Source organism: Rhineura floridana, chromosome 9 (assembly GCF_030035675.1).
Source record: "Rhineura floridana isolate rRhiFlo1 chromosome 9, rRhiFlo1.hap2, whole genome shotgun sequence".
Lineage (NCBI taxonomy): Eukaryota > Metazoa > Chordata > Lepidosauria > Squamata > Rhineuridae > Rhineura > Rhineura floridana.
The window spans coordinates 28,550,295-28,694,473 of record NC_084488.1 but is presented as its reverse complement, the minus strand read 5'-3'; the positions used below and the strand labels follow the sequence as shown (position 1 = coordinate 28,694,473).

Below are 144,179 nucleotides of genomic sequence, written 5' to 3'. Positions count from 1 at the left end.
GTGGAGAAATTAAGGAGTGCCCTTAGATCCACAATTGAACACGTATGGACTATACCTGTTTCCTATGCCTAGTGACCCTTAGTCATTGAGGATCAAGCTTTCCCCTACCTCCCTAACCTCATCCTGGATTAGGGTTGCCATATTGCCCGGTTAGCCGGGTTTTACCCGGATTCTATGCATGCCACCTGGCGCCCAGATTCTCAGCTTTAATTTAAAAAAAAAATAAGTTTCTAGGTGGTCCAGTTCTCGAGATATACATACAAACGTCAGCCGCCCCCCGACTGTTAACTCTTTCTTTAAACAGTACTGTATAGCACTTCGTAGCTTTAACCCCGCCCGTTCAGGATTGCAGCCAATCAGGGATTGTGTTTCAGTTTCATTGACCTTAGGCGGTGTCTAGAAAACAAAATGGTGGTTTCACCCCGTTTATCTGAAAATCTCATAAATTGGGTGAGTATATACATTTCAGTTTTTTTCCCTCTTGTATGCAGGAGTCAGATCTTGGGCAGTGTTTTGAAAACCTTCCCAATACTTGCTTTTTGTAAAAGCAATGCTAATCCCATATGCCCAGAGTAAATCCCATTGAATTCAATAGGACTTACTTTTGAGTAGACATGGTTATGAATGTGCTGAAAATCAATGGGACTTTGGAGTGAATGTAAAAAAGAATTGTGTTTGTGCCCTCCAGTCCTATTTTAAAGCAAGTAGGCAGGGCTTACTTAGGTATTACAGTTTTTATTCTGTAGGAAAGTAATACTGATTTTTTTAAAACTAATACTGATTTTTCTGCAATGACCAACTGGTTTGACAATAAACTATTATATGGGCTGTATGTATTTATACATCTGCAGTGTGTGCGTGTGCGTGTATGGAGTCTTTCCAACACCTCTGTGAGGTAGGGTTGGAAACCAAGGCAGCTCACAACAAGAAATAAAGCCATTTAAAATCCAATAACCATAGAAACAAGTATAAACAGTTGCAAAACAGTGTAAAGTGGCATGATTCGGAATTTTGGGTTGTGTGAATGAAGTTGCTTATCACTTGAAGTTGCAGTTCTGTCCCTGTTTGAGTAAGCCCCACTGAATACGCTGGGACTTGCTTCTGAATAAATAAACCTAGGATTGCACTATAAATATCTTTACAGTTTGTGTAAATAATAAATATGTTTGATAGTCATGCTTTTATATAAATATTTCTTCATTTATCATATTTTTGGTTTTTGGTTAGGAATCCTGACTGGTTGTGAGATGCTTAGTTTTCTGCCTTACTCATAGGAATCTTGTTGTGGTTGGTATGGTATTACATTTAGGAAAGTGTTACTGCCTTTTGTGTTGTTTTTTTCCTATTTGCATTTCACTTATCTTTAACCTCACTCCGTTACAGCCATAGAAGCAACAGCAGCATATGCAAGATAATTAACTCCCATTAGTGATAAGAACAAGATTTAGTGATAAGAACAATTTATAATTATTATTTCAATTAAAACAAGAGGCTTATCAATACTTTGAAGAGGACCAGATATTTATTATCTTTCTGAGCCCAGGACTGGGTCTTTCATGATGCCCTGGGGGGGGGGAGCAGGAGAGTAGTCGATAAGACAGACATCCTGGCATTGGTAATCTAATTAGCAAGGTATGTGTGGGGTTGTTGCACACTTCCAGGCCCAGTTTCATTTTGAGTATGGAGGTGGAACCTGTGTAGATGTGGTTGATCAAAGGGAGAAGAAATTTTGAGTTAAGCAAAGCTCTGCTTTTATAAAACCTAAGGAACATACAGATACTTTGAATGTCTGAGTGCCTGCACCAGTGGAATACTGGAGGAACTTGTAAAGCTTGCTGCAACAGTATTTACAACTGACCATGTGGTGTGAAAGACTCCTTTTCCTAACATTTTGGTTTCTTGTTTTTCTCCACCCACCACATCTTTGAAATATATCGTATATGGTTAACCGTACTGCTGCCCTGACTTACTTTATGTTTGTTGCTATTTTGTGTTTTTATTATGTTTTTATATTGATTGTGCATTTTTATTGTGTTTATTATATTTGTAAGCTGTGCTGAGCTTTGTTTTTAACAGCAAAAGGGCAGGATATAAATTCTCTTAATCAATCAATCAATACTCCATAGTGTTGGAAACTAGAGTCTAGGCATTTAAGGCTAAAAATGTTGCTTTTAAAAAAAAGATTTCTCACATCTTTCCCCAGTTTTTGGTGGTAATTCCTAGGCACAAAAACCAAACAACTGGACAATCCAAATATTAATATGCAAATATTTGCATAATATGCAAATAATATGCAAATAATTTGCATAATATGCAAATACTTTACATAATATGCAAATTAACCTGCCCGGATTTGTGGAACTGGAATATGGCAACCCTATCCTGGATTCTCTTTCTTGGTCATGCTAGAGTGTTGTGGAATGCCAAGCATTTCTATATCTATATGTTGGGAATACATTCAATCTATACCCAACCTGAAATAATTTAGCAAGACTTTTATATGGGGAAAAAAGGCAAAATGCTATATTTATTCAATACAATTCAAAAAACTTTGCGTGCACGCATGCACACGCACACTCACACAACCCTAACACACACATAATGCATTAGCATACTCACACAAGCAGCACATGCTCTGCAGAGGTATAGTTACCAAGGAAAGGTGTTCTGACTGCTAGATACTGGTTCAAGGTACTGGTTTTGGTGTACAAAGCCCTATACAGCTTGGGACCAGGATACCTGAAAGATAGTCTTACCCCTTACAGTATATACCCAGTCTATCATTGTGCTCTGCAGGTGAGGGCCTCCTGCAGATACCATCTTATCTGGAGGTCTGTTCTGCACAACATTGGAAGTGGATCTTTAGTGTAGTGGCACCTACCTTTGGAATTCCCTCCTCTTAAATATTAGACAGGGACCATCTCTCTTATCTTTTCAGCACCTGCTGAAGGCCTTCCTCTTTCAACAAGCCTTTTAAGTAGAGACCTTATCGCACTTTGCATCTGTTCTGGAATTGTTTTTTTAAAAGATGTTTCTAAGATCTTTTATTTTTAAATTGTTTAAGATGTTTTGTTTTTAAATGTTTTAAGATGTTTTGAGTGCATTATAGTGCCAGGTGCATCATGCTGCTCAAGGTGGATGCCAAGTTCTTGCCTCCCATCTTGCCCCAAAAGATGCTATCTTTTGCCTTGGCTCATCTCTTTTTCCCCAGCTATTGTAATCATTCCACATATCTCCTTCTTTCAGACATTGTGTTTTCTTGACTACTGGCTGTCTACAGATGGCCAGAGAGACCTTAGTCCTGTACACTGGTGATTGGGCATATGGTGATCTTGATTGTTCTTCCAGACTGAGGTGTCACATGCAGGGGCTTGGTTGAGCACTGTTTCTTACAGTTCTGAGAAGATTAGGCATCTCAGGCTTAGTCGTGCATCTTTGGCCAGTTTTGTTTTGTATTGTTGGAATGGCAAACTTTGTGATGAGCTAACATTGTCCATTGCTTCTTTACTGGAAGAAAAAAAATCTTCATTTCTATGCTAAATACATATTCCTTCCTTATACCATTCACAAGTGACTCATATTACATTGAGGGCGTTATATGTTGGTATATATTTGAGGACAACATTCTAGAAACATAAAGGCAGCTGATAAAGAAAAGGGGTAGAGCTGGGATGGGAGCTGGCCATAGATGGGATGAGATGGTGATAAGCAGGCAAGTTTAGTGAGGAACAAAGGAGACACTACAAGACTAGGAACAATTGTACCTGCGAAGAGGTACCTGCAATGTTCTGTCTCCATCTGGAATGGTTGAGGCAGCCATAAAGAAGCACCCCCTGCTTATTCTAACCTCTCCCATATGGTTCTTGAGAGCATGGAGGATGAATGCATGCATTGGAAAGGTTAATATATTTTTCTGCTTCCAAGCATTGCTGGAATACTAATGATGAGATAATAGATAAAAAGCAGGCTGCCTCTTGCCAGGATACCAGATGCTTCAGTGATCCATGACCATTGTTTGTCCACATGCATGTGTTTGCTTAGCTTCCTGTCTCTCCTACAGCAGGAGTTGAAAGGGGAGAATAATAGTTTTAACATAGGGCAACCAAGTTTTTGCAGGTCAAAGGATTTACAGGGCCAATGTCTGTACATGCATAGTTACATTGTGTTTGGATGGACCAAGGGGCTTCTGAGTTTGTTTTGCTCAAAGCCTCTGGAACCACTGTAAACACAAGGGTGAATTCATGTTTGAAATATTTGGGCCTCAGCCCAACTGCATGCAAGTGTAGCTGCCAGAACTGTGCAGGCACAGCCTTGCTGGGGAACAAGGAGAACTAAATGGTCTCAGGTCTGGAGGAAGGCATCTTCCTCCTGATTACTACCTCTGTTCCTTCATGCCACACTAAGGAATGGAGCAAAAGAGGCCCCTCCTTTCACTGAATTTATTGAAATGAAACAAAGGAAACCCCTCAAAGAGAAAACACAACCCCTTTTCCACTGCACAAAACACAGTGTGTAGGATGGAATTCATTTTTGCCTATGCCAGCAATAGGGCTTGAGATGGCCCTGCATACATCCTTATAGTTGGATTGGATTTAGAGCTGTGTGAGTAGTCCTCAATGTGTAGTTCTTCATCCAGCAAAGGATCCACACACATAAGCCTACTTCTTACTTACTTACTTACTTACTTACTTACTTACTTACTTATTTAATTTATTTATTTATTTATTTATTTATTAGTCGCCCATCTGGCTGGTTGTCCAGCCACTCTGGGCGACGTACAAGATAAAACAATACATTAAAACATTAAAATTTAAAACCATAACAGTAAAAAACCTAACCCACCCCAAAAGCTTCTGCATACTTATGCCTCTAAATTGATAACAGCCATTGATGTACATAATATCTGAGGTTTGCTTTCACTGTTCACTGTTGTTCACCACCCAGAGAGCTAATGCTAGTTGGGCGGTATATAAATCTAATAAAATAAAAATAAATAAATAAATAAAAATTATCAAGTGTTCAGGGACCCATTCTACAGCTTCCTTCCTTCCTTGCTTCCTTAGTAAACCAAGATTCCACCTGTACTAAAGATGCTCAGAGTTGAATCCAGGTAAACCCTGTTTGAAACAAGCCATTTGTTTGATGCTGGATTGAGCCAATTCTCAAAACTGCTAATTGGATCCTGACATTTTTTTCCCAGACCAGAAAACTGCATCCTGCCTTCAAGAGCTAATAAAACAACACCAGTATATAGTGTTCTGCTTTTACCTATTCTGACCTCCCACTAGCAATTTCATACTGACTAATAATCAGGCTTCTGTGAACAATCTGTTCTGCAACTGACTCCTTTCCCTGCCCGGTAGCTCAACAGAGGTACCTTTTATCTGTGTCAGCCTCCCTGATCCATGCACTTATGCACTGACCTGAGAATGTGGAATTGAGATTTTGAAAGATTTCACAATTTCGTGTGAAAGAAGGTTAAGATTATACTCTGTGTAAGAAAAATATTACAAATGTTGGAACCAAAGCTTAGATGTCAAGAGACTAAAACTGGAAATAAAATCCTATTAGGAATACCTTCATGTAGGCAGGTACGATGGCCTGTCCTCTATGGCAGGGATGGGGAAGTGCATTTCCTTCTGGGCAACTTTCCAGAGGCCACATGCCAGTGGTGAATGGGGCTAGAGGCAAATACAAATTTTACTTTTGTATAGTAGGTTAGATTCTGCACACACTCACATATCCATCTCTCTCCTCCATTCAGGCAAGTAAGAAGCATTATCAGAATTCAAGGTCACATTCCAACCCAGAAACAAATGATATCCTGATGTACAATTTTGTAGAGGTTGATTAATGTATGCCGGGGTAGGTGGGTGGGTGGGTGACAAATGAGCCACGGCACCTGGAAAACACACCCACTCACCAAGCATACACATACATATATACTCATACAGAGGTCACTTAAAAGTCAGGTGTGGATTTAACACCTCAGCCACAGGTAAGCCCCATCAATTTCAATGGGAGAGTTAAGTATATGGTCAACTTCTTCCTACTGAAATGAACTCCCACAATTATGCTCATTATCTCACTAAGATATGTAACAGCCAGATCCTGACATTGTCTCTTTGTCATGTCCCAGCACGCTATTATATATATGAGAGAGAGAGAGAAACTTGAGAGGCTTGCGAGGGGACAGTGTGCCAGAGATGTCTTGCCTCCCCCCCCATCCAAGGATTGTCTTCTCTCTTTTACAGTGCAGGGGCACTGGGGGAGAGGGGAAGGTGAGATGGCTGATGGAGCAGTTGGAGGGGATGGGCAAGATGGAAGAGGATGGAAAGGTGAAGGGGTTTCTCTTGTTCCGAAAGAACACCCATCCCATCAATCAATTACTGATCATCATTTCTAGAACACATCCACTATACAGCATATGTAACAATTCTTTTCTTCTCATGTTTTAGGCAAAGATTTGAATCCGGTCCCTTTAGAGTCAAATCTCATACTCCCAGGCCAGATCTATTATTATTATTAAATTTATATCCGGCCCTTCCTCCCAGTAGGTCTATGTTGTACTAGTTAGTTACATGTACTTGTGGAATGTGTTGCTTTGGAGGAAAATGAGAAGCATTAAGCAATAAGTGGAGTCAGAACCTACCAAGGCTTAGGCCCCAAACTTATTTTCTGTGCAAGTATTAATAACACAGGAAGTGTTTTTCAACCTGTACATGGTGCTTTTTTCTCCTCAGTTCAAAAAGATAAAAACAGCACGTGGTACAATCCTTTCTAGGTGGTTTCACTTCAGATGGAGAAGGCGGTGGACAATGAAGGTCTAGTTCTTTTGAAAGTACTTGCTTTTGACATGCAGGGAATTTTTATGTGAGACCATTTCAACATCCAACTCCTCCACTGAAGTGGTTCACTCCAAGAAGCACTGTACAGTAGGGTATTTTGGGGAAATGCTTCCAGGGACATGGCAGATTTCCAAGCAGGCATGAACTCCAGCACCTCTAATTTTCAAAAATTAAGCTCTGGAACTAGGTGCAAAACATTCCGTTATTTTTTTAAAAAAATAGAAAAAAAGGAAGTTGAAACCTTTAAAAAATAAAATGAAGTCAGCAAATGGCTCAGATAAAGGTATTTTATTCATGCAGTTGCTGACAAGCTGCTAATCATCTTTGTAGTTGTGTGAGAGGGTTGGCTGCAAAAGATGAGCCAAAGCCTTGCTGTTGCCCTCTTTTAGACTCTTCCTTGGAATAGATTTATTTAATAACACATAGTGCTCAACATAAATTTTATACCAGCCCCATCAGAATATCTCTCCAGGATACCTCTTTCAGGGCACTTTCACACAACGACATTTGGACCCAGCTTAACACAATGTGGCATTTTTATGAAGCTGCTGGTGCTATCTTGCAAATGGATTCAACACACATTTGACTCTTTCCACTTCACAGCTGATTTTTTTCACAGTGAAAACTGATGTATGTATTCGGTTGGGCTTACTCCTAGGTGAATAGGTATAGGATTTCAGACTTTGTCTTTCTCAGAGGTGTTCAAGACCACATATAAAGCTCGCACAGCTCAGGACCCCAATCCATCAAGGACCATCTTTCCTTGTATGAATCCTATCCGATCCCTGAGATCAGCATCTGAGGCCCTTCTCTGTGCTCATTCAAGAAATGTTCAGAAGGTGGCAACGAGGGAACAGACCTTTTTCTGTGGACATTTTCTCCCCAGGGAGGCTTGCCTGGTTCTGACTTTGTCATCTTTCTGGTGCCGGGCAAAGACATTTTTATTCTCCTCAGCGTTTGGATGATGCTGACTTTTTGTTATTTATTTTTAGTGTTCATTTCTATGCAATTTAAAGGTCCATTGGTTTTGACAGAAGTGGGTTCAGCATGTCTTGCTGAAACCAATAAGTGCTGGACATGGGAAAGGCTGGGCCCCTTATATTTTCCTCTTAAATAGAAAAAAGTTTTAAAATGTGATGATGTGCTATGTTTCCCCCTCCCCCAAAAGTTTATATATAAATTCATCATGTCTTTTTCCCCAACTAACAATTGTGGTCTGTTTTTAACAAAACACCAGAAGGCAAATGCAATTGTTCCCTCAACTGAAAGTGTGCTACCCTTCAGTCCCTACCCCAGTTTTGATCTCCAAGGCTGATTAGCAGATGGCACATTGCCACCTAAGAACATCTGTATGACTCAAAGCATCAGTTGCAGAGAGATGTTTCCAACATAGGAGTTGGAACTGAAGTGCTTAATAGAGCATATTAATATTGTTTTGCCCTAGAAAAACTGAAATTACAATGAAACACTTTGTATGTTAGACTTATCCATCCTGAAGGATATTAGTTTAAGCTGGGGATATGGACCCCCCAGACAAGGACTCAGCTGAAGGTTGTGTGCCTTTCATTGGCTTCCTAACAAGCTAGTTGATATTAGCTAACCCTTCTGCACAGCAGAGAACATTAAGAAGAGCCCTGGTGGATCAGAGCAAAGACCCATCTAATACAGCATCCTGTTGTCACAGTGGCCAAACCATCTCAAATGACAGGTGCTGGGTGGGCACACAGTGACAATTGTTGAGGAACAGACCTATGTGTGCCACATGGCCTGTCCTGCACCCTCTAACATTGCTTGCTGCCCTCAGGTATGGTGCAGAACATGTCCCGCTGTCTGTGTTGAAGCAGGATTCACCTACCAGTATGGTCAGCTTGGGTACATGGAACTGGAGAAGGAGGGGGGGCTTCTTTGTCTCAGGCAGTAAAATATCCTGGTCCAGCCCTGTAAAGGCCCCCATGTTTGATTGGCAAAGGTGGGAGAGTGATGGGAAGTACCAGCCCTTTTCTCAATCCCACTCCACCCCCATCCTGTCCATAATTCAATTGCTTCAGGTAGAGCACAAGGTATAGAGCAAGAGTAGCCTTATTAAGTGTGGCCTTCCAATTTTCCCCAAGTGAGCACAACCCCCATGTTTTGAGGAGGAGGAGGAAAATATAATGAATGCATAGCCAACCTTCAAGCACAGAAGCAGCATTCAGGGCTGGGATAGGAAAAGAGGCACTGTTCATTTCTATCTCCTCCCAAAATTTGGTTTGTATGTGTATTAGGAAGATTCAGAAACATATCCCTCTTTCTCCATCTTGGAACTACCTTTAGGAAGATGAGAGAGGCATTGTTCTCAGGGTTCAAGGAGATGTGGGTTCTGGTGATTGCTGCTCCACATGAGAGGGATCAGGGGGTGCATATATCTCCTCCTTGGGGCAGCTGTCATTAGAGGACTCTGCCTTTGAGGACTCATGATCTGGGGCCATGACACCCATCACCAAGTATCAGATGTGATGGGCCCATTTTGCCATCGCTGCATTGTTGTCCCCAAAACCACTTTGCTTTTTCCCATAGGAATAAATGACAACCATTCACTTACATAAGAGAAAGTAAAGGCATGCTATTAGGTGGGAATTCACAGTTTTATGCCCCTGGTAACCCACAGTTGCTAAAACTTATGTCTTTTCCCTTCTCTGTAGCTCCATCATAGGTCTCGCTTTTTAGTTGCACTAGAGGGGGGGCTGACATTTTGGCTCCACCTACCAGATCCTTATCTGGCCCACCCCTGCGGGCCAACTTTGACAGGTGGATGGGACATCCCACCTGTCAGTCACAGGACATCATCATTGTGACATCAGGTTACTGACAAGCGGGATGTCCTATTCACCTGTCAAAATCCCTTGCAGAGAGGTTCCCAAGCACTCAACAGCCAACTGGCTGTCAGGCACTTGGGAACCTCCTGAACCCAAACAGGGCAGGACTGACCTTTCTGTGCATCAGCTAATGTGCAGGGAGGTAACTCCCACTTGTTGGAGGCTTAAGGTACATGAGAGAGCTTTCTGTGGAGAACACTTTCTCACAGACTCAAACCAGGCAAGATTGACCCGCTTGCACATCAGACCTCCCTGAGGGGAACTGGTGTGTGCAGCTGAACTGGGTGGGACCGAGCCCCTCACCCATTAGCTGGCAGACAGGTGTTCAATATTGCTTTCCACAGGGATCCACTCCCCACACCCATCAGCAGATATTACCTCACCTGACTGACAGATCAGACAGATGTGTGGTTTCAGGGCAATAGCCTTGCAGGCCAAATTGGAACTCCTGGTGCCCCACTGGCTGGAGGTTGCCCACCCCTGTATTTGAGTGTAAGGGAATGATGAATGATAAGAGCTAGTGTGTGTGTGTGTGCGTGCGTGCATGCATGCATAGATTCTGGGATACTAATTTGGCTTAGGCTGAAGGCTTGCTATTAGTCCAGGTTGATAGGTTGGCTCTCCCTCAATCCATGCTATTTCTGAATGGGTCATCTACCTGCAAGGACTGGGATATAATACTGGGACTATTATCAGTATTTGCCAAGCCCACTCATGTTTTTCTAACAGCATTTATGAAGAGGGTTGACCCTTCCCCCTACTGTCATTTTGCTATTAAGAATGCCCCCAGAATGGCATTTTGCTGCAATGGGATCTTTGTGGATGAATAGTTTTGGGAGAATTTTAAGGAGAAAGGCATTTCTCTCAAAAGGCAGTCTCTCCCCATGCACCATGGTCCAAATCTGTATTCTATCCCCCCTCCCCAGCTTTTATTTCTAAAAGAAAAAAGTGATAGGGTATCATGTGGCAACTGTGACATCTAGTCCCTATGTTCTACAGACCAGTGCACAAACCATCTAGACGAGCACTCTACAGGGTGCCTTGCAGTTTTGAGTTAAAAGACAAATGAGAGCTGCGAGTTTCTAGTTGGAGTCAGCTACAACTGGGGAAGGTGTGTGTGTGTAGCCTGCCCAAGTTGTTCCTTTGGAATCTGATGTGAGGTTAGTATCTGTGCTACCAGGTGAAGGAGTTATTGTTTGCCTCCACTGTATTCTGCTTGTATATTTGTGTATTTACAATGGCACCATTAAGACTCCAATATTTTCTCAGCCAAAGGAAACAAAATTCCTTGGTGCTGCCCTTGGATCTTCTTACCATTCATTCTCACATGAATGGTGTGACCCACTACCCTTTCTGTGTAGGGTAAGGATGAGTCTGTCCTACAATGCCCACGTACTCATTTATTGGAGTTTTCTTCCTGCCCTACTCCTCTCAGTGTAGCTAAACCCTTGAGTTTAGAGTTTAGGGCCCATGATGCAACCTTTTACATCTATGGGATGAATTTTTGTGGGTACATGCATACATATACATTTAACCCATAGCAATGTGTTCACAAGAGAAGCCACAATGACTCAGAAACAACATGGGATTGCCTACAAGCAAGCGGACTGTATCAGTTAATTGGGATAAGTTTGAATAACACCTAGACTGAATATTTTCAACTGCGTAGACATAGGAAACTTGAAATCAATCTCCACGAAGAAAGATGTGAATGCATGCATGAATTTTCTGCCTTATATAAGCAGTTTCCAGAGAGACAGCCCTGTCATTTTGTTGCAGCAAAACCAGCAAAGAGTATTGTGGCACCTTGCTGACTAACCATTGTCATGAACTACACTTCACTTTGTTATCCTAAATTGGCAGATGTGACATCAGCAACCAGCTCTGTCATTGAACTTCAGCAGGACGTTCCAGCATGAAACCACCACCTTACAACTTATCATGCATTTTAGTTTTATTACCTATGACTTGAACTGACATAATGGGGTTTTTAAGAGGCACTGCAGGTGTTAATTAGCTTGGAAATGCCTGGATGTTTGTGTTAGCATCAACATTTGTTTGTGGATGGTCCCAGTAATTGTACGCACATTTAAGTTTTAATGTAATTTGTTACCATCTGCACTTTTTGCATTTTATTTTCTTCTGATCTCTGCTTAAAAATTATTGAATTGTCTGTCTGTCTATCATCACACCTTATGCATCACACCACATGTAGGGAATGTTATTAATGGGAAGGTGATATTTAGTCTCATAGTCTCCACCTGCCAATTCAGGAACAATTTTACCACTTCATCTACTGCTTGTGTAGGCTGGCCAACCCTTTTTTCCACTAGGTTCTGCCCTCATTGCACTCTCTGGTACACCCTGGCTCTGCTCTGCCACTAGTTCTGCTCAAGGGGACTAGCATATTACGTCAAAAGTTGGCAAACCTACTGACAAGTCCACATAAGGTTGGGTGTATACAGGACTCTGCTGTGCTGTTAAAATTCATCCTGTTAAAAGTTTGCCTAAGGCTCTTCTAAATGTATTTTTTAATAGATTGGCATAATTTACTTGACTTATATCCACTACCCTGTAATTTTTTCATCTTAAAAAAAATGCAACACCATTTCTTCTATCTCAACAAGCCAAGTAATCAGTGAAGTGGCTGCGTGTTTCCTTCTTAGCCTGTTGGCTAAGCTGTTCCAAATCTGCCGTTTCAGCCAAAGATAGTTTATTTCCTTGCACAGCATTAATCTCATGTACTGTGATGGCCTGTGTCCAGTAAAAGAAAAATTTAGAAAGCCAATTATGGATTAACCAACCAGAGGGATGACACAAAATGCATAATATGGAGGGTTTGGGTTAAATACTGACCTGTATGGTAATGCTCAACATTTGTAAGGTCCTTTACATTTTCAAGTCACTCGACAAATGTTATCTAATTCTAATTTAATCCACATCCTTATGAATTATGCAAGCATAGTTTGCTGACTCCAGTGTGGAAAAGCAGGCACAGGATATTTATTAGTTGAGTTCTCATCAACACCTGGCATCCTTGGGCAGCTGCTGTGGCCCCAGAACCCAGGCAGGGTGCTCTGCTGGCACCTGAATTGGGCTCCCCTTTAATTCCCCTCCCCCCAGCTGGAAACTTTAAGCAGAGCTGGGTGTCCAGGTCTGATGCTATTTCAACTTTCTCACAATGCCCCAAAGCAACCCTACGCCTGGCGTCTTGTGGGAAATTTAAAGGCAGGATAGATGCAGCTTCCTATCACATTGCTGCCATCATGGTCAGAAGCTCTGTAGGACCAACTGATGGAGCAAAGGGCCTACCAGAGAGCACTTTGGTGAGGACATCCTCAAACCTGGAGCTGGCCCTGTGTTTCAGAACAATCTCTAAACTGACTTGAAGAGGCAAAGATAGCTGGTTAATTTTAGAGTTCTTAATGAAAAGTTTAGGTATTTTGGGCTGTATCCAGTGATGGCTTTGTCCTACTAGAAAGCATTTCTGCTTGTGCTGGCAAGTCACCCAGTTTTTACCAACCCTTCTTACCTACTGCAACCCTCCATGCCATATCCTATATGATTCCAGAGGATTCTCTCTCTTCGCCCCGCCCCAGCCATTGGTAGCAGCTTTTTGGGAGGTGGGTGGGATTGGCAAAAATCACACATCTCCCCTTGCAGAAGCATAAGTGATTTCTGCTAGTACAGGCACCATTGAATACAAACCATTGAATCCACCAGGGCATTAAGCGGAATAAACATTAGTATTTATTGATTTATAAATATATTTGTATACTGCTATCTCATTTAAAAACATCAAAGTAGTTTACAACAGGTTAGAAACCAGCAACCATATAATAAAACATTAAAAATGCAACAATAACAAGAGTCAGCTATTGCAAAAACACATCTTCTTAATTGCCTGCATAAGCCTGGCAGAACATCAGGCTTATGCAGTATACCTCTACTTTACATAAATTCCAATAACATCTTAATGCTGTTCACCAGCTTTCCAGGAACAGTAGCTAGCCAGCTTATAACTTCCCAGATCCCTCTTTTCTTAAAATTAGTATTGAATTGGCCATTTTCCAGTCCTCAAGTACAGAGGCCAATCTTAGGGATAAGTTACATATTTTAGTTTTTTTTGGAACTCTCACAAGAATGCCATCTTGAGCAGCTTCATTTTTATCAATCCCCCCAATTTTAAGAAATTTCCTCTTTTGAAATCAAATTTGACTGTGTTGCACTTCCTTGACAATTGTCCACTTACATATGTGTTGAATTCGATACCACTGTGGTCACTGTTTCCAATCTGTTCAATGATACTTACATCTCCCACCAGGTCCTGGGCACCACTTAAGATTAAGTCCAGGGTCACCTCCACTCTCGTCAGTTTCATGACCAACTGTTCAAGGGCACTATCATTTAGGATATTGAGAACTTTTACCTCTTTGTCCTGATGAGAACAAGCATTTATACAATCTGTATGAGAACAATTGAAATTGCCCATTAAGTGCCCCATTGAGTGCCATTTACAGATCTCCCTGGGCATTTTGGTTGGGGTGGGGATGTCCCCAGTACTTTTTATTTTGGGAGCCTGGTATTTATTTGTTTGTTTGTTTGTTTATATATAAAAATATTTGGATACCGCTATTTTGTTAAAAACATCAAAGCAGTTTACAACACATTAAAAAAAGACAATTGAATAAAAACATTTAAAATACAATAAAAACAAAGGTCAACTGTTGCAAAAAAAGCATCTTCTTAATTGCTTGCATAAGCCTGGCAGAAAGGTTTTCAGCAGGTGCTTAAAAGTTAAAACAGAAGGTGCCTGCTGAATCTCTGTTGGCAGAGCATTCCAGAGAACTGGGCCATTGACACTGAAGGCTCAATTTCATGTTGATGTTAAATGAGCCTCTCCAGCTCAGGGATGACCAAGGCTGCTCCTGCAGATGATCTCAGTGATCGAGCTGGGATATAAAGCTTCAGGTGATCCCTAAGACACCCTGAGTTGCTCAGGGCTTTGTAAATTAATACAACCTGGCTCAGTGGTGGATGAGCAGTAATAAACACAGTAATAAAAATTGAAATAAGTGGGGATTTTGCTGTTGGGCTATGAGTGAGATGTGGATGGAAGAACTTACTTGGTCATAGGCACAAATTCTGCTTATCTACCAATTCCTAGATATGGGCACTGGGCACTGAAGCATGAGATTCCTATTGCAGGACCTGCTGTTCCATTCATGTGTTCTGTATTAATAGCCACCCCCCGCCCTGTTCACCGCCCTGAGAGCTATTTCGCTAAGGGCGGTATATAAATTGAAATAATAAATAAAATAAATAAATAAAGACATTAAAATGAACATGTCTTAGCCTAGTGGTTTTCAAATGGTATTCTGGGGGCTTTGGGATTCCTTGGAAGCTTACCTGAGCTCCTCAAAGGGGAGGCCAGTAACAGTAGACAAGCTTCTTGGAAGTCAGCTTGTCCACCACTACCTATCTTCCCCAACAATATGCAGCTGCAAAAAGAGTGTTCAGTATGTTCTGGGGCATATGCTTAGTTCATGTCTGACTCAACAGGCCTGGTCAGCATCACCCTAGAACCCTCCCATGAACACTCTCTAATATTTTGTGGCAGATACGCAGAGGTTCCTGAGCAGACAATCAGTGTGATAAGGGTTCCCTGTAGAATATATTATAGATTAACCTTCACCAACCTCGTGCTTTCTAGATGTTTTGAACTACAGTTCCGATCAGTCGCAGGCACCTTTTTACTTAATACAGGAGTGGCTAAACTTTTTTGGGGGGGATGAAGGTCTCCTTTTCCTCTAGCGAATCTTCTGGGGGCCAAATGCCAGCAGCCCCAAAGTAGGCATTGTAAAAAGTGGGTGTGGCTACCTCACACACGCAACATGTGCGCGCATACAACAGAGCACCCATACACCCCATATTGCTCATACTGGTGTGGTGTGTCCAGTAGTGTTGGTGGGGCAGGGTGGTAGTGCTTATCTGATCTCCCATTACATTGCTGCTGCTTCCCAGGAGGTAGAAGGGGAGGCTGCAGCAAGGTTGGTGCCATGCAAACAGAGCCAATCTGGTACTCCTGCCAGTGTGTTTATTTATTTATTTATTTATTACATTTCTATACCGCCCCATAGCCAACGCTCTCTGGGTGTTTGCACTGGGCTGACCTTGCTGCCAACTTGCCCCTCCTTCTTTGCCTCCTGGTAAGCAGCAATGAAACAGGCAATAGGAGGTCACCATGCCCCCCCCCATTAATCAAGAGGGAAAAACACTACAGTAAGTCATTTTGAACTTAAGTTTCCGGCTCCATTGTTTTAAAATAGGCCTTCCAAGCCAGTGAGCTCGGTGAAACATGATATTTTGCACAAATGGTCTACTGGGCATTGTAAAATACTCTTAAGTCTGTAGCCTACAAAGCTCTTCATTACAGGTCCCATTTTATTGTGTGATAGCATGAAAACTCATCTAGACAGCTCACAAGCATGCAATTTTGCCCTCTCCACTGTAGTGGAGAATCACAACTTTTTGGCTTTAGCTCTTTGCTGCCCAAGCAGAGAGGGAATGCAACAGCTCTTCCGTGGTGCAATGGTTAGCCCAGGTGCCCTGCCTGGCTCTGCTGGAAGAAAGGAGGTGGGTGAACCTCGCACAATGTTGTCTTCATTCAAATGACAGCCTGCTCTTTCCCCCCATTTAATTCAGATTTTCCCCAGCTGCAGAAAGCGCAGTAAGGGGGAAAAATCCAATATAAAACTGCATGTTATCAAACTGTGGATGTACTGAAGCACATGGTGGTGGCAGTTTCCCCCCCATGTGTCATGAAGTTTTGCTGGATGCCATTTATCTCTACACTCTCTACTTCTGTTGGTAAGGTGTTCCTTGGTGGGCCACTGGTGGGTCTGGGTGCGGCACAGATCCATATACTTTTAACTTGCTATTTTGTGCAAGTCTGACATGTTAGAAAACTTGTATCTCTCACATTGCTTTTTAAGATGTTTTTAACATTTTTTTAAAAAGACATTTTAAAAGATGTTTTAGATATGTTTTGTTTGAATAAGCCTGTAAAGATGTTTAAAGATGTAAAGGTGCTGCCCTGGGCTCCTGCTGGGAGGAAGAGCGGGATATAAATCAAATAATAAATAAACAAATAAATATTTTGTTTTAATATGTTTTAAAGTCTTTTGTTCTTAAGATGTTTTAGAGTGCTCTTAGTGTTTATGTTTGCCATCCTGGGCTCCTTCTGGGAGGAAGGGCTGGATATAAAACAAAGAAACAAACAAACAAAATCTCAAAAATAAAGAAAAATTGGCCACATGCAGAAGTAAATGAGTACCTGCCTGCATGCCCACAATGGATCTCAGATTTCCAGAACTCAGTGAGGATGGGCTTCTGATGTGGTCAGGCACAACACACAAGCTTTTTATTTTTTTTTTAAGCACCACTGTTTTGTGCAAGTCTGGTATCTTGGAACACTGGTATCTAAAATAAAAATAAAAATTGGCAACACACATTTGAGCACGTGCTCACAATAGACCAGTGCAGGGTGGCGGCTCTGATGTCAGTGGGGCAGTGAATCTGCTCTGGGTTTTAGTCCAAGGACAGCTGCTTGAAAGTTCAGTCTAAAACCTGGAGCAGATTCACTGTCCCACTGACACGGGAGCTACCAGCCTCCACTGCGATGGCCCTTAAGTTTCCTGAACTCAGGAAAGGGTGGGAAAGTACTAACTGAAAGGAGGGGACAATAACACCCAGTGCAGATATATCCTATCAAGCACCACCCCCTATTGTGGATGGCAAACATTGGGATAGAGATCAGTCATGTGTGGACAAATGCGCACAATGTGTTCCAATGTGCTACTTAGATCTTGAGACTGAAAGATGACACATATGGCAGCTGCGTGCAACAGGTGCTGTTCTTACATGCTGCCACCACAGATACTGGTGCCATTGCCAAATGGGGTGGGGGTGGGGAGGGGTAAGCTAGGGAGGCAAACCTGCCCTGTGGGTCAGCAGCTTACAACCGCTGACTTAATATGACTTGAATTCCTAGCTGTTGCAAGAAATGCATTAGGAACATTGAAACCGGCCTTTACTGAGTCAGACCTGTTGGTACATTTAGTTCAGTATTGTCTGCACTGACTGGCAGTAGCTCTCCAGGGTTTCAGACAGGTGACAATTCCTAGCCCTATCTGGATATGCCAGGGATTGAACCTGGGACCTTCTGCATGCAAGGAAGGTGCTCTACCACTGAGCAATAACTTCAACGGAGGCGTTTGGCTGCCTCGTACCATCATCTAAAGCATACAGGTTTTGTATGTGTGATGGTCAAAACAAGAGACATGCTTTTGATGCTTCACATTTCCAACCTGATGTGGGAAAAGGCCTTCCGGGGCTTAATTTACTAACCACAGCCCAATTATTGAAGATGGTTCAATTTGCCTTTAATGTTCAATGACTCCATGACAGAGGGTTTTGGTGCTCAAAAACTTTCACTGCCAATTGTGAGCACATTGCAGGATCTCTTCAGACCCATGCTACATCATTACTTTATGCAACATTAAATTAACAGCCTGGTGCTCCTTAAATGCATCAGCATGTTATTGGCTCTCTTAGAGCACCGAAGATGAGGAAGCTCTTCAGGGAATCACGGCTGATTAATGAGAATGAGTCAAAACTTGTCAGCAGCCAGCACCCCCAGTATGTTTCTGCTATGGGTGAAGATGATCATGAACAAGATGTGAAGAGTGAGACAGGAAAAGAGCTATAATGAAAAACGGCACGCACCCTTATTTAATGCATGTTGACTTGAAAGTCATTTGCTGTGAGTTCAATGGGACTTACTCTCACCCAACTGTGCAAATAGTGTCCTAGCTCAACCAGCTGAGGGTGCTCTGGCAATGGTTACCTGGAAAAAATGACTTAGCTGCTGGAAGCGGAAATTGTAAGAGCGAGGAAGCAGCAAGGAGTTGCTTGCCAGGCACTGGGAATAGAAATGAAGGGCAAGGATGGTACAGCCTTCACTGTCTAGCTCCAGTTTGAGAGTCATTGTGCTGTCTCCACTCAGGAGGTCAGCAGTAAGAAACAGGCTTCTGTGGAAATGGGTAGCAAGGATGCTGGCTACACCAGTCACAGATCCAGATCGAGCCCTTTCATGTTGCTAAAATCCTCTCTTATGTAAAAAAAAAAAATAGGCCTCCTGTTGGCTAGATTCATATTCCTTTTCTGATTCACTACATTGACTACTGTATGCATCTCCGGGAGGTCACTTCAAACCACAGCTCCTTCTGTTGAGAAGGTAAATCTGCTGGGGATCTGACTCTTAGTAATTGCAGGAATGAGGTCACTGGATCCATAGTTAGCTTCCTCACCATTAGCAAACTGTTCAGTGCTCACCTTCTTATGGGATATAGTTTTGTTTTTATCTTGTTTTAATCTAGTTTTTATGTAAACCACTGAGAATGTTTTATTATTATATTAAAAATGGAAATGGACTGCCTTCAAGTCGATCCTGACTTATGGTGAATGGTAAGCGGTATTCAGATGGGGTTTACCATTGCCTTCCTCTGAGGCTCAGAACCAGTGACTGGCCCAAGGTCATCCAGTGAGCTTCATGGCTGTGTGGGGATTTGAATCCTGGTCTCCCAGGTTGTAGTCCAACACCTTAACCACTACACCACACTAAGGGGTTTACATTTTAAAATACATACATACACACATAAATAAATAAATAAGCAAGCAAGGAGGGGTTCACATTCCAGACCTGGGATCTTGAATGAGAGCCCTGGGATCTCATCATCTTCATCACGGGACAAGCTGGTTTCGTGACAAGGTGTTAGTGACACACAGGGCAGAAGCCTTAGAAACAGGGAACAGGACAGAATGTAGGGATCCCAAAGTCATCAACTTCCACCTTGCTCTATGGTACATTCCCAGCATCTATACTGGGTGGGCAACCTATAGCTCAAAGACCATATGCAGCATTTGATCTAATTGTATGTGGCCCTTGGCATAATTTCAAAAGGCCTTTGCAAGTGATCAGTTCAGACCTCTGGCAAGAGTGATCTGCCCCTCCCTTGGTAACCTACTGGGCAGGGGAAAGGGGGGAGAGCAGGGGGTGACAGAAAGAGAGAAAAGGGTTTATCCCATCCAATATTTGCTCTAGCCCTACCTACTGATGGTTTCTGGGTCCACCCACAGTTGGCATGTGGCCCCAGACAAAAAGGCTGCCTATCCCTGATCCATACTGGAGTAGTGGAGATATGTCACCACTGCTGGTGGTCAAAGAGGGTGGTATGCCATCTGTCAAAGGTTGGTTGAACACAAGGGGACAAAAGAGTTCCACCTGTTCCTGTGAAGCTTCAGTGTCTGATCTGGCTCCTCAGTCAGATCTGTGGAACCAGGATGCCCCATGTCATAGGTTTCCATAGAACATAGAATGGGTTTAGTCAAATACGCAAAGCAGGCTTAGTATAGGAGTATATACTGTATGGACACATTTTCATGAGAATTCACAACTGATTGTTGCAAAGTTACAGGGTATCCACACTGGCCCTTCGCATTTCCCAAACATGTTTGCTTTGAAGATGGACATGATGTTGCCCTCCTGGCTTACTTTTAACACAACACACCAATAATGTGGAAAACTCTAGTGTAGACACACCCTAAAAGCATAAGAAATATTTTAAATATAACCCAACATAAGGAAGCTACTTTACACTGTTTTATTGCAGTGTCTTAAGGTCACATCCACACCACTTCAACAATCATGGAGAATCCTGGTAACTGCAGTTTGTTAAGGGTGCTGACCTCACAGAGCTACAATTCGCAGCACCCTTAACAAAGTTCCCAGGATTCTCCAAGACTGTTAAAGTGGCCAGTTTGTTAACTGTTTTGAAAGAGGGGGTAGGATCACTTGAATGGGTGGATTCACAATAGCACACTGACTTTTGAGGTCATTCTGTGTCTGAAATCAAGTCTACGCAACTCATCTGAAAAGAAGCTGCAGTAACTAGAGTCAGTCCTTCACTGGGCCTTGGCATGCCCATGCCAGCCTAGGAGTTCCAGCTCCAAACCTAGCTTCACCACTGGGAATGCATGTACGTTTCAGTAACAGCTTAAGAGTGCAGGTATTTATGCACTCAGCAGTCCAGAATATTTGTCTTTCCAAAATATATAGCCAAAGCATTGTAACCCATCTCCTTCACCCCTATCTTTACTCTTTTTATTTGTTGTTTGAATGGTATTTTATTTCATTGTTCAATTAAAAAAAAATTTAAAATTTGTAACTGTTTACAATCTTCAGAATAGCTTAGCAGTAGTCTCAATGACAGATGCAATTTACGGAACTGAGGCTAGGACATGGCAATTTGCCCAAGGCTATTACAGGTGAGCAGAGATCTGAACCCAGGCATCCCAGTCAGAGCCCAATATTCCATTCAAGGCATCCTTTCACCATAGCTGGGACTGATTATTATGTGCAGCAGGAAAAATGGACTCTTGTTTCTACACTGACATGAAGGCCATTTAAAAAATGTCAGCTGTAAATCTGATTTCCAAATCTCATATTGAGTGCACTGTTATTGTGAGCTGACCACCACTGCTGAAAAATCTGCTGCTGTTGTTGTTATTTTTTTCTGACAGGATACTATAATGGAATTCTTTGTAGAGCTACATTAGCAAACACTGCTCTGTGCAGTAACCAGCAGATGGTAATCAAGAGCAGATTGGATGCACATCCATTGAGATTTAAGCACAATACTTCTGTAGTTTACTGAGTGTTTGCCAAATACAGTCACAGTTTACAAGTTCAGTTCTAAATGCTGGATTGCTCAGCTCTTTCTAGGTTATTGAAATGCATGGAAGTCTGATTTGTCTGGCCTATTTGGAGTTACAGACCTTTTTTGCTGGGATGTCAAATACTTTTACATCTGCTGTCAAAGCATCCACCCTGTTATAAAGTGAACTTATTGTCTGTCCTGTCTGAGGAACTGAACATTCAAAACTAAGCATGAATTTGAAATCACACAATGTATATTCAGTCAGAAGCAACTTAAAGAGGCAAGGCCTTAGGCACAGGGGGAAATCATTCATTATAAAAGTAATAAATGTGATAGTATTCTTTTGATTGAAATGTGTTTTAATTCTTTTAAGTATTGTATTTTAGATTTTGTAACCTGCCCTGGGACCTATTGGTGAAGGCGGGCAAATAATAATAATAATAATAATAATGCTGGTCCAGTAAATTGGTGAATATTGTTATAGGATTGGGGGGTTGATATGAATGATGCCTCCAAGCCTGTAATTCTGTATTAGAGAAACTTGCTGAAGTAGTCAAGCCAGTTTATTTGTTAAGTTGATGGACCTGATTTACATGTCTCAACACTTGGTGGAGGACAGATGTGTTGCCATAGGAACGAGGGTAGCCCTCCCCCCATACCTGGATGGAGTCCCCCTGTTTTAGGTGGAAGAGGTAGTTTTTTGTGTGTAGTTCATCTTAGGTGGATCTGGGATCTGCCTGGCCACTCTCTGTAAAAGCTATGGATTTGAGAATTCCCCTAGAAACCTAATGAGAAAGCAACATCTGTTGGACTGTTAATGCCGGGAGCTCTTCCATCTTATGCTCAGATTGTATATATGTGTAAATCAAGCCACATATCATAAAGATTCCAGTTTCCAGTCACCCTCATCCCAAGGAAACCGAACTTTTGATAAGCACTGAACTCCTGGAAATCTCGCACCACTTGGAGGCTGGGGTATGAGCAACGATATGAATGGATACCATCAGATTTCAAGTAGTGGCATGCAACTTTTAAGGTTTAAGCTTTAGAATGTTTTAAAGAAATCGGACTGTGCTCTCAGAACGTTGTTAACACAGGTATATGAGCAATGTTTAATTTCTACAAAAAGGGGTTCTGGTTCTTAGACCCACAATGTTCTCTAGAAGGAAAGCTGCTCATTTATTCTAAGTATGCAGAAAAAGGCTGAAGTTGTTCAGTGACAAGGGCCCCTCCAGACAACCTGTTTATTGAGTATTCATTCTTATTTGCTTGCACAAAACCTATGCAGAGGTTAGACTATGTTTGGTCTTTACTGAGTTGATTTGTTTGCAGGATGGTTATAGGACAATGAGTATTCATCCTGATTTGCTTGCAGGGTGTTTATACGTCTTCCTGTAATCATTCATTCATCCCACATTTTTCATTGCATTTCTCCATCACTTTCCTAACCACAAAAAGTCATTTTAATGGTTAATTAAACTGTTGTGCTAGGGCGACAGAGAGCTTGAATCCACTTTTATTGTGCAAACCTAAATTTCCAGTATGCACTTGAAGCCCTTCTGCAAAATAGTGACAGGTTGGAGACACCCTCTGTCGATGGATCAAGGCACTCTTCTTTAAAATATATTACCATTTCATTTTTTTCCTTTTAAAGAGGAATGGAATGCCTAAGTATAGGAGAGAGGTCAAGATAAAAGACTAAGGCCAACCATACCTCATACATTTTCTTTATGCTGACACCCTTGATCTAGTAATTGGTGTTGTTTCACTTGCTCTGTTGTTGGCTGTAGGCTGTAAGAATGCCAAACACAGTAAAGTCTCCCTATCCAGATGCTATGGTACATCTAACTTTTCTTTCTTGTATGCCTTATGGAACATAAAAAGCATGTTCCAGCTAAATAAAATTTTATTGGATTCACTGGGAGAGTGAAGCTTGGGTGCATGCCTGAATAAATAAATAAAGCATGAGCTTAAATATTTTCTCTATTTGGACTGAATTGAACATAAAATTGTTAACATATCACAGGAACATAGGAAGCTGCCTTATGCCAATGTGACCATTGGTCTATCAGTACTTTCTACAGTGACTGACAGCAGCTCTCCGAGATTACAAACAGGGGGCATTCCCATTCTACCTGAACATACCAGAGACTGGGTGATATTCAATGCTAATTCTACTCAGAGTAGACCTATTGACGTTAACAGACATTACTAATGACGATTCATTCATTTTAATGGGTCTACTCTGAGTAGGATTTAGTTGAATTAAACCCATTGACTATGGGACTTTCTACATGCAAAATAATGGTCTAGAACTGAGCTATAGTCATTCCTCTGGATCATGTCCTACTTTTTCAGTATGACTTGTTACAAGGGGATGTTAGGTGTGGCTGGCTGATCATGGGGGCAAAAATGGTGATTGAGGGAACTTTAGGTGGAATGCTGGAGTGCTGACAAGTCCTTTGCTTTAGGGTGGTACAGTATCAATAACCAAAGATGAATGAGTTGGTATTGATAAAGAGGGTGCATACCAATATCAGAGGTGAGGAACCTTTAGCTCTCCAAACATTGCTGAGCTGCCCTTATTGATGCAATGTGAGCAATCCTGTGCTCCCCTGGCTAAACTCGTGTGAGAATGAAAAATCTTGCCTTTATTTGTCTGTTTTGAAGTTCATATTTCTGGTGGTACTTTCTCTTGAGGAACAGCAGCAGGGAGCAGAGTGGAAAACTCTGGAGTTGCACTTGGACTTTGGCCCCTTTTGTTTTCACCTCCAGGGTCCCAGTTTTCCCCTTCACTGCCTTGCTGTTGCCTGCCAGCCACTTTCCCACAGCCCTGCACCAGCGTGTGGAAACTGCAGAGGGATTGTTACAGTTGCTCAGGGCAACAGGAATTTATGATACGTTTTGCATCATAATTTAGAAGCCGGGAAAGGGGAACATTGTGTGCTGAATAGCTCTACCCAAGACTCCTCCCAACATCCTAGCTCTCCCCCCCCCGCCTTGCTACAGGACCTCAGAAGTCAAAATAGCCATTTAATAAGCAGCTGGGAGCAACCAGGAAGTGGACAGGATGTACTCTTTAGGCCTCCTTCCTTCTGTCAGCCTCCTCCTGTTTTTCATTTGCACTTGCTTCTCTAAGCCCTAGTATGGAAGAAACACAGAGCCAATGTTTTCAGGCTCTGTATATTGCCAAACCTATGGCATTTTCTTTTTTTAAAAAATCCTTCAACAGGACTTCTAATGGAATTCCAAAATGAAAACAGATACCAAGCTACCTGCCACTGAAGATCTAGATTTGCTCAGAGGATGTATCTGATATGAGGGCAAACACTTCCTGCAGGGCTGAAAAAGCTCAGTGGTGCCATGACAGCAGGACTTTGGGGGCAGACATCCAGGGCCCCACTCAGCGGAATGAGCAGGAGAGACCCCAGATGCATCGGGGTTGGATCTGATTCAGTTTGCATTTAAACGTGGATCTACCTAATCCACACTTCCTGAAACAATATGCGAATTTAAGCCCAACTGTTCTTTGAAATTGACACTTCTCCAAATGTTGCGATGGAGTCCTCCTGCCAAATAATGTGTACAAAAATACATATAATAGGAGGAAGCATGCATAAACAGGTATGTTAATGAAAATAATGTACAAAAATGCATTATATTGTGGAAAATATGATAGCAAAAATATGTATATTGGGAAACATTACACACAAACGATATATGTATTAAGAGAAATATGCACTCAAATGCTGATGAATTTTTGTGAGAATTTCTTTTTAAAAATAAAGAAACCACAAGCTGGTGCAGAAATGTGGAGAATGGAATTTAAGACTGGTTATGGGACTGAATCGGCCTTGGTCGCCCTGACGGATGACCTTTATCGGGAGAAGGACAGGGGGAGTGCAACCCTCTTACTCTTACTTGATCTCTCAGTGGCTTTTGATACCATTCACCATGGTGTCCTTCTGGGCCGACTTGGTGAGATGGGTATTGGAGGCACTGTTTTACAGTGGTTCCGATCCTATCTCCAGGCTCGTTCTCAGAGAATAGCATTGCGTGACTGTCTTTCGGCCCCCTGGCAGCTGTGCCGTGGGGTGTCGCAGAGTACCATCTTGTCCCCTATGCTGTTTAACATCTATATGAAGCCCTTGGGAGCAGTAATCAGGAGATTTGGGGCGAGGTGTCAGCAGTATGCTGATGATACCCAGCTCTATTTCTCCGTAACATCTGAATCGGGAGAGGCCGTGCAAGCCCTGGACTGCTGCCTGGACTCAGTGGTGGGCTGGATGAGGGCCAATAAACTGAGTCTGAATCCTAGCAAGATGAAGGCACTGTGGGTTGGTGGTTCCCGAGTTCGGATAATTGGTCAGTTGCCTGCTTTGGACGGTGTCATACTCCCTCTGAAAGAGCAGGTCCATAGCCTGGGGGTGCTCCTGGACCCATCTTTGTCACTAGAGGCCCAGGTGACCTCAGTGGCTAGGAGTGCCTTTTATCAGCTTCGGCTGGTGAGACAGCTGTGGCCGTTTCTGGACCGGGATAGCCTGCCCACTGTTGTTCACGCACTGGTAACCTCCAGGCTGGATTACTGTAATGTGCTCTATGCCCTTGAGGTTGGTCCGGAAGCTGCAGCTGGTGCAAAATGCGGCAGCGAGACTGTTCACTCGAGCAGGGTATCAGCAACATGTCAACCCACTGCTGAAAGAATTGCACTGGCTGCCCATTTGCTACCGGGCCAAGTTCAAGGTTCTAGTTTTGGTGTACAAAGCCCTATACAGCTCAGGACCAGGTTACCTGAAAGACCATCTTACCCCTTATATACTCAGCCGATCACTGAGCTCTGCAGTTGAGGGCCTCCTGCAGATACCATCTTATCAGGGGGATTGTTCTGTACAATATAGGAAACGGACCTTTAGTGTGGCAGCACCTACCCTGTGGAACTCCCGCCCTTTGAATATTAGGCAGGCACCATCTCTGCTATCTTTTCGGTGCCTTTTGAAGACTTTTTCGACAAGCCTTTTATGTTGAGAGCTATCCCAGTCTGTCTCAGTGTCAGATTTGCTTAATATGTTTTTAATCATGTTTTTAACCTTTTAAAAAAGTTTTTTAAATGTTTTTAATGCTGTTTTGTCTTAATGCATTTTAAGATTTGTTTTTATGATGTTTTAAAGTGTTTTTAGTGCCTTCTTTGCCGCCCTGGGCTCCTGCCGGGAGGAAGAGCGGGGTACAAATTAATTAATTAATTAATTAATTAATTAATTAATTAATTAATTAATTAAATAAATAAATAAATAAATAAATAAATAAATAAATAAATAATAAAAACAAAAAACTAAGAGAAACTTGAAATGGACAGATTTGCCCATCCTAAGCTGCATTACCATGTTTCGAAGTCATACACAATATCATCTAAAGAACTGCTCACCTAAAACGTTGAAATTCTACCTGAAGTACTGTACTGATAAAAACACCAGGACAGCTTTACAGGATCCATTTCCAGTGGAGAAAAAGGGTACAAAAATGGTGTGTGGTGTAATATTCCTTTATTTTCAAATAAAGACTGGGCAGATAGCAGCCAAGAAGGCAATGCTAGTCCCAGTCTGCCGCCCTGGGCTCCTTCTGGGAGGAAAGGCTGGACATAAATCAATCAATAAATAATGTGGCCCCATAAACTACAGTACCATCCCTTGGAAGCTAATGTTTAAAAAATTTAGAAATGCTTTCTTTTTGATGTGGCCCAATCTCAACTTCACAAACAGTTCCTTCCACCTCTCCTGGCCAGGCTGTTTTTAGCTCTTGCCCTAGCAAAGAGATGTGACATATGCCATGAGCTTAGGATACTACAACTGGTTATGATTGCCAATCAGGACTCTGTGGCTCACCGCAAAATCTGAGAGGGGGCCATTTTGCGCAAGAGGAGCACATCTTTAACAATACTATGATCAACTTGGAGATCAAACACTACCTCTTTCCAAGAGCAGGGCCAAAATTCCTTTAAGTAGAGGCTGGATGGCTGTCTTTTAGGATGCTGTAGTAGTGAATTTTCTGTGTCACAGGAGGTCCTTTCCAACTCTATGATTCTCAAAATAGAATTTGCTGAGAGATTTTTTTTGAGGCTTTCCCTAAACTGTGGGAGAATTTCAGCCCCCAAGAGAATATTCTGGAGCGTAGCAAATGCTCTGCCCCAAATTGGGCAGAGAATTTCAGGCACAACAGTGGATCTCACTTTAATATTCTTTAATATTAATTTAATGTTGTTGAAGGAAGCAACAGTCTTGGCCCCTGACTTATTCCTTCCAGTCCTTTAGTCCATTGCTTCCTTCATTTACTAGGATGAACTAACAATTTAGTTCCATTCAGCATTAAATGAGTGGAAGTGTCTCAGAGAATTTGTTTTTCTGAGAAATGTTCAGAGAAAGTCTGATTCTCAGATTGTGGAAAAATTCTATCCCTCCCCTGGAAAATACTATGCAAATCTCTCTCTCTCTCCACACCCCACCCCATTTCACCACACACAAATAGAGTGGAGAATTTTGGAGGCCATTTTCACTTAGCCTTGCCCTAGTGGGCTGCCATACATGGTTGGAAGGGTATGTTCCGTTGAAAGGACCACAAGTTGTACAGTTCAGACATGATCAGTCTGAAGAGTTCAATCACACAAACTTACCACAGCAAATTGCAGCACATCCATCAGCCCAAGATGTGTTCTGATGTACAGACAAGCACACTAGGAAGAGTGGGAGTCACCTGCAAAATGTAATATGCACACATATGCACAGATGGCAACACCTTCTACTTCGTACCATGGATGCCAGTGTCACCTCAACCTCTCCTGTCCATCACTCACAACACATGGAAAAGAATAGGTAGAGCCAATGAACAGGAAATATGAACCCTGTGCTTGATTCAGAATTAGAGTGCCTCCGATACTGAAGGGTGAAGCAAACAGAGAGCACACAACTTTTGGAGAAAGCATGAGCTTAAAAGCAAACTGATGTAAGTAACCTGAAGCAACCACAAGGCCAATAGCAAATGTTTCTGACATCACTCAGGATTCATACATACAATATTTACTGCTGAATTGATCTAGCACCACTTTGGGCAGAGTTCCCAGGGTTTTTACCCCCCTATGGATGGTAGGGTTTTTGTTTTGCTTCAAAGCCATTAGGAGCAGCAGGAGATTCACTGCTGTAGCATTTGCCTTTTGGAAATCCCTTCCTACTAATGCCAGGCAAATGTCAACTGTGCTAAGCTTCAGATATTTGCTTAGGACTTTTCTGTTTTCATAGGCTTTCCCTGAATGTGACCCCAGAGACAAGCACCATTGATCATTTTGATTTAATTTTATTCTGGATTTCATATTGTTTTTATGGTATGTTGTATTCTTACATTGTGTACCACTCTGTTTTTTTTGTTAAGTGTTAAATGTGTGCAATAAATAAATAAAAATTGTGTTTATTGAATTGCACCTTGTTATATGTATATGTGTTTGATGAATTTACTTTTGTGTATTTTTAAATGACAGAATCTAATACAATTTTGTATACCATTTGGTAATCTTTGAGCTTTATTCTAGTGGACTTCTGCGCACATTATTTTGTATTTATGGGAAAATCTTTTGCCATGATACCTACTGTTGGCAAAGGATCACACCAGATGACTGTTCTGGGTAGAGAAAGGAGAGTAACAGAGGATGAAATCAAAATTAGTTTCTAAAAAGATGCTTTCAGAGCAGTCTGAGCCTTACTATCAACTGCAGGTGCAGGAGTCAATATCCAAAGCAGATCACAAGAATGCAAGGTGCTGCTGTCTGTCATTCTCTGGGTGAGCTGAGAGAGATATGGCCACATCCACATGACACATTTAAAGTACTCTTACACACTTTAACAGTCATGGCTTACCCCCAAAGAATCCCAGGAACTGTAGTTTGTTAAGGGTGCTGAGACTGGTTTAATAATCAATACCTCATCCCAGGGAACTCTAGGAACTCTAACCCTGTGACAGGAATAGGGATCTCCTACCAACTTTCAGCACCCTTAACAAATTACAGTTCCCAGGATGCTTTGAGGGAATCCACAACTGTTAAAGTAGTATGCTTTAAATGTATAGTGCAGATGTGGCAACAGTGTCAGGGTAAGCTGCAAGCAAGAGAACTGAAGCTAGTGATCTGCTTGATACTATGTCATCTAACCTTGCAAACAAATCAGAATGAATGCTCAATAAACAGGTTGTCTGGAAGCAACCTAAATCTACTATCCCACTTAGTTTTGTAGGAGGCATACTTGGAGGAGAGAATGGAGGCTAGTGAGCCAAGACCCCAAAGGCCCATCTAGTCCGGCATCCTGTTCTTAAAGTGGCCAAACATGTGTATGGGAAGCCTACAAGCAGGGAAACAGCACTCACCCCACTGAAGGTTCGCAGCAACTGGCATTCAGAGGCATACTACCCCGACCCTCAGGATAGTACATAGCCATCATGCCTAGTAGCCATTGCTAGTCTTATTCTCCATGAATTTGTCTAAACAAGCCACTCAGGTTCGTGGCCATTACCACAATGTGTGGCAGCAAATTCTATAGTTTAACTACGCACGGTGTGAAGGAGGCACCTCCTTTTGCCTGTCCTAAATTTTCCAACATTCAGCTTCATTGGATGGTCCCAGGTTCTAATATTACAAGAGATGGAGAAAACCCTCTCCCTATCTTTTATACACCTCAGTCACACCCTGACTCATCTTTTTTTCTAAACTAAAAAGCCCCAAATGTTGTAATCCTTCCTCACAGGAGAGTTGCTCCAGCCCCAGGCTCATTTGGGTGACCCTTTTTCTGAATGTTTTCCAGCTCTACAACATCTCTTTTGAGGTGCAGCGACAACCCCGGAGTGAATGGCTAATAACTCACATTGCCAGTCCACACCCCTCTTTCCCTGGGACAGTCATTTGGAGGCCAGCTGGTATCCTCCAGGGGGCTAGATTTGGCCATGGATCCTCCAGTTGCTGATTCCCAAACTACTATATTCCCAGTTTCTTAAGATTGTACATCTCACTTCATTGTTGTGAATAACACTGCTACATTTACTTTCATATGCTGATCAAAGAATTCACACAGAATACTGCATGGAAAGAGACCAAATCTAAATGGAACCTGGCTGAATCCTGCCCCCCTTTTTAATTCAGTCTTCAAAGGCAGTATTGTAGATAATCAGATTCCATTTCAATGCCAGAAAAATGAATAATTTAAGCTGTAATTCTGTACCCTTACACACCTACCTTGAAGAAGGTGTGTATTTAACTCAGTGGGACATCTGAATAGACATGCATAGGATTGTACAGTTCAAGTTCTACACCTAGGGAGACTTCAGTGTCCTGAATAAAATTTGCATAAAGGCTGGCCTTCAGAGGGGGACCAACTGTTTGGATGAAGCATTTCTGCCACAAGAAATCCAGCAAGCTCTGAAATATTTCTAAACAGACCTTGGGAAGAGTTACTTAATCCCATGGAGCTGGTGTGATGGAAATTATTTGGGTCACCCAGAATCTGGCTTGATTATGATGCTCTGAAAGCACATATGGGACTGTCAACCTCTCTGTGGCTCTGACATCTCGGTGTTTAGTGCCCAGGGATAATTAGCTCAATTGCATGCATTTGGCAGGGAGCACGCTGTTTTTAGCATCACAGTACAGTTGCAATTCTCCACTTTCTCTGCCCCCCTCCTCTTTAATTTTACGCCAGGATCTCTGAAGGAAGAAAGCGCCTTGTAACCCAGCCTCTCATATCAAAGAAATGCACGTGTTAAACCCAGCTCTTTATTCCCCTCTGATTTTATTGTCTTTTGTGCTTCTCTCTCCCCCTCCCCCTCTCTCAACAAAAGAAAAGACAATCGAGAGAAATGAAGACTTCATCACTATGATCGACATCTGGGAAGGAATGGGAATGACAGAGACATGCACATGCACAGCAGAATAGCTCAAGAGAAACCGTGACAGCAAGTCTGCGTCATTCTGGGATGTAGGGTTTCAAAGAAGTGAAAGTGGCAGTGTCATGACACTGGGGAGGAGGAAGGTCCCTGGAGGACCATTGCGATGGGGAAAGTGGAAGACAAAAGAGGAGTGTGCACAGGCAATGGATGGTGTGTGTGTTTGAGAATGCAGGCCCTTGTGGGAATTTGCAAAATGACATTCCTTGCCAGTTGATACCTGTGCATTCTCTTCTCTCCCATAGAAAAATTAACTCTTGAGGGAGGCTAGTAGTTTTTAATCTACTTTAAGAATGGAACGAGAGCTTCAGAGACCAGGATTCAAATCCCCACTTGGCCATGAAGATGACTGGGCGACCTTGGGCCAGCTCAACCTACCTCACAGGGTTGTTGTGAGGATAAAATTTGCAGGGGGGACCATGTTTGTCCACTCCCTTGAGCTCCTTGGAGGAAAGGTGGGATATAAATGTAATAAATAAAAATAAATAACAGTATTGCTGCTGTTCAGGCCTTAATTTCTAGGAAGCCTCAAGTCTGTCTCAAGTCAGTGCCCTATGGCTTCAAAGCCTTTCCTACTAATCCCTGATGTATAAAAGTGGATTGTTTTGTGTCCAGGGTTGAGGGAGAAAACTCTGCATATGCTCAAAGACACTCTTTTCTTATTGTTCCACATGTTCCAGAATATGTGTCTTGGCCATGTGAACAGATTCAATGAAAAGCTTTACATTTATCTGTAAGTGGGATCTTCGGTGAGTTTTTAGTTGTAAAGAAGACAGGCTTTAATTAACCCTGTTTGCAAGACCAGCCCTTCACTTAATAATGCCATAGCTCAGTAGTAGAGCACATGCTTTGCACGCAAAAGGTTTCAGGTTAAGTCCCCCACTTGTCAAAGTAAGGCTGGCTAGGAAAGACTCCTGTTTGAGACCGCAAAGTGCAGTTGCCAGTCAACAACGCTAAACTTGATGAATCAATGGTTTTACTCACTATAAGGCACCTTTCACTGGGTTGCATTCAACTAAGTCCTGGTCAGAGCAGACCCGCTGAAATTAATGAACCTAAATTAGACATGTCTATTTTATTTATTATTGCATTTATATCCAGCCTTTTTTCCAAGGAGCTCAAGGAACATAGTTGTCTCCTCTCCATCCTGTCCTCACAACAACCCTGTGAGGTAGGTTAGGCTGAGAGGAAGCAACTGGCTCAAAGTCACCCCATGAATTTCATGACTGAGAGGGGATTTGAACCCTGGTCTCCAGTAGTGTAGTGGCAAATTCAGAAGTGCTGGATCCTGTCATAATAGTCACATCATGCCCCCTCTCAGCCACTCCCCCTTCTAAAATTATAAAACCATCTAAGATAATACAATAAAATGAGCTTTCAGACTCTTACTTTGTTTGGAGTACTTTCCCTTAGTGATGCATTGCAATGATCAGTACAGATCTCTGTGTTGCTTTTCAGCCAGATCTACTATTTTCTGTACACGTGCATGGGCAATGGACAAAAATGCTGTAAGGGAAGAAACTTCCTTTACTGAGTTTCCCTTCTTGGTTGTCATACTAAGACTAAAGGGGAGTGTGTTAGTTACTGAGAAGAGTCTTCTCAGCGGATGACTCACCTCCTTTCACTCTGGTTGGCTCCAATCAGCAAGAAAGGACACTGAAGATATAGGGACCCTGCTGGGCTCCTGCTCCCAAAAAAGTAAGGGGTCCAACACCTCCAGACCCTGGACAACTACACCTCTGTTGGTCTCCCAGATCCTAGTCCAGCCCTCTAATCATTTCACCCTACAAGGTTTGCCCTGAATTCGACTAGCATTTAATACCACCCACTATTCCTAAGTGGGAGTGGCTAGGCTGTGGTTCATAAGAAAGGTGCTCTGCATATGCTCAGAGGTGCACAGTTACAAATATGCAAAAGGTTAGCATATCCAGAGGATGAGCCCCTGCTGAAAAAAAAAGGTTCTGGGGCTGATATCTTGATGGCTCAAATGAAATCCAGCAGGAGTAGATTTTCGACTTGCGGTCCCTTCCCGCCCCCCACCCCTTGCTCGAGAGAGAAAAGTAAAACGTACACCTAGTTTCAAAGGGTGCCATCTGAAATAATGTTGCCAAACGCCTTCTCTGGTGGAGTAATGGGGCGGAGACATACAAGAGGGGAGAAGGAAGGGGCCGAAGAAAGAGGAAGAGGTGGGATTTGGAAGCCTGTTGACCCCAAGAGTGAAGGAAAAGGGGCTTGGAAGAGGGGAACTTGCACGCGCCGCCCGTCTCTCGCGCGCCACGCGTGTTTGGCACCCTGGAAAACCGACAAGATGTAGGATTCGTGTTGTGGGGGGTTGGCTCAAGGGATCGGGGTCCAGGCCCAGCCCCGGCTCGCCCCCTCACCTCCTCCTCCTCCACCTCCCCGCTTTTTCGATTGGCGTATGCCCGGCTCCCTCGCTCTCCAGGCAGGCAAGGCGGGTGTGTGGCGGGGAGAGCGGGAGCGCCGGTGGTGGGCTCTCTTCCCTCCCTCTCCCTCGCTACCCAGCTCCGCGCCTCCATCTCTCCCCCCCCCCTCGTCTCCTCCTTTAGCGGCGGTGTGATCTCTTCTCTGGACAAGGCGTTTAGCGACGGGGGAACGTGCAACCAGGCTTAAAGTATGGCAAGCAAAGATGGTTTCTGCCAAGGAGCCAGCGATCGCGATGTCTCGGGGTCTGTCTGTCGCTGTCATACACTTCCTGTGCCTGGCGACCTGGTGAGTGGTAGGACCCCCTCCCTCGCCCTCCCATGCCCTTATACCCCCTACCTGATGCTCCGGATTTGGGGTAGCCGGGAAAAAGGAAGAGGTGAAGCGCATGGGGAGTTGGGGGGGCACTAAATCAAAGCTTTCCGATCACTTTTCTCGCTTTCTCCTCCTCCTCCTCTCCCTTCCTGGTCTTCTTGCCTCCTTTCCCCTCATGCTTTTGTGCCTCCCCCCTCTTCGCAGCCTCACCGTGCTCCCGGGACAGCTCAAAAAGGAGGAAAAATTATGGCCGGAGAATTTCACGCGCATCCTGGACCGTCTCCTGGATGGTTATGACAACAGGCTGCGTCCTGGATTTGGGGGTATGGTTACTGTGTGCGGTCCCTGCTGTCTGTGATGAGTCTGCCTGGGTGTCTGATCTGTGGGGGAAATTCGCCTAGGTATGCTTCTGTGCCTTTCCAAACCAACCAACCAACCAACAACCCAAACAAAGTAATGATGATGATTGATTTCTGTTGCGCGCGTTTGACAAATCACAGCCCGCATCGAACCTCCTTCCTTTTGGCTCCCGCTCTCCCAGATCTGATCCCTTTGATGGGGAGGAGGGGCGGGAACGAAGAGGAGATAGCTCCTGTGGATTTCTAACCCCCATTCCCACCCCCATCCCAGATTGTGGCACCCAAACCTGCTTCGTCGGCGCCTGGAAACGCCACGGCCACCCACCGGTTTTAACACAACTGCTACGGCCAGTTTCTTGGGTCCTTCTTCGGATTTAGGCAGCAGCCCTCAATCCAAATCCCACTCGGTGAAACATGAGTAAGGAGGAAGTTTTGCATCCTCCTCCTAGTCACACTCACACACCCTTGGTGATCCAGCAGTGGCAAAGCGGCAAATGCCAGGAAGATCCCGTGGCAGTTTTTGCCACCCCTTCTCTCTTCCTCTCCGTTTCTGTCACTTTCAGCAGAGAAAACAGGGACTTAGCAGCTGGCCCCCATCCCCCCCCTCATCTGTAGGGTTGTGTACATGGCAGTACGAGAGACGTTGAGAGTTGGTTGCCTGGATCCTGCCACTTTGGGGGCAGCAATCGCTTGGCATTCTGTCAAAGGAGAACAAATGCAGCTGCTGCTTCTTGATTAAAAACACACCCGCACACTCCGACACTCCAGCAGCCGGAGGATAGGGAGACTATTGGAAATCTTGCACCTGCATCTGACTCGATCTTGGCAACAATGTTCACACTGAAACCCCCATCTTTTGCAGATGATGGCGGCAGAAAGTGGAAGCCTCCTTCTTTAAATCACATTTGTGTTCCCCAAATCTAGATCTGGTCCAATGCATGGGGGGTCCTCTTGATTTTCCAGCCGCAGCTCATCCTGATTTTATTTAATTGTGCTCTCCCCTCCCCCCCATATTGGTTATACTTGGTCATTTTTCTGATTTGACAGGTTGATTGGCTGAAATCTGAGTCAACCCAGACCAGATTTGTGGGTGGAGGTACGGGCTGGCTTTGTGACCCAGTAGGTGCTAAAGGTCCTACAGGGTCAGTAACACTTTGCCTTCCCCTACTTTCATGACAAAGTGTTGAGGGCTGGTTGCAGCTCTTTCTTGTTGTTGGAAATGGGCACATGTCAAAATGTGGGATGAGGTGATGGAGTTATTTCTGGGGCTACTATGTAGCCAGCATTGAGCAAATACTTTGCCTAGGCTTCTTCTGTGAAAATATTGTGCTTCTTTCCTTTAAGCGCTTAGTTTAGAGACATGTGATACACCTACGCTGGCATCTATGCCGGTAATTTCCACTTATGCTGTTAGCCAGTGCAATCATAATGAGAAGCAACTTGGCACTATCAGTTCCTGCTTAGACACCTTTTCAGTAGAGCTGGGCTTTCTCTGAGATCCATTGAAGAACATGACGGGTAGATGAACCTAATCTTATCAAAGCATCGGAGACACTGCGTTGTAGGCAATTAAGTTCTGCTCAGAGTAGACCTGTTGAAATGAAAGAACCAAAGTTAATCTTGCCTATTAACTGCAGTGGGTCTTCTCTGAGTAGGACTAGCATTGAATGCTATCCCAATCAGTTACACAACAGCAGTTTCCCTAGTCTCTTGTACGTTTCTATCCTGTGTTTGTGTTGAGTATATGTATGGACAGATACTGTACAATCACAAAATACGTTAGCTTGTCATAGATGTACTTGTCATAGATGTACTTGACCAGCTGCTGTTAGTGAAAGGTTCTGAAAACTTTTAAGGTACCAAGAAGAATGGAAGGGCAGCCAGTTTTTTCTAGCCAGGATCCAAAGAACCATGCTACTAGTTAAGCATAAAGTGTGTGTGTTGGGAGGTTGGATTTGTGGCTCATGAACCGCAGCTCCTGTGTCACATGGCAAAATCCTTTTGAAAATGAGGGAGATTATAAAAGTCATTTGTGATATGGCATGCAGGACTGGCTGAAGATATTTTGCTGCCTGAAGCAAAGGACAAGAAGCTGACCAGACTTGTGGCTGCATCTTACAGGAAACACTGGTGATGGGACAGAATCTTCCACCACAACTGAGACCAGCAGGCAAGCTTAGGAAATGCAAGGCAGGCCTTGTGGCAAACTCATCTCTGCCTTCCAACACTTTGCTGCCACTCCCTGGCTTCCAGGATTGGATGCCTGAGGCAGCTGCCTCATTCTGTCTAATGGTAGGGCCAGCACTGATGGTATGGGAGCTTGCAGCAGGGAGAAGTCAAAAATGCTAAATGTACCAGACCTAATTGCTTAGGCACAGTACAGTCCTACACATCAGTAGTTCCCAAACATTTCCCACCCACAAACCACTTAAAACTTATGGACCATGTAATTTTTTCTGCCTGTTGTAGCAACTGTAATGCACTGTGCTAGATGCTGTATGACTTTTGCAATTGAAATGGACTGTGCTGGATGCTATATGACTTTTAATTGTATTTTTATTGCTTCTTTCATTTCTTAGCTATTGTATTTCATTGTATTATAATTTGATTGTAATAGAATCCAGATTGTACGTGTTCTTCACAGACATACCATGGACCATCTGCATGAAGCTCTTGGACCAGTGGTGGTCCATGGACCACAGTTTGGGAACCTTTGCTATGCACATTACTTGGAGCCCAGTCTCACTGTATTCAGGGAGGCTTACTCTTTATTAAGTGAGTTTAGGATTGCAGATTTAAAACAGTTCTTTTGTTTATGTCCTATATGCGGAACAAAACCAGACATATATATATATATACAATAGTTAGAATATTATTTCTAATCCCAACTATTTTTATCACTTTAAACACATTGGTTTGCTTATTGAGCAACATATGTAATACCTGAAGAGCCCAAGGTTTCTGAGTTATAGACTGTTCTACAGACCCAAGAACTAATATTTGTTGCTTCCTTCTATTCTATTTTTTTCTGCACGTCTTCAAAGTTAAAAATGTTTAAAGGGCTAAAAATGGGATACCCATTTTTTGAAACAAAATCAAAATGATCACATTTTTTCTTTGAAGTGATGTAAATATTTGCATTAGTAAGTAACTATGGTTTCTACATGGCTGAGAATAAGCTGTCTGGGTGTTGAATGAACAGATATATCAGCTCCTGACTCCACTATGATGTGTTTCACTAACCAAAGTCGGCCCACTTAAATATATGATCTTACCTATTTTGCATGTTGTATAGATTTCATAGGCTGTTGGCTTTTCTAGACAAAACAAAAAATGCCAAATTTAAGGTCCCTTATATGATTATATAAGATCCTCTGTGGCGCAGAGTGGTAAGCGGCGGTAACGCAGCTGAAGCTCTGCTCACGGCCGGAGTTCGATTCCAACGGAAGGAGGAAGTCAAATCTCCAGTACAAGGGGTCAAGGTCCACTCAGCCTTCCATCCATCCGTGGTCGGCAAAATGAGTACCCGGCATATGCTGGGGGGTAAAGAAAGGCCGGGAACGGAACTGGCAATTCCACCCCATATGTATGGTCTGCCTAGTAAATGTCGCAAGACGTCACCCTAAGAGTTGGAAACGACTCACACTACAAGTGCGGGGACACCTTTACCTTTATATGATTATATATGACTTCATCTGTCTGCATGTCTCAGGTACACAAAATCATATTGCTGAAAGATATCCATGGGGGCCATTGGTTGGTTAGATATTCAGAGGTTCAGAGAAACAGGAGTATTGTTACCTAGGATGCACATTGGTATGGGTCTAGGTCATGGATGGGCATCCTGTGGCCATAGGGTCACATGTGACCCTCTGCCTAAGTTCAAAACAGTCAGGGAGCACCAAAACAATGGAAATGCATAATAAAGAAGAGTAAAAAAAGGAGAGCAATTTGCATGTATTTTGCATATGCTAATTTTAGTTACTATAATTTCAATAGCAATACAATACATTTCACCTAGTGGGGAAGACTGTGACCAGGCAACCTCAGTTTGCTGCCCAGATGCTAACTATTGATTGGTAAATTCAAGATTTCTGCTTTCCTTTAAATATATATATATATATATTTACACTGGAGTTGGGCAGCTCTTGAAATAGAGGGCTGCCCTCTGTAAAGTATGGCACCTGGTCACCTTTTGTCAGTTCAGAAGTCTGGGAAGATGATTTGTCCCTCACCAGCAACCTGCTGGGCAGGGAGAGAGAGAGAGAGAATGAAAGGTGTGCCTTGATCCACTTTTCATTAAGAACATAAGAAACCGCCTTATTCCGAGTCAGACCCTTGGTCCATCTAGCTCAGTATTGTCTGCATTGACTGGCAGTGGCCCTCAAGGATTTAAGGCAGGGAGTCTCTCCTAACCCTACCTGGGGATTGAACCCGGGACCTCCTGCATGCAAAGCATGTGCCCTGCCACTGAGCTATGGCCCCTTTGGCAGGTTGTGGCTCTGCTCACTGCTGGCTTTGACCCACAGGCAGCAGATGGCCCTCAATAGAAAAAAAGTGGCTCACCCCTAGTCTAGATGGAGCAGCTAGCCAGCACACCGTAAAATGAAATGTGTAAATGATACAAACTTCTTTGGGCACACTTGTATCAGACAGGAATGTTCCCTCGAGAGGCGAGGATGTTCATTTAATGGCCAGCCCAAGTTATAGCATCATGGCACTTTGCACAGAACAGCCTTGCTAGGTCCTACTCCAAGGGGCTTACAACCTGAAAATAGCCACAAAGGAACTAGCAGGGGCAGGGGAAGGAAATGGGTGATTATTTTTGGTGCACATACTTATTGCAGGTGCATGTGGCTCGCAGTGCTATCCTATGCATGCCAACTTGAAAGTAAGTCCCATTAAGCCAAATGGGCTTTTCTGCCAGGCAAGTGTCTACAGGACTGCAGCCTTAGTTTACAGCGGGGTATTGTGATTAGGGGTTTGTTCCAAAGGCTCCACAGAAAAAGGCAGTGGCAGTTGGTGGCTCCATGTCAGTGGGGCAGTGCAATCTGTTCTGGGTTTTAGTCTCAACATTCAAAGAGCTGTCCAAGGTGCTCAGCAGATCCTTGAAAGTGTCAACTAAAACCCAGAGCTGATTCCATTGCCCCATTAACATGGAGCCACCAGCCACCACTGGGAAAAAGTGAGTTTTGAGGAGGGATTTAAAGGAAATTAAGGTAGGTGGCTTTATGGGGGCATTCTGAGAGTGCTTTCCAGGTGTAAGGGGCAGCAAGGGGGAAAAGGCAGAGTTTTTTTCAAGGAACATTTGGACAGCTAAAGGTGGTGAAGCTAGAGAAGTGTGGGTCACAGGTGGAGATCGTATGTTGGGATACAAGAGCAAGGAGATAAGGGAGAGGCAAGGCCACGGAGGAGTTTGAAGGTAAGATCAAGAAACCTGTACAGGATCTGGTAGCAGACAGGAAGCCAATGCAGGGACTGAAGGAGTGTTGAGAAAGGTGAATGATTTTGAAAGCAGAGCACTGGATGGACATGACTGGACCCAGGTGAGACAGTGGAAGTCCACCTCATGTGGGGAATGGGTCAGCAGCTTCCTACTGAGTGCAGATTCAGCAGCAGACCCGGGGTTGCTGGTGTGTAATGTATGAAAGAACCCTGCAAGGTAGGAAAGTTGGAAAACTAAAGTGCATAAAATGGGGTTTAATTTATGTTCACATTTTGAATCGAAGGAAAATTCAATGAAAGCCCTGGAAAGAAAGCCTTTTAAATCCAAGTTTGGTGTTAGACCACTTTTGTTGCTTCTTTGTCTAACTTAAAGGTGAATAGTTTTTAAAGCTTGTGAAGAGAAGACTGAATAATACACTCTGATTTTTGGAGATTGTATCTAGCCCTGTGTTGCTATTTAGGCAGAAAAGGGACCTTTCAGCTGAACTAGAAAGAACTCATCTGATGATTTCATCACAATTGCACAGCAGTGTGCAAAAATTTGTTTCTTTGATGTAAGTCAGAGTAATAACAGCTGATTAATCATTAAAATATTTACTTTTCAAAGCAAGTATTCTTTTTCATCCTAATTCTTTGGCCTTTTTGTTGTTGATAAAAGTTTATGTGAAAAGTGATTAGATTTTTTTACAAGCCAGTCATTTACCATTGCACACATAGTAAACAAATGTCAGAGAGCATGGCAAGATTAACTGAGAAGAGAACAGTTAATGTTAAAGTTATGTTCCATGTTGACAAGTAATGGAATATTTAATGTGGGTGCTGAATCACCATCTCAGTGCATTCAGCTCTGGAGAAGTTCTGTACAGATTTTATGGAGGTTGGGTTGACATTGTCAGATTCTGTGGAAGTACCTGTATATATATTGAATTGCTATACCTGCAAAAATAGAATTTGGTTTCCCATCAGCATTCATTTGACAAGCTCAGCTTTTATTTCCAAATTATTATATTCCTAAATTTTATATCCTGAATTCTTTACCAGCAGGGCTCCCAAGTGGCTAATAATCTTTAAAAACATACTAGTACTATAAAACACAATAGAAAAGTTGCAGGATCCAACTTAATGAGGAAACCCCCAGCAGAGATTCATAAAACATCTAGTCAATGAAAGCGAGCCTAAATTTTCCTCCAGTGACTCAAACATGTTCCTATCTAAGAAAGTCTTTGTCAATATTCTGCAAATCAAGAGCGAGTGGGCTAGATGGCCTTCTCTGGTCAGGGAGCATTATGGGAAGGGTGCCACCACAGAAAAAGCTCTGCATGTGGTAGCCATCTTCCATTGCTTTGATAAAGGACACACAAAACAGAGCCTCACCCTATGATCTGAAGAGAAGGATGGGGAACCTGTGGCCCTCCAGATGTTGTCAGATCACATCTTCCATCATCCCTGGCATTGGCCATGCTGGTTGGGGCTGATGGAAGTTGACAATATCTTGAGGGCCGCAGGTTCCCCATCCCTGTTTAAAGGCCCAAAGTGAAACACCTGGGAAGAGAAGATAAGTCTGGCCATTTGAACAGTCAAAAAGGATTTGGTTAACTGACCAGTCAAACGTTGGTCAAATATTCTGAAACAATAGTCATGGGGATAAAATATACTATAGGCTTCAATCGTACACTCACTTTAACTTTATTAATTTTATTCAAACAGAAAAGACAAATTTAGGCTGCAGTCTATTCATGTACTTGGAAGTAAGTCCCATTGAACTTAGCGGGACTTACTTCCAAGTAGCCATTATAAGACTGCACTGTCAATTACCAACAGGCTTGATATTTATATTAATTACAAGAGCAAATGAGTTCTTAGTCTGAAAAGAAATATATAACTTTTGAGGATCATTAGAGAAGGTTTCTATGAATGTGAACGAGTCACTGAACAGATGACTCTTTGGCACCAAATCTGGAATATTAGGATCCAGCTGAAATTTAAGTTACATGGATTTCCTGCTGAAATTAATGGGCCTGAAATGTGTTAACTTTGCTGGGCGGTGTCCCTTGTGAGTTATAAATAAAATCTGGCTGGTTTATTATCACAAATCATCATGTAAAGTTTTGCTTTCTAGGTTAGATCAAAATGAAGCGTAAGTGAAGTGCTGAAGCTTTGAATGTTTTCCAGTCTCTCTATCTCTCCCCACCCCCATGATGCAATCTTTCCCTATCAATAATTTTGTCATCTAGTTTTCCTGGAATGCAGAAGTACAATTGGCTTTCTCATGATTCATTGAGATGGGCTGTATCTTAAGTCAAAGAAATCTGAAACCTCCTTGGCTTCCATAGAAATGTGATCAACTATAATATTGATTTAGTCCTAATCTTAAAATTAGTCCTAATCAGTATACTTCTTGGCATTCATTGAGTAAAAGGTCCAAAAGTAGATAGGAAGTGGCATCAGCTTGCTCATCTGGCAGGATTTGGATCATTCTGTTTTTCAAAAGGGCATTGCAAATTCTGACTAAAATTGTCTATGAGATATACGACGTTTCCTCTCTGCCACTAGATCCTTGTGGGAGATTTCTGCTCCACACTAGGCCATTGGAGAGAGTTCTTAGGAGAGCATTCCTTAGGGTAGCTCCATGACTCCCATTTCCTTTGATCATAGGATCTTCCCAACCTATTCAGTAGCCTCTTCAAACTAGTAATGAGAATTTAGGCACTGTAGGTTTTTATTGAGTGTGAAGAACTACACTAGAGTAGAGCGTTTGCACCATGTATGGGAAACCTGTGATCCATGAGTCACATGCTGCTCTCATGGTCTCCCTTGTGGCCTACAAGCGTCCCCTGCTACCAGTCTTGCTGCTGCTGCAGAATTACTGCTAGTTTCTCCACTGCTATTGCATTTTGCAGCATGAGCACGACTGGCATGCTGTGTGGGGATAATTAACCCTCCTCTTCCCATGTGTGTCCTCCCCATGAATGCAGGTATGGATTAATGGCCTCATCCACCATCAGCCCAGGCCCTATCCACTACTAGTTGTCACCACACTCACTGACACGTGGCCACAGCTGAATGTGGCTCTGAGGATTTATACCCTAAAGAGGTGTCTTTTATTGGGAAATACAGTGAGATAAAGTCATTTAAAATCAGTCAATTTAGAAAAGAAACTGAATGATATATCTTTAACATCTATTCTGAGTTAATAGTAATTTGCTGGGCTGGAACCTAAAGTTTTGGAAGTTATTGGGTTAAGTACAGGGATGTAGTCATCCAGGGTCTTGAGTGTGTGTGTCTTAGACCCTTACTTTTTGGGGTGCAGGGTCCCAGCAGGATCCTTATGTCTGCAGCATCCTAGGAGCCAATCAGCATGAAAGAGGAGTGAGTTAGCCACTTAAAAGAGTCTTCTAACATGATTCCTTGTCCTTTCCTGATTGGAGCCAATCAGAGTGAAAGGAGGTGAGTCAACCACTGAGAAGACTCTTTTCAGTAGCTAATACCCTCCCCTTTCAAGCTGATTGGCTCCTAGGGATATCTGTTGTTGTGGGAGAAGGCATTAAGAAGGATCTCATTCTCAACTCAGCAACAAAAAAGGGTGTGTGTGGCTGTTATTATAATGAAAGGACCCTGCACTTCTGAATTTGCCACTATACTGCTGGTTACGTATGAATGTCTATTTAATCACAACTGGATTGGAACCATGATATCATCATTATCATCTCTCTTTCTCTTTCTCTGTATGTCTCATTCACACACATTGCAGAAGTCTCAATTTTCCTCCCAAAAGGATGCTTTTGGAGGTGGAATTTTGCTTTGGATAGCTTGGTCAATCAGGCCAGTAGGTTAGACTTCACTGTTGCCTGCAGAGTTGTGACTAGCCAGTGGGGAAATGAACTTTGAAACAAAAGTCCACAAGAGCCTGTATTTTTCTTTCTTTAAAAAGAACAGGTAAACACTCTTTGATTTAGGATGGCTTTTATGAATATGAACCTATATATTATGAATTTGGGATTTTTTTTCTGACTGCTGGATTTACTGCCACTTTGCATTTAAAAAAAACATTTTATTGCATTTTGCCTGCCATTTCAGTTGTTTGATGCATGAGTGATTCTTTGATTTTTAAAACTCTAAACCATTCTAAACTTCCAATCATGAATGGATAGGAGGAATATAAATGTGAGGGGGGGGAATTAAAGGACCAAAAGCATGCAGTGTTTGCCATATGTCTGGCATCGGGAGAGCCAAGCTTGGTGGTGCGAGAACAAAGCTGTTTGTGAATTTGTGTGCCGAAGCATCTATTTTTATATATAAATTCATTTTCAAATTACTCTCAAATTGAGTGAAAGCACTTTAATAGCTTCTCAGACAGAAAATATCCTGTGTTTGATTTGCAGTAAGGGCTGTCAGTGGGAGTTGATCTCACCAATTTATTGGGGGGGGGGAAACTCAGATTTATAGGCATTATTGCACGTGGATGTCCTGATTGATCCCTGAAAGCCTAGTGTCTCTGCAATAATTCACTGATTGGCACCATCTCTACAGTAGAAGCAGTGAAGGGCCATAGCTCAGTGGTAAAGCAACTGCTTTGCATGCAGAAGCACTGAGAGGGACCCCTGCCTGAAACCCTTTATAGCTGCTGCCCATCAGTATACAGTAGACAATAGTGTGCTAGGTGGATCAGTGGTCTGAGTGTACGGCAGGTTGCTAAGTTCCTAAGCACCTTGAACAACAACGTTTCTAGCTAACAATTACAATGTTGCTGTTAACTATTAGGATGTAATCCTATGTTTCCCGGGAGATTGTCCCAGGGGCCATAGGTTTTTGCTAGCCCCCCTCTCAGTAGGTGGAGCGGGAGATTTGCTGGTGAAGCAGGAAGTCCCTTCAGGGTTTTCCCAACACACTCTCACAATGGAGAGAAAGATTTAAAAAATACTTATTTTCCAGAATGGGAGGGAAGATCTGAAATAATTACCCAACCTTTCAGCTAATAGAAGGAAGAGGGGAAAAAGCCAAAACATGGCATCTTACCTGAGCCTGGCAGAACTTTGGATTTGGTGGTTCCTCTGCATTCAGTTCTCCTCCTCCCACTCCCTTTGGTTTGCTCTTCCAAACACTTATTCAGGCCAAAGGACACAGATGCCCATGCTCAGTTGGCTTATGTAATTTTAACCTGCCTGGCTAGCATATGGCCAGATCCCATTTTCTTTAGCTAAGGAATATAAATAGCATTCATTCCTTACATCATGTTTAACAGCTTATGCAGAAGGAAGGTGCAGAAAGCGATGAAAGGCACAGACAACCCGTCTACCTTTGCTCTCCTGCTTGTGGGCTTCCCATGGGCCTCTGGTTGGCCACTGTGAGAACAGGATGCTGGACTAGGTGGGCCTTCAGTCTGACCCAGCAGGGCATTTGTTATGTTCTTAGGGTTCTGCTTTTACTTCATGCAATGGTAAAACAGAGAGTAGTATGTTAAAGAGAGTACGTTAAAGGGTGATCAAAGGGAAAAGACCTGGAGTTATTGGAATTAAATAAATTAATTTCAGCTTAGAAAGTCCTTCTGCCCTTTTACAGCAAATTGTTGGTAGGATTGATAAACTGTTGGGATGAAATATTTGGTAGGATCAGAACATTAGGTTAATAATTTCTTTATTTGCAAACATGTTTATACTGCCATCATTAAGAAAAAAAATTATCATGGCAGTGAACAGCATAACATCAACAATCAAACTATATTCATAAAACAAACACAAGTAAGTGTTGTGTGCTTCCCACTTCTCCAAGCCGTGAAAAGAGCCAGGGGCAATGCTACTTGGGCTTGGCTTCCTTAGAAAGAGAGAGAGAGAGAGAACATTGAAGGTTATGGCATTTTTTGTAGTATTTGACTTATTTACAAATATGCAAGTAGAGCATAGATGGAGTCAAGCAGCATGTGCTCTCCTAGCAGGCGACAGATCTGCTGTCCCACATCAGATCTCCAGAGAGAGATACCTGCACCTCCAGATGCTTCTAGCCTTCAGCTGTCTCTCCACCATAACTGACTGACTCTCTCTGCCACTGTCTATGCCCAAATGGATCCTTCTATTTCTTCACACACAAAAATGTGCATTCTCTCTCTCTCTCTCCGTTTCTCCCTCCCTCTCCCTCCCTCTCTCTCTCTCTCTCTCTCTCTCACACACACACATTTACATTAGCTCCTCCTCACCTGGTATGGGGTATGTATGTCACCTCAAAAATGATGGCTAACATTCAAGAGGGATATCCCCCAACCCTTTGCTCCCATTAAGGAAAACAATAACCACCCTGGGCGACTGGCAAGCAATTTCTTTAACAAAAGGGAAGGTTAGTCAGATGTATTAGCAGAAAGAATCAGAAAATTCAGTTATTATTTTTTTCTTTTTTTTTCAATTAATTTTTATTCAAATTTTCAAAATCAAGACAATACAAAAAGAAAAACACAAATTAAAACTAATACAACAAAAAGAAAAAAAAGAAAAAAAAACTATTGACTTCCGATTTGTCGTAGTTCAGCTATAGGTCTATAATATATAACAAACCTGTCTCTTGATAAATTATAAAATCACCTTCCTCCAGCAGTTATCTTAGTTGGTATCAAATCTCATTAACATCATATCATTTTATTCTTCTACAAAAAGTCAAAGAAAAGTTTCCAATCCTTGAGATATATGTCCATCAATTTTTTTCTAGATAGACATGTCAATTAATCCAACTCTTCAAGTCTATTAAATCCAGTAATTTCAAATTGCTCTTCTTCCTTTATCTGTGTTGATTCCATCTTCCATCTTCCATCTTTATGCACCCAATAATCTTGCTGTCATAGTCATATAATAAGAGTCTGATAGGGATTTCCTTCATCACGAATATTTTCTTGCCATCATTTCTGAACGTATCACTGAAGTATTGTTGCAGAACCGCATCTCTGTTCCTCTTTTTTACAGAATGCACTAGCACATCTCTTGAAGGGTTTTTCATTGTCACAAAACAGGAATTAATTCTGTAAACTTTCACCATTTCAAGTTCCATCAAATCCTTCCAGTCCATGAATATTTTTGAACCGATGATATCTTTATCTCCAATCTCTTCACCAATTCCTTCAGGGACAGCGCTGAATTCCAAACAGTAATATTTGTCTCCAGGATCCATCACAGCCAGGAAATCCAAATCTTTTCCCAAGACCATATTTAATCCAATCTCCAGGGCTTGAACCTTCCCTTTAATTTTTCTTTCATCCTTTTTTAATTTTCCAAATTTATCTTTGTTCTCCTTTCTCATAGAATCCTGAATTTCTTTCAGATCCTGTCTCATTTCGCCAAATTCACTTATCATCACTTGTCTGTTATGTCTGAGTTCTTGTTTTGTTAGCTTAATCTCATTCTTTATTTTCTGAAACATATCTAAAGAGAAAGTCCCTTCTTGTACATCCATGATCTCAACCACCTTCTTGATTGTCATTCTTAAAACAAAAAAACACACATTCCCTTCAATTTCCAATGTCCCAAGCAAAGAACAGTTTATTTCTTTATCCAGTTACAAAGGAGTTAATCTTTCAAGCCAGCTGACGTCACCCTCTAGACAAGACGAACTGCCTTATCTCTTGTATGTCCAAAAGTGCCAAAACAACTTTAATTCACAGCATCCAAATAATTAGTAGCAGGAAGAATGAGCAGATTCGTCAAAAAAAAAAAAAAAAGTAAACCGGAAAAATAGTCCCAGCCATATATTACTCAAAAGTCTTATAAATAAAAAAAAATTTTTTCTCTTTAAATTAGAAACCCCTCAGCTGTTTGTAATCTTTATAATGCTGAATTCCATGCCAGCTTTTTGCAATAAAAATAAAGATAAACTATTTATATTTTCTTCCCCTTAGCTCCATGAATAAAAGAGAAAGCTATGACTCACCCAGGGTTTCTTAATTGCTGGTTCTTTGACAAATCTCTTTAGCTGTATTGATAACAAAATAATGAGAAAAGACAGGAGAATGCTTGCCTGTTAATCCGTTTTTCTTTGAAGAAAAAAAAAACGGCTCACTTAATCAGTTGAGCTGGTTGGAAATCCTAGCTCCGTCCGAACTGCTGGAAGACCTTCTTTCACAGAATTCCAGCCTCCAACAGACACAACAAAGCTCTACGTTTCTTCCTTATCCGGAAGAAATTTTCCCCAGTCAAAAAGCCCTTCTGACTGGTTTTAAAACTGAAAAAGTTTCCACCAAGACGGGAGCCCGTCCCAGAGGCAGCACAGGCGGAGGAATCCTCCTGGGAAGTCCAGAGTTATTATTTTTTTCAAAAAATGCACTGAGCACTTCAATGAATGAACTAACTCTGCAACAATGGATATGTGAGGAGGAAATGCATAGCCATTTTGGGCTCTTGGGCTCTAAGAATTTAGTCTGCTGTCCTTGCTTTTCAAACACTATTTAATTTTTGTTAAAGTCTAAACATAAGTGCATCCTATATTTCAAGCCCAACAACATTTTTACCGCACCTGCTTATCCAGCTCCTTATATTCTCCATTGCTCAACTCTAGAAAGACTCCCAAATCAACCACATAAACACAACTATGAAATCAGTCCTTCTTTGGTGACCCATACTTCCTAATGCTGGAATGTGGAACCTGTAGGTTTCCAGATGATGTTGGATTCCATCTCCCATCATCCCCAGACACCATGGCCAATGATCAGGGATGATGGGAGTTGTAATCCAACAACATCTGGAGGGCCACGGTTTCCCTGTTCCTGTCCTGTTGAATTATACTGCCCAAAGGTTGCTGGTTCAAATTTTACTTGAGCTACTACAAGCCATGAATCCTTTTACTACAAACTTCCTTGTTGTAAGAAATACTAAGTTATTGCATGATTGCACTTTGACCACTTGAAGTCTGATATATAAATGCTAAGAGTGATTATAGATAAGTCACTCTAGCTCTCTGTTTCCGAATGCTTTCCCTCCCCCTGGACCACTTGAAAATTGCTGAGGATCTTGGTGGACCACTGAATGATTTTGTCTGCCTCTTGTAGCAATGATAATGTGCTGTGCTCGGTGCTGTATGGTTTTTAATTGTATTTTTATTGCGTCCTTTATTTCTTGCATTTTCTTGTGTTACAATTTGCCTTCCATAGAATTCACATTGTAACACACTAAAGTACAATATAAGAAATAAAAGAACCATGAAAAAGACCATTAAAATAAATATGAATCTTTACAATGGACATGTCACAGACCACTTGAATGAAGCTCACAGACCACTAGAGGTCCATGGGCCACAGTTTGGGAATCCTTGCTCTATAACCAGTAGTGTAGTGGCAGCTTCAGAAATGCAGGTTCCTTCATGTTAGCCACAGTCACACTCTCTCTCCCTTTTTTGCTGCTGAGATTTTTGTTAATGCCTTCTTCTACACCAGACATCCCTAGCAGCCAATAAGCATCAAAGGGGAGAATCTTAGCTACTGAGAAGAGTCTTTTCAGTGGCTCACTCACCTCCTTTCACTCTGATTGGCTCCAATTAGCAAGAAAGAGCAAAGAAGCATGTTAGAAGACCCTTCTCAGAGGGTAACCCGCCTCCGTTCATGCTGATTACCTCACAGGATGCTGGAGGCATAGGGACCCTATTGGGACTCTTCCCTCCCAAAAAGTAAAGTCTAAGACCCCCTGAGACCCTGGACGACTACACCCCTGTCTATAACTATAATTAGATTTTTCATGGCTTATTTAAGTTATGAGTGTTCTCAGTTTGGATTTGATTGCTGTTCCTCACAGACTCTGATTAAAGGATGTATCCCGGACATGGCTTACAAGTTTGCCTTCTCTTCAGTGGGTTGAAGTATTACCCAGATGGTTGCCTTAATCCTTAACCTGCCATTTTAATGGTTACTAATTTAATGCAACAGCATAGCTTATCCACTCCCACTGATCCCTGGAGTTTGCTGTTCTTTCAGAAGAAAATACACAGAGGGACCGCAGTGATGCTTATAACCACACACACAGCTCTATGTAATTTCAAAGTGTAGGATTTGGGACAAAAAAAGGAAAAAAAAGAGAGGAGTAGAGTAGTGGCTCATTATTGACAGAGGATTGGCCTTGCAAACAGAGTGAAGTCCTGTACCAGGATTTAGGTTGGAGCTTGGGAGGGAGATGTGGCATACAGCATGAATGGGTTAAGCACCTCTTCCAGCCCTGCTGGGTCTCTGCTTAACATGGCTTAATCCGGGACCTTTCTTCTTTCTCTATTTTGAAGAAGCTTGTTGGAGAGTCATCCTTATTGTGAGTAATGGGAGTTCTTCCCCTCAGTCCCAGTCTGTAATATGGGATTATATATACTGACGTACCCTCCAGGGTTGTTTTAACCATTACTGTGATAATACACCTGAAAAGCTTTGTCTGCTTAAGGGAAATGTTAGAAGAATTTCACCCTTTTGAAAATTTTACTCCATTTACCCTGAATGAAAAGGCCTTTCTTTGCAAGAGTTCTAACTAATATTTCTTTCTGATGATCTGATTTTAAGTTTCTTTGCCAGGAAACAGACAAATAATTACAGGAGAAATGGCTATGTGTGTGCAGTTAATAATAAACAGTGAAGACAGGTGGCTCTGATGTCAGTGGGGCAGTGAATCTGCTCTGAGCTTTCAAGGAGCTGCCCACGGTACTGAAATCGATTACCAAAACAGGCTCAGCACCTTGGACAACTTCTTGAAAATTCAGACTAAAAGCCAGAGTGGATTCACTGCCTGTCTGACATCGGAGCCCCCAGAATGTGGACTGATTGTTGGAGGAGAAGACCAACATTCTTCCCTGGTGGTAAGGGGAATGGAATGGAGTATTCTGAACAAGAATGCTCCACACTGCAACATTTTGTTGCAGGTCCCACTTGTTATTAACAGAAGGAGCAGACAGCTCTACTCCAACCCCAGCAATAGGAAGGTCTCCTTCCCCCATTCTCCTGGAAACACCGTCTTTGCCATGTTCTGCTTCTTTGTGTTGAGTCTATGGACCTTACTCTGCCCTTTTAGAAACAACCAGGCAGGAGCTGCTTCTGAAAATACTTACATGGAAGTCTCTGGACTCTTCTAGCACATGTGAGGGATACTCATGTGAGCTTTGTTTTAAGCCTTGGTAGTGAGTATATCAGAAAGCAAGAGGGGGGGAAATGAAAATGCAAAGAATGTGATTTTCTGTGATTCTACAGAAGGAATTTGCATACAATGAGTATTCAAAAATCCATCCATGCAATTATCTTTATAAGTTTGTTATACACTTATTCTACTTATATGACAAAAAAAATTATGAACGGCATGTCAGCCATGAGGTTTTCCAGGCAGCTGTCCAGATGGCAAAACCAGATGACTCAGGAGACTGCTAAGAGGATATGGGACTGGTTACCTATAAGTTGTCTTTCTTGACTCCTTTTTCAGGTTGGTGGTGACTGACGTTATTACCATCTGTCTTCTGCTCAGTGACCTTGGCAAAATTAGAAGGTATTCTTAGCATTTTCCCTAGCAAACAGGTGTCCTGATCACGAAATTGGCCCCAGTTATCAACCTTGGCATTGCTGAGCATTGAATAACAGTAAAAAGCAAATTACCTCATCATTGCTGTAAATGACCTTTTTTTTGGATCAGGTAGATGTCAGAGATGTGGTTGCAGTCTTTGGAACATTTCCCTTAGAGCAATGGCTTTCAAACTTCTTTCCTTCAGGGAACGCTTTACATGTAGAGATACTTATATTTTCGTTTCCTGTGGCATCCCAGCACATACTCACCATGTAACCTCTGTATGTTGCAGCAGGGGTAGCCAATGTGGTGCTTTCCAGATGAACTCCCATCAGACCAATGGCCAGGGTTGATGGGAGTGGAAGTCCAACAACATATGGAGAGCATCACATGGGCAACCCATGTTTCACAGGATTCTGGACAGGTCCTAGAGCACACTCTCATCTTGTCAGGGGACTTGGCAGATAATCTGGGGCTTGCCGTCATCTCTTATTATCCCCCCTAGATTTAACTGAGATGATTCACTGCAGGAAAAATCAGTACTGGCAGACAAACCTTTAGAGGCACTATCTTTCTGCCTTTCTCATTAAGGAACCCCTAGGACCACAGCTTCAAAACCATAGCCATGGAGTATAACTCTTTGGTACCACAGAGGCAACTCAACAGCAGGCCTGAGTAGCTTCTGCAGAACTGCCACACAAGCACAGAGCTTGGCTTCAGCTTCCTGAGAATTGTAGCTTTCTTTGTTGTTGTTGTTGTTTAAAAAAACACAACCAAATTTCTAGCTAGTGTGGCAACAGATACTGTATATAGGCTGGAATGTGTGCAGTGAAACTGTTTCAAGTCTGTTTGTGCAGCTATACAGGCTAAACCCTCATTTTTCTGTGGGATCCATATGATTTCCAGGGGTCCCTTTATGGCTCTTTGTCTTGCCTGTGGCTAGCAGAATTGGTTGTACAAATATACACTACAAATATGCACAAATGTTATGCTTTTGTGGCTCTGATAAACCTTTGGTCTTATGTGTGTTTATAGTTGGTCGTATGTGTGTATGTGTATTTATAGATTAGTTGTTTTTGTATATAAGCTCTATTCAAATAGATGAACAAGATCAAAATCACATAAAATTAATAACAAACTGAAAGATTTTTTTTAAGAAAAGAGGGATCAGGGAGCACAATCATAAAACTCTAAATGGCTTGGGACCAAAATCCTTCAAGGACAGCCTCTGACCAGTAAAGGCTGGTCCATTTGGGGAAATGGGACACTGCCCCACCAACCTCAGCCAGCCTTCTCCTGCCTGCTTTTTTGCTTACAACCAGTCAAGGGGTGGCTGTGCCCATCATTGGCCCTGGTTCCACCTGCTGCTGGTCTCTCTTTCTTCCACTCTATGGGCCCCAGCGGGCCCCAGCTGCCACTGGCTCTTACTTTATGAGCCTCTCAGTCCACTCAGGACATCTGGAGAGCCCCACTTGATGTTCCACCATTATCAGTCAGACATGCTGTGGTAGAGGATTCAGGAAAAGACTGTCCCTGCGGCAGCACCCAGGTTCAGCCCTGTAGCCAGCCTTCCTTGTTAGGAAGGGCAGCCATTTCTAGCTGGAGCATTGGGGGTGGGTGGGAGGTGCACAGCACCAGGCAATCCCCCCTCACTAGTTTAGAGGATGTGAGGGCCAGGGCAGGGGAAGGGAAAGGCAGTAACCTTCCCCCTCACTCCTTCTCCATGCAGAGAGTGTGTTCATTTACAGAATGGGCTTTTTAAAGGTCAAATTGATAGAAAATGTAGTATGAACACCAGGAATTAAATGACTGGCATATTTTTGTGTTTCACAAGGAAAAAGGATGTTAAGGACACAGTGAACAAGGGCATACCAAAAGGGCACACCAAAAGGGTCGTTCCTTCTAGTCTTGTTCCTGATCTTTAGATTTTCCCTTTGTTGTATAGTTGTAGTGCAATGACAAATTCAGAAATGCAGGGTCCCTTCATGATAATCATAGCCACTCCCCTTTCCTTCATATCCTGTGCTCTCCATGTCATCTCCTAGTCCATACTCCACTACACAGACATCCCTAAAAGCCAGTTAGCATGAAAGGGGAGGTTGTGTGTTTTCTACGAAGAACAGCCTTCTCAGTGGCTGACTCACTTCCTTTCATGCCAATCAGCATGAAAGGACAAGGACTCTTCTCTGTGGCTAACATGCTTCCCTTTCATGATGATTGGCTCATACATCAGGACCTGGCTGGGACCCTACTCCCAGTAGAGCAGATGACTACATCTCTGTTGGAGAATCATGGGAAAACTTTTTATCTGGTTGCTATATAAAGGACTAACTGATTGGAAACTAATTGTGGAAAGCAATTGAGTTTTTTTAACTGGTTGCTGGGTTGACTTTTTTTCTGCCCAGAAACCCTGAAAAGGTCTTGTGCTGAACTGCAGACATTGGGAAAATCAGAAATCAGGCCTGAATTACAGCCTAGATGACTGGCCAGCCAGCTAACTGTAGTGTACACAGTGTACACAGCAGTGTTTCTATTCCTCTAGGGCTGTTTTAATCCTTTCCCCTCAAATACGCAAGAAAAATAAGAATAATAGCCACTATGACTGTGAGTATAGTGAGCGCTTTAAAAGAGTAAAGGGTAACTTTGGGTATATATTTTTTCAGATCGCTTTAAGTTACATGTTTATTTCACCCTTTAGCAATAAGCATCCAATCCTGCTGTAATCATCATAGTAACTACAGAATAAGCAAACACTTACTTTGTACTTCAGGCAAGCAAACATGCATTTTTATTGCTGGGTAGAGAACACAACTGAAACTGAAACTGAAAAGTAGAGCAAAAAAGTCCAAAGGGTGGAGTCTAACTCTAACCCATAATACAAAGTTCTAATATTTAACTCATCCAGGGTTATGTTACTATACAGGCTGCCCCCCCCCCAGGATCACTTAAGTAATTATAGGGTGATTGTGATTATAAAAAATCCACCAAAAGCCATGCTTTTGTTGTGCACTCACCCTGCCTTATTCACTGCATTTTTCAGAGGGTCCTATTCTCAAATTGCTTCTGTTCTTAAAGCAAGCTGTCCTTCTTTAAATGGATGCTGTCATTGCCTGTCATGCCACAAATGAAAAATACAATTTCCCAAAGAAATTGTGGGGGGGGAGTACAGCTGTAGTGGGGGCAGTGCACCTGTTTTTCCCACCCTGGCTATAGGGCTGCTCAGTATTTCCTTTCCCAAGAGAGCCATCTGTGTTGGTATATTGGCACCCAATGATGTGTGTGTGTGTGTGTTGGCAGGCCTTTCACCTTTCTGGTTCCTGAGTGCTATAGGTTGCTTTTTTTCATCTGCTGTTTCTGAAAGTGTATGTTTGTTTGTGTATGTTTGTTTGTGTATGTTTTATAATCCTCTTGGTTTTAAATAGCTACCTTGGGCATCCTGGAGATGAATGGAAAAGCAGGATAGAAGTATTTTCATATATTAAACAAATCATGAAAAAATGATAAGCACCATATCACTCAAGAAAAGCCCAGACCCTGTGCCCAGCAGATCTGACTTCTGCCAATAATGGGACACGCTGCAAAGTCGAATGCAAGGAATTATAAATGCTAAGTGTCGCTTAGTGCTTTCGAGTGTTCGGAGAGCTTCAGTTAGGTTATATAATCCTTACGTATCACTAGGCTACACCAGTTCTTAAAGAACAGGAAGAAACTTATTAGAGAAGATGCTTTGTAATGGGACAAAGGCTGTTGAGGGCTTTAAAGGCAGCCCCCTGAATTGGGCTATCAAATTAATGAGGCGGTAGCTCAGACAAAGAAGACTTGGGAGTACTATCGTGTTGGGGGTCTATGGCTGCTCTTTGGCAACCAGGCTAGATATCTGAGTAGGTGAGAGACCAGTGTGGCTGCCCTCTGGTTAATCCACATTGTAAAGCTGGACACGCTTCCTGGCTCACGTGAAACTGAGTAACAATTGGATTTTGCACTGAGTTACTTTTCATTCCTTGGAATGTTTGTTCCTGTAAGTTGTGATTCATACTTGACAGTGCCCATTGCAGTGTGTGTAAAGCTCCCCTACTATTTAGCTGACATTAAAAATGCTCACCATTGAATCTATAAATAGTTCCTAGAGTGCTAGAATGCAAACGGGGAATTTGAGAAAGTCCGCCAAAGAGCAGCTGTTAATTTTCTCAAAACTACCATTAACGATCTCCTGTATAATAATTGTCTGCTTGGTATAACGTAACATCTGTATGTTTAACTGTATTGTGAATAGTTTTTTTTCTTTTAAAAATATATATCTTGTAATAAAATGATTTCCCTCAGTAACACATTGTAGCACTTGGCCTGGGTATATCCAGTTATGAGCCAAAATAAATTTAGGTATTGTGTTATAGGCCCTGACTGGCATTTCATATCTGTCTTACACTTGAGGGTGCAAGCTGACACCCAGGGTGTTCAGAACACATTGTCTGAAGTGGTGTTAAACTGGCATTTGAATCCCTAAAAAAATCCTCACTACTTGCATTCTCACACTTCAGAGAATGTGGACTCCCTTGGGATTAGTTTGATTTTTAGTTAATAGAACTTATTATTATAGATGTTTCCTGCTGCTGACTGTTGCATGCATTAGGCAGCTATAATTATAATTATTATTTAATTTACATAGTGACATAATGGTATATGACATTCTAGAGAGTAACATAAGTTTTTTAAAAAGAGCAGGTCTTTGCCTCAAGGAGCTTACAATCAACAATGCAGGAGACAAAGGGAGGGAAGAAATGGTAAGGTTTTGAAAATGTATTTAATGGCTTTAATGTTATTTTTTACTTTAACCTGGCTTGAATTCCTTTTAGAAGACAAGTGAGATATAAATTTGAAACAAACAAAAAATCAACCCAACAGAATTCCACAGTGGCTGAGGCATCAGGTCTGTGTGCTTTGTGATGTTTGCTTCACCTCTGATGGTATGCAAAATGGAACCTAACATTGATGCAAAAGCTGTGTGTACTACAAACACATAGAACCAAGTGCTCCACAATACAGTCAGAGGAGTTTGTCACAGTGATGGGAAGCCCAAGCCAGATGCAGAGTGAATTTAATACTCAGGGACAAGCCTAGTTTGAACAAGCCATAATGTCTAGGTTCTCAGACTATGAGGTAGACCCCCAGCACAGAACACTTCCATGGAATGTGTGCAATGTTCTAGAGCAGTGGTTCTTAACCTTTTTTGGGTCATGGACCCTTTTGAGAATCTGATGGAAGCTATAGACCTCCATAAATAAATAAATAAATAAATAAATAAATAAACAATTACTATTAATTTTATTGCATTGGAAAAAAAATTTGCACCTGGTTCACGGACCCCCTGGACCACGGGTTAAGAACCACTGTTCTAGAGGGAGAGTCCTGAGGTAGAAGGAGCCCTTTCTTCCAACAGTCAAGAACTGAATGGATTGATTATCCAACCTCATGACAGAACATCTACCTCCATGTGTGTGTGAATAAAGGGAGTGGTTGCTCTTCCGCTGCCCCATCACTCCGCCCTTCAAGGAAGTCCAGGAAGAGCCACTTACTGCTTGGTTCTTGTTAATGTTTTTCCATGTGTATGCCATTTTGGGAAAGTGATTGAAGATGTCCCATTCTATTCTGGTTTCCACCCAGGGCGTTCACACATTCCCATACAGAGTACATACAGAATACATAATTGCTGCTGGGTTGGGAAGGCCCAGAAGTTAGATGGAATGGATACCCAGCTTCCAAGAGTTTGGAACTGCCTACATAATAAATATTGTCCTGGCTTTGCTCTGTGAATTCTACTTATGCATGTTCTTCAGATGTCCATTCCATTAAAATCAATGGGACTTACTTCCACGGAAACATGTTCAAATTCCCCCTCCCCGAAAAATGTTCACCTCCAACCACAGCCAAGTCTAAGCACATTTAGCTCTTGTTATCCTTGCCTCTCACATCCACATCTCCCCTCTGTTTTCTCCCCACTGTTCAATGTCAGATTGTAAGCTGCTTGGGACAGGAACCTTTCTGTGTATGCTGTAGAAGGGCCATGTGTATATGCTGTACTGTACTAAAATCAATAACATCCTGAACACTTGGGATGGCTTATCCACAGTGCTTTCCAAGCACCAACTATCAGCTGATAGTTGGCTCTTAGGAAGCACTGCACAAGGTAGCAGTGCTTGGAAACACCTTTTTGTCAAAGCCCCACTTTTACCTGCCCTGCAGCCAATGTCACACATATAGGTGTAAAGCAGGTGGGTGCAGCTTGTCCGCAATGGCCCTGCAGGTCAAATGGGAAGCCAGGAAGGCCTAATTAGGCCCATGGGCCAGAAGTGTTCCACTCCTGCCCTAAGCTAATGTAATAGTGTTTAAAGGCTACCTTCCAATAGGAAAATGTGAGGTTTTTCAGGTGATGATTTTAAGCAGTGGCACAATTATGATGACTTATGAATCCAAAATGGAAAGTCGGGAAAAAAGTATATGAGAAGATAAAGAATTTTGAATGAGAAAATTGCAGGAGCTGATTGAGGTGACTGTGATCTGAACATAACTTGTGCGTTGCTGTTTTGTTGGGAAAGACAGCACTTGCTGGAGACCTTTTCTTCTGAATGGATCTTTCAACTATAATTTACAAGCTGTGGACAGGGGTAATTTTACACGCTTTTATTTTGTGTTCGGATAGCAGCTTGAAACCTCCATATTGGGCCAATGAGAAAAAATTCCTGTTGCTCGTTGTTCATTGCTTTCTTTCTGCATTTTGACACAAAGTGACATTTGTGAGTACAACAATATTATGCGCAAGGCAAATATGCCTTACCTTTTAACAGCTTCCTGCTAGGTTACAAGGTTAAAAGAGCTCAATAAACCAGCAAGTTGAAAGGCTTTGAAAAAGATAGGACGTGTTCCTCTTCTCCCTAGTCAAGTGTAAGAACAATTGGATTCCTGCATTAGACATTTGTAGAAAATATGATAAAGGTCTTTGTTAAGTTACATCTTTTCCCCCAATAAAACCATCTCTATGATTATACCATGTAAACCTGCCCATTTGGAGAAATCATAAGAACAAAAGAACATAAGTTGATGTGGCCTGATGATGTAGACAACGTGCTTGCGATGATGCAGCCAGCAACATGTCCTCTCGACCCTTGCCCTTCTTGGCTTATTAAAGCTTGCTGAGGGGGTTTGACTGAGTGGATCCAGAATGTGGTCAATGCATTGTTGCATTTCCAGCCACCCTGAAAGAGGCGGTGATCCGACCACTCCTGAAAAAGCCGATCCTGGACCCATTGGTCTTCGACAATTACCGACCGGTTGCAAATACCCACTTTTTAGGGAAGGTGCTTGAGGGAGTTGTGGTGCAGCAATTGCAAGTACTCTTGGATGAAACAGATGATCTTGACCCATTCCAGTCTGGGTTCAGGCCTGGTTAAGGGACTCAATCTGCCTTGGTCGCCCTGATGGATGAACTTTATTGGGAGAAGGATAGGAAGAGTGAGACCCTGTTACTCTTACTTCATCTCTCAGCGGCTTTTGATACCATTGACCATGGTATCCTTCTGGACCAACTTGGTGAGATGGGTATTGGAGGCACTGTTTTACAGTGGTTCTGATCCTATCTCCAAGGTCATTTTCAGAGAATAGCATTGGGTGATTGTCTTTCAGCCCCCTGGCAGTTGTGATGTGGGGTGCTGCAGGGTACCATCTTGTCCCCCATGCTGTTTAACATCTATATGAAGCCCTTGGGAGCAGTCATCAGGATATTTGGGGCAAGGTGTCAGCAGTACGCTGATGATACCCAGCTCTATTTCTTTGTAATATCTGAATTGGGAGAGGTTGTGCAAGCCCTCGACCACTGTCTGGACTTGGTGGTGGGCTGGATGAGAGCCAATAAACTGAGTCTGAATCCTAGCAAGATGGAGGCACTGTGGGTTGGTGGTTCCTAAGTTCAGGTAATTGGTCAGTTGCCTGCTTTGGATGGGGTCGTACTCCCTCTGAAAGAGCAGGTCCGTAGTCTGGGGGTGCTCCTGGATCCATCTTTATTGCTAGAGGCCCAGGTGACCTCAGTGGCTCAGAGTGCCTTTTAACAGCTTCGGCTGGTAAGTCAGCTGTGGCCGTTTCTGGACCAGGATAGCCTGACCACTGTTGCCCACACACTGGTAACCTCTAGGCTGGATTACTGTAATGTGCTGTATGGTGGGCTGCCCTTGAAGTTGGTCTGGAAGCTGCAAAATGCTGGTGCAAAATGCAGCGGCGAGACTGTTCACTGGGGCAGGGTATCACCAACATGTCACCCCACTGCTGAAAGAATTGCACTGGCTGCCTATTTGCTACTGGTCCAAGTTTAAGGTTCTAGTCTTGGTGTACAAAGCCCTATACAGCTTGGGACCAGGATACCTGAAAGGCTATCTTATCCCTTATATACCCAGTCAATCACTGTGCTCTGCAGGTGAGAGCCTCCTGCAGATAGCATCTTATCAGGAGTTCTGTTCTGCACAGCATAGGAAATGGACCTTTAGTGTAGTGTCACCTACCGTGTGGAATTCCCTCCTCTTAAATATTAGACAGGTGCCATCTCTGTTATCTTTTCATGCCTATTGAAGACTTTCTTCTTTCAACAAGCCTTTTAAGTTGAGACCTTATCGCAGTCTGTGTCTGTGTTGGAATTGCTTTTTAATATGTTTTAAACTTTTTTTAAAAAAAGAAAGATCTCTTGAAAGCTCTTAAAAATGTTTTTAAAGATGTTTTGTTTTAATGTATTTTAACGTCAGTTTTTATGATGTTTTAAAGTGTTTTTAGTGCTTTTGTTTGCCGCCCTGGGCTCCTGCTGGGAGGAAGGGCGGGATATAAGTGAGTGAGTGAATGAATGAATGAATGAATAAATAAATGAATAAATGAATAAATGAATAAATAAAAGATCCCTGCTGGATCAGACTAAAGGCCCACCTAGTCCAGCATTCTGTTCTCACAGTAGACAATCAGATAACTATAGGAAGCTCACAAGCAGGACATGTGCAACAGCACTCTCCCCAGTTGTGAGTCCTGGCAACTGGTATTCAGAATCAGACTGCCTCTGACTATGGAAGCAACCTTCATGGTTGATAGCCTTGTATAGCCTTTTCTTCCATGAGGATACTAGAGGCCTTGTAGCAGGTACCTTCACTATCTGATGGATGGTCACCAGGGACAGAGTCTTCTCAGTTACGACATTCAGAATATGGAACCTTCTCCTTGAGGTGTTTGTTTGATGCCACTCTTCTCTTCTTATGATGTGAAGTTAAAATAGTTTGACTTGTTTACATGGGGTTTTTTTTGGGGGGGGGGAGAATACAAACATTTTTTGGCTATTCTGACAATTTCACCGGATAGTTTAGTCATCTGATTATTGTAGTTTTATTGTTTGAAGCTATTTTTCTTGGCCATCTTGAATACTTACAGCAGAAAAATGGGATATAATTAATTAAAATTGTTGTCATTTCTTTCTTTATATTTGGATCTATACAGCTCAGGGCCATTGAAAATTACAATTTACTTTTAAAAAATGTATTAAAAAGAAAAATTCCATAAGGAATAGAGATAGTTACACATGTGTCTGTTGGGAATCCTCATGTCTGAAGCTGCCACCCTCATATTCCTTTAAACACATCTCCTGGTGAGGAGGAGGGGGATCTTTTGCTGGTATCTAAACTAAAGAGATAAAAGGTCCCTACTGCTGTAAGAAGTAACAGGTAGGCCTGAAGTTTTGTGCTATGTTACTTGAGAGCATAGATACACGGAGCTCAGATCGCCAGCTTGTGTCTCAAACACTGTTCTTCAATACACTTCCACAATTCACGTGAAAAGGCAGGTTTTGGAGTATGAGGTGATTCTATGCTGGCAGAATACATTTGTTGAAACCTTGAGGAAAAATTACCTCTGCTGTTCTGATGCTATCTTAAACAATGGGATTCTTTCTGCTAGGCATGAGGGAAATCTGCCAAGATGGCAAGAGAAAGCTTGATTTAGGGTCTGCATGTTCCTTGGGAAGCTGCCAAATTTATTATATTGAAGATTGTTGCAAGAGATGCCTGCATGTCTTTATAATAATTCATATGGCTTAATAGGTCGGGAAAACCAGGCGGGAGGTGGGAGTAGTCTAGGGTGCCTGCTTAGTTGCCATATCTCCAGCTTCAAATGAACCAGATCCTTACAAGATTTCCCCTAATAATTTCATAAACAGTACCCAAATCGATGGCAAGAACCTACAAAGTCATAAATTGTTTAGAACAGGGATTGGGAACCTGAGGCCCTCCACGTGTTGGTGGACTATAACTTGCATCATCCCTAACCCTTGGCCATGTTGGCTGGAGACTGATGAAGGTTGGAGTTTCACAACATCGGGAGGGCCACAAGTTTCCCATTCCTGACTTAGTCCCAACATATCTTGGAGACCTCCTCCTTCTCCAGTGTGTCCCATTGTGATCTCTGAGACCCACTGAAGGTGCTGCCCCCTTGATATTAGTGCATCAGACAGCAAGAGCATGGAGGGAGGCATTCCTGGTGTTGGCTCCTGCCTGCCCAGTTCTTTCCCACTGCAGACTTGCCAAAGTGGGAGCCTGAGTACCTTTCAAAAGGATCAAAGTAATAAATGTGTTATGGATAAAGGTCATCCATATCTTTATGGAAGTTGAATTATGTGCCCAAACAAGCTTCAGTTTATCCTGCCTTCAATTTCAAATATACCTATTTGAGACAAAACAGCTTTTGTAGGCAGCAAAGAATGTCAGCAAGTATGCTACTTTTTTTTTTTAAAACACCCTCTAATAAGGGTGAATTATTTTGTAGAAATGTTATGGACACTGTTGCTAACACTGTTTGTTATAACCATTTGAAAAACTGAAACTTAGGACAGTCACAGGTAATAATTTATTTATTTATTAGATTTATATCCCGTCCTTTCTCCCAGTAGGAGCCCAGGGCGGCCAGTAGACGTTGGTGACTTGTTTTCTGCTGCCTGCATTAGGGTGACCATAACTCAGCTTATTAAGACAAGATATGTATGAGCCTTTTGGCTGCACACACAGCAACTTGCTTTGCTGTGAGCTGCAATTAAGCCAGGAAGTGTCTAGTTCACCATTGTTTCCTGTTTTGTCTGAACTGGGAAATGTGGGTTACCAGCTTCAGAACAAGCCAAGGCCTTAAACCACACTTCGGTTGGTTTAATATGCTGGCTTGTTCTGGAGCTAACAGCAAAGGAAGGAGTAAAGGGGTAAAAGGCTCATGCCTGTCTCAGCTTAAATAAGCCAAGATATTATTATCATAACCAGTTCACAATGAGTAAACTTTGATAACAATAACCTAGGTCACTTCCAGGTTACCTCCTCATTGAGCATTCATCCTGATTATTTTCCTGACTTTTCAGGGAGGTTGTATGTCATTGGCTGTTTATTGAGCATTTATTCTGATTTGTGTAAAGAGTGATTATACAATGTTGCATCATCAATTGTTTCTCACATTTTCCAGTGCATTTTCCTTACTGCAAAAAAAAGTCCTATTCTTTTTAGAAGCAGATTTGTTGTGCAAATGTACCAAATCCACTTTAATTGTACAACCTGAATTTGCTAGTATGTGATTTTGCCTCACTAACACACTGAATGATTGAACTGGCCATAATTTGCCAAATTAAAAAGGTAAAAAAACATCTAGCCGAAGCTGTTTGTGCAACTTCTACAGCTGTTAAATAAGTATGATTGAAATTTGCAACAGTTGATCAAGAGTGGCCTATAGACTTGAGTTTCACAGATTCTGAGTAATGAATACTCAGCCAGTGAATATGCACTTTGTCTTCAGCAAGGCTGTTGCCACTGGCTTATGGTAAAATGGGTGGTATGTTATACCTGTATAGGATCATATGGCAATGATGAAAGGGAAATTATGTTAATATTGCCTGGCTCTCTTGAGATCAACCTTTGTGGCACTGAGGTCTGGAACCCTGCTCAACTGATTCTATCATGAAACAGAGGGCTTGTATATGGTTGAATACTAACAGGTGAAGAGAGTAATGTCTTAGTGAGTGAGAGGCACTGAATGGCAGCAAAATATGTAAAGTGACTTATAACTGCTGAAGCTAAGCAGGAGTGGCTGCTTAGATGGGAGAACTACTTGAGAAATATATGAAAGCCCTTCTGAACTCTTCAGAGGAATAGGGGGGTTTACATTATTAACAACAAATAACTAATTTCATTTGTCATAAAAGTGCCCATTCCAGGGAAGTGTAGTCAGGGATGTCAAACTCAAATGGCTTGAAGGTCAGATTCCCCACTCAGCAGATGCTCAGAGGCCGTAGCATAATTGTTTCACTAAAAATGATCAGATTTACCGGAGTTCCATAGCAATTCATCAACAATCTGTTTGAGGTGTGGTGGGGTGCCATAGATTCCATTGGGAAACCTTAAATCTCTCTTTTTCCCACTTCTGGTGAAATTGCATCTCACTCTGGATAGGTTCACATATAGGATTGAGCCCTGTGCCCACCAATTCACTCCTCCCCCTCCTTCTTCCCTTTGTACTTGCCACTTAATTAGTTACTTTCTGGTTGCTGGCAAGACTTAGTTTGCCATTGCATCCAAACTATGGTTTGTACCTGCTCTGCAAACCAGGAATGTAAAACAGAGTTTGATCTTAGTGTGCTATACTGCTTTGCAAAACAAGCACAAATCATAGTTTGCTAGCCTGCAGTGAAGGCTGGTGGCTCCATGTCAGTGGAGCAGTGGAATCTGCTCCAGGCTCTAGACCAAACTTTTGAGGAAGTGTCCAAGGTGCTGACCCTAGGTTAAGCATCTTGGACAACTCCTTGAAAGTTCAGAATAAAACCAGGAATGGATTCCACTGTCCCACTGACATGGAGCCACCAGCCATGTCTTCTAGGTTGGATGTAAGTGGTCTGTGGCAAATGGCATGGTCTGCAGAAAATGGAGTATATAAATGGAGGAGAGAGAGGGTGTGTGGACGTGGGAGCATTTGAGTACTGCAGTGTGGTGTAGTGGTTAAGGTGTTGGACTACGACCTGGGAGACCAGGGTTCAAATCCCCACATAGCCATGGAGCTCACTGGGTGACCTTGGGCCAGTCACTGCCTCTCAGCCTCATGAAAACCCTATTCATAGGGTCTCCATAAGTTGGAATTGACTTGAAGGCAGTACAATTACATTTTTTGTTTCTGTAGTGCCAAACCATGGTTCAGTGTTATGTATGAACTGAGCCTTTGTGAATGCAATTGTATATTCCATTAACCTGGTTTGAACTATGGCTTGAAGGATCAGACTCTTTTTTTCTTTTTTAAAAAAATTCTTTTCTCTAATCTTCATATACATGTATTTTCTTGCCCATGTCAACAAGAAACAAAATATTTTTAAACCTTATCTGAATTATACCAGTGTACTTATGTAAGCAAAGAGAATGGTATGAAAACCAACAATATACAAGAACCTCCAAGTGCAACAGGTTAGAAGAACATGTTGCCTGCACATTTTCCTCCAATTAGTCCAATGAATTGTCAAAGTGACAATTGCATAAGATGTGGCATTATTTGCTAGTACAATTTTCCTGTTTTAAACCGGAAACATTTCAAATTTCCTTGCTCACTTCCTTTTTATATATTAGGTCCTGTTACTGAAGTCAAAACAGATATCTATGTTACCAGTTTTGGACCTGTTTCTGATGTAGAGATGGTATGTATTTCTTGCTATCTTTGATTTTGTATGTTTAAGGTGGTGGTGGGGAAAATTAACCCCAGTAATGAGTGAACGACTAAGTCAAAAGCATTTGTGCACTACTGTCAATCATGCAAAGTAGGGAAGATTAGCAGCAGCTTAATTTTCAGGCTATTTTTAGATGTAGCAGCCCTGATTCTGGTCCTATGCATGCTGGATTTAGACCTTTTTTTTTTTTTAAAGGAAACTCACTTTTAGTAGAATTACCTGCGTTAGAAAGGATATAGCCAGTTCTTTGGAGAACAGGCAACCTAATATAGAATAATTCATAATGTTGTTGAGTGCAAAGAACATCAGTGGCAGGAACAGATACTTTGGGTACTGGAGTCAAAGGCTTACAGTCTGAGCCAAGCAAAGTTGAATTCTGTGAATGGTATATGTTATGCAAAATAAGCACATTTGCTTGAATTTTCTTATTTTGCATAATTTATGCTACTCCTTTAAGTCATGGGGAGGGGCAGGAAACTATGCAGAGCACTGAGGCTGTGCCCTCAACTATTTGAAATCTTATTCAGCAACATCTTGGGCTTCTGAGATTTCACCAGGTTTTGCCCATTCACACTAAAGCATAACTTGTAACTATAAGGGCTAGAAAGCCCCTCCCTGGAATAAAATATAATAAAATGCAAGGTGGGATTCTCAGAAAGTTGAATTCCACACCCAGCTCCATATTCCACACTTTTCTGTACTCCTATGAAATCACAGCAAATACAAAGTCCTGACTTCAGTCTACATCACCCTGGATAAATCTGTGCATTATTGAGTACATGTTCTGAAGTGCTTTGTGATTTTGCAACTAGTTCATTAAGGTGGCAGTCCTAGTCACATTTACTTGGGACTATGCCTGATTGAACTTAGTGGGACTTATTTCCAAGTAAACATAAGTGCTTGCACCCTAAATCACAAGGGCTAATTTCAATGGAAAAGAACAGCTTCATGTGCACATCGCTTCACATATGGAATTGCCTTCTCCATTGAGGTTTACGTACGTATTCACTCTAATTTCCATATGCCCATTGAGCTTTACACGGGGTTCTGCATTAAGCCGAGTATGTTTGTGTGTGTGTGTGTGTGTGAGAGAGAGAGAGAGATTCACACACAAACACATTTTCTAGTCCTGTGAACACATGTACAAAGAACATGGTAAGACTTTTGTACGTAAGTGAGGGCCAAATTAAAGGCTGCATGATCATTTTGTGGAAGACCTGATATTTCCCTTTTGGGTTATCCCATCTGTGTGTTATTTGTTGAAATTAGATAATATTTCTTTGCTTTTGGCTGATATGAGTAATCACGTGTCCCCACTACATATTTTAATCTGTCCATCTGTTAAAAAAAATAGCACGGAGATAAGAATCATTAACATATGTTAGTGAATTAATCATTTTTTCCAGCTCTGTGCTAGAGTACAAGTTTAATTGCATGCTTCTTGCCATTCTATTATAGTAATTATTTTTGATTGATTTAATATGTATAGCAATTTATTTACATGACTAACATGGAAAATTAAAGTCTTAAAGGAGTACATAGTTCTGTTTAATTGACAGAAATATGTTTAGGGAGTTTACAGTTACCAGTGACTAATTTGTCCTTGAGGGATATTCATAGAAAGGATATTCATATAAAACTTATTACATTTGTGTTTCTTTCAAATTACTGTAGGAGTACACGATGGATGTTTTCTTTCGCCAGACATGGGTGGACAAAAGATTAAAATATGATGGTCCAATTGAAATTCTGAGACTTAACAACTTAATGGTTACCAAAGTGTGGACACCGGACACTTTCTTCCGGAATGGGAAAAAATCTGTCTCGCATAATATGACAGCTCCGAATAAACTTTTTAGAATTATGAGAAATGGCACCATCCTGTATACAATGAGGTAGTTGATTTACCTATCTACCTTTCTGTACTTTTTATTTTACATTTACTGCTGAGACAAAACACCTTCCTGGGACTAATTCCATTTGGTTCTTTATAGGCTCACCATAAGTGCTGAGTGTCCCATGAGATTGGTGGATTTTCCAATGGATGGCCATGCCTGTCCTCTGAAATTTGGGAGTTGTAAGTCACATTGCAGTTGAACCTCTCTGCTTGTGTTTTATGTATGAAACTAGCCAGATAATAGCCAAAGATGCATGTTTGTGCTATGTAAGAAAACGTAGATCAGTTGAAAGTTAATAGAAATGTGGCCTTTGACTTTAGCTAGATGCTCCATCTGCGCTATACTTTTAAAGTGGTATTATACCACTTTAAACAGTCATGGCTTCCTCCAAAGGCTCCTGGGAACTGTAGTTTGTTAATGAGAGTTGTTAGAAGAGTTCCCTGGGAAGAGGGGTTAAACTACTCTGGGGATTGTAGCTCTGTGAGGGGAACAGGTATCACCTAACAACTCTCAGCACCCTTAACAAACTACATTTCCCAGGATGCTTTGGAGAAAGCCATGACTGTTTAATGTGGCATTATACTGCTTAAAATATATAATACAGATAGGGTTGCCAGGTTCAAGGCCTGAGATTGATCCTGTATCTTTAGGAGAAGAGAAAGTCAGCCAAGTGCAGGTGTTCCTGCAACACTGTACAATAAGGCCCCGCTTTACAGCGCTTCGCTAATACAGCAGTCTCAATTAGATGCAATTAGACTAAAGCCCCACTCATATGGCGCTTGTTCAGCTTTTACGGCAGTTTTCAGGGATCACATGCCATTCTATTCAATGGGTTCCGCTTTATGGAGGTTTTCGCTTTACAGCGGGGGTCCAGAACGTAATCCGCTGTATGAGTGGGGTCCTACTGTAATGAGAAAAACCACAAGGTGGAATTCTTCCTTCCCCCTGCACAACTTTTAAAGATACAGAAGACCTCTTGGAGGCCAGGCCCAGCCTCCAAGACAGCCTTTCCCAACCAGTGTGCCTCCAGATGTTGTTGGACCACAATTCCTATCTTTCCTGACCATTGGCAATGCTGGCTGAGGCTGATGGGAGTTGTGGTCCGACAACATCTGGAGGCACACTGGTTGGGAAAGGCTGCTCCAAGAGGTCTTCTGTATCTTTAAAAGTTGTGCAGGGGGAAGGGAGAATTCCACCTTGTGGTTTTTCTCATTACAGTGTTGCAAGAACACCTGCACTTGGCTGATTTTCTCTTCTCCTAAAGATACAGCATCAGTCTCAGGCCCTGAACCTGGCAACTCTAAGTACAGATGAAGCCTCAGCTTGCTTCTTAAGCATAAACTAGGCCCACATCCCATTTGTTTTAATTGTGTATATATTTTCAGATGCATATCCAAAGAGTGAAATGATCTACACCTGGACAAAAGGACCTAAGAATTCCGTGGAAGTACCTGAAGAGTCTTCCAGTTTAGTTCAATATGACCTGCTTGGGCACACAGCATCCACTGATACTGTTAAATCCATTACAGGTAAGAATCTTGTTGAGGGATATTCAACTTAAGATTTGGAATTAGTGGCATAGTTTTGTTTTAGCCAAATATATTTTGGAGATCTTAGTGTAGCCTGAGAGGCACAAGTAGATGACAAATCCTAGACAGGCTTCTGCAGGCTTACCCTAAAACAGGTACAGTGTTGCTGTATGCTGTCTCCCTTCAAAAAACAAAGTAAAAGTGATTGAAAATGCTGTCTGTGAAAATGCAAGTTTGTAGCTGCTGACATGTTTTCATATGGGTACCACTGCAAGTCTTAATGTTTGTGATTTATCATACTACAAATAGGATGCAGATTGTCCAAATAAATCCATATTAGAAATGCTGCAGGAGCAAACACATTAAACATAACAGCTATTATTGCTGGGTTTTATATGTGTTTGTAGTGATAGAAAATAGCAACAGGCAGCAGCAGTGCAAGAAGTGGCACTGTTTAAGATCTGTGGGTGTTTTTTTAAAAAAACAAACTGATGGCTGTTGGTTTTTATATGATGGTATTACTAAAAGTTCTATTGTTGGTACAGGTTTTTTTTTTAAAAAAAATGCTCTAGCAGAGATCATGACAGAATTAAGCAACAGAGGGAGCAGATGTAGCAGGCAGCTTTCCCAGTGGCGTTATTGATAGCAAGATGAAGCAATATTTTCCTAATGTATTGGCTATTATCAGTAAGTGAGATATCGTTGTTCTATCATGGAATGTCAAGCCAAGACTCTTATATTGCTCCTTAGGAAACTGTCTTCGTGATCTTGGCCTGGCCTCAGCATGTACTTGTAATCTGTTTAGCACAACAAGGTCCTGGAATGTAAGAAGAATGGACTTCCCAACCACATGCCTTTACCTTTGCTTCCCCTTGTTTTAAAATTTAGTTTGAACAGTAGCCAAAATCTGGAATAATGGTTTCATACAAGAATTTCCACCAGAAGGCTCAGGTTGTTTATAGTGTTCCTTTAAGTGAGCGGGTGGTAGGTGGGCGGGTGGGTGGAAGAAGGTAGGTGGAAGTGTGGCAATTAATTGAATAGTTCAATCTTGCTTTGCGTTCTAGCAAGCAATTTTTACTGTGTGGAATAAAGAACATCAATAAGGTGGAATAAAGAACGTCAATAAGGTGGATTTGTGTTCTACCCTGCAAACAGCTGCACTTTAGAGCAGAGCTGAACAACTTATGTCCCACCAAGCCAGTCTGGTGGCCCACTAGGGGCTTGATATACCTCCTGTGTGTGCTCTGTAAAAACAAAGGTGGAAAAACACTGGCAAGCATGCAGCCAGCTCCGACACATTTCTAGTGGGCTATGCTTGGTTCCATAGGTCACAATCTATGTAGACAAGACCATGGTAGAAGGCATATGAGCCTGGTGTATGTTTGATCATCCTTAGTCCTTTACATGCTTGGCTTTGAAACTCATTTTCTCCTGTGTAGAGCTTTTTGATAGGTCCTGAGCCTTACTCAGATAGGATGGGATGCCTTCCCATTTTTCTTCAAGTGAACCTATAACCATCCCAGTACCCTTTTTTACCCACTCTGAGCACTGGACTGGTCCTGAGCCATGTGACACTTAATGGTGATTTATGTGAAGTACACTTGTTGCTATGGTAACTCTCCCAGCTTGGATTCAAGTTGAGGTCCTTGTCTCTCTCCCCACTCCCACCCCCACCTCCATCCTTTTGCTTCTTTCTTATACAGTACATCAGGTGTGGGGACCCTTTGGCCCTCCAGATGTTGCTGAACTACAGCTCCCATCAGCCCAGAAAGCATGACCAATGGACAGGGGTGATAGGAGTTGTAGTCCAGCAACATCTGGAGGGTCAAAGTTTCCCCACACCTGCTATACATTATGGCAGTGCTGTCTCGTCCACAGGTTTCTTTGAAGTGTGTATAACAAAAAGGTAACACAGCAATCAGATCCAGTCTGCTAATCTATTCTTTTTGTGGGCCTCTGTGCAGTTCCATATATGGGTTATGTGCCAGAGACAGCTGAGGCAGGACACACTCCAGTTATGAAGGGGCTCTGGGCAAAGTGTTCTCTAGGGGGCTCCCTCTTCTGTCAGAGGACCCTGCCCGGCCTATCAATCTACTCGGAGGCATTGTACAAGGTCAAAAGGGTGGCTAGATCTAACTGCCTGGCACTGCATGGGGTGCCAGGTCAGATAAGAATCAAGAGGGACCCAAGGCAGGCATCAGCAGTGGTGGATACCTGGCAGCTGCCCAAGGATTCCAGATGGCAACATCTGCCTTGAGTTCAGGGAACATTCTAGAGCTTTAGATAGGGAGGTGTCACTCTTGCCTTTCTTCTTGAGAGGAGATTTTCTTGCATGCCTTCAGAGGCAGGTGAGTGTTTTCTCTCTCAGTACCTTCCAACAATGATGCTATAGCAGTAGCTCAGGAATCGTTCTCTGGGGAATGTCTTGTTCACAGCTAGTTTTTTAAACAATCTTCCTCTTTTTTTTAGACAGGTAGGGGCTTTTGTTTTAGTGTTCTAGTATAATTGCTAGATCTGTTGCAGTGGTAAAAATGCAGGTTTACAGTGTAAAAAAGTGGGGGAGGAAATCACTGCCATTTCAGCAGCCTCCTCCCACTCAAAACATTATGGTGTCCCTCAAATTATCTGCAGTTTTACGATCCTGAAATTGCCTTCCCAAATCTCAAACCATTTCTATATCACTTTGGGTTCAGTCAGTGCTAGGTTATGCCATCAAATATTATCTCCTGCCACCTTCAGATGTTGTGGGCACCACTCCCCCAATTCAAATCTTCCAACAAGAAATTGACACCCTTCTCCAGAAGATGTGGTTGAGCTGCTTCTGAGAACTAAAGATTGCCACACTGCTACTTTACTGTGCCAAAGAAGGATTAAGGTTCCCAACCTGTTCTCAGTCCTTGAGGTGTCAACATTTCATTTGGTTTAAGAAATTTCACCTGGTGTCTCTAGCAGACATATTTCCCATTCTCAGTACATGGAGTGTAGACTTTAAGCCCTTATGGTTGCATAGTTCCATATTTCTGTAAACTGACAGCCCAAGGAATGTCTTTGATTTGCAGCAGGAGACTATTGCTTCTAATATTGCATTCTCTCTTTTTCCATGGCATTGAAAGTATTTATCAAATGAATGGCAGATGTTGGTTATCTTAGAATTAGGCTTCTTGTGGGGAATGGATGTCCTCAAAATAATTCATATGACAGTTGGTCACCTTGATTTTCTTGGTCTCTATATTATTGTGAAGTTTCACCTGGTACCAAGTGGATTCAATTTATTGATGGGATCCTTGACTTGGTCCAGGCACAAGCTTACCCCCCCAAGGATCAAGCAGACTTTGTGGCTGTTCTGATCACTGTTTGCCTACCTATCTATTCCATGCCAGTAAACTCATCATACCTAACAATGCATGGTCTGATGACAGATCGTTATACTTATCTCAGGATATTTTCTCTCCAACTATGGTTTCTATGGACTTTCAGTTGAGACTGATGGTTATTCTGAGTCAGTTATTGCATATAGTTTGTTGGACCAGTATAATTTGACATAGGAGTGAGTATCTAGAGTGACACTACATACTAGCCTTCCCCAGTGATGTTTTGGACTGTAGTACTCATCATCCCTGACTATTGGCCATACTGGTTGGAGCTGATGGGAGTTAGTTCAACACATCTGGAGGGCACCTGGTTGTGGATGGCTGCTGTATACCTTTCACAGCAACCACTGGTACTGAGAAGAAACATTTGCCCCATCTCCCAGGCTGTGTGGGGGCAAAAACCTCTCTGAAAGGAAAAAGCAGGAGGACCAGTTACCTGGACAGAGCTTTAGATTGTTGCTGGAGGCCCAAAATACATGGGGCTCCACAAACGACCATTCAAAGAACACCAATTTCAGATAAATAACCTATTTTGTTTTTCTTGACTATATCCTGGACCCTTTACAGAATGACACGTGAACCATCAAATCAGGCAATAGCAAATAACCTGCCCATGGTAGAAATCTGGATGAGGACCCAAAGAGTTACCTTAGGAGTGCTTGATGGCTTGAGCGGTTTTGTTAAAATCCCTTTTTCAATTGAGTGGAAAACTTCCATCCTGTGGCATCAGCTACTTTTGAAACTCCCTTCAGTTTCAGAAGAGGTTTTCTGTCTGGCATTAGGCTTATTGTGTGAGAAACACAGTCAAAAACTCTTTGGGCATTTGGGATTAATCGTATGATTCTTTGAATCCAGGCCTTATAATTTTTTGTTGCTAGCTTTTGCATCTTTCATTGTGTGAATTGAATCCCTAAAGATGCAACCACATATATGTTTGTCATCTGCTTAGACATAAGATCCTGTTTTGTATCTTAACACGTCCACAATGGTTTTGTGATAGCAAATTCCACTTTTTAATGTAGTGTAAAATAGCATCTTTTCTTTCATACAGCTCCTTTAATTGTATTTCTCCATCATGTCAATTTTGATCAACAACTCATTTGAATCAGCCCTACTTGTCTTAATCTTTCTTGATGCATCTTGACACATTTGCCATGACTGTAGCCTCCATTCAGAGCTTGGGATCTCCTAGGTGTGGAATACAAATTAGAACCCGAAGCTAAACTCAACTCTTTACTTAGTTCCAAGCATTATTTATGAATTACTTGGCAGTTTAAATGACAATGGAATTATGAAGATAAATGAAAAAAAATACTTTTTTTGTCTTAACAATGTCTGCTTGATATTCCTATTATCAAGGGCCTGATCTCAGTGGTAAATCTCATGTAGAAAGTCCCTTGTTCAATCTGTGGCATCTTCAGGTAGGGCTGGAAAAGACTCCTATCTGAAATTCTGGAGAGCGTCTGATAGCCAGACCAAGAGCAGGAACCTGTGGACCTCTAGATGTTGCTGAACTACAACTCCCATAATCTCTGATCATGACAGGGCTGATGGGAGTCGCATTTCAGCAATATGTGGGGCTGCCCTTGAACAAGTGTCAATTGGTTCAGAATGTGGCTGCCACGGTTCTGATGGGAACCACTTGATTGGATTCATAATACATGGATCCTTCACCAGCTTCATTGCTACCATTTTGCTTCCAGGCTTAATTCAAGGTACTGATCTTTTCCTTTTCAAACCTGGGACCCACCTGTAGCTCAAATGTGCATTTGAGGACCCATGCAGTGAGGTGGGAAAAAGGAAACTTTTCTGGGGGTGAAAAGAAGCTTTCAGTGCTTTATTTTTCTGTGGAAAATTTTAAGAACATAAGAAGAGCCTGCTGGATCAGGCCAGTGGCTCCTCTAGTCCAGCATCCTTTTCTCACAGTGGCCAACCAGTTGCCCATGGGAAGCCTGTGAACAGGACTTAAGTACAAGAGCATTCTCCCCTCCTGCAGTTTCCAGAAACTGATATTTGGAAGCATGCTGCCTCTGACAATCTTCCATTTCACAAGTTCATTTGTAACAATGAATGGAAGCTGACTGCAAACAGTATTCGGCAAACTTGGCAGTTTCAGCTTTATTTACTGAATACAAGTAAAATACACATGGTAAATTCTAGATCATTTTCTGGAGGAGGAGTGGGGAACCTCAGGGCCAGGGGTCAAATGTGGCCCTTTGGTCTCTTTATCTGGCCCTTAAGACTCTTCACAGGCCATGCCAACTCCATAGGCCACACCCCTTGCTGGCCCTGCTTTACATTCCTCCCCTGCACTCCCTGCTAGAATGTGTCCTTGAACTTTAATCATGCCTCTTGTTTAATAATGCCTGGATGGGGGAGATGTTATGTGCAGACACGTCTGACTTTTATGTGTCTGGACTGCAGCCTACTATAAAAGGATGAGAATCACACTTGCTACTGCACCCACCCTTGGCATGTGGCTCCTCAAAGGTTCCCTCTAGGAAATGTAACTTTTTGGCCAATAAAGGTTCCTTACCCCTGTTCTAGGGCATCAGGAAATGTTCCAATGCAAAGTTGCAAACTGAGAATTGTCCAGTACAAATTCTTTTTCTTTCTTTCTTTCTTTCTTTCTTTCTTTCTTTCTTTCTTTCTTTCTTTCTTTCTTTCTTTCTTTCTTTCTTTCTTTCTTTCTTTCTTTCTTTCTTTCTTTCTTTCTTTCTTTCTTTCTTTCTTTCTTTCTTTCTTTCTTTCTTTCTTTCTTTCTTTCTTTCTTTCTTTCTTTCTTTCATAGACAGACAGACAGACAGACAGACAGATAGATTTGTATGATGGCAATGCTGCTTATATGACCCAACAGTCTTTTGGTCAGGTTGTGATTCAGTAGTGGGTCCCAACTGAAGACAAATGGTTTAAAGCTTGGAACCACAAGTCGGTAACCTGCAGCCTGGGAGTCACATGTGGCCCCAGCCTCATTTTATGTGACCCCCTCCAATACCTCTCCTGCCCCTGTTCCCCATCTCATCCCAGTTCCTTCCTTTTTGTTCATTTCCTCCATATGTTTCCTGGCTTTTTAAAGTGCTTTCCCCTCTTTTTTTTGCTTCAGAACAATTGGAAGGGGCAGGATTTTATCTGATAAAATACATTGATGGTTTTAAAAAACTCCCCCCCCCAGTTGTATAACCCTAGCAGCTTGAGAAAAATGGGTACGCTTCTGTTGTGTGTGTGGTGTTTTGCACGCATATGAATATAGCACACTAAAATTAGAAAGAGATTACTTTCAGTTGTTCTCTCAAACATTAGCTATTGGCCTCCGGTACTTTTTTTAAAAAAAGAATTCTCTGTATGCTTATTTGAGAGTAATCCCATCAAACCCTGTGGGGCTTACTTCTGAGTAAACCCGCACTGGGAATTCTAATCTGAGGTAACAATGGTGAAAATAGAAGCAGGACTGACTTTATTCTGGATTAGTTAATCCAGAACCTCTTTTGACTCTGGCTCTGCCCACAACTGGCATGTGGCCCCTGACAGATAATCCCCACAAAAACTGAGCCCTCAGCAGATGCTTTTTTTTTTGCCCACCCCTGCTCTAAACAGCCCAGGACACAAAAATCACACATCCCCCTACTCTCCTGCACGGGTCTACATGACAATTCTGATCCACCTTGGATGCCCTCGTTGAGGTGCCCCTGCTGTCAGACACAGATAAAGCAGCTGCCTGCCTTAAAGAGGGCCTTTTCAGCTGTGATGCCCAGAATTTGGAAAGACCCTCCCATGAGGGATATACATGACTGCCTGCTTGTAGACAGGCAGTAATGACTATTTTATTTCAGCAGGTTTTCCAGATCAGTACTGTTAACAAGGGATTGTTTTTGCTGCTGAATTTTAAATTCTGATATTTTAATCAGATCTAAATTGTTTTAAATGAATTTGGGGGGTTGGCTTTTTAAAAATAGTTTTACATTGGTTATTTATAGTGTATCTTTTTAACTTGCATACCACTTTGAATGCCTCATTAGAAAGCTGGAATAGGTGATGATGATAGATGATGATGATCATCATCATCATAATATCATGTTCAGGGATTTGGGTAAAGGCAGGTCTTATAACCTGTACTTTTAAAGTCTTATGTTTTGAGTATCTATTAGCCTTATTGTGAAAGGCCTACAGGGTCAGACTTTCAATACACAAATTGAGGCAATTGCCTCAGCTGGCAAGGGTGGGGGCAGAGGGTTAGCACCCCCTTGGATGCTTGCTGCTTGCCTTGCTAGCTGCTTGCCTTGTCACTGCTGCCCACCTGCCCTGCAGAACTCCTGCAGGCAGTGGAGACTGGTGGCTCCAATGTCAGTGGGGCAGTGAATCCACTCCGGATTTTACTCTGAACTTTCAAGGAGCTGTCCAAGATGCTCAGCACCTTGGATAGCTTCTTGAAAGTTCAGACTAAAACTCTGGGATGGATTCACTGCCCCACTGATATTGGAACCACTAGCCTCCAGTGCCTGTGGGCTCTTGGCCTCTGCCTCCTCTCTGCCTCCCTGTGAGGAATGGGGTCAAGGTGGCCAGGAGAGTGCCAGTGCTGCTACTGTTTTGCCATGGTGGCTAGAAATTCTGTTTCAGATTTAGTCAAAAGTTGAAAGTTATCAGTAACTTTAAACTAAATCTAAAGGAGGATTTTTAGCCACAGTGCAAGCGCTGTCACTCATGGGCCTCTAGGCCTGAATGTCTTGCTCTGAGGGAGGACCCCCTTCCAAGGCAGAGAGGAGGGGAACGAGGAAGGAGAGAGATGGCCAGTGCTGCTGCTGCTAATATGGCAGCAAATATTAAAAAGGTAAGTAAACAAGTGGAGTGGTGGGGGATGGAGAGGAGGAAGTGTGGAGTAATGGTGATGGATGCACTTGCCTCTGTCTTTTGCCAGCCTTGAGGGTCTAAGTGCCATCACAGATTCAGGCATACTTCAGCCCACTGAAATCAATGGGAGTGAGTATGTCCATTCTGTGCTGGATTTAGGCCAAGAAGTGAGGTTTACAGGAAAATCAGGTAGCACAAATCCACTGGGAAATTTTCCATTGCAGGCTCCACTGAACTGAATGGAACTACTCAACTACATAAGCCCCGGGTGCACCTTTTTTGCCCTTCCGATTCATTTCAATGGTGCTTTAACAGAAGAACTTCTACAGCAACACCTGATGAATAACCATGTTTGGTGTTTATTGGCTAAGATTTTAATGAAAGGAAGACGTTTCCTGGTGCATCTGTTCAAAATATAAATCTGAAGTAATTATATGTTCAGATGCTTTGGTACTAGAACAGATGGCTAATATGTTCCATCCTTATTTTCCCCCCTCCTCCAGGATATACCTACATTTCTTTATAATGCATGAAAGTATGAGGGATGTCAAATTCATGTTCTGCATTCCACCTTCTGGGAAGTATTTTAAGATCTATTTACTTTCCTTGGATTCAATATGGCTTTCATTTATTATTATATATCCTGTTCTTCCTTCCTTGGAGTGACTCATGTGGAACTCTCACCAAGGTCCTGGCTAGGCTAAAGGTTGGTTTGCTTCAATGATGTAACACCTTTGTGTCTTTTCAGGCCACGTTTGCACCATACACTTAAAGCACTATTATACCATTTCATGGCTTCCCCAAAGAATCCTGGAAACTGTGGTTTGTTAAGGGTCCTGAATGTTGTTAGGAGACCCCTGTTCCCCTCACACAGCTATAATTTCCAGAGGGGTTTAACAATCAGTCCCTCTTCCCAGGGAACTCTAGGAATTGTAGCTCAATGAGGGGGGAAAGGGTCTCTTAACAACTCTCAGGACCCTTAACAAACCACAGTTTCCAGGATTCTTTGGGGGAAGCCATGACTGTTAAAATGGTATAATAGTGCTTTTAAATGTATGGTGTGGATGTGGCCTCAGAGTCAAACCAATCGATTTGAGTAGCTGGAGATTATTTTAAAAATGTAAGACTGGGTGTTTTGAAAGTTTTAAAAAATATTGCTTGTAGGTTGCAAAGCATTATTTGCCTTCTTCTTTTTAGGCGAATATGTTGTTATGACGGTACACTTCCACCTCCGACGGAAAATGGGTTATTTTATGATACAAACATATATCCCCTGCATCATGACAGTGATCCTCTCCCAAGTTTCATTTTGGATCAATAAGGAGTCTGTTCCTGCCAGAACCGTTTTTGGTAAGTCTTACCGCTGATTTTGTATGGATGTTTAATGTTCGTCACAACTACATTTTCTGAACAGTACTAGGAAAAGAGTCAGCATGGCATAATGGTTAAGGGTGTCAGACCCTGTCCTGGGTAACGTGGAGAGGGAGAGAGAGAGAGAAACCCACATACACCACCTTAAGCACTTTGGGGAAGGGGTGGGCTAAAAATGGAGTAAATAAATAAATTATGACAGTCAAGATGGGGAGATGAGTAAGGGTTGAGAGAGGATCTATATTTATTTATCATTTATTTATTTGTTTATTTATTAGATTTATCTTCTAGTAGGAGCCCAGGGCGGCAAACAAAAGCAATAAAAACACTTTTAACACATCATAAAAACAGACTTAAAACCATTAAAAACATATTATGTTGCAAGAAACTCCTGGAGGACAAGTTGCACCCCTTGTCTACTCTCTGTTCCTCCAGGACAGGGAGGTTGGAGCTTCACCAATGAAGCAGCTCAACCTGGGAACTGGATCAGGCCGTGATCTAAGAGGGTGTTTTCATGCACTCCCCCTCCTCTTGAGGAGCCTCATCTGCAGCTAGTCAAGCATTTCAGTGGTGACTCTGACGTTCTTGCCTGGCTCACTATATCCTTTGCTCCTGTGATCCTGGGGAGTGTGGGAGTGGGATGGGGGCACGTCTGAGAGCAGTCCAGGAACGGTCACATCCACACCATATGTTTAAAACACATTGAAAACACATGTCCTCCCCCCAAAAAAATTCTGGGAACTGTAGTTGGTTAAAGGTGCTGGGAATTAAAGGTGCTCAGTGAAGGTAAACCCTAGTTCTCAGGATTCTTTGGGGGAAGCCATGTGCTTTAAATGTGCTTTACATGAATGGGGTGGATGTGACCCCAGGCAGCTGGTGTGAAGACCACCATGCCTGGGGCTGGGATATCCCACTCCGATGGCTCCTCAGGAACATTGGTAGTGTGGAGATCTTCTGGAGTGTCCTACTCTCTTTTCCTCTCATCTGAGGAGACTCAGGTTCTAGTTCTAGGCAGGACTGCACCTTGGCAGATCCCTTGTAATGGCTCATCCAGGGACATGGTTTAGGGGGCAAATCCCACACCTTTACAGTGATATTTTTCAGTTCAATGTTCTTTTTTCTGTAGGACTGAATGACTTCCACTTATGTGGGAAAACATGAAGGTATTTTACTGAGGGACACCATTGGGGAGATTGGGTGTGTGTGTGGGGGGAGGGGAATAAACTTGGCCTTTGCCGTTAGTAATTCCCGTTTTTGGAGGAAAACAGGATTTGCTTCTTTTTCAACATTGCAACCCAATTTCTTTGGCCCATAGAACTTAATGGGAGCCATTGAGAATGGAACCCACTTTACCTATGTAAAGGTAAGCAGAAGGACAGTAGGACTGGCATTATGAAGAGCAGCAGCATGGAACCTCCACCCCATGGACTGAATTAGACCAGGCCTCCCCATTTGGCCTGCAACATGGTTTGACCCAAACCACGTCCACCTGCCCATCACCGGATGTTTTAGGTGTGGGAAAGATAAAGCTGCAGCACCAGATTAAAAAGGAAGAATAGGGAGTGTGCTCCAAGTCTGCTTCCAATTGTTTCTTTCCAGCTTGAATTTGGCACTTCATGAGTTTCTGTTCCCTGCCACAGCTTGAGTTCAAGCCATGAGCACAAAGGAAGATTCATGAGCTCACATAGAGTGTGCTCCAGATCCTTCTTTGAGAACAGTAAGTTTAAATTTGAATCACCTGGCATCACATGACAACAGGTGATGGTCAGGTGAGTGGCCCCACCCACTTCTCAAAGTGGTCCGCCCCAGAATTCAGATGCTTTAGACCTTCAGCTACCAGAGGAAAAACTTGGAGATATATGTTACTGGTGTTGATGTTCATTGTTGGGTCAGAGCAGAGGACCAGGCTGACACACTGCCAGAGCAGAGTTTTGTGGTTGAGTGTATATGCAGAGCTCCTCAGAAGTGCTTCTGCTGAAGCCCCCTCCTTTGTCCTCCTGCCTTGGTGAGAGTGAATTGAAAAAGCAATTAGGAAAATCGATTACTGAATATTAGAATGAAGCACATTAAAATGCCATTTGAAAGAGGATGCTGCAATTGACGTTGAAAGCAGAGGAGAGGAGATAGACCGCACGGAGGCAGCGCACAGGTTGCTGAGGGGGAAATCTGGGTTTCTGACACAGGAGAGGAGAATACAGATGTGAATGAATGAATGAATGTTTATTTCGGTCCATGACCAGCAATACAGATGTGGCTAAAGCAGTTTTCTAAAGAAGCTATCTTTCTAAACCTCAGCGTTATCATGCATTGGTGAAGGATTAATCAAGTGGAGACCATTGAGCCAAAAGGCCTATTATGATACATTTTGGAGAGGCTAATAAAAGAAGTTAAAATTAGGCCAGACGAGGAATGGTAAGGGCAGGCTCTGCATCTGAAAGAGAAGTCTGAATATGCAGGTGAATATCAGCTTTCCTTCATTTCATCCCAGCAAGAAATTGCTAAAGAAAACTCAGTGACATCTTTTCTTGCTGGGCTAGAAAAAGCCAACAGGTTTTGTTTGTTTGTTAGCTTGGTTGGCTGGTAGGTTTTTTGTAAAAAATACTTTTAGAGAATTGAAAGTGTTTTGATAAACCCATTGTTGCTTGTGCTGTGCAGACTTATTCCCCTCCCTCCTCCCCACTTGCTGTCTCTGCTCAAACAGGTTTCGGTAGTGCTTTAGAAGCTGAGAAATACCTTTAACCGGAAATAATAGTGAGATGAATCACAAATACATATTAGGGTAATACCTTTATTAGGCCAACCAAAATATCACAAAATAACAAGTATGGTTTTGAGTTCCCCTGAACCCTTAATCAGGCTAGTTGAGAAAAACTACCACCACAAATCACATAGGAGGCAGGATTGTAGATTGGAAGAATTTTGAGATTTTTGGTTATGGGTCAACACAGGTACCATTACTTTTAATGAATGTGGAAATGCTGCCTTCAAGTCGATCCCGACTTATGGCTACCATATGAATAGGGTTTTCATAGTCAACAGTATTCAGAGGGAGTTTACCATTGCCTCCCTCTGAGACTAGTCCTCCCCAGCTGCCTAGGGCCTGCTCAGCTTGCCACAGCTGCACAAGCCAGCCCCTTCCTTGTCCACAACTGCCAGCTGGGGGGCAACTGGGCTCCTTGGGACTATGCAGCTTGCCCACGGCTGCACAGGTGGCAGGGCAAGTAACCCCTGAGCCACTCACTGTGGGGGTGATCTTTAGCTGGCCCTTTACACCCAGGAGACACGAGTGGGGATTTGAACTCACAGACTCTGGACTCCTAGCCAGGCTCTCCTCCCCACTGTGGTATACCAGCTGTGTTATAAAAGACTACCCTTGGAAAAAAGCCCATTAACTTTATATTGCTTTTCATCGGTTTTTACCATGGCTGCTTTTGCAAAATTCTTTTAGCTGTGCAGCTAGATTGACCCCAATATTTTTACACAGAACTTCAGCCTTGAACAGGAGTGGCTAACATTTTATGGCCTGAGGGCAGCATTACCCTCAGGGCTGCATGCCAGTGATGGGTGTGCCCCCAAAGCGGGCATGATCAACACACACAGACACACTCCCCACTGTGTTATATCAGCTGTTATTACTATTACTTTTAATAGTGGGATAGAATTCATGTGTGCGCACAGCAGGCAGGTGACTTAAGGCCTACCCTATGTAGGTGGATGATGATTGCAAAGGGGGTAAGAGATTGGCCTACCCATGCCATAGCGGCTTCGCTTGGCAAGGCAACTGCTCTTATCATAGAGCTCAGAGGGAGATGCAAAGAATCAAAGGAAACTGAAAAGAATTTTGTTGCCTTTTGCTGTCCTGTATATGCAAGGACTGCGTAGCCGTGCATTTGCTGTAGAGATGGAAGGACCTGTCAGTTTTGTTTTCTCAGTCTAAAATTCAGTTCTCCCCATTTCTGCAGCACTGTGCAACTTCTTTTTTTAAAATCCTTGTGAAAATTCATCAGCATTTTAATGTGAATATACATATTTTTGTATGTAGTTTGACTAACGTACTCATTTTTGCAAGCAGGTTCCCCTAATATAGTGCAACGTATATGTTATTTTTACCAATATATTCACCTTTATGCACATTTTCCTATATGTGCATTTTTAAACATTGGTTGGCAAACTGCATTGCAAAATTTGTGTGGCTTTCAATGGATGGCTGTGTTTCCATTCTCATATTGTTTTGGAAAGTGCAAATTTGTTAAATTCTTCTTTACATGAAAATGTAATCAAATTTCTCCCCCATCCCTAATTTCCTGCACTGTGGGTGTTTCCAGAAAGGTGTTTCCTGTGGCATGTGTTCTGCTCATGCATGCAAGTTTTTTGCAGCGCCTGCACAACATCTTCAGCATCAAAATGCCAAGCCATATTTTTTCCTCATGTACAGCACAATCCTGTAAGCGTCTAGTTAGTCCTACTGAACTGAATGAGGCTTACTTCCAGGCAGCTATGCATTGTAGCCTTAATCTGGATTTACCCTTCCTGTGAAAAATTGGATAAGTTAAAAAAAATGGCTAATGGCCCATTTGTGATATTAAATCCCTATCTGGAAGCATCCTGAAGTGATACATTTATGGTAATAAGCCATTCCCCCCCCAAATAAATAAATAAATCATTTGCTCATCTACTTTGTGCTCAAAGGTGTAAACGCTTCAAAAATACTTTAGTTTCTATGGAAATTTTCTAGCTAGCAGCCTTTTGTTAAGTTTGGAAAATCCCATCATTCCCAGGACCGCACTTTAATGTTGGTTTCTCTTTCCCGTGGAAAGAGGTGCAGGCTCCCAGTGGTCTGTCTTTATCTTGGAAGGCTTAATTTTTGGAGAAGCAGTGCCTTGAGCAGCCATTCAAACTGCATTTCTCCATTGGCAAACAGGCAGGAAAAGATCCTTCATCTTTTACCGCTTCCAGAGACCCAACAGCTTTGGTCCGGGTGAAAGGTTTTCTATAGAAAGCTCCTGTCAATAGGATGGCAAGAGGTCGGGCTAATGTGGGCCAGTTTCTGTTATTACAAAGACCTGCCATGGTCAGTGGTACATCCACCCTCCCCCCAAAAAACAAATTAGGAACAAGAGAGATCTAAGAGCCAGATTGGAGAAAGCATTTTGCCGCCTGAGGCAAAGATGATGTCTCCCATTCCACACACCAGAAGCAGGCAGTTGGACGCTGTGGCATTGCTCAGCTGACTTCCCAATACTTAGAGTTACCGCCAGTTACCAAGAGGGAGTGGGCAAGGTGGTGGGGAGCTCAGTGCAGTGCAGGTGCAGAGGTGGGAGCATTTGATTGGCTACACCACTGAGGCTGCACTACACAGAGCTTCTGCCGACTTGCCTCTCTCCCTCTTGGCAACCATCAGTGACGCTCAGCATCGGGAAGCGAGGTGAGCATTGTTGCCCCATCATTGTTCCCCTGCTAACCACTGCTGCTGTGTATGGGAGCTTGACTCTTACTTCAGCATGAATGAGGGGCTGCCCCTGAAGGCAGCAGACCAGCTTAGGGGGCATGCACAGGTGGTGTACACAGCTCTGTCTTTTTGCACCTCATTACCGCACACCACCTCCCACTAGCTATTGCCTGAGGTGGCCGCCTTGCTCTACCAAATGCTAGAGCGCCCCTGCGTGAAGGGAGGCTCGAGGATCCCAATAAGAAGTAAGGGTCCCGTTCTCAGTTGTGCATTCTGGGTGTTTCTCTCTGTGTGCTGCTGCCCCCGCTAGTCAAGCAGTGCTTAATACCAGGCAGACTGTGCCCCATGTTAATGAATGCAGTGCGGTGGGATGTGGTGTTTTTCATATCAAATTTGGATTTTCCATATCAAGCACCAAAACATCGTGGGCCAGCCTTGTAAGTGATATTAATGCAGCAGGCATCCTTGGTTCTCTTGACTTGGAAAGGTTTGTATGTAGTTTGGCTACTTGCCCATCTTCCCTCTTTTCGAGCCCCCCGTTTTACCCACTTCTGACTTGTGCAAAGTTTCACAGAATTCATTGTGGCTGCTGGAGCAAGGTGAGTGTGTCACTGCACTAGTGCACCATCACTCTTGCCTATCCCCTCCTAAGTCCAGCTACTGGACTGGAATGGCAAATGTTAAAACACATCAGTCCCTTCCCCTCCCTAAGCTAGTCCCTGGGCTTGGGCGGCAGCAATGGTCTCCTGACAGCTGGTTCACAGCATTTGGCACCTACATTTCCCTCTGAGCTATCATGCTCAGCCTGCGTCTGAGACATGAATCTACACATGCAGCAGAATGCGGTGCTTGGGTTAGACTCCAAGTAGAGGGTTCAATTTTTGTAAGTGATTTCCCCATGTTAAAAAAAAAAATCACTTCCAGAAAGAAACTAGCATAATTGTGAAAAAGCTTCCAGCCTAGTATTCTGTCAGTTGTGTGCTAGTTTTCTCTGGCACCTGCAGATCATTCTCGGCAAAAAAGCCAAAATGTTGGGAACTGGTTATATGTATATGTTTTATAGTTATTGTTTCAACAGAAACCTTTCTGAAATACGTGCTTATCTTAAAACCACTCTCTTCCATGATATTCCCAGCTAACCTCATCCCTACCAGACTTCCAGCAGAAAGCGTTAACAGATAATGTGCTGAATGATAATCCTGCCATCTTTCCCCCTAAGCAGCAAAGTGAATTGTTTCCTTTAATATAAATGTCACCAGTTCTATATGGATTGTGTGAGGAATAAGAACATTCTTGTTTTAGGCTACAACATAATATAATAGCATTCACATGCCAGTTAGACAATCTAATATTCTCTTAATACACATACACACACACCTTGAGTTTTTAATGGCATACATTACAGAATAATACTTAACAATAAAATATCTTCTCTACTATGCCTCTGTGTATACACCCAGGGAGAATTGGAGTGATTAATAGCAGGCTTTTGTTATATGTTTAGAATTACTACTTTAATCTGAAAAGCCCCTTCAAAATAAAATGTGTAAATTCCCAAATAAAGCTATTGTTGTTCAGCAGGATGCAATCCTTGTCTATACAGCACAACATAATTTATTTTCCAGAGCTTTCTACCTACAGTGCCTAACTCCCATGCCTGGCACCTGGAAAGTAGCTGCCTTTGGGAGGTTGTCAAAGGGAAAGCAATCCTTTGGGGTGATCCCTTGTGGATCTGAGGCCAAGTCCCAAAAATTCTGCTGTGCTGGACACAGCATGAAGAGCAATATCTGGAACTTATTGTGCCTGATATTGTTATACGGAATATGTAATTCAAGTGTTAATGCTTTCGTATTTTATTTCAATTTTTTAATTGTAAGCCACATTGCTTATTAGTTTAATAGAAAAGCAGGGCATAAATATTACATAAACTAATCCAATTCCTATTAGAGGAATTAGTGTGGTGTAGTGGTTAAGGTGTTGGACTATGACCTGGGAGACCAGGGTTTGAATCCCCACATAGCCATGAAACTCACTGGGTGACCTTGGGCCAGTCACTGCCTCTCAGTCTTGTGAAAACCCTATTTATAGGGTTGCCATAAGTCGGAATCGACTTGAAGGCAGGACATTTACATTTTAGGGATGCAAAGATCTATCAATTTCAGTTCTCTCTGTTTCTAATTTTTCCAATCTTAAATTCAGGTTTCCTCATTTCTACAGCAATTTGTGATTTTTTAAAAAGAACATTGTCATGAAAATTCTCTAGCATTTTAGTGCAGATTTCTTCTAAGAAACACATTTTTGTAAGCAGTTTTGAGTAATGTACACATTTTTTCAAGCACTTTCTGCTCACCTAATGTATTTTTGTATGTTATTTTCACTCATTTATTCATTTTATGTACACTTTCCCCTTATATATGATTTTATGTCAACATTGGTTGGTGAACTGCACTGCAAAATTTAAATAAGTGCGAATTTGGAAGGATGGCTTTTTGTTCTTATATTATTCCAGAACGTGCAAATTGGATAGATTTGGCTTGAAATGTGAACTGAATTGAATTTCTCACCCATCCCTAACTTATACAGATCGTTGGTGTTTCTTGCCAGCACTCACTGTCCTGTCTGTCAAAGACACTCTAGGATCTGAAGCAGAAGCATTTCCCACTCCCCTACCTCAGATGCTTTAAACTGGAGTATAGACCTTGTGCATTTACAGTATGTGCTATGTTACTGAGCTTTGGCCACTCCCTAGTCGAGAGTGAGATGATTGTGCCAGGTTCTATAGAATCAATTTGTCAAAACTAGGCTGTGGTCACATAGGCAAGATTTACTATCTCAGCTCATCCCCAATTCCTGAGTTCTGCGTAATGTAATACCAATTCTGTTTCTGTATTAGTTTAGGTAAGAGATCATGGGAGGTGACTGCCAAACCATAACTGGCAGATTGCCTCTAACTATTATCTCACGTGGATTTCTCCGCCCTGTGCTGGTTTGCTCTAACTATAGTTTTCCATGACATTTAAATTGGGAAGTTATGATTTGTACTAACCAGGATTGCCTCCCAAACCATAGTTTCAAGTCATGGTTTGGGGACATAGCTAGTTAGCACCAACTACAGTTTCAGTGTGGGCATCATGGCAAACTATGGTTAGTGCAAACCAGGAAGGAGATAAGAAAATCCTTGTGTAAGAGGGGAACATTTTAAAAGGTCTGGGAAAATAATAAAATAGGTCTTCTCCTGGTAGCTAAAGGTTATGTGTTTGCCCTTTTGCTTCCTTTTATTAGGGTTCCCTGTGGAGTCATTAGAGCTTTTTCCAGTTAGCTGGAGGGTTAAATAGGTTGCTGTGTCAGAAGTCAACTCTAGTAAAACTGGTACAGGTATCCAGTCACCTTATCCTGTGTGTACATGGACGCCATGACCACTACTCTTTTTCACTAGTATTTTCCCCACCTTGAACATCTCCCTGTTCATATAAAGTGGGTCTACATATGCACATGCTTCACTTGACTGACATCTAAACATGTGGATTGCTCCACCAAAAAGCATTGAGTTTACCATGATGGGAGGCGATACTAAAGTTATGTCTGTGGTGTTAGATCTGAAGGAGTTCATTCACACATGCTTATCATCACTTGGTGTTGCAGTCATCAAGTAATGAACATCTAGGTGTGAACAAGCCCTCAGTTTGTTGCTTATCTTTCAGCCAACAGACAAGATGAAAGATTATTGGCCCTAGTGCCAAATCCACTTAGCTCAGGCCTACATCATCTCATAAGGTCCTCAAGATCAGGGATGATTAAAAAAAAGAAACAAAGCTCTGAATGTTTCAATGAGCAAACAGTCTTTGTTATGTCCCATTACTGACTGCTCAGCTCCTGTATTTGGCCCTATTTCAGACTGCCACTCAAAACTTGTCCCACAGTTCTCAAGCAATGTATTTGATATGTACCCAATGTGTCTTTGTGGTGTTTGTTGTGGCCTGTTGAAACCAGGATCTTAGCTGCTACCTGATATCCCATTTGTGGATGTGGTGTACACCCCAAAATAGACCCTCTTATAATATCCTTTCTGTGCTGTATAGAGTATCTGGTAAGCCATTACTAGAGCATCAGTCTTGGAGTCAGTGCCAAAGGCACTAGCCCATAGAAGAGTTATATAAGGAAAGCTGCCTCCAAAGAAGAATTTTCTACCCAAGATACCTTAGGCTCAGCCTCATTTCAATAAACTACAAGACAGAAAGGAATGTGCATCCCAACCCCATACTTTGCCTAGAGATTCTGAACTCACCTTGACTGCCTCAGATGTGCATTGCGACACGGATGTATTTTTTGCATACAGTCTTAATATAATCTTTCCATGTACAGCTGTCCCTTGCTGGGTTGGGGTGTGTTTGTGTGCATGTGTGCATGTACGCATACATGTGCATAGAATTACAGAACACAAGAGAGCCTTTCCCTGAGGTGGTTTTACTCTGTGCTAATTCAAGCTGCAGCCTCAGTCCAAGTGCTGCAAGTGGATTGTTCCATATCATTAGAGCTATATTACAGAGCTGTCAGGAGAAACACTGTACTGCTGTATTTGATCACATACTGCTGTCTCCTCAGCTGCTTTATTAAAATGTATTGTCTCTCATATTATTTTAAAGCAATACCAAGTCCATTCTTCCTTTTTACCATCTGGCAGAGGAGGGAAAGAGCTGTAAACAGAATTTGCAGTGGAATCGCTGCCATTTAGAGTCCTGAGGTTCAGTAGAGCCTTTTAGGTTTGCATTTGTAAAACCCTAAAAAATGCTATTAAGTAGCTTTGATGTTTTTGCCTTTAGTACTTTTTAACCGCCCACACACTTGGATTAAAGCACTTTTGCATTGAGGTCAGGTAGACCACAAGTCAGTCCTTTAAAAAAAAAAAAAAATCACGATGACAAGACGTATTAGAGAGTGGTCACAATCACAGTGTTAAGTACTCCTGAGCTAATGTGAGGGCTCCATTTTAATTTAAAAAATGATTAATTTGGTTTTCGGGATTATTGTTTGTAGTAAGTGAGTACAAATGCCTACAGAGGATATTTGGGGAGCGCCATGACACCCCCCATGTTAATTCCTTTGATGTCTCATGGACTGTGCTATTTGTGTACATAGAAATAAATATACTGAATGGGTTAAGTCATTATTTTAATGTCTGCATTAACCTAAGAGAGTTATTGTGCTGTTAAATGAGAGTTTCCACCACACTGGGGTAATTTAGACACTGATATACCTTGCTCATGCAGTGTTTCATCCTCCCCACTTTAATTTCAGTCGGGGTCTAATTGGTCTCAATGCTTTTTAATGAAATCCTCACATACACTTTTTTTTTAAAAAAGGAGGGTTGTTGAAATGCTTCAGGGCAATTGTGAGTCTCTTGCCGTATGAAATGGCAATTTAACCTGAGAGTGTTTATGCTGTTTTCAGTTATGGTCCCAAGCATATCGGAGCGTTAACCCCCCGCCCCCGATACGATTCTGAATTATATAAATGCAGCTTTGCTTTCTTTCTTTCCTTTATACAGGCATAACCACAGTGTTGACCATGACAACTCTGAGCATCAGTGCAAGACATTCTTTGCCCAAAGTATCCTATGCCACTGCCATGGACTGGTTCATTGCTGTGTGCTTTGCCTTTGTCTTCTCTGCACTGATTGAGTTTGCAGCAGTCAACTATTTCACTAACGTTCAAATGGAAAAAGCCAAAAGGAAGGCCACGAAATCCATCCCTGAAGTTCCAGTGACTCCTGTGCAGAAGGAAAACGGTGCAGAGGAGGCGCCTACGGTATTTAGCCGACATAATACACATTTGAACCTGGCTAGCAAAATGTCTACCAAATTTGCATTGAAAAGTGGCTAGAAAGATGGGTCAGGAATCAGGATTGTGTTGGATGGTCGCTTCCTGTTCTTGAGTGGCTTCACCCTATCTTGCTTTTCCTTGGCTTCCGGCTTCCCTTGGGACTCTCACTGTTGACTACAGCCTAAACTACACCCTTACCTAAGCTTTGTCTTTTCCCTTCAGTCTTACTTGGCTGGGCTCATTCCAGTTCAGGGCTAGCACCAGATTGCAGCGGGCCCTTGGGCACCAGACTGCAATGAGCCCTCAAAAGGTGGTGATGGCACAACATGGGAAGTTGTGCATCCAGCCCATCCTGGGGACAGGGAGGGTGGCTCCTGCTCCACAATCTGCATCTGCATTGGGTCACGGGGTGCATGCTCCGCAACCCAAGGCTAGCACAGATTGTGGAGCGGGAGCTATACCCACCCAGACCCAGCTACAGGGGTCCATCTCAGCCACAGGGGCCTTTGGCCAGTATCTAACCTGGCCACCCACTGATGCTGTGCCTGTGCCTATGTCAGTGTTAGTAAGGAGAAAGCAGAGCCTTTGCAACATCACTGGTCACTGCACCAATTTTCCCACCATGATATTTGTTCCTCTCCCTTGGTGCCATTTCCTAGGCAAGCAAAAAGTTTAAATGACAATTTATGTTAAATATGTTGCATGCAGCTCCCTGTGGCATTTTAAAACTTACAAGTAAGCATGTGCACCCCTAGTCCAGATCAGGATCATAGCATGTGGGGAGGGAAGGTTTCATCCTTTTCTCGTCCACTGTAATCCAACTCCTCCAATTGCCTCCATGCAATTGGGGGGAATTGTGGTCAGGAAAGGAAGGATTAAATCTCCCCTCTCTGCGTGCCACAGTCTAAATCTAGATTGCCCCCCTTGCTTACTTTTAAGTTAAAAAACCACACACACAATGTATGGAGCTGCATATTATGTAGGATGTAATTTGACCCTGCGTTTGAGCTTGGGGATTGTTGCAATCAGTAACACTATCAGAAAGGCCTGGCTTTTTTACTTAGAGCAAGGAGAAGGGAACCCTCTCACAACATGGAGGGCTGGCATGTTCCCCAACACTGTCCCTTTTCTGTGTCATCAAAGTGGTTCAGGAGGGCTAATGGACCTCAGGATGTGCCTCCCTCAGATTACATACATGCCTTTGAGAGAGAGCTGCTGCCTTTGCTTCAAAAGGAGCTGGAGAGAGGCAGCTTAGAGCTTTCCTTTCATATCACTGCAGAATACGAAGGAGTGTTTTGATCTCAACTGTCTACATGGGGCGTATGCTGCTCAATTGAGAGGGGAGCAATGGTTTAATTTGCCGAAGACAACAAAAGTCCTTCGCAGTTGAATATTGCTATGTAAGATCAGGAAATTTCATATTGCTGTGTGATCTCCCTAAAGTATTGGCGATACAAATGCAATTTGGTCTTCTAGGACAATGTGCAGGCCAAAGGATATGCCAATTGGAAGTCTGCCAGGATTGAGTGGTGGACTGATGTTCCTGCTCTTTGTTTTAGAGCCATGGTATCTCCTGTTGACTAGTTGCAATGACTATTTAGCAAAACATCAGGAAAACAAGGCAGACTTTGCCTTCAGAAGTCCTAACTTTGGTGGGGATGGTGGGATTGCTGACGTAGACCTTCAGGCTCTTTCTCTCTCTGCCTTCTTACTTCTTAGAGCTCTGTCTGCTCACCTGAACTACTTCCCAACCTACTGACCCACCTGGGGGAGCTGAATTGTGTCCATCTGATGGTTCTGGTCTTGGAGTTATTAGGGGTATCATTCTGTCAAAAGTGTTGGACTTGCTGGGGGCTTGGTTCTGGCTCATGACTCTGGGGCTGAATGCAGATAGTGAGACCCTGACAATGTCTTGTTTACACTCTGAGCCAGAATTTTCAAAGCCAGAAATGGGCTTCCCACACTTTAAAAGTGACAACTACAATGTGTGAAGAACAGATAAAGACCATCTGTTTTTGAGACCATCCTTTGAACTGCATATTCACAAAACGTCTCTCTGGCCCGGTCCAAACTAAGCAGATAGGATACTGCAGGCAGAGATGAATTACGAGCAGCCCTTCTTTAGCACTTTCATTTTCATTTGACTTGTCTCAAGGAAATTACCCTCCATTAAAGTGTTACTGGAAGCAGACATCCAAATGAGAAACCATTCTATCAGATGGAGCCTTGGCTCATTCAGGCTGACCCTGAGATAAAAGCTACATCATCAAAATAGAATCACACCATCAGAACTGGCCGTCAGTATTAGGCATTATGTTGCTGCCCAAAGAAGATGCTCATAATCAACTACCTTATTTGCAGAACTTTTCCAAGCTCTGCTTATTTGCACTATCCGGCAGTTTTGTTTTGTTTTGAATCTCAAGTCGTCTTTGCTTAGGGTAGGGCCCGGATACCTGGGGATGTAGTTAGAATTCCGGCATTGTGTGTTTGCATTCAAACTGTGCAGTCACTGACTCCAATTAAAATGTGCAATCCTGGGCTGGAGATACCCTGCTACTTCTGGCCAAGCAGCTGCCATGTCGAGTGCTGGCTCAGCCCAGGGAAGAGGAACAAGCATTTAAGATCCACCCAGGGAGGGAAAGGTCCTTTTCCCATGGAGTCAAGGAGAGAAGCCAGGACACACAACAAGGGCAGCCGCAGCTGCACACTGACAGGAGCCGCAGCCTCCAGCCTTGCCCTTGTTGGGTAGCAGCATACAGGAGTTTAAACTACACTGGAGGAAGGGGGAGAGGGAAATTCCCTCTTTCGCCTTTTGCATGCCTGGCCAAAACAACAACAAAAATCCAACCCACATTGGAGGCAAATGAGAGGGACCTCCTAAGGTTTAAATCCACAGAGCCAATGCTACAGAGAAGTTCTTTAATCCCTCAGCCACACCAGCAGTCATCAGTCAGACACATCATGAAGCATTTGTCTTCCCCCAACCCCACATCTTAGATCCCCCTCGCCATGGGACCACCCATCTTTTGCCCTGAAGAAAGCCCCTGGGAATGATGCTATGTTGTAACATAGTTTCATTCCCAAGGGTATTTTATCCCCAGGAAAGCATTAGGATGGCTGCAGCCAGTCCAGATGCGTCTTGAATTGGTGGTGAGACTTTAAAAATAAAAATAAAAATAAAGGAAAACAAAATGAAATAAAAAGCCCTTCAGCTACCCCATATAAAACAGTAAGATCCCACCCTCACAAACAGTATTAGTATTTTACACACCCTCTGAAGATTGATTCAATTTGTGGGAGGGGGGTCATATTCACCCCATCCCCACTGAATTCCACAAAGAGCCAGGTGAAATACTTTGGATCGAGCTGTCAGTGTTATCAAGTTTTATCTGAAATCAGTAGCTGACCTGAATGGAACTAGGATTGCAAACATTTCCCACTTGTTTGGGGTTTTGGTGGTGGTGATGATGGTGGCAGTTACCTATTGACGATGTTGTCAATGGATTTTTTTTTAAAAAAAGGCTGGCCTGCTTCTGTGCTTTTAAAGGCAACTGTTTATGCAGACATCAGTGGGTGAATGAAACTTTTCACCTTCTAATGCTGTATATCAATCTGCTGTTAAAGGCGTGATTGAAAAATTGGCAATCCTACCTACCAAAATGAGTTAATTCCATTACGTGATCCCTTAGCCGACAGTTGAAATGAAAAGTATTTTTACAGTGCTCAGTGACCTGCTCTGATTAATTGTTACAAAAGCCAGCAATTGGAAAGTGCTTAAGAGTGTGGCACTCTTGTCAAAAGGTTTGCATCCTGTGATTGTTGTACGCGTAGCCAAGGGTTGTGGGCTAAAGATGTTCCACTAGCTAGCATAGATTATTTGAAGTCTCTGAGATTATGTTCCTCCTGGGCATGGGCCAAATGCTGACACTGCTGAAGTTGTTCCATTACATTAACCATTTTAATTTAAAAATTAAAATAAAATTAAGGCTAATTCTTAGGCTTCCACCCCAACCCTCTACTGGTGAGAAAAAATGAATGGAATCTAGAATTAATGTGTCTGCTAGATGGCTGTGCAAGGCATTTCAGATCTGCATACTTTATGTGATCTTCTCCCAGTTCTCTACTGGGAAGGGCAAGGTATGACAACATTCTCATCTCATCTGGAAAATGAGGAATCTGTTGGACTCAGGAGACCTCCATATACTGCTGTTATCCCAGCACCATTTTATCTTTAAAGTAGCTATGACTATGTAATTCCCAAAGTATTATTACATGGAAAAATATTTTAGCGTTTACCTTTCCATCACATTTGAGAATATGGAATATTCCCCTTTGTAGTAATACACTTGAATAAACACACGGCTTTAAAAGCAAACAAGTTCAGGCATGTAGATGATTCAGTTTAAAAGTCATATTGGGATGGGTTTCAGCTGGTAGGAAAAGCTATGTTGTGTTTTCCTATTGAGGGAGAAAAGAGGAAGCATTTGGCTCAACCTGCCAATGCATCAAAATCCTAAAATCCTTTGTTTATCAGCTCCATTAATCTGAGATTTTGAGTTGGTTAAGGGCACAATCCAACTCATATTTATACCAGGCTGAGGGGAGCTGGATATGGTGGAGTCCTGGCAGAGTATGGGCTCTGCTGGCAGAAGCCCCTCTGCCATGGCGGGACTGGGACCCTGCCGGCTCAGCCGGGAGTCTGCCAGGGAAGCCCAGCCCACCATTTTGCCTAAAGCATAAGCAATTAAAACTTTTTCATGGTCAGCCCGGTGCAATAACTTTTGTTAACAGGCCTCCAAAGACTATAGTTTTCACACCTCCCATGCAGGCTAATTTAAATTTGGTAACGTTATTGTATTATATATGCACAGACACTGCCTTACATTGGTTTTATTAGTTCCTTCCTTATGGTCACTACAAAGGCAATCACCCTTTCTTGCACTTTTTCCAGATTCTCCATCTTTTATTTGTCCCCAGCTTCACATAAAATGATAGCATTAAAACAATGGCTTGCTGTGCTGCTGTACCTAAATTGTTATTTTTTTGTTACCAATATTTTTTGAAGCAGCGAGTGAATAATTGGTTCCCACAAGTCAGAAAATCATGCAAAATTCATAGGCCCAATTCTTCTATCCAGCTTTGTGCGATTCTTTGCCTAAAATCAAACTGGGTTACGTATACCGTTCGTCTGGCCTGTAACTGCTGTTGGGTTCTAATTTTCTTTGCTGGGGCAAATCCATAAGCAGTAATCGGCTTGCAGATGTTAATATTTATAGTTATTGCAGTTTGAAGATAATTGAAAAGAAAACACTCTGACACACACTGTCTAGCTTGGAGAAGATGTCTCAGAAGATCAGCAATAGGAAAAATGGATTGATCTGAAAGTCTTTTTGCTTATAGTGACATTTCAAGTTAAGCCTGTTGATGTTGCTTTAGGAACACAGGAAACAAAGCAAAGGGGCTACTGGAGCTCTGTCAGGGGAATAGGAGCCAGCATCCTTCACAAACTACACTTCCCAGGATTCTTTCAGGGAAGTCATGACTGTTTAAAGTGAAATAAAAATCTGGAGTGGGTGTGGCCCCCTGATTAGGCAAGCCAAGCAGCTGTGAGTCTGGCTTTTAGAACACTGACAGCTGGTTCTTACTGAGCATGCCTGAACTTATCATTGACTGCAATGCTAAATTTCTTTAATTAATTAAAAATCGGCTAGGCATTTTTTAAAACTTTTAAACTGCAGAAGATGAAGGTCAGAATATGGGGCAAGGTCAGTAATAGGATAACAGGTACTCTGTGAACATGGCTGATTTTTAATTAATTTTAATAAATTATGAGAACTCTGACAGAAAAAAGTCCAACAGGGGTCTGGATTTTTTCCCTCTTGTTTTTACACTTTGAACTCTTGATTCTGACTGTTTTGTGTATCACCATGAAAATTTAGAGGGTTGTTGAGCAAGCATTCCTGAGTTCAGGACTATAAGTTTTGTAAGGTTTTGTTTTGAAATGAGCCTATGGGAAACATCAGAATGGCATGGGGGGTATTTTCAATTTAACATTGTGGAATGTGAATAATCCATGCTGACTATAGTATACAGCCACTCTCATGGCTGTATGATCAGAAGGTATCATGGGCTGATGAGAATTGTGGTCCAAAACATCTGGAAGGCACCACATTGGCTACCCCTGCCCTAGAGATGATCCATGAGCATTTGAGTTTTGTTGCCTGCCTTGGACTCCAGAAACAGAAAGATTGTCAAGTATCTCATGAGCCACAATACAAAACCAATAGACTGTGTTTGGCTTGATGGATCACAAGTTGTGCAGGCCTGCTGTAGTTGTTCTGGGTCCCACTTTTGGCAAAAAGTGACCTAATTACTTATAGTGTATGACTGAACAGAGTATTGGAGGACAATTGTGAAAGAAACATACTTAGCAGAACAGGAAAAAAAATCTGAGGTAGGATAATTTGTATGCCTCAGTTTGTACTGGGCTTGGAACAGATGTCAAAACCCAACCTGTAATTCCAACATAGGGTACTTGCCTAGAAAATCTAAGAAGAAACTGAGCTAGTTGGAATTATTACCAACTTTCAGTTTGGAAAATATATTGTTTTAGTTGAAGCACTGAGAGGTAGGAGAGGTTTTGCTGGAAGCTGACCTAGTTTTTAAGCTGTACTCTCCAGGGGTATATGGCAAGAGTTAAATATGGTGCTAATAAAGATTAGGAAATTACCAGAAAAGGAAACATTTTGCTGTGACCTAATTCACTATGAAAAGCTTTATCACAAGATTTTTTTAAAAAAACAACATCTGTACATCTTTAAAAATATAATTTATTGGCATAAAATAAGAGGATCCTAAACCAGGAGTATGAAGAACAGAATCATGATTCTCATTAAAATCCCTCTTGGGACCTAACTAGATGTTATGACAAACATGTGGCTGCCACAAATCTGCATCTTCCTAATGTCTAATACAAGAAACAAACTCCAGGCTGCCATCCTGTACCCAAGTACCTGGGCATAAGCCCATTAAACAGACAGAGATTTTTGAGTAGACATGTATACCATTGCACTGACTTACAGTGAATTTTTAATTAGTGGCTGAATTCTTAATCAGCTCTTGCATAGCAGGAGATATGCCTGAGCCTCTTTGCAAAGTTTTCATATTTTGCTTTTGCCATTTCAGGGGGGATTCTTTTAACATCCACCATGTAGTAGCACTTGCCGAAAATAACTTCAAGGGAGTACCTGATCTCAGATGAACCCAGCACAGTAAAGTTGGATTCTGACTGCTAGGGAAAAAAATGAAGGACAAACTACAGAGATACCAAAGACTGCTGGAAAATAAGACCGAAGCAGGAAAAGTGCACTAAAGAGGAGGGGAAAACAGAAGCTCTTTAGGATTCCAGGAATTCCTATTGCCTAGTGTCCAAATGACTCAGATCAGTCATAGCTCTGACTTCATTCAGTGGCTAAAATACTGCCTGACTTTCACAGAAATTGCTTAGAAGGGTCCCAGAACATTTTGCTTCAGAACTTTCTTTCTAGGAGAGCTAGAAACTTACTTTTAAAAAAATACAAGCTCAGAGTCTGGGGCTCCTTCCTGGGGGCACCAGTGAAAGCCTTCATGGGCACTACAGCACTCACAGGTGCCGAGTTGGTGACCCCCATATTAGATTGTAAGTCTATGGACAGAGTTGTCTTCTTTAAGCTTTGGTATAGTACCTAAGTTTTAAGTTATAAATATCATATCATCATCATAAATATCCAAAATTATATGAGTGAAATATTTAGTCATTATGAAGAACACGAAGAAAAGGCACATGGGTACAGTTCCCAGAACAATACCAATTCAGACTGGAGAGGAGATTTCAGCTGAACATTAGAATAAACATTTTGATGATAAGAAGAGTTCAGCAATGGTATCAATTACTTAGAGCAGTAATTGGGAACCTGTGACCCTCCCAGTGTTTTTAGACTACAATTCCCATTACAAGTTCCCCAGGCTTGACTTAAGAGGGATGATGGTGGGCTTTCCTCACTGGAGATCTTTAGCTTTAGCTTTGGAGTTTCTGCACTGAGCAAAGTTGGAGTAGGTGGCTTGTAAAGATGACCTCCATCTCTATGATTCCATGTTTCATGCTTCCCAATGTGAAAATTTCCCTACCCATTGCAAGCTATCACATAATGTCATGTCCAGGATATTCTAGTGTTCTCTGTCTTGCTCTCTAGATATATTACAGTATACTTTTTACTTGTTTGTTTCCATTGTTGTTTTGGTCATTTTAGTGGTGCTGATTAATAGGTCAGTGAACTGACTGCTTTAAATCTCAACTTTTGCTAGGATGCACATTTTCAGCTCATGCTTAATTTGCAATCCAACTTCACTGGAGTGCAAAATTGGCTTGCTTGTTATAAGCTGGTAATACATGCAAAACAATCTAATCCTTTTCTGGTTCAGGTGGAGGATTATGGAGGCTCAGAAGACTTTCTTCTTCTTCCACATTTGCACTGTGGATAAGCAGCTGTTTCTAATGGGCAAGCCTTGTTAAAAATTGAAGAACTTGAATTGACTCATACTTGAGCACCAGTTTTGCTTGGTGACAATCATACCTATACTGTTTAGTTGGTAAAATGGGAACAGTGAATGATCTGTGAGTTGTTTTTGTAACAGAGAGATTAGTTGCTCTTCTTTTTTCCTTCTTGAATCAGGATAGATTTTGAACCATAAGGTGAGCCATGCAATCTTACTGAATAGAGCTGCCATAATGTTTAACAATAGATTAGACAGATTTGTGGCAAATTATGCCGACGGCATACTCCATTGCATTACACACGGTCAATTTAATGTGCTTCCATTTGGAAAGAGATGGCTGTGGCATTAATTACAATATTTATACATGCCTGCAAGGATGTTTGCCTAGTTATCCTACCTTTGTGCCAAATAGAGCTGATAAGATTTTCATAAGCGACAGTGTTGTAAAAGGAGCATTTTGCGTAAGTCCTTGAGATAAATTAAAAAGTCAAAATAGTGTTGTTTCTGACTGTCAAAAGTAGTCTTTTTTTTCAAAAATGAACAAACAATATACAAAACATTTCAGCTGTTGTTTAGGAGAGGGAAAGACTATCTGCTTTTGATGGATGGGAGTGGCGTCAGGAGGAAATTTCAGAAGCCAATTGTGCTTAATACTACAAGTTTCGGCCTACCTGAAATAAAAACTAGATGGATGAAACTTCAGCTGACTGCCGCCACAGTGAACATACCTGAGGAAAATTAAGCTCCCCCCCCCACCCCCCAGAATAATGCATTTGAGATTTGATTTCAAAAGGAAAGGATTTGCATTTCAACATGTTTTGTATCCATTTCTGTGGGGGACAATACCAAACAGCACCTTGTTCATAAAAAACAAATGGCATGATCACCACCCCAGTAAACAAACAATAATAATAACATATCAGGCAGAGCTACTGGAAAAGAAGCCTTTATCTTTTAACAATTCTGTCTTTCACTATAAGCCTATATTGTCTATTCACACAGCACGTTCTCAAGTGGAGTCAGAAAAACTGGCAGTGTACTTTATAGCAGTAGGGTTCAAAAGGCCACATGCAGGAGCTTTCCTGTTTATTAGATATTATTGTTGCTGTACAAAATCATATTACAGCTTTTGGATTCCTCTTCAAATGTATATGATTCTTGTTGGAAACAAATCACATATTCCTTCCCTAACATTTTTTTGCTCTTTTCAGCATTTAGAATATTCAGTGGCATAAATGACTTTTTCTTAGGTAGCAATGACTGTGCTGGGTCAACACTGTTAGAAACAAGACTGTGCATCATATGAATGCTGTGTGTATGTCAGGGGTGGGGGAACAATAGGTGGCCCTCCAGATGTTGCTGAACTACAACTCCCATCAGGAACAGCAAGCACGGTCAATGGCCAGGGATGATGGGAGCTGTAACTCAGCAACATCTGCGGGGCTAAAGGTTCTCTACCCTGGTGTACATCTTCACCCATGATACAGTATCCTTCCCCCTTTTTTGAGATTAAAGAATTGTAAAGCTCAGCTGTAAATGTGCATATCCTGTGTCACATTATGATGTACATGTAATGGTGGACTCCATGTGTATGGTGGTGGTTCCCAAACCTTTTTTGCCACGGACCACTTGAAAATTTCTGCGAGTCTTGGGGGACCACTTTATGGTTTTTCTGCAAGTTCTAGCAATTGTAATGTGCTGTGATCGATGCTACATGACTTTTTAATTGCATTTAATTGCTTCTTTTATTACTTATATTGTAATTCATAGAATTCAAATTGTAATACAATAAAATTTGTTGTTATGTGCCTTCAAGTCGATTACGACTTATGGCAACCCTATGAATCAGTGACCCCCAAGAGCATCTGAATACAATAAAATACAATATAGAAAATGAAAGAAGCAATGAAAATCAATATGGATATTTAATGTGGACATACTAAAGGCCACCTGAATGAAACTTGAGGGCCACCAGGGGTCCACGGGTCACAGTTTGAGAACCCCTGGTGCATGGCATTCTGTAGACATGCTGTTCCTTTCACTCTCCTCAACTTCTTTTATACTTTCTTTTCTTTCCCCTTCCCCTTGCTCTACCCCAGGGATAGCCAATGTGGTACCCTCCAGATGATGTTTGACTCTGGCTCCCATCTGCTCCAGCCAGCATTGCCAATGAGCAGGGATGATGGGAGCTGTAGTCCAACAGCAACTGGAGAGCACCACATTGGCTTCCCTGTTCTATCTATCCACTGTCATTCCCCGTTCTATTGCCAAGCATTGCCCAGCCATTGCCTATTATTGCCCTTTACAGCAAACTCCCTGAGTACCAGCTCCCGCACATAACTATATCCTAGTGCACAAAGAGAGTGTTCACAGCCCACTTCCCCTGTTTCAAAAGAGTATGAACTCCTTAACAAATTGCCACACTGAAAAGTGGGGATGGGTTTATACATCCAACGACATGTTTGTACATCTGTGGGTGGGGCGGTGGGGCTAGAGAAGCAATTTGGAATTAAACATGGTACTACATGCTACAAAGTACTCTAGTAACTGTGGCCATCAAGTCTCTAGTCGTCTTATTCTTGATCCAAAAATGCGTTAGGAACGCAGCATTTGCAGAATTTAGGAAAACGCTCTGGAGGTCATCAGGTATGCTGAGTCAGCACTCATAAGCCATAGTGGCAGTAAGAATTCTTGTTCGAATTAATGATTGCCAAAGTTTGCCATTCCTTGACTCAGAAAATGATGACCTTATCAGTTCATAATGCCCACCCTCAGAATTGTTGTTCCTGAGTTCTCCTTCGGATAAGTCCTCCCTCTCACCCACCCACTTGCTTGCCTGCTGTGGTGGCTGCAGCAGGGAAGGAGATTTCCTTCTCTCCTTCTCCACCAGCCCTGGTAAAAATGTTTGAGCCCGTTGATCAGGCACACCGGGGAAATGACATGTCTCAAGGTTCCTGTCAGTGGCAACATGCCATAGCTGTGTTTCCTGCGTGAGAATGGGGCAAAAGCAAGAGAGACCTCCCTGTTGCCACTGCCAAGGAGGAGGAAAGGGAGAAAGGAGTTGATGCTGTCCAGGTTAGGTGGAGAAGCCTGGACTGAGCTCCAGGGCTGTCAATTAGTGTCACTTTTGGAACTCTTGGGGAAAAATAATCCCCCAAAAGCATTTTTTTTAGCATTTAACTCCAATTTTGCTCATAACTGTCAGCCCCAATATCATCCCAATCTGAATAAATCTTGGAAAATTTGCCCATCAGTAGTGCTAATCCCCACTCAGCAAGGAGTTAATCCCTTCTGCCCCAAATGGCAAATGGGAACGGATCACAAAGCAAGAGGGGAAAATCCCAAAATGCTAAGAAAAAAATTATTACTTGGGAAAGCCGAACAAGTTTCACCCTCTGGTATATTGGGCCTTTGACAGGGGCTATAAAGAAGACAATATGCTACATTAATACATATAAATGGACAATTATAAATCACAACACAAAATACAGCATTAAGTACTGCTTTACTGTGTTGTGATTTATAATTGTCCATTTATATGTATTAATGTAGCCTATTGTCTTCTTTATAGCCCCTGTCGAAGGTCCAATGTACTAGAGGCCGAAACACATTGGGCTTTTCCCAGTAATATTTTTTTCTCAGCCTTTTGGGATTTTTTCCTCTTTCTTTGGGGTTCTTTGGATGCTGACTGTTTTTTGTTTCCAAATGGGAATGGATGCTTGCATGACTTGTGACCCACAAAGCTGAAGTTAGCAGAGTGTCCTGTTAGCTGTGCAACTCTGCCCCAGTCCAAAACAGTAACCTTAGTGCAAAATGCCACGTAGGACTTGGTTTCCCTGCACTGTTCAAAGCTGGTGGGTTTCCAGTTTTGGGGTCTGGAATTCATCCGCAAGGCGGGTGGCATCCTAAATGAAGGTGGCTTGCAGTGGTGGTTCTCAGCACTGGTCTTTTAAAAAGGAAAGGGGAAAGGCAACATGACAGAGAGAAAAGGAGAAAGAGTATAGAGAATAACAGGGAAAAGGTTATCAGATGCAAGGCAGGAGAGATGTCCTATACCTTTTAATTATTGTGTATATGTTGAGAATGTAAATTGAGCAGTTAATAGTCATAACAACTGGTCATTCTGCACATTCATGATCATACGTCATGGAGAATGTGCACATAACCCACCCATGAAGAAGGAATGTGGTCAGCCAAACATGCTGAGAAATATCCTTCAGACCTCCCTGCTCAATGTGGGAAGGTGGGGATTGGAGTAGATAGATCAGGATGGGGACATTGGCAGGGTTGGTGTCCATGATCCTGCACCCCCAATGCATGTTGTCATTCTCTGTTCATGTTCTCTGTGTGTGACTGTGTGTGTGTGTAAGTTTAATGTGCTAACAGAAAATAAGATTTCATACATATGATGAGCTAAGTGGACTCAATTCTACAAAACCTGTGCCGCAACAAATCTGTCCTTAAGGTGCTACAAGACCCATTTACTGTTTTTGCTGCAACAGACTAACGCAGCTATCTCTCTGGACCATTTTTCAGAGTTAATCCCCAGACAATGATTTCCAAACTATGTTCCAGGGAACCCTGAGGTTCTTCAGAAGCGCCTCAGGATTTCTTCAGTGAGAAGATGAGTAAATGCAGACATGACTTCCTGAAAGATAGCTGTCTGCCATCACTCTATCAGACCTCCTCTGCCATGTGCAGGAGTTTGATGTATTCTAATTTGCTTATTTCATTTGTGAATCACTTCCTATGAAACATCTCAAACCAGGTTCATGAAACAATAAAAACCATATGCAAAACCATATAAAAACAGTTACAAGAATTTAATATATAAAAACAAATTTTAAAATTACATGCTTTTTTTAAAAACAATGCATATTAAAACAATCGCATACATAAAAAAATTTCAAATAAATTCAGATACTGACTGGAATTAAAAAAAATTCCACTTAAAAGGCTTATTGAAAGAGGAAGGTCAATAGGCACTGAAAAGACAAGTGAGATGGTGCCTGTTTAATACGTAATGAGAGGGAGTTCAAAGGGGTAGGTACTGCCACATTAAAAGCCCAGTTCCAGCATGGTATCTGCAGGTTGCCCTCTCCTACAGAACACAGTGATCTGGTGAATAAGAGGTAAAACTATATTTTCTCGCCTCTTCAGTTCCATATGAGCTGATTGTGTGCCTAGAATATAGCTAGAATATAGCTAGAAATCTTTGCAGTGTGCAGGGGTGCTGTGGAAGGTATTCAGAGAATCAACGTTCTTCCCAGCCCAGATAGTGAGTATTTTCCCAAGCCTTTAGGTCCTTCTCCATTTGCAAAGAAATTAAGTTACAATTGTATTCCTTCATTAGGCCCAAATCTGGATGAATCCAAATTCCCAGATACCTTAGGAGAAAACTTCCAATTAAGTTTAGTTGTTTCTAATAAATTATTTTGTAGTTCATCTGAGATTTTAACTCCAAAGAATTCAGATTTTAAAATATTTTCTTTATAGACTGAGGTTTTACTCTATATATGAACATTAATGCTTTATTTCAAGGAATGTTCTGGCTGGGATACGTATGATACTATATCATCAGCATACAAAAATATTTTTACTGCTTTGGTCCCATATCTAATTCCTTTAATCTTCTTAATAGATGATATGGAAATTGCCAAAGGTTTGAGAAATATGTCAAAGATCGTTGTTCCTCAGCAAACAGATACCATGTTAGGTATATAGTTATTAATGTAGATTTTAGATTTTGGATCTTTATAGAGAAGATATATGCACATTTTAAAAATGGCACCTACATTCACTTCTTATAGGGCCCTGGTAAGAAAGTTCCACTCCACTCTGCATCCAAAAAAGGAAAAAATCCTAACAACCAACCAGTCTTTTCACGTTTATTCACAGTTTACAGCTTTGTATAAAGCCAATTTTTGTCTTGATGTATATATTTTGAAATTATTTAATCTTTTAATAAGAATAGATGTAACACTCTGGTTGATAAGACTGCAGTATTGATGGATCTTTATATGATTTTAAAATTGCCTTTATAATTGCCTCTGACCATGTTGAAGGAAGCTATTTTAAAGCAATGAGTCATTAGTCATTGCAGTATATTGTGGTGTTATCATTTCAGAGTAGAGTTTGAAGAATTCAGCTATAAATCTGTCCAGGCCTGGGGTTTTATTGAGATTTGAGATGATATCTTTTACTTACTCTTCTAATATAGGTCCCTCGAGTTGTAAATCTTCCTCTGTGACTTTTGGCATAGAGATTTTTGCAAATATTTGTTCTATTTCAGAAGCTGCCAGGTTTTGTGATGAATAGAGATCTTTATAGAAGATCTGAAATTGTTGAAGATGTTGCCATTCTGTTATATTTAATTGAAGGGATCAATCTTTGTAGCTGAGTATCTTTCAGATAAGTTGACATTAATTTAGAAGGCTTATTGCCAAATTCAAGCTATCTCTTTTGACTGAGCTAATATATTGTTCCAACTTTTTTGTCTGAATCTGCTGATATTGTGTTGTTAGAATGTTAAGTTGGTTTCAAGTTTTCGGATCTTTATTTTGTTTATGGTTGTACTCCTTATTACCGATACATTGTAATAGTTCCTTTTTCAATTTATTAGCTTTTTACATGGGTATAAGCTTTGGTGGAGTCCAAATTACTGGCCAGGGTACCTCATGAGTGACATTCTGTTCAAAGTAAAATCTAAATGTTGTTGAATAGCATCTTTTACACTTTCATTCTGTAAAATATTGTTTACTCTCCATGATTTCTTGTTGTAGTTCTTTATTAGTTCCAGTGTAAGCCGTAGAGGTATATGATCAGCATAAGTCATTGGAAGTATCTCTGTAGCTTTTGTTTGTGTTATGAGTGTTGAAGATAGAAAAAAGATCAATTCTTGAATAAAATTTGTGTACATTGTAATAAACATGTAGTCTTTTAAGGTTGGATGATAAAACCTTCATACGTCTAGCAGGTGTGTTTTGTCATAAGACTTTCAAGAATGTCTTAGGTTAAGTTCTGAATGTTGATCTAGAATAGGAAAAACCCATTATTTATTATTTATTTATTATTTGATTTATATCCCGCCCTTCTTCCCAGCAGGAGGAACATTGTGGACATTATCCCACTGAAGACTCTGCCTATGATAGTTTCTTCATGCTCAGTTGAATTTAATAGTCTTGATTCTTTCGGAAAAACTTTGCTTGTCTAATAATTGATGTAAAGACAATATACTATGGTATACTTATAACTATTAACTAATATCTTCAGCAAGATATAAAGGCCGGCTTCTGCTTTCTCACAAATTACTAAAATGTTAGGGGTCCTTTATTATTATTATTATTATTATTATTATTATTATTATTATTATTACTCTTTATTTTTATGCCGCCCTTTTTCCAAAACTGGAACTCAGGGCGGCTTACAAATAAAAACTACATATAGGTAAAAAACATACAAAAATATACAATTAAAATAGAATTAAACTATTCGTAACATTAAAACCATGAAACATACAGTTAAAATACTAAGACAATTTAAAACATTAAGAATAGGACCATAGAACAATACAACAGACCTTATGAGGTCCTATCTTAAACAGCTTCTTATTATTCTTATTCCTTATTATGATAGCTACTGTTTTTCCCCCCTTCTAATCACAGGATGAGTAAACTTTGCCCAGTCTTAAAGGTAAAGGTGTCCCCGCACTTGTAGTGCGAGTCATTTCCGACTCAGGGTGACGTCTTGTGACGTTTACTAGGCAGACCATATATATGGGGTGGGACTGCCAGTTCCGTCCCCCACCTTTCTTTACCCCCCAGCATATGCCGGGTACTCATTTTACTGACCACGGATGGATGGAAGGCTGAGTGGACCTCGACCCCTTTTACCGGAGATTCGACTTCCCCCTTCTGTTGGAATCGAACTCCGGCTGTGTTCGGCTGCGTTACCGCCTCTTACCACTTTTTACCACTAAAAAGAGCTCATCCCCCTGTTTGATATATGTTTCTTATAGGAGATAATTATGTGCTGTTTCTTGCTTCCGCTGATAGGCAGTTTTTTTCCCTTTTGCATGTTGAGTTTAAACCCCTAGCATTAAGTGAAATAATCTTAAGAGAATTCATCTTTAATAGTTAAAATCTTTAAAGAAGAGAGAGAAGAAAAATGTGTGAAAGCATATATTTATCTTGTGTGAGAAGTTTGTAGAAAACTGGTGGCAGATATCTGGAATTATCTAAGGTGGTAGATAATTGTTTAGCCTCATTTAAGATATATATTGGAACTCATTCATTCTTAATAAGTATATTCAATTTAAAAGGAATATTCCAGTTGTATCTTATTCCTATGACACACATCTCTGCCAGGAATTGAAAGTCTTTTCTTTTAGCTAATATCTCCGGGTGGACGTTGTTGTATATTTGTATCTTATTTTCAGCCAGCAATTTTTATTTTGCCCATATGTTCTCTAATAAAGCTTCTTTAACCATGAGGGTTAGGAATGTTACTGAGGTATCTCTTGGCTTACACAAACTTTTAGCTGTTTTTGCTGCAATTTGAACAGTTGATTCTATGTCTACTACAATTGGGTATTCCAAGTTTAAACAGCGAGTCAATGTTTTTCAGAGAAAACCTACCAGATCATCATTTTCTATTTTCAGTGGGACTCTGAATTTTAAATTGTTTCCTGGATTCTGGCTGAAGTATTTCAGTTTTATTCCCATTTTGTTCAGGTGTAATTTGTACTGAATTTCTTTACTACATAATTTGTTCACTCATTTTTCTATGCCTTCTGGGATTTGGTGGGTCTGCTCCTTTTTACTTTCCAAATCTTCAGTTATTTTATCCTGAATGTTCAGTTTGCATTCTATTTGACCTGTGATTTTGCTGAGTTCATCTTCAAACTTTTTGTCCCTTTCTTGACAGTATTATTTAAATTCAACATCTCTCTTCCTTATTTCTTCTACATATGCTTTATCCTCAAATTTGTTGTAGTCTTTGTTTGGAATTCTTGCTCCTCAATCAACAGTTGTTTCAGGGAGATCAAAAGTGTGGGATTATCTTCTTTTTCATCCTTTTCAATTTCTTCTAAGTCAGGTCTGATATAAGACTTGTTGAGATGTCTTCCTTGCTGTTATTAAGTCTATTAACACAGTGTTTTGCATGTACAGATAGACCTGGATCAATAATACTGTCAGTATTACACTAATGAACAAAATGGGATATTTTGATGTTGTAGCCTCTTTTAGGAGGTAGGCTGTCTCACCACCTTTTCAATCTATGTACTGTGTTTTTTAACTTTTTATTTGTTTTAGTTTTTTATATTGATTTTAATCTATTTATTGATCCTAAGTTGCTTTGGGTTCACTGTTGTGAAGAAAAGTCATCATAAATGTAATACATAATAAAAATAATGTTCACATTGTAACTTGAAGCATGGGACTGAGTTTCCATATCTTGTTCTTTTATTTGATGAATGGTTTCTTCTTTTTGGTTTGAGCTACCTGAGGGATCTCCTGATTTAACTTCAGGTCTTTAGTTATTAGTATTTGAGTTGGATCTTTGCTTTTATTAGTTTTTGTAGTTCTCTTTCCCATAGTTGTTTTCTTCCAACTAAAATTATTTTCAATAGGAATCTTGTTAACATACATAGCCCAGTTTCTGCTTTTCTTCCAATCCCAGTTTTCATCCCTCAGTCTTCACATCTATTATATCATGTTTGCTGTTTTCTATTTCCTTTTCCTCTTTACCTTTTAAAATATCTGCTTTGTTCTTTCTGCTTGCTGAGACCTTTCTCACAAATGCTGTTCCCCTCCGCTCTTCCTCTTCTCCAATATCCCTCCGATAATTCCTTAACCCTTCTCTTGAAACTTAATTGATTTTCCTTTGTTCTTACAGTGATTGACGCACAAATTAGTAACTTTATAAATTAACTACAATTAAATATTAATAGCAGATTTTACTTTCCAGATAATTCAGATTTAAGTCAAATTTATTGGAAAACAATTATTTGTAGTCTTTCTTTGATATTCATTCAATGTACTATATTTAAATATTCAAATTTATTAGAAAATGATTATTCATAGCTCCATTTAATTTGGGTTCAATTTATTAATAATCATTCCAGTGACTCTTAGAACAAATTCTTCCCACTGAGAGTTAAAGTAAAAGAGTCTCTTCCAAACTTGGTTCTTCTCTGCCTCCTGTCAGCTCTCACTTGTCCTCTCCAATTTACCCATGAGAAAAGATCCAAGACAATCCAAGACAAGAGTAGTGACAAGAGAAAAATAACAATACAGATAGTAAGCTCAAAGGAAATATAAACTTATCTTTCCAACTGGCCATCATTTCTGGCCCGTCTGGCTTTACTGGATGGCCTCACTTGAAAGATGCTACCCTTCGAGTGTTGCCTTTAGTGCAATGTCCTCAGCATGTGCCCTCAGCATGGCCTTTGGCTTCTGCTGTCTGTGTGTGTTGTTGTTTTTTACTTAGCAGCCCAGAAGGAGCCACTGTGCAGCTGGTCACTCTAGAAGTGGGAAGGCTGCTCTGTCCTTCTTCTCACCTCCCTCCAAGGAGGGCTGCCAGGGTTCTGGTACTGCTGCAGCTGTTGAATATGGGGCAGATCGGGGGTTATGGCTGCTTGTGTTCCTGTGCTTCTTCCAGGTTGCAGATTTTTAAAATAGGTATAATTGATAGTAGTCAGCCATATTTATTTGCTTAACAGTTCTGTACATGTCTGTACATTGTTCATGTCTGTACATTGAACTTAATGGGACTTAATTCCCAGATAAGAGTGTTGCAGCCAAAAAGTACAATCCTATACACACTTACCTGGGAGTTATCTCCATTGAACTCCATTGGGACTTTTTTCTGAGTAGGCACAAACAGGTTTGTGTTGTAAAACCATTTGTCATCAGAAAACAATGCTGGACACAAAAAGATATCTACAATGCTCAAGGAATATAACAGATTCTTCAGATTCATACGGTCCTTGGTACTGGGACAGGTCATGATTTAGGATCAAGATTTATTTTGTCAGGAAGAGGAAATGTTCAGATGAGCTATACATCTGGTATTTATTCAGTTAAGATTGTTTTACTCCTTGAAAACTGATAACTAAGATTCAAATTTGAGCCATATTTACCCATAGCTGTGAGTATTAAGGTCAGTCAGTCTGTACCGTTTCACACTGAAATACGCATGCAGGTGCTGCCGCAGGGATGATTTCCATATTCAGTTTTTATTAACATGCTTTACAGCCAGTTTTGAAATGCAGTCCACATGCAATATGTAAAGTACAGCATGCTGAAAACATTTCGTACCAGAGTTGGACTCAGAATTGCGCTAGAACACAGCAGAGTACCTGGTCCCTTTCCAGAAATGTTGATGTGGCTTGTATCACAGGGATTTCCCAAATTCTCAGGGCCATTCGCAAGAATGAAGTTATAGATTGAGATGTTAGAATACTGGACTGCAACACTTCTGACTGCAGATGGAGGGGGTCATAATTTGGAATGTTCCCTCCCACTGAAAAGCCTCCTTGTATGTAAAGTAGTTCTTAAGGCTGAAAGGTGTAGCATAGCCTTGATCAGCTGGTTTAGGGAGCTCTTTATGTAGATGAGCTTGTGACTCCCTCTGTTCTGCAGTGTGAAGTGCTACCATTCGGAATTCTGCTACCAGAATTCTGGTATCTGTCTCACCAAATCACAAAGAAAATTTGTGGAGATGAAATATACACTGGTGAAAACTAACAGTGAATTTCTAGCTGGCCATATGATTATTTATGCCTGTATGTTTTGAGAATACGAGATTTGATGTTGACCAACAAATTTGCATTTAACACCCTAGCCACATTCCTAAATTTGGGGATATTATCATATCTGCACTTAGCTGGAGATTATGTGGGCTTCTGTGTGAGTATTTCTTCCCAGAGCTGCTGATGTTGTTCTTTTTAATATTGCAGAATACAGACTCAAATTCAAATGTAAGAAAAAGAACTAACACCACAGTACATCCGGAAACCGAGAGCGTGAAGAGAATGGACACAGAAAACAGTTCAATGCCACCTTCGGCAGTAACTCAGGGGCCTTCGGACATTATGCCCCGATCTCCTCCGGCATCGAGTCCAAACCCATTCAGCCGAATTAGCATATCAGAAACATTGGCTTCTACAAGAGCTACTCCTTCAGCTCCTCCCTCTACCCCAGTTTTAACTGGATATATACAGCAGCAAGCCACAGGTGGATCGCCATCCATTCATCATTTACTTGGATCTAGACTGGAGCAGATTCAGACTACAGCAAATACTTTGGGAGTGTCTGCAAAGTCATCAGCCGCCACTCCTCCTCCTCCCCCACCCTCAAGCTCTGGCACCAGTAAGATAGACAAATATGCACGCATTTTGTTCCCTGTCACTTTTGGAGCATTTAACATGGTCTACTGGGTGGTGTATCTATCCAAGGACACCATGGAAAAATCAAAAAGTCTCATGTAGTCTTGCTGCTATGTAGTAGGTTTTTTCTGAAATTTATTCTACACACATTTGAATGCAGAGTTTCTTCTTTTGAAGCTATTTTTTAAAAAAGAAACCTTTAATGCTTATTTTTTAAACAAAGCTCTGTGCTCGTTTTCCCATGGTAAAGGGCATATATTATTAGGTAAATTAACTTAGTAAGGGGTGGGTGGGGAGTATGAACACCATCTTCTGGGCCTTCTCCAAATGGCTTCCTGTTTGAACAAAAATACATGGACCATTGAGAAGAACAGAGATGGGAAGCAAATCAACTGTAGTGACATACAGATATACATAAACAAGAGGTATGATCTGATTTTCCCAAATGCGCACTCTCATATGAGTTGGGGATAGCTATTACTTGGAGGTAATTCAGGCCTTCGCTGGTAAAGGCATTGCTTGTCTTGCTTCACCTTAAAAAGCATCTAGTTGGGTAGTGAGAAGAAAAGCAAAAGGACTTGCCGTATGTGGGGAAGCGTTAGGGGAAAAGAGCTATGCAAATAAGGTATTTTTCACTCAGCAGTTATTTTTCACTCAGCAGATTCATATGTGCAGTGCACAGGCATTTATGCCATTTAACTAAGCTTGGGTGGGTCGTAAGGTGTCTGTAAAATACTTGGACAAACTCTTTTTGGCTGGCAAATGGGGACATGACCTAGCCCAAGTTAAACAATTTAAGTCAGCCCCATTCATATCAATGGGACACAAAAGTGCTTAGCTTGGGTTGGATTGTATGCCCTGCCTAGTAAACTGGAACTGCTCTCACTGAAACCAACTTGCCAGTTGCATTACCCTGCATTTCATGTACATTCACCATAAATCATTTCAGCCATCGTTTTAGCATTTAAGCAATGGTCAGTTCAAGATCACATGATGTTTACCCTTTAACAGTTGTTAAGCAGTGCCAAAAGGATGGATTTCCCCCCTCACTTGCCATGATATTTTTTGTTTTTCTCTCCTCACTTGCCACAATGTTTTTCTCCTTCACTTGCCATGATGTTTTTGTGTTTAAATTTCGAATACATCTTAAGTTTAAGTATGTGAATACTGTACCAGGGCCTGACTGTTGTTTGAGATCCAGTGGCCTTAGTCACAGTTGCTTAAGGTCCATTCATGTCTTACCACTTTAGCACTGGGACTGCTTCCTGTGGCTTTTAACCATGGCACTGTGGTAACATCTATATGGAGGAACCACATGTTTCCCATGTGAGTGTTGCCTAGTCCCATCTAGGCATAAGACTGGGTCATAGCAAAGTGGCCCTACGCCACTATGGTAACACACAAAATTTGCAATTTCTGGGAGTTCCACTGTTTTCAACGGCATTGTCGAATCATACAGCTTGCAGCACCAGCCTGTAAATACTTAGAATGGGGATTAGGGATAACTATGTCAGAGCAAACCTACAAATGTGACATTTCAGCAGCACTGAAGTAACATTGTGGTAACATTGTATTGGAGCAAGCATTTAAGATTGGGGTGTCTTGTCAGTAATTCTCCAGAAATTTCTTTGGGTTAGTCCTACAGGAGTACTCTGGAGAGCAGCCTCTGTTTCTCTTGAGTTACATCCCAGAAAAAAAAAGATCAACTTCAACAAGCTTTGTTTCCAGCAAAATTATTTCTCTCTTCCTCTCTCCTCTCATTGCCTCATCTCTTCTTGATCTGTTCTTGAGTCTTCTTACTCCCTGGATTTAATTTTATACTAGTCAGTTGTCATTGGGCATTAGCTCTTTGTCCTGGGATAAATGCTGGAATGAATGATTAAAAATTGGTTTCCAGCATTTCAGCATAGTTCCATTAGAACTGTTTCAAAAGCCAACAGTAGCAGGTGCCTATTGGCTGTCCCCTATGATGACAGCGAGGCTGCCCACAAAAGGCCATCAATCCATGGGGTGCCTGAGGGATAGATCAGCATGGGGAGAAACCACCACTACATCACTTGGTTTTCTGTTAAGTATTTCTGCAATGCAAGCTGAGAATCAGGGTTCAGGTGAGTGAAGAACCTACTGTGATCACCCTTAGAATGCTACTTCTGTCTTCCCCCTAGTAATGTGTTCAAGTGCCTTTAAAAGTAGGCAGTTGTTTTGCCCATCCTTTATAAAGATATATGGGTAAAGTCTAAAGTGAAATTCAAGGAAACAGAACCCACTCCTTTCAAAACCAATAATATGGTCTTATTTAAAGAGAGAAAAAATGCATAGACTGGGGCTTGGGCTGCAATCTTGGATCCGCATACGTAAGAGTAAGCCCCACTGAACTCAGTGGGAGTTACTTCTGAATAAACATGTATAGGACTGCACTGTTTAAATTATATGTGCTGCCCTGATGGACTTTTTAAAAAGATATTAAACAGAAATACAGGTACAAGAGATACTTCCTTGCAAGTGTGCATGAAAGATGTCACAAAGCAGAAAAATATTTGGGTACATGTTAACATTTTTGTATTTCTTCATAATTATTTCAGTAACCTGCCTGGTAGAACTGGTAGCCTTCATTACAGCTTCCAAAATCAGAATCCCTGTGTCAGAAAATGAACAAACCTTTCTTGTAACTAATTCCTCAAGATAATATACCATATTCTCTCTGTACTGAACAATCACTCAGTTCTGCAAGAGGCACAAGACAATATTAATACATCATTTTCATCCTTTTTTTTTTAAAGACAATTCCCAGGTTTTCTTATAGTTCACCTGGTTTCATACTGTTCTAAACAACAGCCCTCTATAAGCATTACCTCTTTGAAGAGTCGCTGCCCCCATCATCGTCTGACCCTGGCTGCCCTTGATTATGCATGCTGTGGAGAAAGCGGATAGAGAGACGTTTTCTCCCTCTCCCATAATACTAGAACCTGGGGTCCTCCAATGAAGCGCAATGTTGGGAAGATTCAGGACAGACAAAAGAAAGCACTTCTTCATACAGTACATAGTTATACGATGGGATTTGTGTCTATACCCCAACTTAGATGACTTTAAAAGAGGATGATATGGCTGTCAATGGCGGCTAGGCATGGTGGCAATGCTCTGTCTCCATGTTTGGAGTTCCTGGGAATCACAAGTGGGGGGAGTGTTGTTACATTCAGTTTTGGTTGGCCACTGTAAGAACAGGATGCTTGACCTTTGGTTTGATCTTTATATTCATATGCTGCTTCTGTAGTGTGTGTGTGTGTGGCTCCTATTTTAGTGGAGGCTCCACATTCACTTTTGAACCCTGATCTTCCAGGGTTCTAAAATGTGGGGAGCCTCCATGAGTATAAGAGCCACCCCCACTTCAGAAGTAGCAGCTGAATGCAAGAGCAGCCAAAAGGAACTGCACAATAATGAGGGCAGCGCTAAAGGCATGACCCTGTGGTCTGGTTCTACCTTCATGGCAGTAACTCCTGAAGAGGCTGCTGTGGTACAGATGAGCTCTATGTATGCCAGCTAGTTAGAATACAATCTTTAGATGAAATCTTTCTTGATTAAGACTCTCTACAACTGCTAAACCCAGTGTTCCTAAAATCACATAGATGGGGAAGCCATGTCAGCGAAATGAATTAATGTTTGTATACTTGCCATATCTGTATGTTAGGTTACGCTGAGAAAAAAAGTGGATGCAGTTAAATGTGAGCTGCTACAGATGATCAAATTATTCTGAAATGGGCCCTCTCACCCTGGACCTACTTGGTTGTTTGAATCATTCAGGTGTACATGTGTGGGAAAAAGAGTGTCTGTGTCCACCTCTGCATTCTGGGAATTCCAGTCTTGTAGCTGCCCAGCTGGAATGTTTTATATTCTTTTTGAGCCATGTAGTTCATTTACAAAGCAAAGACTGGAAGAATCAGAACAAATCAATGGATTGCAGATGACACTTGCAGAACCTTTTTCTCTAGCATGCCTTATGGATTTTTGGTCACTGCTGAAAGCATACCATAATGATTCAAACACTTCAAAGGCCTACGAGTAGTATGTGGTGAAAGCTTTTTGTTTGGGTTACTGTAGTTTCCCACCTTTATAAAATGAACCTGCTTATTTCCTCCAGGCCATCTTGTACTTGGGCACATGACTGTGAGGATAGAACTTAGGCAGGCCTGTACAAATAACCAACCAAGCCATGGGTGGTGCACTACCAAGGGCTTGATAAACTATCGATTTTTGTATAATGCTGGCAGGCATCTGGCAGGCCATGGATGCAGCTATCCCTGTGTAAGCAGCCAGTTCTCATTAAAGTTACTTCACGTGATCAGATACTCAAGTACACCGCTAGGTGGGGGAAAAGTGTAGTTTGTTCACATGAAGTAGCCCAGAACCCTTTTTAATTTAATAGATCTTCTGCGCCCCCAATATTCCACTTAGAAAACTCACTGGGTAGAACCACTTGACCCCTACATTCCATGTGTCCACCCTGTGTTCCATCTCTCTTGGCTTCTTCACATCATTCCTCTTGCCCAGATCTGTCTCTAGCCCCACAAGGACCTGGGCCCATAGTAGTTAACTCACAAACCCATTTCCTTCTTTCAGATTTTCAAAGACAACTTGTTTACTGTTTATAGGACTATCTCCAATAAAGCATGCAAAATTGCCACTTCCCCTCTGCTTAAGATGACTCAAGTTACATCAAAGTAGTTTCTAATCAGAGGAGACACTGATTATGTGGATGCCTCAGATACCTGCTTTAACTATGGCTGTTAAAGTTGCCGTCATCACTGGTCTACATTCTCCCCTCGTCCAGCGTGTACTTGCCTTTACTTCCTTCTTCATTTGAATGGCGATTGTCATTTCATGTTGTCATTTCTCACCAATGGCCTTTTTTTAAATGCAGGATTACTATAAGTAAAGCCCTAGATTACCTATTGTTCTTTTCTCCCAATTCCTGGATCCAACACAGTGATGGTTAGGAAGTGAAGTAGGAACAGGATGACCAGTAGCCCTCATGTGACTGTACCACTTTAGAATGCAAGTAGGGCCTTATATGTCTGAATATAGCAAGATGTACTGAAAACACTGCCCTTCTATAAGTAAGTTTCTGAGACTATTTTCAAATGTTCTTTTTTAGTTTTGTAATCTGCCATTTTACAAGAAATACATTTTGATTTGTCAAGGGATTGCATAAATACCTCTTCATACCTGTGTGCTTGCATCCAAAAAACCAAACAAATGACCGAAAGATAATTCTATTCCCAGTCAAGAAATAACAATATAATTTTTATGCAGTGCTTTTCTGAATGTCCCAAGCTTAAGTCACTGAGAAGTCAAATTTAATTTTTGCTGAAATATAAGCAATGCCTGCTGAGCATGTTTGGTTTCCAATACTGACTCTACCAATGCAACAGATATGCTTTAAAAATGTATACTGTGTTGCTTTGTAATAAATAATTTGATTTACTTTTTTGGGGGAGGGCATCTTTCTGTATTCTTGCATCATAAGGATTTTCAAGGCAAATCAGTCTACCAGAAAGCAAAACTCATTTTAGTCTGTTCTGCTTTTGAAGACAAATTGCACGTTTGAGCCTTTTGAAGAAAAAGGTAATGAGAGAACCATCTTTTTAATTTGTAAATTAGCATTTCTTTGTAAATTAGCTTCTTTTTTATCTGTATATTAGCAAATGCAGCAGGGAGCTCAGGAACAGAAGCAATTCTGTGCAGGTAGCATCAGAAAGCATCCCAAATCTGCCAGGGATCCTTCAAAGGACAAAATGAACCTGTCATTTTTGAAAACAAATATATGAATCATATAACTAAAGTTCATGGTTCTCAAGAGCCCCTTGGGAATGTGTGGGGTACACCAATGGGCTCCATCCATGAAAAGGCACCTTTGATGAGAACTGGTACTCCCACCTGGGGGTTTGATACATGGTCAGTGGGCAGGTGCTCATTAGAAATGGTGGGTGGAAGGCAGGGAGAACCACAGAGTTCTACAAGGGGCAACACTGAGGCTAAGGAGATGGACTCTGAAGGCAATGTCACCCCTGGACTGGATAAAGAAGGTAGAGGGGGCCTGGCTGAGGGCTAACTGAGATTGGAATGCAGAGCCATATTTTCCCAAGTGGGCCAGCTTCCACTGCCTCAGTGTGATTTATGTGATTATGCAAACCATAGCTACACACTTGGCCCACCGCATCCTGGTTCTCACAAAGGGTACCTCTTCATGATGCTTCCTAAAAACAGCTTATACATATGTCCAATGCACTTGGGTTGGGGCTGTCACCAGGAGCCTGACCCAGACATTTTGCTGACTGAACAGCAAACAGCATTCCCTCCCCCCAACTCATGGTGCAAAGACTCTCATTAGCACCTCTTCTTGGAAGTACAACAACAACAAATAAATTAAGAAGTAACCATTTGTTGACTTTACATTACAGACAAAATCAACTATTCACAATGACTCTCACTCTCCCCTCAGAACCAGGCCTAAATATCTGGGATCAGCCCATTGTAAAACATTTCATTAATAGTGCCCTCAGTCCAACTGTAGTTGGCTAGTCAGAACTTAATCCCCTTGAAATCAATGGAACAAGACAGTGGTGACCAACTCAAGGATAGTTGTTTTTGATGCGGCTTACTCATGACTAACTTGAACTGGTTTAGGGTCATAGACTTAGACCCTAAGATAAGTTGATCTAAGGAAGTTCATAAAAGAAAACTTTCCCAACCCCTCTTTCTCCCTTGCAGCTTCCTTTAATATCTTACTAGAGGCTGTGTGTGTGTTAGGGTTGCCAGGTTCATGGCCTGAGACTGATCCTGTATCTTTAGGAGAAGAGAAAATCAGCCAAGTGCAGGTGTTCTTGCAACACTGTAATGGGAAAAACCACAAGGTTGAATTCTCCCTTCCCCCTGCACAACTTTTAAAGATACAGAAGACCTCTTGGAGGCTGGGCCTGGCAACCAAGAGATCTTCTAGATCTTTAAAACTTGTGCAGGGGGAAGGGAGAATCCCACCTTGTGGTTTTTCCCATTACAGGGTTGCAAGAACAACTGCACTTGGCTAACTTTCTCTTCTCCTAAAGATACAGGATCAGTCTCAGGCCATGAATCTGGCAACCCTATTTGGAATGGGCTCCTTTTATTTACTTATTTGTACTTCCATTTGCAATATCAAATGTCTTGCAGGAATTGAGAAGTGGGAGATAATGAGACAAGTGAACTATTGTGTGTGCTGCTATAATTAACGTTTGATTAGTTTGTTGATCTAGTCTGTTTTTTTTTAAAAAGTTTCCAATTATTTGCTTTCAGCATGCTTGCTGTACATTTTAACAAAATTCTGTATCTGCATTGTCTTCTGGAGTAAATATCACAAGCCACAGTGTTATTCTGCAAAGAAACAAGTTATAACTATGTGGTCACAGAGAACAAAAGGTGTTTCTTTTTAAGTCACTATTATTTATAAGCATGTTTATACTTTTTTTAAAAAAATGAGGTGGAATGGAGATGGAGGAGGCAGAAATCTGCATGTATGGCTCAGCGGAGCTACTGAGCTCAGTCATTTTACGTTTTCAAATATTGTAACCGGGCTTGCCTTGACTCTTCATGATAACAGCTTGTGGTCCTCTTATGTGAGAACTTAAGAAAACAAGGAGCTTGGAAATCATGAATATTTTGCTTTCTCCCACATTTCAGCTGAAGGGGCTTGTGAACCTCATCACTACTCCAATTAATGTCAGAGTCTGCCTCACTGGCAGCTGTGAGCTTATTCACTTTCATGGTGAGAGACTTCATCAGAGGGACCATAACTAATGTAATTTCAGAAGAGAAAATATGATAATGTATATGCTTCATTTGTTGTTTAGGCTGAATTGGAAGAGAGACATTTTTATTGTCTACTTTGTTTTTTTGGTCAGCACTAAGGCTGGAGGCAGACAATTGTCTTTAAGAGCTGAAAGCAGTATGATGGAGGCATTTGTGGTTTCTTTTGTCCCTCTGTTGCCTTTGGCCAAACTGGTTTTGCAGGGTTTTGAAGCACTATAAAAACTTGGAAAAAAATTAACCCCAGTCAAATGTTTGGTCCCATTTGTAGACATCAGCTGATATCATTGTCATGTTTACTATGGTCATAGTCAACTGAGGACAGGACACAATAAGTGTTTTGGGATTTCCTTGTTACATCCCACATTGTTAAAAGGTTGTTAAACTGAAGATGGAGAAAATACTTTTACCTCCAGATTCTTTCCTTCTTTCCCCAGCAAAAAGTGTTCAGTACGATCCACACAGCCTACAGGATTTCTGGATGCAGTTGTCACCACTGCATCATACGTGTGGCTCACAAATACATTATCATGAATGTGGTTTAAAGCCAGCATACAACTTGTGTGTACATCAATACATAAACATGTGCACCCAGGCTCATTTGTGCACCTTTGGCTATTGGCACGATGTTCAGTAAGGAACAATTGCTACACAGGGTCATTTCACATGAGGTTTGAGGAAGAACACTGTTATAGTTGTATATAAGAAGATTGTGTCCATTGTCAGAAAAAGAGCTGTCCTATGCCCAGGTTCTTGCTCAGAGCTCCCACTGGAATCAATCACACAAAACCAACTTTTCTATTTGTTAATGCATCTTTTAAATAGAGGTGAAAGGAGCTCCTTAATACAGGGTCAGACCAATGGCTTGTGCTTGACTGGCAGCAGCTATTCCAAAGTCTCAGACAGAAGCTGTTTCCAGCTTTGCCATCTGAAGTCTGGTTTACATATGCAGCAGAATGAGGTGGTACAGTCTGTGGGGTGATGGAAAGGATGGACTACACTGCAGGTGGAGGGGACCACATTTCAGCATGCCTCCTATGGAGAAGCAAAACTCCATGTACAGCTAGAGAATGAGCACAGTAGGGAATGGTCTGTTTCACAGCTATTGCAACATTCTCCTGGAGGTGATAGCTTTGTGTAAGTAGGGTGGTGGTGTTTTTTTAACATGGGGAAGCATTCAAAGTGGCATCCACCACTTGCAATGGTATGGTTCACTCTGCCATCTCAGGAATTCTAACCATATGTAGATGAGGCCTTATATCCTTTCAGTGGAGATGCCAGTGACTGAACCTGGGATCTTCTTCAGGCAAAGCTGTATGTCGAAAGTACTAGTGATCTTCTATGCACAAAGCTGTATGTTGAAATATTGGGTGGGGGTGGGAAATGAATACAGAAGACCAGAAAGAGTGGGCAGAGTAAAAGAGGAACCCTCAAAGGTGGAGGTCCAGAGCTGAGATTTATATTTACCATTTCCCAGCACTTTCAGCAGTCATATTTGTAAATCTTACTCTGTCTGATGGTAGGCCCAGCCCTAAGAGATATTACGCCATGAAGTAACCCTACTCCACCTCTATCTGAATCTGAAATCTGAATTTTCCAGGCACTAGAATTGTGCTTCATAGTAGAGAAAAGACAGAGAAAATAATAGAGAACAATTGGCAAAAAGATAGGCACTCCCAAGCTGATGACTATCGCCCCCCTATTCAAGAGTGCCAAGATGCAAGGGCTTGTGAAAAGTCAATCAGAGCAGCTGACACAAGTTGGATAATTACATCTTAACCTAGTAACTGAAGCAGGTTACAATTTAACATAGGAGAAAATATGGAGACAGACAGACAGGTAATACACAACCATATCAAACATAACCCGATCAGGAAGAAATGTGTCACAGGCCCCTTCGAGCCCAGAATTATGCAAAGGAACTTAAACCTTCACACAGTCTAGTTTGGCTGGGCTAATTTCAAGCTGGACTGATTCTTAAAATGGAGTCGGGGGCTTTTTAAAAATGAAGCCAACACCTTCAGATGACATCTGAGTCATCATGTCCAAAAGCATCTCAGTTCATTAATCACACTTTTGAGAGACTAAGCCTGCAATCCTATACACATTTACCTGTAAAACCAACTGAATTCAGTGGGGCTTACTCTTGAGTGGATATGGATAGGATTGCATGGTAAGTGTGCAATCCCATTTACCTCTGCGCAAGACCCATTGAACTCAGTGGGATTAACTTTTGAATAAATCTGAGTATAGGATTGCACTGTAAAATGCTGTGCCCAGAAGATTAATTAGTAAATAATAATGATGATGATAAAATAATTAAGCTAATAATAGAACCTGAATGTATACATTCAGTCCTGGTCACCCTAAGCTAAACCACAGAAATCTAGAGTGCTTAAAATAACTGTAACTTGTTTTGGTATTGTGCAGCTTAATTGTTACCTTACCTGTATTATGAACATCTGTGTCTTTTGAAAAAAGAAATCCATCTTGAAAAGGGAAAGGTTGTGCAAAACTGTTCCTATTATATTCCAATGTATGCTGCTGATGTCAATAAAATACTATATGTGAGAGTTCTTAGCCAGTGTTGGCTCCAGGTTTTGGAGGGCCCGGGGGCAAGACACCTTCCATGGGCCCTCCTCCCCAAAAAAAGTCTACTTCCACACTTCAGCGGCTCCAGGGAGCTTGTCTCAATGGGCCCTTTGCTGGGATGTGGACCTCAACAAATGCCCGATGAAACCAAACCTTGATGCCGGCTCTGTTCTGAACTTCTTGTCATGGTACCTTGGCTCACTTTTACCTCTGCAATGTGATTGGATCAATTATGGTACGGAAATGCATTACTGCTGGTCCGCTTCAGCTGTCTCCATCTATACAATTCAGTTCCCAACATTCTGTCTCACTCTGTTGTGACTTACAAACAGAACTCAAGATAGCGATGGGGCCATACAGAAAGGAGCAGATTTGAATCTGAATGCCTGAGGATCAGCAAGAGCGGGAAGCAGCTTTAGCCTCACCCCGGTAGTGACACTTCCTCTAAAACCTGCCCTTCCCCACTGACATCACATGCTGCCCCCCACTTCCTATTGGGAGTTTTTTTATTTATATGACCTTCCTCCATACACACATTATTCCTGCTTTCCATCACTTTATCCAATTGTAGTGTCACACTCCAGTATGATCAAGAAATAGAATGTAGGGTGGAGCTATTGTTTATTTGTTAAATTTGTATTCCACCTTTCCACCAAATAGTGCTCAAGGTGGCTAACAGTAACATGCAAAGTAAAATTCAAAGCAATCATCAAAACATAACAAACAGGCAGGTAAAACATCCATTAAGTCAACGAAACCAGTTAAAAAAAGGGCAATTGACAAACTGAGAAAGGGGCAGGGTTATGTATATAAGAGTAAGATTGTATCCCAGTGGCTGCAGAGGAAAATAGCTTCCACCTAAATGGTTGGTGCATGCATGATTTAGGCTTGGTCAACTACACGCTTTGCAAGCCAATAATAATAATAATAATAATAATAATAATAATAATAATAATATGGCCCCCAGTGATAGGAGTGGTCCAAGGAAACAAATTTGTCTTGTTGCAGTATCTTTCTTCTGATCATAAAAATGCTATTTTGCTCAAGATTCTGTAACCATGGGGTCTAGAGCAACTTTCTGTAGTTATGTTAAATCTGGCATCCTCGCGATTCATCACTAAGATGTTGCACATGGACAGGTAGGAGGATGGGCTTTATCAGTGAGATGATGAATGTTAAAGTACTGTACAATTTATTGAAGTAGCACAGACGCCAACAAGCATCCTAATATTATTCTCAAGATGCAGCTCAGTACATTAATCAGCTAAATTAGGCTAATTCTCTGCCTGCAAATGAAACCAGTAGATGTGCATTTTCAACATTGTTCTGAAAAAATGTGTTTCCTGTCATTGCCGTTTTCAGTCTCTTTCTCCATCTTCCCATTTATGTATTCTTTGTGCCTAAAACTCAAAGTAATTTGAAAACAATGCTTTCTACTTCAGTGCTATGCCACTGAATGTAACATCCCCATATTGAGTTCTGACTCTGTAATATGTAGTGCAATCTATTTATTTATTTTATTTATTATTCAATTTATATCCCGCCCTTCCTCCCCGTAGGAGCCCAGGGCGGCAAACAAAAACACTAAAAGCTCTTTTAAACATCATAAAAACAGACTTTAAAATAATTTTTTAAAAATCTTTAAAAAATATTTTAGAAAAGGCTTTAAAAACATCTTTAAAAAAAGGTTTAAACACACACATACACATATATATAAAGGTTTAAAAACATATTAAAAAGCAATTCCAACACAGACGCAAACTGCGATAAGGTCTCAACTTAAAATGCTTGTTGAAAGAGGAAGGTCTTCAGTGGGCACTGAAAAGATAACAGAGATGGCGCCTGTCTAATATTTAAGGGGAGGGAATTCCACAGGGTAGGTGCCGCCACACTAAAGGTCCATTTCCTATGTTGTGCAGAACAGATCTCCTGATAAGATGGTATCTGCAGGAGGCCCTCACCTGCAGGGTACAGTGATCAACTGGGTATATAAGGGATAAGACGGTCTTTCACGTATCCTGGTCCCGAGTTGTATAGAGCTTCGTACACCAAGACTAGAACTTTGAACTTGGCCCAGTAGCAAACGGGCAGCCAGTGCAATTCTTTCAGCAGCAGGGTGACATGTTGGTGATACCTGGCCCCAGTGAGCAGTCTCTCCACCGCATTTTGCACCAGCTGCAGCTTCCAGACTAATCTAAAGGGCATCCCCACATAGAGTGCATTACAGTAATCCAGCCTGGAGGTTACCAGTGCATGGACAACAGTGGTCAGGCTATCCTGGTCCAGAAACGGCCACAGCTGTCTTACCAGCCAAAGCTTGTAAAAGGCACTTCTAGCCACTGAGGTCACCTGGGTCTCTAGTGACAAAGATGGATCCAGGAGCACTCTCAGACTACGGATCTGCTTTTTCAGAGGGAGTACGACCCCTTCCAAAGCAGGCAACTATCCAATTATCTGAACTCGGGAACTACTAACCCAGGGTGTCTCCATCTTGGTAGAATTCAGACTCAGTTTATTGGCCCTCATCCAGCCCACTACTGAATCCAGGCAGCGGTCCAGGGCTTGCATGGCCTCTCCCAATTCAGATGTGACAGAGCAATAGAGCTGGGTAACATCAGCATAATGCTGACACCTTGCCCCAAATCTCCTGATCACTGCTCCCAAGGGCTTCATATAGATGTTAAACTGCATGAGGGACAAGATGGTACCCTGAGGCACTCTGCAGCACAACTGCCAGGGGGCTGAAAGACAATCACCCAATGCTATTCTCAGAAAACAACCTTGGAGATAGTATCAGAACCACTGTAAAACAGTGCCTCCAATACCCATCTCACCAAGTTGGCCCAGAAGGATACCATGGTAAATGGTATCAAATGCCACTGAGAGATCAAGTAAAAGTAACAGGGTGGTACTCCCGCTGTCCTTCTCCTGATAAAGGTCATCCATCAGGGCGACCAAGGCTGATTCAGTCCTATAACCATGCCTGAATCCAGACTGGAATGAGTCAAGATCATCTGTTTCATCCAAGAGTACTTGCAATTGCTGCGCCACAACCCTCTCAGTCACCTTCCCCAAGAAGGGGGTATTTGTGACCAGGCAGTAATTGTTGCAAACCAATGGGACCAGGGCAGGCTTTTTCAGGAGTGGTCGGATCACCGCCTCTTTCAGGACAGCTGGAACCATTCTCTCCTGCAATGATCCATTGACCGCACCCTGGATCCACTTGGTCAAACCCCTTCAGCAAACTTTAATACGCCAACAAGGGCAAGAGTCGAGACGACGTATTGCTGGCTGCATCATCACAAGCACCTTGTCCATGTCATTGCAGCAGACGTTGTGCTGGACACCTCACTGGGTACTAAAGTAGATGTGGATGTGGCATCACGATTTCTATGGAGGCAAGCAACTTTAGAGCCTTGCAAACAATTCACAGTGGGCCTCCGAAGGGTCTAAAAGTCCATTTACTAGAGTTGATGTTAACAGATCCCTGACAATACAGAAAAGCTCCACTGGACGGCTACTTGAGGATGTAATGGTGGCAGAGAAGTGGGCCTTCTTCACCACCCTCACCACCACACAGTAGGCATGGCTATGCTTGATCAGCCTCACAGCACATGCCAGATCAGCCTCACAGCACATCTTTCGCCACTTGAGCTCTAGCCATTGTCCAGCCTGTTTCATAGCTCACTGGTGTACCAAGGTGCAAATCAGGCTCCACAATGCTGGAGAAGGCGCTCAGGGGCAACTGTGTCAAGAGCCCGACTCATCTCACTGTTCCACGGCGTGACAAGGGTTTAAACAAACTTACCTGCTCTATCTTCTGGGAACTCCCCCAGGGTATTCAGAAATCCTGTGGATTCCATTAGTCTCTGGGGGTGGACCATCTTAATTTGTCCACCACCCCTTCAGGGGAGGATCAGAGCCATAAGTCTAAACTTCACCAGGAAGTGGTCTGACCATGACAATGGGGTAAATTCCACCCCCCATATCCAGAGGATCCCTTCCTCCATCTGGAGCAAAAACCAAGTCAAGGGTGTGCCCTGCCCTATGTATTGGGCCTGTGTCAACTTGAGACAGCTCCATGGTCGTCATGGAGGTCATGAAGTCCTGAGCTGGAACACTAGAGGCAGCCTCGGCATGGATATTGAAATCACCCAGGAATATTGTTCTGGGCTCCTCCAATACAACAACTGAGATGGCCTCCACCAGCTCAATCAGAGAAGCTGCCGGGCAGCAGGGTAGACTGTACACCAGGAGCAACCCTAGTTTTCTATTTTCTTGGCCCAACACCATGTGCAGACCCTCACAGCCAGCTCCAAGACAGAGCGATTTCCTGGTGACAGAGGTGGAACTTCTGTAGACCATAGCAACCCCCCCAATTCCTGCAGCCTCTGCTGGTGTTGTACCAAATATTCAGGTGGGCAAAGTTGGGTCAGGGCAACTCCTTCCAGCTCACCCACCCAGGTCTCGGTAATGCACACCAAATCGGCACCTTCATCCACAATCAAGTCATGGATGTGTGTGGTCTTATTGTGCACCGATTTGGCATTAAACAACAACACATACAGGCCAGTGAGCATAGCAGATGAGCAATGAGGAACCCATCCATGAGAGGAGTGGGAGTGAGGAACAAGGCATAGATAGCCTTGCCCTCATCTTCTATGGTAGTTCACCAGTTCCCCATGGCTATACTTCCCTCTACCCGTGATCACTGAAATTGGGGTGGCATCACCCATGTTCCTCCTTACTAAGATTCCTCCTAAACACCTGATATGGACCCAACAAGACCCCACCAACAAAACCTACCTGAACCAGTTGTTCCAGTAGGTCTCTGAGAGAACTGGTAACAGTCAGGCCCAATCAATATCTTTCATACAGGGCACATCTATTCCCTCCCCTGTCTCACACCCAGGAAGGGCCAGCCTTCTGCCAGTTGCAGACTATCACTCTGAAGGCATCTGGCAACTTTCTCCTATCATTCAGACTCTCACCCTGTGCAGGAACTACACATGCACCATACACCCTCCCCACTTCCAACCTCCTGTAGATTGGTTAAAAAAAATAGAAGGGGATAGTGCCCTCGCCCTCAGGACTCCCCATGGGGAACCCCCCCCCTTGGTGTCTCCACTCCGGCAGCAGACCCACTGCCCAAGGGCAGCTGGGCTTTTATGCCTCCTGGCCCAGTCAAGAGCTGATGCAAGAAGCTGCAAGATCAACTGCAGCATCTCTCTGGAGCCAGGGTCAGGCAGGGGGTCCCAGTCCTTGCAGCACTTACCAGGGATTTCAGCTGTGTCAAGAGACAGCAACCCAGAGGAGCAAGCAAGCAAGCACCCAGATGCTCAGATACTCACTCCCAGGGCAGGTCTTCTCCAGTCCCCCAGTGCTGCAGCTGCTCCTGAGTCCTGATGTCACAGGAACAGAGGAAACGGCCTTACCCTTAGTTTAAGGGAGTACCCCTCCGCATACCAGTTGCTGGTGAACATGACTGGGGAGAGTGCTGTTTGTACTCATATTCTCCTTGTGGGCTTCCTACGAGCATCCGGTTGGCATCTGTGAGAACAGAGTGCTGGTTTGGATGGGACTTTGGTCTGATCCAGTAGGACCCTTCTTATGTTCTTATACACTGGCAGTGGGTCACTTCGTTTTCTGACACTGACTTTCCCATCCCTACTTGAAGGTGTCTAGATTTGAACCTGGGATTCTGCTTGTAAAACATGTGCTCTAATACCCAGCTATTGTCCCTCCCCGGGATCCAAGACAATCATCCCTGCCTCCATTCCACATCATTAGTTACCTCTAGCAAAGATTGGAATGGGAAATGATGGCAGAACTGTACCAGGACATGAGTTAACTTATGCTGCATGCTGGCTGCTTGAGTGTCTTGTAGTTTTTAGTTCTGCTCATAGGCATTAACACTTGTGCCACTAGTTTCCAGCACCAGGTTTGAACAGAGCTTTGATTCCTTTAAAAGTGATTGGGTAAGTCCATCAGACTGAAGACTTCAGTGGCCCACTGGCAGGTCAATGTACATTCTGTAACTCCAAAGAAGCACAGAACCACCAGAGAGTTTGGTATTGGGCATGGCATTTTGACACATCCTAAGAGCTTTCATTTTTGGTTGTTTAAATCAAGTTTCCTCTCCTTACGCTGCTACAATAGGTTTGAAAATGTATGGACAATGCCTGATGAAATCTCTGAAGGCAGTTGCATTCTGGTAGAGCTTCCAGCATGGATCTTAGAAGTGAAGAGCAGAGGGGGCTAGAGGCCTACCATAAGCCAAAAAACACTGCTATGGTACCCCAAGGTTGATTAATGTTCTATATGTGTTCCATACATTTTACTTTGATCAATTACTAGTTCTTAGATTTCTGTATTTCTTTCAAGTGTGTGTGATAGTGATAAAACTCATTTTAATAATTTTGCATATGATGGTCTAGAACATGATTATTTGATGATTAAACAAGCAAATATAAAAATGCTTCTGAAAAGTAGGCAATAGTCATCCTGTTTTGATCATCATGATCTCCATCTTAAAAACATTTCTGGGTCCCTGATCTAGTAAGATAAGTCTTCAGTGCCCCACTCAGCTCTTTGGAGCTTCCCAAGATTAGCAGATAGTCAATCATACTTTAACAAACATCCATGAAAATTTGCTTAGTTCCATAATTTATACAGATAGCAAATTCTTGCAGCAAAATGTCCTCTTCTACACAATTATTGAAAGTATAGGAGCTCTCTCCTTTTAATTTCCCTCTTGCTTTTCTATACACAAGTAGATTCACCGCATTGGGAAGCAAACATAGTTACTAGTCCCAAATTGAGGAAATCTGGGGATGGTCAGACCATTTTCTGTTGTTCATTCTGAAACCTCCTATGTTATCTTGGTGTACCCCCTTAGATAAGGGTCCATGCTGAGCACTTCTTTAAACAAAAAAATCTGTATCACTTGTCTTTTGAAAATGTATTTTATTGATAGAGGGAGCAGCCACACGTTGCTGGACTCCAACTCCCATCAGCCCCAGTCAGCAGGGCCACCAGTTAGGGACAATGAAAGTTGTACTCCAACAACATCTGGAGGGGCACAGGTTCCCCAATCCTGCAGTAAAACATATCAAGAAAATACAATTGTGATTTGTAATTTTAATTTGTTGTGATTGTGATTTTCATTTATGTAAGCTATCCTGAGTGGTATGTAAGCCTGAGAAATCTTAGAAATAAAGAAATAAAGAAGTCTCTTTCATAAACTCAAAACCAGCCAGCATGAGAAATCATAAGTCAAACAATTAGAAATGCTACTGAACACCTCTCTCTGTGATTTGCTTCAGGATCAATTTGTTCTCTCTCATCCTGATGCTAATTAGTTTTCCAAATATATGGCACCCTGTTTGCTTGATAGATTTGTAGCTATGGATGTTGTTTCTTTCCACAACATCCATGTCCCATTGAGCACCAGTTGTGCACCGATCAGGTACATGACTCACTACTATCCTTTTCTATTGTTCTGTGCCTAGCCTTCATATCCTGTGATGCACAGCCATGTATAGTGGTCCACCAAGAGCTCCATAAACCTACAATTTTTGCTTTTTGGCTGTGACTCTAAAATTGGGAGACAGGGTGTTCAATAACTTAGAAGGTCATATGGCTGGTGAGCTGAACTAGATTTGGCAGGTCATGAATTATACAAATCAGCTGTTTAGAAAGTGTGGTCACATAATATACATTATCTGGCTTTCTGGCTCATTATTTGTGTCTATGCATACATATCCATGCACACACATACAATTACTTAGAAGCCATATATATGTTCAACCTGAACAGGTATTAGATCAGTGGTAGGATTCCCCATTCTTGCTTTAAATAAAGTGAAATCTTGCTCATGAAAGCTTATACCAAAATACATTTATTAGTCTTTAAGTTGGCACAGGATTCTTTGTTTTGTTGCAACAGACTAACAATTCTGATGTTGTATTAATTGGTGAGGACTCGTCTCTGATGTGAGGGCACTAATTGCATTCTTTTCTGCCTTCTCCAAATTACTTGAGGAAATTCCTTGTCTGTTCACAGCTTTTAAGGAATCCCGTTCCGTGCCTGGGACCTACCGGGCAGAGGGACGAGCTTGCGGCCGCTGTCGATGTCCCGGCCGCCATCTTGGATGGGATGCGTGCACACACGGCGCGCTGGCGCGCCGTCGTGTGACGCGGCAGGGAGGCGGGGCGGCTGAAGGCTATTTAAGGCCGCCCCGCCTGCTTCCCGCCATCCAGTTCAAATTTCGGCGGCAATCGGGGCAGCCGCAGCAGCAGCAGCTTCGGCTCGGCGCGGTTTCCTTCAGCGGCAGCTTCGGCCGGGCTCCTTTTGGCGGCAGCTTCGGCGGGGTTCCTTTGGCAGCGATCGCGGCAGCAGCAGCTTCGGCAAGGCGCGGCTTCCTTCAGCGGCAATTTCGGCAGCAGCAGCTTCGGCGGCGGCTTCTCTGCCGGCGCACGTGGGCCTCCGGAGGCTTCCTGTGGCCAGGGTGGCTGGGCGGCAGCGAGCCCCCCCCCCAACCTCATTGAGAGACAGGGAGGCAGTGGCGGCGGGCAACAAGGCCTAGGCGGCGAGGATCCTGGGGCAGTCACGACGAGGCGGCAGCGCAGGATCGGATCCAGCACGGCGAGGACCACAGGCTAGGCGGCCTTTGGCCGGCAACTTTTAAATTTAATTGTTAATTTTAATTAGCGCGGGGGTAGGTGGGGCACGACCCAACCATCAATCCTTGCCACGTGCAGGGCAATTAGGCTACCCTCCAGGATAATTGGGTGCCGGGTGGGGGTATTGATTAAGCAGGCGGGCTCCTTCACAACGCTTTGTAATCACGTCGTTTTGCAAGCGGGGCCCCCTATCTCCCTCTAGTATGCCTAAGAAAGGACAAGGGGGGCCAAAAGGGAAGGGAAAGGCCCCCAGAGCAGGGGGGAGATGCCCACCCCCAGCGGCGGAGGGGGCAAGGAGTGGGGAGGGGCCACCATGGGCGGCCATATTAGCCAGGTTGGAAGCCCTAGAACATGGCTCAAGCCACCCTAATGCACCCCGGGACCAACCTGTGACAGGGAAGAAGAAAGACCCACCACCCAAACGGTCTCGGGGGAAAACACAGCGGCCAGTGAACAGTGCTGATGCAGGGGCTGTTGCTTCCATCTTAGCGCGACTGGATGTGCTGGAGGCCGGGCTCAGGGCTGAGGCGAGGACGCCCAGCATAGAGCCAGGCGCAACTCCCACCCTGCAAGCAGCCCCAACAATGCAGCCCGCACAAGGACCTTCGGCGGAAAGCACACAGGGTGAGTCCTCTATCATGCCACAACAACAAGGACAGCAGCAGTGGAGCTGGGCCCCCTGGGGGTACCCCTACTGGCCCTTTTCCCCACCAGCGGTAACCGAGGGATATGGGCAGGCAGGGACCCCCGCCGGCGGGGGGGAGGTTACGCCACAGCAGCAGCATCCCCTAAGGGAGGCCTGCGAGCAGGTCTGGCACCTCGCCGCTGGGACGGCGACGGAAGGAGGACATCAGCCCGCCCTGTCTGCCAACCCCCCTGCAGAGATATCCGACCCCCTGGGATCAGTCAGAGAGGGGGCCATACCTTTTGGGGAAACGTCTGCCCCACTGGGTTTTCATCTTCTGCCTGCTACGAAGGACAGAATATGGAGGGGAGAGTATGTGGACCTATTCTCGCTCCTGTACAGGGAGCCGGTTGGGAAGGATAAGGATAAAGGAGAACATGCAGAGCCCGATAGGCCCAAGCGCCGACGGGTAGAGCGCTCTTGGGCTAACTGGCTGCCTGCATTCCTTACCTACATGGGGGTGGTAATACAGAGGCAGCCTCACAGGGCCTCGGTACTGATCAAATACCTCGATATCATATACCGGGGCTATTCGGAGTTTCAAGGGACGGCATGGCTGGACTACGACCAGGCGTTCCGTATGAGGGCGGCTTTTGATACATCCCTCCCCTGGGACAAGAAGGAGGCTGACCTGTGGCTGCAATTTATGGCGCATTCTAGACCCATGGCAGGCGATAGGGCGGACAGCGGCCATCTCTTGGCGCGCCAGGCATCAGCAACTGCTTCCCGCGGGCCTGCGGGGCAGGGGGTTCAACCCCGCCTGCTTTGCTGGGAGTTCAGCTCGCGTGGCCTTTGCGGTCGGAGCCCGTGCAGGTTCAGACATGAATGTGCCATATGTGGGGGCCCTCACGCCTGCACTAGCTGCCCCAGGGGCCGCCCCTTCAGGGGTGGAAACAGGGATTCGGCTGGCGCAAGGAGGACAGGGGCTGCAGGCGCAGCTCAGGGAAAGGGGCCCCAGCCCAATTAAAATTGCCGAGCTCCGACACTTACTCCACCTTTACCCCCTAGTCCTAGATGCCCAGTTTTTATTAGAAGGCTTCACAGTGGGTTTTCGGATCCCCTATTTAGGTCCCAGGCGACCTTTCATGTCCTGCAACCTTAAGTCAGTGGAAGGCATGGAATCAGTTCTGAGAGAAAAAATTAGGAAGGAAGTAGTAGCCGGCCGGGTTTTGGGCCCCTTTGCTGCACCACCCATCCCCTCACTCAGAGTTTCCCCGTTGGGCCTTGTCCCCAAGAGGGCACCAGGTGAATTTCGCCTGATACACCACCTGTCCTTTCCACAGGGTGAGTCAGTCAATGACTTTATCCCAGCGGAGCTGTGCTCAGTCCGCTACACATCATTCGACTGTGCTGTGCGAATGGTCAGGGACTGCGGGGTTGGGGCCCTTATGGGAAAGTGTGACATCAAGTCTGCTTTCCGCCTCCTCCCGGTCCACCCACAGGACTTCGAGCTGTTGGGCTTGGCTTTTGATGGTGAATATTACGTGGACAGGGCATTGCCTATGGGCTGCTCTATATCATGCTCTGTTTTCGAGCGCTTCAGCTCCTTCTTGGAGTGGGCGGTCAAGAGGCGCGCAGGCTTGCAATCAGTGGTACACTATTTAGATGACTACCTGTTTGCGGGCCCTGCGGACTCAGGCACCTGCAGGGCGTTCATGGCACATTTCGCGGGGCTGGCTGGGGAGCTGGGCGTCCCCCTCGCGGCCGAAAAAACTGAGGGCCCATCCACTGCTATCACGTTTCTGGGCATCGAGATAGATACGGTGGCCCAATGCTGCAGGCTTCCTCAGGACAAGTTGGGGGCCCTCAGGGAGAAGATCTCAGAGGTGGTCAGTTCTAATAAGGTGACATTAGCCACTCTCCAACGGCTGGCAGGCCAGCTGAACTTTGCCTGCAGGGTTGTAGCGCCCGGCCGCGCCTTCCTGCGGCGCGTATATGACGCCATGGCTGGCCTATCACGATCCTACCACCGCACACGGGTGACAGCCGCTCTTAGGGCTGACCTGACAGTGTGGTCCACCTTCTTGCGGAACTTTAATGGGGTCTCCCTATGGAGAAGGGATCGCCTGTTGGAGGCAGAGCTACAGGTGCACTCCGATGCCTCGGGTGCCTTCGGTTTTGGGGTCATTCTGCATGACTCATGGTGCCACGGCAGCTGGCCACAGGGCTGGACACTGGCCGGCCTGACCAGAGACCTGACGTTCTTAGAGTTCTTCCCCATTGTCGTGGCCGTACACCTCTGGCCCGACAAGCTGTGTAATTCCTCAGTCCACTTTTGGTGCGACAACCTCCCCACAGTGCACGTTATTAACACCCTGTCCTCTAGAAACCCCAACGTTATGCTTCTGGTGCGAGCATTCGTGCTCCAATGTCTTCGCTATAATATTCAGTTCCTGGCGCGCCACGTTCCGGGTATTGACAATAGTATTGCTGATGCTCTATCACGGAACCAGATGGAGAAGTTTCGCCAGCTGGCACCGTGGGCAAGGGCTCTGCCGGAGGCGTTCCCCCCAGCGCTATGGGAGATTGGAGGATTGAATCAGAAAGGGCCATAAGCCTTTCTGTGGCGCCCAGCACTTTGGCCAGCTACCAGGGGGCAGGTAGGGATCTATCTAACTTCAGAGAGTCCAGGGGTTACGTCCAGGAGTGGCCCATCCCGGTCGAGCAGCTTATGGAGTTCTGCGTGGAGGGGAAACGGAGAGGCCTTTCAGTCAGGACCATCAAAGGTAAGCTCTCAGGCCTCGCTTTCCTAGCGAAGGCACGGGGCTTTCAGGACTACACGGGTGACTTTAGGGTGCGCCGGATGCTGGAGGGTTGGTCCCGCGAGCGCCCTTGCCCCCCGGATGCCCGCCTCCCCTTTTCCCCAGAGCTATTGTTTGGCCTGCAGGGACAGTGGAAGCACTTGTGTTCTTCCCCTTTCGAGGCCCTGCTATATCATGCTACGGCCCTCACTCTGTTTTTTGGGGCCTTCCGAATTGGGGAGGTGGTGGCAGCTTCCAAGAGGGATAACTCCCTCCGAGCCCTGCTAGTCTCCGACCTCAGCTGGAGGGCAGAGCGGGCCATCCTGCGGCTCAGGCGGTCTAAAACGGACCAGCATGGTAAGGGGCGCCTGGTGGTATTGGCCCCATGCCGGCAGCAAGAACTCTGCCCAGTAACAGCCCTGCGCGGTTTTGTGGCAGCGAGGGGGTCGCAGTCAGGGTACCTATTCATACATAGGAACTCCCAGCCCCTTACCAGATACCAGTTCTGGTCCGTGGCGAAGGCCGCACTGGGGAACTTAGGCGTGGACCCCAGTAAGTTCGGGACACACTCCTTCCGGATAGGCGCGGCCTCCACGGCGGCCCTATTGGGCTTTACTAAAGACAGGCTTCAGGCCGTGGGCGGGTGGTCCTCGGACGCGTACAAGGCCTACGTTAGACCACTTGCTGACACACACGGCGCCAGCGGCTAGACTTTGCCCCCCCCCAGGGCCCCCCCCATTGTTACCCAATGTCGTTGTTGTTTCAACAGATCGCTGGACAAGATCGGAGCAGCCACGCATCCTCCTATGTGGCCACAGTATGATGTTCTGGGCAGGCCGCAGGGTGGCGAAGTCTCGCTTCGGCACGCAGCTGGGGCTCAGTCAATGGGCCGCAGTGCGGTGGCTGGGACGTCGGGGGATGCGTTGGGATGGGCTCCTGCCAGCCTTGTTTCAACCGGCTGTGGAAGTGGCAGCGCCCCAGGTGCTGGTGATCCACCTCGGGGGCAACGACTTGGGTCTGTTAAAGGGCAAGGCCCTAATTGAACAGGCATGCGGTGACCTCCGGGCCATTGCACGTCGCTGGCCGGGGGTGCACTTAGTGTGGTCAGACATCCTGCCGCGCAGGAGGTGGAATTGTGCCGGTGACCCACGAGGGATGGACAGGGCACGGAAAAAGGTGAACAGGCAAATTCAGAGGGCCCTTAGGGACTTAGGAGGTTCTGTCATCCACCACCCAGAGGTGGGCCACAACAAGCTTGAGCTGTTTCGGCCTGACGGCGTCCATTTGACGGACAAGGGCAACGACATCTTTCTAAGGGACCTGCAGAAGGGTTTACACCAGATTCTTATCGGGTGTGGGGTAAAGGGGGACTAAGCAGAGGCTTGTCCCCCTTCTGTGGCGAAGAAGTGCGGGGAAAGGTTAAAGGGAAAGGGCAGCTAGGTGACACCTTTAGGCACCTTTGGGGGTGACAGGCGGTCCGGAGGCCTGCAGCTCAGGGCTACACGGCCCGGGGACAGGGTACGGGCCGCCTTTGGGGCCAACGTGCCTCATCCGCTCAGAGTTTCAGGGCTCCGAGGGGCGGTGATGCGGGTTGGACCCCCTACACATCTTCAGGGTGTGGCTGGAGCTGGGGGGCTGGCACAGGGCAGCCCCAGGCTCAGGCAGGGCATGATCGCCCGATAGCTGCTAACAGGCTTTGCCTGGATCTCCAGAGCGCCCCGCCCTTAATCTCCCTTCTGCAGGTTCATTATTCAATTGATTCTGTTTAAATAAAGTGGCCCATCATTTACCCAAGCAATGGTGTCTGTGTTTTATTTCGGCAATAGGCCGCAATCCCGTTCCGTGCCTGGGACCTACCGGGCAGAGGGACGAGCTTGCGGCCGCTGTCGATGTCCCGGCCGCCATCTTGGATGGGATGCGTGCACACACGGCGCGCTGGCGCGCCGTCGTGTGACGCGGCAGGGAGGCGGGGCGGCTGAAGGCTATTTAAGGCCGCCCCGCCTGCTTCCCGCCATCCAGTTCAAATTTCGGCGGCACCCGCCCGACCCTCCCTCTGCTGCAGTGTGATCCATTTGGTCGCTACGGGGCCGACTAGGAATTTTTGGCCTGCCTGCCTCGCTTTGCTGGCAGGTTTCTTTTGCCTACTCCACACTGTGGTTGGGGGGAGGGGTCAAGGGTTAGCACGGGTGCCCCTGGGGTCAATAGGCTGATTGGGCTGTTTAGTTTGTATTGTTAACGGTCACTTTGGGATGCAAGCGAAGAAGTGCGGGGAAAGGTTAAAGGGAAAGGGCAGCTAGGTGACACCTTTAGGCACCTTTGGGGGTGACAGGCGGTCCGGAGGCCTGCAGCTCAGGGCTACACGGCCCGGGGACAGGGTACGGGCCGCCTTTGGGGCCAACGTGCCTCATCCGCTCAGAGTTTCAGGGCTCCGAGGGGCGGTGATGCGGGTTGGACCCCCTACACATCTTCAGGGTGTGGCTGGAGCTGGGGGGCTGGCACAGGGCAGCCCCAGGCTCAGGCAGGGCATGATCGCCCGATAGCTGCTAACAGGCTTTGCCTGGATCTCCAGAGCGCCCCGCCCTTAATCTCCCTTCTGCAGGTTCATTATTCAATTGATTCTGTTTAAATAAAGTGGCCCATCATTTACCCAAGCAATGGTGTCTGTGTTTTATTTCGGCAATAGGCCGCAAGGTGTGATGGGGGCTGTTTTAGGAGGCGTGCTATTGTCTCTGTACAGCTTAGTTAGGAGAAAGTTCATGTCCTTGTCAGAGTGCATGTTAATTTCAAACAGGCTCCCTTGGGTAATTTCATTGCCTCATTTCCTGACAGCTTGGAAACAGCACCTGTATGCTATGAATGGGTTGTGGGATCCTGACTCAGAGGTGCCACATGAGGATTAGAAGAATTAAGGAAAGGGAGAGATAGGGCATCTGAGGATTTTCCTGCCCCCCCCAGCCCTTTTGAACCCTTCTCCATAGGGGTGGGGGACCACAGGTCTGGGTCCTCCCAATCTGATCCTTGGGACTTTCCTCCAAGCCCCACCTCTTCTCTGCCATGCCTCTCACTAACTCTCTTCCACTCCCTCCTTTGGCCTGGCTGGAATGTGTCCTTGCGGTGATACCATCTCTTCCTTGCCTGGATGGAGAGGTGTGTGTGTGTTTGTAGAGAGAGACCTCTGCAATATGTGTGGTTTGAATGCAGCATACTATACCAAGGTAAGAGTCACATCTACTGCTGTAGCCATTTGTGCCTCTGGCCATGCCCACCACTGGTATGCAGCCCCTGGAAGGTAGCCCATGAAAGAGTGTGGCCCGTTCCTGTGATCTAAAGTCCTGCTTTTGGTGTCTGGGGAGGAGGGGAATTCAGCACTGTAACCAATGATAGAGTGACAAGGCCATCAGCTTCTATGTAACCTGGACAGCAGGGCACAAAAAGACCAGCAAAGATTATGTCATATATTGGCAGTTATTGAAATAACATTAAGCTATGCACTTTCTTTTCAGTCTGAAAGCCCTAGGCAGGTTTTAGAGAGGTGTCCTTGAGTTTCTAATGTGGTACACTTCCTCAAACTGAAAAAAAGGTGTTACCAGATGGGGGCCTTCTATTGCAAACAGGTAGTGGTGTTAAGGTGTTGGAGTACGACCTGGGAGACCAGGTTTCGAATCCCCACGTAGCCATGAAGCTCACTGGGTGACCTTGGGCCAGTCACTGCCTCTCAGCCTCATGAAAACCCTATTCATAGGGTAGCCATAAGTCAGAATCGACTTGAAGGTAGTACATTTACATTTAGCTCAGATCTGATTATCCTGTGTGCACATTTGGCACATTAGCTTTCACAAATTCCTTCCCCCCCAGTCATGAATATGCATTAGCATTCAGAAAGGAACTCCTGCCCCCATCACTATGTGTTTTTAGGTACTGGGCAAAAACATTATTCTTCACACAGGCCTTTGGACCTTAATTTCCTGTTTACCTTTTTGTGGCTTGTGGTTGAGCTGGATCTGCTGTTTTATATATATCACTGGTATATTTTAGGTCCTTTTATCCTTGTTTTTAATGTTTGTTTTGTAAATTGCTCGAGTTCACTTTTCTGAAAAAAGTGACTTAAGTAATAATAATCTGCTGCTTGCCATCTACACCAATGGGCGGAGCTTAACAGAATTCATCTAGTTTAGAATGGGAGTTTTGCTCCTCCGCTCAGTCACTCTTGCCCCACCTTCCACGGCCTTTTTCTAGTCTGGGCATGCACACAGAGACCTTAAAAAAGAAATTACAAGAGCAAATGTTACCAGTCTCGCAGCACAATCCTAACTGTGTCTACTCAGAAGGAAGCCCTATTGAATTCAGTGGGGCTTACTCCCAGGTAAGTGGGGTTAGGATTGTAGCCTTAGCTATCACATTTCACAATGGGCAAAATCGAGTGTGCTTGTTGTGCCTCTTTTCAGTGTGGGTGGGGAAATATCCATTTCTATTTGGGTTATTCAAAAAACAAAAATTAATATCTGGGTGTTGGGGAAGAGTGATATTTACCCAACTAAAGATTGCACAAGAGTGGTAAGCGGTCTTGCACAAGACTTTTGTATATCTTTTAGAGTTCTGCATACTCAGAGGTAATCCCCCATGGGTATTGTGTGGAAATGCTGAGAAAACGATACCTCCTAACCTAGTTGTTGAAATTCAAACATGTCTTCAAAATGCAGCAGTTGGTGGAAGTAGACACACTGGAATCATTTGGGCTGCCAGAAACAAAATGACTAGGCTATGCTCAGGTGAGGAACAAATGAAAGTAGGGGGTGTGGCATCAGAGGCCACCCACTGAAACGTCACTGCACATGTGACAAATTGCCCACTAAACAAATGTGCTAGCAAGCTTCCACATTAGCAGTGACTGCAGCTGTATAACGGTCCATTTTTACTTATTGGATTTTGTGTGGTAAGGAGAAATCATGATTAAATGTTAAAAAAAAGAGTATGATTTGCCATTTTGATGAAAATGATACTGGTGAAAAAACCCTTGCATGCAGGAGCAGCCCCAATTCCACAATAAACTCCTGTCCAGAAGCACCCACAGCAAAGCACATTGAGCCACTGAATATTACTGTCTGGGGATGAGAAAATTGGAAATATATGAATTTTCTCAGATCTTATTAATCATTTCCAAAGGGATCAGTCCAGGGTTAAATCCAGGGGGAGAGGGTCATCAAATTAGGAGTCTGCTTTGGTCACAGAAATTACCAATTTTGAACTGAAGTTGCGGCTGCAATTACACTTGACCTCCTCAGGTCCCCTGACACTGCCATTGATTTGGATGGAGCAAAATAATAGTCTTAAATCTAGATGTGAAAAAATTATTTTTAATGTATCTTCATATATTTTGAAACAAGCAATGATTGTACAGCCTCCTTCTATTGTGACTTCTCCTCTTGATTTGTAACATTGGGAGCATTGGCCTTTGCTTCACATTCGCTGTGTAGGCTAAAATACACAGACATAAAAGTTGGATATGGATATGAATTCTGGCAGGCTAAAATCATTTGCTAGTTCCATATGATGGTAGAACAAATCCCTTCGGCAAAAAGTATTATTGCAGTTTGTCTTCCATTCGGGAAGGAGTCTCAAAAGGGGGAGGAAAAGAATGTGCAGCAATTTGAGGCTGTGTACAGGGAGAGCAGCAAGAGTTGTCACAGGAGCCTCCCTCTCAGCTTAAACCTGGTTCGCAATCAGCATTCCTATGCACATTTTCTAGAGCTGTGCTGACAATTCACTTCAGTTTGGGCTTTAAAGCCACTGCCCCACTGATATGGAGCCACCAGCCATTACCGATTCATTGTCCTTCTAAGCCTCACTGCTATTTTGGTACTGTTTCCCTCACCCCTGGGTGCTCTTACATTTTCCTAAATTAGGCACCTGGACTATCCCACCAAATCAAAGTTCATAGAGTGAACAGGAAGATATCACCATCATCATCTGGGCTGTAAACCGCCCAGAGAGCTTCATCTATGGGGCAGTATAAAAATGTAATAAATAAATAAACAAATAAATAAATCACCACACTGGCTGCGATTATGTCAATTGGTCTCAGTCAATGAAATGTAATTAAAAACGTTTGGCTATGGGATGGCGCAAGGGAGGGTAAGTGACGGCAACTGAGGACAACTTTGATAAATAATCTTTTCCAAAGGCATGCAAAAAACCACCTACCACTAAAAAAGGGAGGGAGGGGTGGTTTTTTTTTTTGCATCGCCACAAATGTCTGTGAAAAAAAGATGTGTAGTTTTGTCTTAGCCAAAGATGACAAACTATAAAATATGTGCAAAATGAAATTTCTCATGTTTCTGGACAAACTGATATGTCTTTCAGGAGCCTTTTTGGGAGTGGGCAGGTATGGAAGAAAGAGATGCCCACCTTGGATGCAGCTCTCAGGAGAATGCACAAGCATTAAGGTCTGGACATACAGCCAATTAGTCCTTCCACAGTAAACACCAAACAGCATGCCAGGCACACTTGTGTTCTGTGATAGAACTGCTGCAAGAAATATTAGTGGCTCCTGTCAGTCCAAAGCACAACAGATAAGGCTGCCCACTGCACCTTTGTAAGATGCAGTACTCTGGCCTTGCTTCCTTCCAATCACCCTCCTGCAGTGAGTAATTCTGCCCATTCCTTGCAAGGGTGTCATTGGAGCAATCGCTCACCCTTAATATGGAGGTATAGCAGAATTACCTGCCTATAGGAGTCTGCCTGCTGCATCTCTGTATGATACCCTGCTGTGGGCTTGCCTCCTTCCAATCCAGGAGCACATCAAGGGAGTAACCATAGTTCAGTGGTGTGGTACATGCTTGCAGTAAGAAGGTCTCAGGTTCAAACCCTGGCATCTTCCCTTAAAAGGATCAGGTTGCAAGTGGTGGGAAAGACCCTGAAGAGTCTTCTCCTGAAATCCTGAAGAGTTACTGCCAGTCAGAGTAAAAAGTACTGGACTAGATGGGCAGATAGCCTGACCTGGTATAAGGAAGTTTCCCATGTCTACAGTACTGACTGATAGAAAAACAGAGGGGATGCACTTCTCTAAGGACAGGTAAGCATTACCGTTATATATTCTAAAAGGAAACTCTCTGTGGTTTAAGTCTGAAGTATGTAACTCAGAAAAATAGGCCAGTTGCAGCAGGTGGTGAAGGCCCGTATAAAGTTATTTTCTATCAGCCAGTTATGTAGAAAGCAAGGAACCTGTTCTTCATCTCAGCCAATCAGCACCCAACCTGAGTGTTGCTGATGACATTATACATTGGTCTCTGTACAGAGTGTCATTGCAGATTGTTATTTTTTTAAGTTGCCAGGTTACAACCCTGAGACCCTATCTTTGCCTTTAAGAATGGCTGTGCAGTGGGAGAGGTCACCAGTCCCTACCTCCCTTTATTCCCAGTTGTCCCCTCACTGCTCTTTGCTGAAGCAAGCCCGCCCATGGTTTTGATCTATAGAAGTCGGGGGGGGGGGAGAGAGAGAGATGAGCAATGGGGCTTGGGGAGGAACGGGGCTGGAGGCACAGCACTACCAGCAGGAACAAATTCGTCTGCGCCATAAACATTTTTACAACCAAGCAGTTGCAACCTGAATATGAACTGTGCTGATTGCTAGGCATGCAAATAGGCTTGAGAGGAGTTTAGTGGTTGGTAAGGTGGCTGCTGATGTCATAAAGGTGATGATGTTTCCTTAGTTTAATGAGAAGCAAGCAATGCAGTTTTCCTGAGGAATTCTTAGTGGGAGAGGCCCATTTGACTGAAAATGAAATGGACTGCCTTCAAGTTGATCCTGAGTTATAGCTACCCTATGAATAGGGTTTTCATGGTAAGCGGTATTACCATTGCGTCCCTCTGAGGCTAGTCCTCCCCAGCTGGCTAGGGCCTGCTCAGCTTGCCACAGCTGCACAAGCCAGCCCCTTCCTTCTCCACATCTGTCAGCTAGGGGGCAACTGGGCTCCTTGGGACTATGCAGCTTGCCCAGGGCTGCACAGGTGGCAGGGCAAGTAACCCCTGAGCCACTCACTATGGGGGTGATCTTTAGCTGGCCCTTTACACCCAGGAGATATGAGCAGGGATTTGAACTCACAGACTCTGGACTCCCAGCCAAGCTCTCCTCCCCACTGTGCTATACCAGCTGTGTTATAAAAGACTACCCTTGGAAAAAAGCCCATTAACTTTATATTGCTTTTCATCGGTTTTTACCATGGCTGCTTTTGCAAAATTCTTTTAGCTGTGCAGCTAGATTGACCCCAATGTTTTTACACAGAACTTCAGCCTTGAACAGGAGTGGCTAACATTTTATGGCCTGAGGGCAGCATTGCCCCATGGCAAGGGCTGCATGCCTGTGATGGGTGTGCCCCAAAAGCGGGCATGATCAACACACACACACACACACACACACACACACACACACACACACACACACACACCAGAGCACCCGGAAGGCCATAGAAGAATAGAATGCAGGGGATGTTTCCAAAGAGGGCTATTGGAACTAGAAGTGATGGGGACTGAACCCAGATTAAACTTTCTTTGTATTGCTATGCAATGCCTTCTTACATTATAAACAGGATGTGGCCATTTCTAGCATGGAGGGAGAATGTGATTTGAAATAATGGCAATAACTTTAGAAGTGACCTCCATTAAACCAGAAAGCCACACCCATAGGCATATTATTGATGGGCTGTATTTTATACCAACATATATTTACTGCAGCAAGAGAAAGAACAGTGGAAGGAGAGAGATCATCACTAAATATGATCTATTTGGGTATAAATGGAATAGAGATGAACGTTAGCCAGAAATAAAATGAGGCCCAGTGAACCAAATGGCCATGCAATTGATCCACCCTGAAGTTTACATACTGTATGACTGCAATATGTTTAGTGAATATCCACATGCAAGTATATTCCAAAGTTATATGCCCCTCATGTTAGCTTGGCTTGATACCCCATTTCATTGTTACAACATTGATCATGATCATAAACTGTAGCATATATTGCCTGATTGATTTATTTTGTGTTGTTGCTGCTGCATTCTCCACTTCCTTGACTAACAGGAAATTTTCAGGCACACTTTTAAAGGCCAGTTCCCTTGGGAGAGTTACAGTACTGTTTGTAAATCTGCTTATTTTAAATGTAGATGCAGAGCTGGGGGAACAGACGGAGACCCAGGCAGACAACGCTAGCAAAAGAGCATAAAAAGAGCCTTGCTAGATCAGGCCAACAGCCCATCTAGTCCAGCATTCTGTTCTCACAGTAGCCAACCAGATGCTTATGGATAGCACACAAGCAGGTGCAACAATGCTCTCCCCACTTGCAACTGCCAGCAACTGACATTCAGAAGCATACAGTCTCCAACAGTGGATCAAGGAGCCTCAGTTTTCTCTAGACCAATAGCATATACTTGCAACTCCTCCCAAAGTTACTTCTTGCCTGATATTTGCAAAATTCAATTTGTCTTTTCTTACTGACTAAGCTAGAACTGCTTTTCCTGTGTCACACAAACACATACAGAAGAATTCCAGAAACTCGGTATAGTTCTCAGCTGCTAATGGCTTTTAAAGCAAGCAATTAAGCTGACCAAGATGGGTCACCTCTTCACTTGACATGACATAGTAGTGTTCCCATAACAATTTAATAATTTCCAATATCATTCTGGGGCGCGGCAACTTCCTTGCAACCTTATGCAAGTCACAATCATAGTGAACCCTTTAAGCGAGGAAGGGAGGGACAGCGAGAGCTGCCTGCAAACTGATGACAAGAATGATAAAAAACAATTTCACGTACGTAATTTAGCCCCAAAGTACACGTTTGGATGAATGCATAGAGCTTATGTAAGCTCCAACGTCACCTCTGTATGCCTATTCAAAGCAGAGGTTAAAAGCTACAGATCTAAGCAAACCTCATATTTCCTCTTAGGATAGTTACATGTTGCCCAGGATGACATCATCTAAACCAATACAGACAAGACTGGAGACAGCTTGCTCATAGCAATTATTATTGTTATTTTGATTATTTAATTTCCCTCCTTCATTTTATGAAACATGCTAGGCCTTTTTGACCCATTGTAGCTGCTGCCACAATGACAACTGCTTTTAAAATACAAATCTTTAAAAACAACACCAGCACCACAGCAGTAGCCTTTAAATTATCTTGTTTAAATCCTTTGTGGGGATTCTATTTTTTCCCTTTGCTGAAGCTTCCTGTGGAGTTTGCCAGAGAGTTTAGGTGAAAAGTTCCACTGGTAATTTGATATAACTTCCAGGATGATCAGTTTATAAACAGATATTTTCTATCTGGGAATATTTGTCATCCTCAGAATGACTCAATACGACAAGGTTGAGGAACCTCTGGCCCTCCCAGTGTGGGTGAGCTACAGCTCCCATAATCCCTGGCCATTGGGAGTCAGAGTCTGACAGCTACTGGAAGGCTACAGGTTGCCCATCCCTGCAGTACCGGTTCTACCATGTGCCAGAAACAAATACATAGCTACACTTATTAAAATTACAAATTCATCAATTTCAAAATACCTCTCATATCTGTGAACAAAACAGCAAATATAACACCATTATCATCCAAAGACCCCGAGAAACAAAAATGTTTTTATCTGCTGCTGAAACCCACTCAAGGTAGTAGGTGAACTGATCTCAAGGTGGAGGGAGTTCCAAAGCTGGGGTGTCACTTCTGAGAAGGTCCTATTTTGTGTCTGAATCAACTGAACCTCTGCTAATGATGGTACAGCCAATAGTAGAACGTCCCTGGCAAATTTCAAGGCATGGGCAGGATAATACTGACAGAGGCACGTTTTAAGGCATATGGCCCCTAGAGCTTTGTATGTCATGCTCAACAACCTGAATTTGGCTAAGTGGCAGCCAGTGCACCTGTCTCAGAACTGGTGTAATATGTTCCTGGACTGCTGAGTTCATACACTACCATGCTGAAGCATTTTACACCAGCTGCAGTTTCTGAATCATCGTCAAAGGAAGCCCCATGTAGACAGTATTACAGTAGTCAAATTGACAGACATGCAACCTTAAGGACCTATGTATACATGTATGGGAGCCTTGTTTTAATGGGGGCTCAGCAGGATTTAACAGCTATCTTGACGTAGCTGAAGACACAACATTTTTCAACTCCCAGAAGCCACTTTTTCTAAGCCAGTGCA

At 42.9% G+C, this 144,179-nt stretch overlaps 1 protein-coding gene across 1 annotated transcript; it reads left to right on the top strand.

Annotated features, from left to right (window-relative positions):
- The first annotated feature begins 34,099 nt into the window (after positions 1-34,099).
- Positions 34,100-110,563, top strand: GABRA4 (gamma-aminobutyric acid type A receptor subunit alpha4). Its single transcript, XM_061584293.1, has 9 exons — positions 34,100-34,182; positions 34,414-34,532; positions 65,155-65,222; positions 66,927-67,147; positions 67,247-67,329; positions 68,536-68,679; positions 78,093-78,245; positions 89,261-89,520; positions 110,033-110,563. Exons 1-9 carry the CDS (start codon positions 34,100-34,102, stop codon positions 110,561-110,563), a joined length of 1,662 nt encoding a protein of 553 aa, XP_061440277.1.
- Positions 110,564-144,179: the final 33,616 nt, after the last annotated feature.

Coding starts and splice junctions, on each gene's coding strand:
- GABRA4 (XM_061584293.1), top strand. CDS start 34,100: ATGGTTTCTGCCAAGGAGCCAGCGATCGCGATGTCTCGGGGTCTGTCT. Junction 67,330..68,535: donor TCCTCTGAAATTTGGGAGTT/GTAAGTCACATT, acceptor ATATATTTTCAG/ATGCATATCCAAAGAGTGAA. Junction 68,680..78,092: donor TACTGTTAAATCCATTACAG/GTAAGAATCTTG, acceptor TCTTCTTTTTAG/GCGAATATGTTGTTATGACG.